At 35.8% G+C, this 144,179-nt stretch overlaps 1 protein-coding gene across 6 annotated transcripts; it reads left to right on the top strand.

Moving 5' to 3' along the window:
- Positions 1–36,572: 36,572 nt before the first annotated feature.
- SAMSN1 (SAM domain, SH3 domain and nuclear localization signals 1) lies at positions 36,573–137,885 on the top strand. 6 transcript variants are annotated; one of them, XM_087966650.1, is made up of 14 exons: positions 36,573–36,710; positions 45,171–45,260; positions 57,161–57,201; positions 60,837–60,874; positions 68,267–68,343; positions 72,026–72,149; positions 73,227–73,606; positions 113,330–113,401; positions 114,383–114,535; positions 116,554–116,686; positions 126,286–126,437; positions 128,732–128,938; positions 129,741–129,891; positions 136,853–137,885. In XM_087966650.1, the coding sequence occupies exons 1-14, from the start codon at positions 36,687–36,689 to the stop codon at positions 137,050–137,052; spliced, it is 1,842 nt and encodes a 613-aa protein (XP_087822776.1). In that variant the 5' UTR covers positions 36,573–36,686; the 3' UTR covers positions 137,053–137,885. The 6 variants fall into 6 exon arrangements, with proteins under 6 accessions (XP_087822776.1, XP_087822775.1, XP_087822777.1 ...); XM_087966649.1 differs by having other exon boundaries at positions 45,171–45,278; XM_087966651.1 differs by lacking the exon at positions 45,171–45,260.
- Positions 137,886–144,179: the final 6,294 nt, after the last annotated feature.

Raw genomic sequence — 144,179 nt, 5'->3', positions numbered from 1 at the left:
CTTTAAACTTCCTGTCTGTACTGTATACTCAAATGTCTTATAAGAGCAATCAGTTGTCGTTATTCATTAGCCTTTGATGGTTCTGGTAGAACCTTGGTATGCCATCTTGTGTATAGTAGCAGAATTACACTGGACTATTTTCTTTCATTTCCAATTTCAAAGAATTAATATTGTTCATTCCATGATTCGGAAGTAAGACATTAACTATTTTAGCAAAGCACAGCCTATAAAGATAAGGAAACAAATAATGGAATGTTCTTTTTTTTTGCTGGCTTCATTGGTTGCAATCAAGGGCAGATCTTGTATGGCAATGTACTATATACACATACTGTCATTTTGATAACATTTCAACTTACTGAGGATTTCCCTGTTAGTTTATTTTTTCTGCTTTTGGACAAAAGTTTGAAATAAAATGAAATTATTTATTACTGGTCAGTGATTCAGAATAAATAAAATGTACTAAATAAAACTATAGGATACAACTACAAACTAGATCATAAAATAAAACAAAATTTTTTAAAACATACAAATATGCTTGCACTATTTTGTGATCAGCAATACACAGGTTTTGTAAGTTGCAAAAACAAACTTTGCCAGCAGCATAAAATATTGGAATGAAATACCTTTTAAATAAATAAATAATTACACTGTAAAATAAAATAAAATTTCCTTTAATTTAAATACTCAGAATTTTATGCAACAACAGTAAATGCATAATGTAAAATATAAATTATTCAAATGACATTTCTGTCATTTTTCATGTACTTGATACAGAATTCCTATGAATCATATTTAAAGTAGTTTCTTGGGATTTCAGAATTCCAAATAAGCAATACGAGTACTTCAAAGCCACATTTATGTGTATTTCATAGGACTGATAACGTAGACAATATGTATTTAAATATAAATCAATAATTGAGATCAATTGTTTATGCTCAACACATTCTTATCAGACAGGATATATTTTTCCTTCCTTCCTTCCTTCCTTCCTTCCTTCCTTCCTTCCTTCCTTCCTTCCTTCCTTCCTTCCTTCCTTCCTTCCTTCCTTCTACAAAAACTATTCTGAAGAAATAAATGGCACTTCCTTTATATATGGAAAGAGAGACAAATTGATATTGTGTACATTTTGGAAGAAGGTGATTGACCAGTAATTAGTTACTTTCAGTAGTTTTTACACTTAAGAGACAAGAGACTAAATTACTAGATAGCATAAAAAATGCATGGAAAGAAAAGTATCAATTCATTTAGACTGAGTTGTTGCATAGTTTTACTCATGCTATTTTGGAGTTTCTTGCTAAGTAGTTGTAAATACACTGAATTTCTGAAAAAAGAGAGGATCATCTTATTGTTTCAAAAATGATTTTATTTTTAAAATAAAACTTGATTTCTCCAGGACAACGTGAAGCATAATGCTTGATTTCACTATGCATCTGTTTCAAGGCATAAGCTGATAAAATTTTAAATCCTTCCTCGTTGCCATTAAAGAGTTTGCTCATTTTTCTGCAGGTCATTATTTTCTTTTCTTTTCTTTAATTGTATATTTTAATAGATTGCTTATTCTTTTGAAATATTCTATGGGGAGCTATTATTACAGGATTGTGCACAGTATTCATAGATAATATTGTTAATTAAACCTGAAAAAGAAAAGGCTTTATTATCCCATAAACATAAAATATAGATAACTGATCTTACATTATAAAAGGCAATCATGTATGAGAAATACGAATCAACTCAGCTCATAGTATCAGCTATGTTTTATATTTTAGGAATAATCTATATATCTGATGAGTCTCATATGTATAATGGTTTTAATTTTGTTGATAAGACACTTGGTTCTTGTGTGAAAAACTAAGCTACTTTATTGCTTTGTTCATTAATTTCTTTATAGTCACATAAAAACAATGATATGTGTTTTGTATCTGCCAATCAGTTCTTTTTAGAACTGCAAGATTTGGTATTGAAATGCAATGTATTACTGCAGTCTAAGTACAGTTCCTCTGTTCTTTCAGTGTTGAATATACCAAATCTTACAAACATCAGACAAGCCTCAAAAACCAGATGTCCAGTTCAATTTCAACTCACTTTTTTATAGTTTGCTAGCAAAAATTATAAATGTACAATATGTATTGAATTTTTCCTAAAGCTATTAATTTTTTTTTAAAATGTCTATGTTTATATTCATGAGCACTCACTTGTAAGAACATTCTTAAGGTAAGACATTACTTTGTTCAACACTTATCTCTTTGACATCCATTCACTTCAAAATTTATCCCACAGTTTTTTTCATAATTAAGTGGCTGGCTGTATTAAAACACATTATTCAGTATCTCTAGAATCATCTTGCCAAATCTTTCTTCAATATTAATTTCTAGATGTTGTGTGAATTAAATATGCCAGCCCAAAATTTACATACACTTTTAAAACTTAGTTAGGAAAGATTTTTGCTTAGTCATCATTCCCACTTATAAAGAGTTTTTAGCTTGTACACACATCTGTCATTCATGTCATGAAATTTAAAATCTGCCCTTGCCATATTTTCCAACCTTGATTTCTTAACATCAAGGCTAGATAGTGAATCATTACCATATAAGTTTTGTACCCTTGACATTCCACCAGTAATTGATTTCAGCTCTCCTTTATTACATTAAGCCAATGTAGATTTAGGAGGTTGAGATTCTTTCTTAATTAACCTTATTTTTTTTCTTTTCCCCCCTTAACATTTAAAACTGATTCAGTTATGTGCATTTAGACATGTTTTTCATACATAATCAGAGTGGGAGCTTAGATCTGGCATAAGTAAAACATGCCCATAAGGAAGGAGACACAAACAAGATCTTATACTTCTTAATATATCATCATGATATCCTCATACATGATGCAACATTATTTTACTAGCTGTTTGTAGCACTGCTAGAATGATTATCATAATCCTGCACCTAAAGAGTGGCTGTAATAAGCTATTTAATATATTTCAGAAGTGGTATTCAGCAGGTTCTGATCAGTTCTGGAGAACCAGTAGTGGAAATTTTGAGTAGTTCGGAGAACCAGCAAATGCCACCTCTGACTAGCCCTGCCCCCATCTATTCTTTTCCTCCTGAGTCCCAGCTGATGGACTGGGTCTTCTTTCGTTGCCCTGTGCATGACAACAGAGCTGGAAAGCAGGTTAGTGGGGTGGGGAGGGAATGGGATTTTGCAGTAACCTTTCCCCAGGAGTGGGGAGGGATTTTGCACTAAGAGAGGGGGGAGGGAGGTGAACTGGGATCCTGTGGTAAATTATATTGGGTCCTGAAATACTCTGTGGAATGTTAATAAATGTACACTGTAACAATCAACCTTTGCACTGCTAGCCCCCAAAGAGCTGACTGATGTGCTCAGCTCTCCTCTCAATTGGTTTTCAAAATTCCTAAAATTGGTCTCTCATTAACAATTGGTCTCTCATAACCTGTGTTTAGAATACCACAGGAAATACCCCTTCCTAAAAAAACAAAAGCCAGAGAAATGAACTTCCCCCATTTAGGTCCCCAAAAAATTCATACATAAGGGGAAATCAATACTATTTGCATGTCCGTGATCAGTTGACAAAAATGGGTTCAAATAACAGACTCCTTCTAAATTCTTTTATGATAATTACTAGATTGGTTAATCAGACAAATGTTAGAGATATAGTCAGAGGTAGGATTCAGCTGGTTTGCACCAGTTTGGCTGAACTGGTTGTTAAAATTCTGCCCAGTTTAGTGAACTACCTAATCCCACCACTGGCTGGCCCCATCCCTGCCCATTTTTGGGCCACTTTGGGGGCATTTTTGGCCATTTTCCAGGCCATTTTTCGCCATTTTTCAGTCTGAAAACCAGCCTGAAAAATTCCATAAACGGCCCAGAAAATGGCCCCAAAATGGCCCCAAAAAAATAAGGAAGGAAGGAAGCAAGGAAAGAAGGAAAGAGATGGGAAGGAGGAGAAGGAAGGAGGGAAAGAAGGAGGAAGGAGAGAAGAAAGGAAAAGGTTAACACAACTTTAGCTTAGTTTCTTTCAGAATTGCCCACACAAAAGTATTGTCCATTCTTCTGCTTCTGCTATTTATTTATTATTTTGGGGGTACAAATGGACTTTAATTGTAAATTGCTTCTGAGGAGTCAGTGGGATTTATTGCCTCTGCCACTTCAGGTGTGAAATGTTGGCTGTTATGACACAATATATTGCTTTCTAATAAGATCAGCCTCCAATGTCTTATTTTCCTTGGTGATGGGAGCAGAATGCTTTGCTGGTCTCTCCCCATCCTTTCCCTGGGAGGGGTTATTTGCACCAGAAAACTGAGGGCTGGTTAATCCTTTCATTTCTGGAGGTGTCACATATAGGCCCGAGGCCTGGGGAAAGGGAGAGTGGCTGCGAGGTGGGGCTGGGTGTGATGAGTGACATTGAGTTGGTCACGTCCAGCCAGTCACATGACCACCTGGCTATGCCTATGCAGTATCATTAGGGCAGAGAATCAGTTGTTAAATTATTTGAATCTCACCACTGGATATACAGGTAAAACTCGAAAAATTAGAATATTGTGCAAAAGTTCATTTATTTCAGTAATGCAACTTAAAAGGTGAAACTAATATATGCAATAGACTCATTACATGCAAAGCAAGATAGGTCAAGCCGTGATGTGTCATAATTGAGATGATTATGGCTTACAGCTCATGAAAACCTCAAATCCACAATCTCAGAAAATTAGAATATTACAGGCAATCAATAAAACAAGGATTGTACATAGAACAATATCGGACCTCTGAAAAGTATAAGCATGCATATGTACTCAGTACTTGGTTTGGGCCCCTTTTGCAGAAATTACTGTCTCAATATGGCATGGCATGGAAGCTATCAGCCTGTGGCACTGCTGAGGTGTTATGGAAGACCAGGATGCTTCAATAGTGGCCTTCAGCTCTTCTGCATTGTTCAGTCTCATGTCTCTCATCTTTCTCTTGGCAATGCCCCATATATTCTCTATGGAGTTCAGGTCAGACGAGTTTGCTGGCCAATCAAGGACAGTAATCCCATGGTCATTGAACCAGGTTTTGGTGCTTTTGGCAGTGTGGGCAGGTGCCAAGTCCTGCTGGAAAATGAAGTCAGCATCCCCATAAAGCTCATCTGCGGAAGGAAGCATGAAGTGCTCCAAAATCTCCTGGTAGATGGTTGCATTGATCCTGGACTTAATGAAGCACAGTGGACCAATACCAGCAGATGACATGGCTCCCCAAATCAACAGACTGTGGAAACTTCACACTGCACTTCAAGAATCTTGCAGTGTGTGCCTCTCCGTTCTTCCTCCAGACTCTGGGTCCTTGGTTTCCAAATGAGATGCAAAAATTGCTCTCATCAGAAAAGAGGACTTTGGACCACTGAGCAACAGACCAGTTCTGTATTTCTTTAGCCCAGGTAAGATGCTTCTGATGTTGTTTGTTATTCAGGAGCGGCTTGACAAGAGGAATACGACATTTGAAGCCCATGTCCAGGATCCAGCTCTGTGTGGTGGCTCTTGATGCACTGACTCCAGCCTCAGTCCACTCCTTGTGAAAGGCCCCAACACTTTTGAATGGCCTTTTCCTGACAATACTCTCCAGGCTGTGATCATCCCTGCTGCTTGTGCACCTTTTTCTTCCATACTTTCCCCTTCCACATAACTTTCTATTAATGTGCTTTGATACAGCACTTTGGGAACATTCAACTTCTTTTGCAATTACCTTTTGAGGCTTTCCCTCCTTATGGAGGGTGTCAATGATGGCTTTCTCCACAACTGTCAGGTCAGCAGTCTTTCCCATGATTGTGATTCCTACTGAACCAGACTGAGAGACCATTTAAAGGCTCAGGAACCCTTTGCAGGTGTTATGGCTTAATTAGCTGATTAAAGTGGGACACTGAGCCTAGAATATTGAACCTTTTCACAATATTCTAATTTTCTGAGATTGTGGATTTGGGGTTTTCATGAGCTGTAAGCCATAATCATCTCAATTATGACACATCACAGCTTGAACTATCTTGCTTTGCATGTAATGAGTCTATCTCATATATTAGGTTCACCTTTTAAGTTGCATTACTGAAATAAATGAACTTTTGCACGATATTCTACTTTTTTTGAGTTTCACCTCTAGTATATCTTGACTATAGCAAGCTTTTGACAAAGTCTCTCAACTGTTAGGTAGATCCACAATTGGCTCAAGGATCATACTGAAAGGGTAATTATAAATGGGGTTACAGTTACCTGAAAAGACATATCGAGTAGAATACCACAGGCATCGGGCCTGATCCTGCTTAGTCATTTTATAAATAATGTGGACGAAAGAATTTGAGGGAATTCTTTCAAACTTTTCAGATGATAGGAAGAATGGTTAATACTTTGGAAGAGAAAGAAAAATAATATAAAAAGTTAGAAGAGTGGGAAGAAAAAAAATAGGATGAAAATCAAGAGGAAGTAATGTAAATTGATACATCTAGATAAGAACAATAAAAGAAACATACAGAATGGGGAAAATCTGCCTCAAGAGCAGCACATGTGAGAAAGACTTGGATGGATCACAAACTAAACCTGTCCCAGTGGTATAATACAACCACAAAGAAGACCAATAACATCTTGAAGAATAATCAAGAAGGGCATAGAGTCCATATTATAGAAAGTAATTGTCCTGATCTACCTTGACTTGGTCCAACTTCACTTGAAAAAATCTTTTTAATCATGCATATCCAGTTTGAAAAGGACATTGACAAACTGGAGCAAGTTCAAAGAAGGGAAATCAAGATGGTGAAAGGACTTCTGGAATGATTAAAATATTGAAAGATTAGGTATGCTTATCTCACAGAATAGAAGGAATCTAGAGGTATGAAATCCTGATAATATGGAGGAATGCTGTGAAGCTAAAGTTTCTCCCAATATTTTATCAAAGACATTCTCGGGTAGAGCTTTGATTTATATTTCTTATATAATGAAACTAACCAAATATATATAACTTATAACCTTGCTTTGTTCAGGGGTCTTCTGCAGTTCTTTGGCAAGGAGCCCAGTGATCACTGTCATTTGTGCCTGTCAATAAAAGATACTTTATCACATCTGTCTGGCATTAGATGGAGACACCCATTTCTTTATCCAAGTCCAGGCAGCATCTGTATGTAGAACATCTGCCTATTCGAAACAAATGCTGTAATAGTTAAATCAATTGGGAGAGGAAAGCTGCTCTCAATCAGCAATCTAAAGAAAGATGCCTAACAAGCCAATTACATTCACAAATGTCAATGATGACCTGCAAGTCCTTGAAAATATCACCACCAATATTACAACTAATGCTTCACAGTAGTTATATTAGACAGTTTGGATAAAGCTACAAACTTAAGATTTATGTTGGCTTTCTGAAATATAGACCTTGAATGCTTTTATGCTATCTCTCTGCATATACACAAAGTTCTTTTTCCATCTTCAACTGATAAGTACCATTGATGCCTATTCTTTCTTCAACTACTGGGCAAAAAGAAAAAAGTATGGCAAATACCCACACATAATATCATCTTTTGATGACCCTATAATCCAGGGGTCTTCAAACTTGGCAAGTTTAAGATTTGTGGACTTCAACTCCCAGAATTCCTGAGCTAACATGACTGGAGGAGGAATTCTGGGAGTTAAAGTCCACAAGTCTTAAAGCTGTCAAGTTTGAAGACCCCTGCTATAATCCCTTGGAGGGTGGAGTCTGGGCAACTGAATGGAGCTGAATGATTACTGGCCAGATGCCTTTCCTGTTGCCAATGCAGAGTTATATTCAGTACTATAGTCTTATCGTGCCTGGAGAGAGAAATCTACCTCTATCTAGGATTGAACTCACAGTCTTCTGATTGTGAGGTGAGAGCTCCACCTGTAGGCCACCGCACCACTCCATTTACCCATACATATGCTATGGGCAATTGAAGTTTCCCACGATAACTGGACATTTACAGCCACTTATCTGAACTATTGTTTCAGTTCAGTTGTTGATAGGGTTGGCTGGCAAAATCATCATTTAGACATGAAACCACAGGAGTTTTCATAAACTGTATACAAATTTGATATGTTGCCTCATCTATCAAACTATGTAATAACATCACAAAAAAAAAAGCAGCAATGGAACAAACTGATCTGTGTAACTGCATCAAGAATGTATTATAAATATTATTAGTGTCTTATCTACATTTGTTTATTATCAGACACACTCTGATTTCACATTCTGGTTTCTGTTTCATGCATAAGGCCACTATTTGAAGAAAAAGTATAAAGCTATAAGAAGTTGTTGTAAATTTACTATTTATTATTCTGTTTTTTCTGATATACAAAACTCTTAAATGTGTACGCTCTTGTTTGGAAACTTGGACACAGGATAACAGAAAAGAACATGCAGAATGGCTGATTCCACCTAGCCTCCACCCCTGCAAGTAGTAGTAACATTAGTGCATATAGACTAATTAGGACCTATTTGTTTCAGAAGTTGAAGACATTGGATAATTCTCATTCCTTTATTTTGCTTTGAACATTATAAACATTACATATATGTCAATAGATATGTGTCAATACATATGTAAATATTTATTTGAACTTTCATAATGAATGTTCAAATGTTAAAAATGAAGTGAATGACCCAAGTGTGAGAAAAATATGGAACATCTAATCATGACATGCATTTTTTTTTTTTAGTGTATGGCACGTGTTAGCCAGGGATCACCAAGGTGGCTGCCTGCCCCTGTGAAAGGAATTTTTTTACAGGCGGTGTTATTTTTACACAAAGGATGCCTTAATACTGGTAGGTAATTGGGGGAGGCTCCTTTCTTGTCTCTACACAGTTATTCACTCAAGGGAATCAAGTCACCGACCTCAGCAGTGTGCATGCCCAGCATCTTACCACCTGAGTCACTGCAGCCCACTATGACATGCAATTTCTTGTAAAGATACAATAGCGAGTTAATAGAAATAACCCTTTTTACCTGCAATTCTAATGTCTAGAAATTAGGGAATTTTGAGTTCAATTTTTCTAGAAAACAATAGACAGAGAAAGAGGGCCTTGTTTGTTCAGTGCTAAAAGAGAACATTTGGAACCTTTATGTTCATTACTTTTTTATGTTAACTTGAAAATTAACTAAATTGACTTCTCAACTGATACTACTTTTTGTATCCTGCAAAAATGACAGTGAGTCATAATTAGCATATTGTCCATTTCCTATCGAATATATATTGCGGAGCTGTACAAGATTCAGAGTGCAAGCAAAAATGCTTTATGACAAATAATTTGGAATATGGAAACACAAAATGGAACAAATTAAATCCTTGAAATAGTGAAGGAATTTATAACATATTGATGATGAATTGCTAATTATTCAACAACATTTATAAACTAAAAATCTGTTAATCTGATCAACACAATTTATGCCAAAAGAAATTTATTTTCTAAGGTGCAATTTACTATTATTTTGTTATAAAATGCCAAATACAATGCCTCCATATTTGTGCAGAGATTTTTAAATTCTACATTAAACTTCGTATAAATGTAATTTACCTCAGTTAGCAAAATTTGTTTGAAGGAGATATGATTATATTTTATAAATTCATGAAGGATGCTGAAGAGGAATAAAGTATTTAAGATATAAAATAACATAGGTGCAGTGCTAGACATAGTACTGGACTCTGAACAAATTTAACACAGAAATTAGCTAAATATACTGAATTTCTAGTAGAGTCACAGAAGCACAGCTGATAAAATAAAAATCTTGTGAGACTATTGAGATTATTCCTATTAATTTAATATCACAGGGGATTATGTTAATTAGGTAACAACTTTCTCCAACAATAATTCCATTTGGAACACTTCCTTTAGAAAAGAGTCTAATGTGATCCCAGGATTAGTTCCTAGAAAAATCTAAGTAGAGTAAGCAGAGTAATATTTTCAGCACCAATACTTTCACCTTCTGAATTATTTCCTCCTCCCTTCCCACAGTTGCAACGAACTCAGAGGCCCAGTGGTCATCAGGTACATTGAGCATAAACAAATGACAACAGCATGGAGAACAACTCAGCTGTCAGCCAAAGCTACATCCTGGGGTGAAAAGGGAAGCCATTTTTTCCACAGTATCTCTACAAAGCCTCAGCATCAACTCCTTGCCAAGCTGCCATGACTGATTCAGAATTATATATCCCAATTTTAAATCTTTCTTAAAATCTGTGCATTCTCAGTTCTCTCTCTCTCAACTTCTTTCCTTCACTCTTGAATTAACATTTTTTGTATTAACTTTTTAAAAAATGATTTGCATGAATCATGCAAAACTGGCTGTATAATACCCTTGCTAGGAATAGATTCAAGTAGTTAAGTAGTTGTTAAGAGTGGCAAGTATTTTTCTGCCTCTTTTCTTGGGGATACTTTTTTAGGTAAGGAGACATAATCTTGTGAATTCTCCTTTAACATTTGATTTTTTAAAAATGTATCCACAGTATTTCTCTAGACAACAGAGTATAATTTAATTTGCAGCCATGCAATTACTACAGTGCAGAACAGCCATGCCAAATTTCAGACACGTATGACCAGAGAAGTTTTGTGCAAAAGGAATGATGATATTCTTGCATGAATGCAACGGAGTTAATCATTGGTAATCAGGCAGTTTATAAGAAATTAACTTACTGGTCTCATCCATAAAATGAATGTTTCACTTGATCAAGTCAGGTAGCTAATGCAGTCTGTGAAAAATGAAAACAAAAATCCACACAGCCACTGTCATTAGAATGACCAGTGAAGTCTGGATTTGCAATTATAACTGTGAAATTGGTGAACTCTAGTATTCTTTTTTCTCTTTCGTGATCCTTGCAACATTATATTTTTCATAAACAATGAAAGCCTCCTCCTCTTCTTATTTTTGCCAATATAGCCACAGAAACACTACTAGAAGCATCTCAAAATCTAGAGTAGGGGTGTCAAACTCGATTTTATTGAGGACCGCATCAGGGTTGTGACCTTGGGGGGGCAGGATGGGCGTGGCCAGTGTGGGTGTGGCCAGCTTGATATCACTCTGCCAGTGAAAATGGACTCCCAAGCTCCTTTTTCAGCTGCTATGGCCTCCTGCAACTTCTGCCAGTGAAAAATGGAGCTCCATTTTCACTGGCAGAGGCACTGCAGGCCAGTCATTCGCTGTTTCCAGGGTGGCCCATGGGTCAGATCAAAGCACCCTATGGGCTAGATCCGGTTCCCAGAGAAATAAATTATGACCAGAGCTTTGTTTATTCTCAGAATTAAAATTTCACCAGATTATCATTTTCAGTTTGTAGAGATGAATAAGTATTATGTGATATGGTAATGATTGGCATGATTGCTCATTTGGACTGTCTTTCTTTTATCTTACCAGAGAATTCAAAAATTGTTTTTTTTTAATATTTGTTTTTGTGTATCTTATGATGAAAGCACAACAAAAATATGGAACCATTTATATTGAAAATAACTTTTTAAGAGGAATACACAAGATTCTCAAATGAGATTCAAATTCAAATTATGATTTATTTACATTACTGTTCAGATTACAGAAGCTGGGAAATGTCAAAGAATCAAACTAAGGATATTCAATTACAAGCTATCCTACCATGATATGTAGTAGCTTGCTATTATGTAGTTTAAAAATAAATACAAAATGCAGCTTCTTGAAATGGACTAAGACAGATAATTAGAACTTTAGAACTTTTGAGGACCTGGTTTTTAAACTTCAGAAAAAATGTTAGCAGAAGATCCTTCTGACTATGAAGATACAGAAAGAAGATTATGTTTGCTGTCATATAAAGTAATAAATATCCAATTTTTTAAAATCTAAAAGAAAGCAATATTTTAATAACTACAACTAGATCAATCTTATAATGTTATGGTGTATACATTTTTTAAAAAAATGTAATTACAATGGTACTATTGGAAGGACTATTTAGGCCATCAAATTCTCTGCTTATTGAAGCATCAGCTTGAACATATTTAATGAAATAGAGTCCATCATCTTCCTGGTAATTTGTTCACTGTTGAATTGCTTTTGCTGTTAGGAAGTGTTTTGACTTTCCAAAACCAACATAGACCTTAAATCCTTCTATATTGGGACTCATAATATTCTAGTATTTCTATAGTTTGCCACCTGCCCTCCCTTGTGAATCCTATACATATCTCCCCATCCTTTTTTTTTATTATTCCTATGCAGTCAAAACTACTGTTACCAACCCTATGGCTATGCTGGTATGTAACATTGAATTCTATTTAAAAATGGAAATCTACATTGTATATTGAGAAAGCATTATGGTTAACCAATTATCCAGTTATTATAAACAGATTATAATTTGTAGAATTCCTCCTATGAGGAAAAAGATCTGTTTTTCTAAGGATTTCTGATACAGAAATATACTTAGTGATAAGGGAAGACATGTGCATTATAATATCACACAGAGCACCCTATGATAAAGAAATCTCTGTCAACATTCCCATTATCTTCACATTCTTTCTTTATCCCATAGCATTCTGCCCTTTCACAGGTGAAGATTTCTTTCTATTTTTAAAGCAGACTCATTTTCCTTCCTTCCCTTCTTCTTCCTTTCTTCCTTCCTTCCTTCCTTCCTTCCTTCCTTCTTCCTTCCTTCCTTTCCTTCCTTCCTTCCTTCCTTCCAATATAATATGTATATCAGTTCACTCAGAAGCTTTGTGACAATCTTGGTTGAAATTATGCCTGGATTCCAAAGTCAGACCAGCCTGATATGTCAAAGACAAGCTGTATCTGCTGATGGATTTTTTTTAAAAAAAATAAAACTATTTGTGAACTAATGAAATAGAACATTTCATGCTGTTCATAACACCCACACTTGAACAGATGGATTATGCAGTGTTTCATGTATTCAATATATTTAATTTGTTAATAGTAATAATAAATATTGGAATGGTAGGATTATTATAACTTCTTGACATTCCAAATTGTTTTATTGGAAAAAAAATTCTCAAAGCACTAGTGTGCAAAATACATATTGATACTTCTTACATAGTTCAGATAATACCCTACGAATCCTTAAATTCCCAGAGGAATGACATGTAAGCATGCAACTATTATATGCAACCTTTGAATTCCACCTCTGAATAATATATTCTTAGTTTTTCCATATTTTGAAATACATGTATAGTTGTTTTACTATAAGTAGTCCTATAGTTATTAAAATGTGGTAACTCAAATAGTCACTTGGCTATTAGTATCATTTGACTAGATTTTAATTCATAAAACACATTTTTAAGAAGGCATTTAAAGTTAAGGAAATAACATTTGCAAAACTAAGAAACTAGACTTTGAGGAATTATATAATCACTTTTTTGCCTCCATTCTCCTCAAATTTTAGATGACAGATTAGGTATTAGGGAATTGGCCATGTGTGTATATGTATTTAGAAATACATTTACATGTATTTCTAAAGTACTCCTGAATAACTGGATAGTTACAGTACATAACCTTTCATTAATGGCTGGGAGACAATAAGGGAACCTTGCATGTATGGGAGGGTTTCTGTAATGATGCTTTTTTGGCTCATTTCCAGACTCTCCAGCCATCCTGCAAGCCTCTACAAGATCAGGGGATACAGCTACTGCATATTCAAGCAAATGTTCAACTATCAATCAGTAGGCAAAATCAGCCTAGGAATGTAGGAATAGCAGCTTCATAAATATATGACATTTTATAATTTGTGTCTAGTGAATGATTAATTGGCTTTATGAAAAATGGTGATATGATACTTACAATGAGGGGGAATAAAATCAATGCATCATCCTATCCATCCTCTTCAGATTACTGTTTATCCATAGATGAACTTTTTTACTTTAATATCCCTTATAAATATTAAGCATTTTTCTCATTCCTTTTACCTTCTATAGGAACAGGACTAGTTGTACTTGACTCTGTTTGCAAGTAAAAGGTTAATCAATTTGTATAATATTTTGATGAAGGTCACTATGAACTTGCCACAGAACAATCAGCCATAAAGCTTCCATAACCATTAACCATTAAAGATAGGTTGCATTTCCAGCTATGTGACAGGTCACAGCTAAGCTGAATCAAGCCCACTTAGTATTTGGATGGAAAGTTTTCAGGAAATCTTATAAAATCTTCCAGAAGAAGAAAAATATTGTTTATGTTTCTCCATCATGGAATCCTCAATACATTTCAGTAAAAAAATGAAATCAGGGCAAAGAATTTTAAATCATTTCCTTCTTTCACTGCAATTAATATGTTCTGGAACAGGCTTCTAACAGAATAACAGTACCACAGAGTTGGAAGGTACCCTGGAGGTCATCTAGTCCAACCCCCTGCTCAAGCAGGAGACCTTATACCATTTCAGACAAGTGGATGTCTGCAGTTTCAACTTCTAAGCCCTATGAAAAATATTTTCTGGGGAATATGGGTAACTGCATAGAAAGAAGCATGAGTTTTTGCAAATAAACATGGTTAACATTAAAACATTATGATGTAAGTTCCATTCATTTGTATTGTTACAAGCTAGCAAGTATATAAGGAATGGACTTACGGTATATCATCACAATGCATGTTGCATTACTTGTCCCTTGTCTAACCTTCCATCTATTAGAAGGGAAATAATTAAAATAGTTTCTTCTACTTTTGTTAGAGGAGAAGCTATATGAGATAAGAAAATATTCCCATTCATGTGAATGAAAACATGATCCAGTTTCATATGCAAAGTCTATCTCATGTATATACAGTATACAAAACATGCATGCTTAAAAACAGGACCATGCTATACAATTTACTCTATTTGCAAAATCTTTCATTGTGTTATACAATGGAAAAAGACATATTTAGGAGTAAATCATAAAATCAGGATTACAACACTTATTTTCTTTTTGAAGAATATTGTTTTATTTTTAATTCCAGTTATAACTACACATAATACCATTTATAACTACACATCATTTAAAAATAATGACATTTGTTATACCAACAAACTTACACACTTTGTCAGCATAATACATTTTTTCTTCTAATTGTCTTCCAAGCACATATACCAAGTCACAGTGACCCAATGAAATATTTGTATTCACTATTTTTTAGGAATGTTTTCAATAACAATTTAGAAGTTGAGACTTTGTTTAATAATATAATTAAATAAAATACCAAAAGTTTTTTGGTATTTTAAGATAATAGCTTTGTGGCATAAAACACTTTTTGAAATATAGTTTTGAAATGAAAGGAGGAAGGCACACATCTGAGATCAGTGATTATTTTAATTGTTCAGTCCTAATTCACTTGTGAAATTTGAACAATGGTCTTCCAACAATTACTGAATTTGAGGATTTAAATATGATTGTTTAATGGTACTTATTTAGAGCACATAGCCGATGTCAGTTTCAATGAATATTGTACTGAGATTTCAAGTTTCTCAAGGCTTACCATTTTTGTATGTTAATCTAAAATTGCTCTATAATTTATACAGCAGCCCACTGTACACGTATGGAGTAGGCCATCATAAGAATGTTATCAAAATATTGTTCTTCAAAATCTTTGGCATCAAATCTCATGCCATAAAAAAGCACAGATAAAACTTTGGTGTATCACTGCTTTTAATCCCCATTGTTTGCATTCAATCCCCATAGAAATAGAAAAAACTCATTCCAAAATTCTAAACTGATCTGATATAACAGCACAATGCTCCCTATATTTACTATATTTACAGAATAATAATTATCCTTTTATGTTCAAATGGTATGCTCTCAATTATAGATTGACTTCTAACTACTTTTGAGGAATTGGAAAATGGTATTGGAAGTGGAAGTTCTCTAAATATCTATAAATGTGTGCTTCTGTGTATTTGGGTCTGTTTTCGTCAAAAAAATAACAAAACCATGATCATGCTGTCCATTTAGATGGCACATGTTCAGAAGTTAAAATATAGAAAAAGAATCTATATGGGCTCAGTTATAACCTAGAAAAAATATGAAAATGATTTAAAAGCAGTTAAAGAAGATGAAATTGATTGGTAAAGGTAATTGTTTAAATGATAAAAGAAAGACTTGACTCTCATTTCAACCAGACCTGATCAGTACACATTTTTCAGAAATCTAGAGCTTACAGAGATAATAACCTAAAATATAATCATGTTCTGTAAATAATAAAAAATCAGAATAATAGAATTGGAAAAAATGTTGGAAGTTGTTAAGAAATGTACAGAATAACCCTTGAGTAACAAGGATATGCTCATGGAAACAGATTCCTAACATTCTCCCTTTTGGGTAGATCAATATATAATACATTACATCTTTAAACCATAATTCTCACAACACTCTTTATGCTTAATTGCACCTTGAGCTTTCGTGAAATGATCTGCAATATTATGTTCAGTTATGCAGTATTCTAACTGAATTAATTTATTTTGAACACACTGTCTAATGTTCAAATATCTCAAATCAGTATGTTTAGACCTTGTTTTAACAAGCTAAATTAGTAGCCATACTAATTGCAGATTGATTGTCTTCATAAACAAACGGATCACATACAGTAATTCCAATATCCTTCAACAATTGTTTATAATATATCAATTCTGTACACAATAATGATAAACATGAGAATTCTGCTTCCCTAATGGATAAACTAATATATTGTTGCCTAATAGACCTCCATCCTATTAAAGCATTACCCAACATTACCACTATACCTGATGTTGACTTAGGAGTCATTATATCAGTAGCAAAACTTGCATCAGCATATGCAGTTAACACTAATTCATTACTTGGTTCTAAATATAATGAATAATGGATTGTGTGTTTTAAAAATGTAACTATTTGTTTAGCTGCTTGCCAATGCCTTTCATTTGGTTCAGCGTTATACCTAAGATATACCTGGTCTAGACCAATTACTCAGATATGATAGACTACCGATTAAGGATTGATATATTTCCTTATCAAACATAGGACTTTTGATATCACTATGTGTAAATTCCTTACTCATTGGTGTCTTAGCAGATTTACAATGCTCCATGTTATAGCATTTTAATAATTGGCTAATCTTCTTGGCTTGTGAAATTTTAAAACCTTTATTTGTTTTCACTATATCAAGACCCAGATAATGCTTAATCTCCCCTAAATTTCTAATCCTGAACCTTTTCTGGATAAACAATATCATTTGCTTCTTGTTCAGTTTTAGTTATAATTGCTATGTCATCCGTAAATAACAGTAATAGAGAAATTAAACCATCTTTTTCTCTTCGGAACAAACAAGGATCAGCTATACCAGCTTCAAAACCTATTGAAACTAATTCCTTTACACTACATTTATTCCATTCATAACCGGATTGCTTTAGACCATAAATACTTTTCTTTAATTTCCAATAATCAATTTTTCCATTATCCTTTAAACTTAATGGCTTTTTCAAATAGATAGTATGTTGGAAAGGTGCATGTAGATATGCAGTTTCAACATCTACATGGTTTATTTTACATTTATTCTTAGCTGCCCAAACTAATGCTGCTCTCAACGTATTTGCTTTCAGACTAGGTGCAAATACTTCATCATAGTCCTTATCTGACTGAGCAAATCCTTGAGCAACTAATCTTGCTTTATGGGTAATAGTCCCATCCACACCAGTCTTTATCTTATACACCCATTTGCAACCTATTGTATGCTCACCTGGTGGTAACTTTACATCCTCATACACCTCTAAATCCTTTAACGATTTTAACTCCCTATTCATAGATTCCTGCCAAGCTACCTGATCCTTTGTAGGATACAGTTTTATTTCATTGAAGTTAGAAGGTTCTGTATTAACCTGACATACAATACTTGCTTGAAATCTGTCAGGTGGATTTCTCTCTCTAGTTGACCTCCTAGGCAACTCAGTACATGTTGTTGGCATGTCCTCTTCCTTTACCTCCCCTATCAAATCCTCGTCTTCTACAGTCATAGAGCATTCTTCTATTGAGGATTCCTCCATTGAGGATTCCTCCACTATCTTATCATCAATATTATTATCACTAGTAAACATTGGTAAACAATGGAGCCTCAATAACACCACTATCCTGTACCTTATTATATTCCTGTTCAAGCTTTTTCCAGCCAACATGCTCCAGAAATTTAGCACTTGCACTGCAATATACATTAGTAATACCTGGCTCCCAAAATCTAAATGATCTATGATTAACTTCATAGCCTACAAAATATAATTGTCTCGCTCTATATTGTCCATTTTGCCTTAATTGCATGGGAATATGAACCCATGGTGGGGTTCCAAATGTATGTAAATAACTGAGATCTGGCTTTTTTCCATTCCAACGAGTAAGTGGTAATTCACCAGTCGTTGAATTCACTACGTTATTCAAAACATGGTTAGCACACATTATTGCTTCACCCCAAAGCTTCTCTGATAAACCAGAATCTGAAATCATAGTCCTAGCCATAGCCTGTAATGTTTGTCCTCTACGTTCAATATATGAATTATGTTGTGGTCTATAAGAAGCAAAACGTTTATGTTCAATGCCAGCTTTCTGTAACATGGCTTCAAATTTTCTATTGGTAAATTCAGTACCATTATCTGTTACTAAGCTAATAACTTTCTGTTTCTTTTTCCTTTCAGCAAATTTTAGCCAGTTTACAAAATGCTGGTAAGTTTCCATATCTGGAAAAATGATCAATTAATATGTAACAGGCTCCACCTAAACTAGGTTTCTTAGGTCCAATAATATCAGCAAAAACAACTTCTAATGGTTCACTGGTTTTGAATCCATTTACCCTATTTACAGGAGTTACCTTGCTTTTTTCTTGATTGTAAACATTGCAATTTAAATACTTTGTACAAGGTTTTAATTTTATACCATCAGATAACTCAACAGTTTTCTTTAGTATTTTGAAATTTATATGTCCCATACATCTATGGAGCAGATGAATACATTCATCATGAGGCTTTTTGTTCTCATAAACTAAGTTAGCATTAATTAATGGATTATCATGTATAATAAACAAACCATTATCCAATCTTGCAGTAACGCTTTTACCCTGTTTTTCAATTAAACATTTATCTCCCTGAAAAGTTACAACAAATCCTGCTTTTATTTATTTATTTATTTATTTATTTATTTATTATTTTATTTATTTGATTTGTCAATTGTTTACAAGATAATAAGTACAAGTGTATACATAGTTGTTAATATATGAAATGGGTACATATAAGAAAAATAAAAGAATAAGAGAAACAATAGGACAGGGACAGTAGGCACGATGGTGCGCTTATGCACGCCCCCTACAGACCTCTTAGGAAAGGGGTGAGGTCAATAGTAGACAGTCTAAGGTTAAAGTTTTTGGGGTTTGGGGAAGAGACTACAGAGTCGGGTAGAGTATTCCAGACATTGACCACTCTATTGCTGAAGTCATATTTCCTGCAATCAAGTTTGGTGCGGTTTACTTTGAGTTTGTATCTGTTGTGTGCTCTTGTGTTGTTATGGTTAAAGCTGAAGTATTCATTGACAGGTAGGACATTGCAATGTATGATTTTATATACCATGCTTAAGTCGGACCGAAGCAGGCGTAATTCAAGGTTTTCTAGTTTTAGAATTTCGAGTCTGGTGGCATAAGGTATTCTACAACGAGTAGAAGAGTGGAGAACTCTTCTTGTGAAATACTTCTGGACTTTCTCAATTGTGCTAATATCACATACGTAATAAGGATTCCAGACTGATGAACTGTATTCGAGTATTGGTCTAGCAAATGTTTTGTATGCTCTGGTTAGTAGTGAGATATTACCAGAGAAAAAGCAATGTAGGATTAGGTTAACAACTCTTAATGCCTTTTTGGCTATGTAGTTGCAGTGGGCTCTAGCACTTAGATCATTAGAGGTGAGTATTCCCAGGTCCTTTACAGAGCTTGGGTCGTCAACAAGATCTTGACTATTCAGTTTGTATTTTATTTTCCGATTTTTTTTACCAATATGTAAGACAGAGCATTTATTTGTTGAGATTTGAAGTTGCCATATGTTAGACCATTCAGATACATAGTCTAGGTCTTTTTGAAGGGTAGTAGTATTGTCTGTGGTATTGAACAGCTTTACATCATCAGCGAAGAGAACACAATTGCTCTTGATATGATCACAAAGGTCGTTTATGTAGATTATGAAGAGAGTTGGTCCTAGAACACTGCCTTGGGGAACACCACTATTGACAGGTACTGGATTTGATAGGGCGTTCCCGATTTTGACCATTTGTTGTCTGTTTGACAGGAATGCTTCTATCCAGTTATTTAGTTGTCCAGAGATACCATAAGATTTTATTTTTAGGAGTAGTTTGTCGTGTACCACTGAATCAAAGGCTTTACAGAAGTCTATGTAGATTGCGTCTATTGCTTTGCCCTGGTCGAGTTGTGTAGTCCATATGTTTTTGCAGTGTAAGAGTTGCAGATTACAGGATAGTTTTTTTCTGAAACCAAATTGTTTATTGGAGAGTAGGTTGTTTGTCTCTAAATGGAGGATGATGGATTGGTTAATAATTGATTCCATGACTTTACAGGTGACGCAGCATAAGGAGATTGGTCTGTAATTTTCAACTAGGCTTGGGTTACCATTGTTCTTACAGGTAGCAAGTTAAATATCATTCTAGGTACATATAACATTGGTAAATGTTCATGAATACATGAACAATATGCAGTACCTTCTCCAGATGTTCCCAATTTCCATCCATTAGCTCAAGATACATGTTGTTTACTCTTTGTCATGTTAACAAACCTCTCTTTACTTTTAGTTATACACTGTGATGCTCCACTGTCAACTACCCATATATCATGGTTTACAGTTGTAGTTGTACTTGATATGGCTAAACTAACAACTTTATAAGCTCTCTGTATATTAATAGCATTCTGTTTCTTACCCTTTTTACAGTATCTGGCTATATGACCTTTAGCCCCACAAGAAAAACATTTCCTAACAATATAGGCAGTTGAAGACAGTTTTTCTTCCTGTGGTTGTCTTTCTCTCAGTTGATTTCTATCTTGCCTTCTTCTTGACTCTTCTAACAGTCTTCCAGTTATGCCAGTCAATGTAAGTTCATCTCTTTTTAAAACTTCCAGTGAAGACACATAATCATCATAAGTTTCATCCAAAGAAGAAAGAATGATGTAAACATGATGCAACTCCGAGAAAATCAGCTCCTGTTCTTGTAGCTCTTGTAAAGTCCTTTTCATAAACTCCAAATGAGCTAACATATTGCCACCTTTTATAAGACAGGCTCTAAACAGTTTACATGTAAGGTGTATGTGTGCACCCACACTATCTCGAACACAAATCTTCTTCAAAATGTCCCAACACCTAGCAGCAGATTCTTCACTAACTGCTGATCACTCAGTGTCAGTCCAATTAGAGCCTTTTCATTATCACAGTTAAAGTCAGATATTTTCTTTTTATCTTCATCATTCAATGGGTCCCAGGCTGTTACATCCGGTGGACTATTAACTACAGTCCATAATCTGTCTTTACACAGAAGTAGGCTGCACTTCATAGACCAGGAAACATAGTTTGTTCCATCCAACCGGATTATCTGGGATATACTGGTTGACTGTTCTTGTGCCATTGGTAGTTTAACAATAAACCGCAATCAGCTTTCTGAATATGAAACTGTATATTCACACTGATTTTCAATATCTCTCTGAGTCCATAACCAATGTTAAGATATGTACAGAATAACCCTTGAGTAACAAGGATATGCACATGGAAACGTTTATGAGAATAGTTATGAATAATTATCCAGCCACACACAGCTACACTAAATTGAGTTAAAGTTTACTTTAAGAAATAGCACAGTCAATAAACGGTCCAGGTCATATATGTTTAACAGTCCAAAGAATATCCAATTACAAAGTCTTCTTACCGGTTGCCTTTGTCATTTACAGTAAACAAAGATATCAAAGTATAAGCATAGCATAAATACAACAGAGAACCTTAGATAGCAACAAAATGTCAGAGAGACAGAATGTCAGAGAGAGCAAGCTATGATCTCTAGCTCCTTCTCATGGTAATTTACAATATAATCAACCAATCAGAATATAGTATAAATCAATACAGTGATTTTTGTCTTAAAGCTACAAACGTATATTGTTGGTTTATATATTGCCAACCCAACTAATTGGTGGACAGATTCCTAACAGAAGTCTTCTAGTCCAACCCCCTGCTCAGGCAGGAACCTTTCAGACAAATGGTTGTCCAATCTCTTCTTAAAAACTTCTACAGTTGGAGCATTCACAATATCTGGAGGCAAGTTGTTCCATTGATCAATCCTTCTAACTGGCAAGATCATTTAGTAAGAAAAACAGCTTTTCATTAAAAAAAACCCTTCACATTCATAGTTAGAATATTCATATAATATAATTTCTAAGAAAATAATATCCACGTGAACTGCATTTATTGCAGCAAAAATACCAGAGTTCTATGATGCTATGAAAGCAAAAGATTTATTCTACCATGAAGTTTTACAGGCTACATCTGTTTCATTGGATGCATGAGTTAGGAGAACACGCATACCATGTTGTTGTGGGTGGTCATTAAACAGTGAAGAAACAGAGAAGACTGTTCGTATATGTTACCCAATTAATGTGCATTTGTTTTTAAATCCTCAAGAAAATGTATAGGGGAGTCCCCCAGTTTTATCTCTAAGCAGGTTAAATCTGGGAAGAGTGTTTGGCTGAAAGTTTAAGTGAGTATCACTATTGAATGGGAATTTGAATATGGGTTTTCCTGTTCCTATTTGAATATCTTAACCACTACACTATATTGGTTCTCATAAGTTATTTATAAGAAAATATCTGACAGATTTTTGAGCTCATTTTATTAACACTGATTTGGTTATAAATAATCACCAATTTTCATTAATTTGGCCAGAAATAAATTCAAACAAGCCTTCAATCCATCAGGTTTTAAACCTTTATAATCAATCTTTGCCAATCAAATGCATGCAATTCCTCAAAAAGTTGCCTTTAGATTTTGTATTTTTTAGCACAACTCTGAACCATCATTCTTAGAATCACTAAAAATCTCAAGATTTGAAGAAAGAGCATGGGAGAATCTGGCTGTTATTTTCCCAAACTGTGCTGCCAATTTTAGGTAACTAATTGTTAAAAATGCTAGGCATAATTTCAAATCTACTCAAAGTGAATGCCTCAGAAGAGAATGGGACCATACAGACTATTGCTCACATAATTGTAACACTTTTCTGAAGCTTAGACCACCATTTTACAAAAGAAACTTCTCATGTTGCTTCAAGCTATGATGGTAGATGAGTATGTTGCATAAAATAGCTTTTACGTTATCTTTGTAGATAATGTTAGATATTATTCATGATCTATACCAGAGGTGTCAAATTAAGGGGTGCTTAGATCCAGCCCACAGTGCTGGCCTGGGAATTGCAAAGGGACAGTCCCCGGTGCATGTACTAGCAAAAACAGGGTGCAGGGGGCGGTATTTTTGGCCTGGGTGGCCTCCTGCAGCTCCCTGCCAGACAAAACAGGATGCAAGGGGCCACAGGAAGGCCCCCCCCCTGCATCCTGTTTTGGCCAACAGGATGCTGCAGTAAGTTGTCCAGGCTAAAAATGGGCTGTGTGTGGGCCACCTGCAGCCCCGCCATGCCCCATTTTGGCTGGCAGGTGCTGCAGGAGGGCATCCATTCCATCTCCTCCCCTCTAGCCGGCCTGCAGAAGACAACTACAATGCTGATCCAGCCCTCCAAGAAATCCAGTTTGATACCCCTAACCCTTTCTTTATTTTAATGTAATAGAATGATGCAGATTGCACTGAATGACTACTTAATAAAAAAAAAGATGTATGTCCAAATAGTTTATTTTCCAATCTGCACTTTCTGCCACCATTGGGTAATATTGGATAAATATTCTATGTAGTAGTGCTTCCAAGAAATAGGTATTTCCAATATAAAATATCTTTGTTAGAATATTGATGGAATAGTAATTCAAATCTAGTGACTTAGAAATTATTTTGAATGTACTTTTGACTGCAGGTGGCGATAAGTTACATTGCATTGTGTTGCTTTATTACATGTTACCTTGTTACAAATTCTTATGACTCATACAAAACATGAACATGTGGGGGGGGGGGGAATTAAAAATTCAGAAAAAAACCCCAAAATAGGTTCTAGATTCCCTGATGATGTTAATATAGATTACATCTGTTCTTTTCTTAGAAATGAAAATTCTACTTAATTATTCCTTTAGGTATGAAAATGTCATATGTCACTGCATTGAACAATTAAGAGTCAATAATCAGAATTATATTTTTTACTCTCTCTCGTTCTTCCTCTCTCCCACACACATATACATTGCTTTTTCTGCAAAGCTCCTAAAAGTCTAGTTCTTAATTAAAATACAATGGAAAAGCAAATGGCGATTCACTTTGTTGACTAGTAAATCCAACATTCCTCAAACCAATATTCTCTTATGTGCTGAACTGCAATTCTCATAATTCTCATTTAATATGGCCTATATCTATACAAATTGTATATTAAGTTAGGTATATGTAATACACTTTTAAAGTGCCATTACTCATCTATCATACCTGGGTAGTAATTATTTATAATAAAAAGAAATAAGATAAATTACAAAACACTGAGTTACATAGAACTCGTTGTGCACAATAGAATAATCAAAACAGACAAATGAACAATTTGGTTCCTATTTTATTTCAAAATGTAAACATTCTTCTTGGGTATAACTTGGCATATCTAACTCTGTCTCAATTGGCAATATATAGACAAACAGAAGGCTTGGAAAATATATATAAAATATATACAATACTATTACACAATTTGAGAAGGTCTTATTATCTATGCATTTCTTCCTTTTTTGTGAGTCATGACATTGTATTGTCATTTAGAATGAGAAGAAAATGAATAGAAATATATACCCACATTTATTATGCAGCCCATGAAATCATCAGTCATAGCTTTCCCATAATATAGGTAGTCCACAATTTATTCCAGTTCATTTAGTGACTATTCAAAGTTAAAACAGTACTGAAAAAAGTGCTTTATGACCATTGTTCACACCATAATGGCATTCCCAAGGTCAAGTGATCAAAATTCAGATATTTGACAACTGACTCATATATATGACAGTTCAAGTGTACTGGGGCCATGTGATCACGTTTTGCAACCTTTAGACAAGTAAAGTCAATGGTGAAGCCAAATTCACTTAACAACCGTGTTACTAACTTCTTTGCAAGAAAGGTTGTAAAATGGGGGAAAACTCACTTACCAAATGTCTCATTTAGCAACAGAAATTTTGGATTCAGTTGTAGTTATAAACCGAGGACTATCTGCAGACATATCCATGTTGAGGCATATACACTTTGGGATACAACTATCAAAACTAAAAGGATAATGGTAATTCTAATCTAGATACCTCTTAATCTAGATTTATCAGTTTTCTGTTTTAAAAATATATAGCAACTGCTGTTTTCTGTCAAATAATAGCCTATGGACTGGCCTGCCCATTCCCCAGACCTGAATCCAATTGAGCACATCTGGGACATCATGTCTCGCTCCATTCACCAATGCCACATTGCACCACAGACTGTCCAGGAGTTGGGGGGTGCTTTAGTCCAGGAGTGGGAGGAGATCCCTCAAGAGACCATCCACCACCTCATCAAGAGCATGCCCAGACGTTGTAGGGAGGTCATACAGGCATGTGGAGGCCACACACACTACTGAGCTTCATTTTGATTTGTTTTAAGGATATTACATAAAAGTTGGATCAGCCTGTAGTGTTTTTTTCCACTTTAATTTTGAGGGTAACTCCAAAATCCAGACCTCCATGGGTTGCTAAATTTTATTTCCATTGATAATTTTTGTGTGAGTTTGTTGTCAGCACTTTCAACTATGTAATGAACAAAATATTTAATAAGAATATTTCATTCATTCAGATCTAGGATGTCTTATTTTTGTGTTCCCTTTATTTTTTTGAACAGTGTATATAAGAAGCATATTTAGCCTGATATGTCACAATAGACAGTAAAATCTCCAATCTGGATTAATTCAGGCTGAATTAATTCATTGATTATTGATTCCCTGTAATTAGTGTTTATTTCACTATTATTTTTCCTTATGATGGTATATGGACATTTCAACAAGCTTATTGCACATATTCCATTGCAGAGAAATCAAATTGACTTTGGCTCAGAGATTTCTTCAATGTATGAAGGCATTTTTTAAATATTAACCAATTTACATGATAATATAAAAACAAATGATCTTTTGTCCTTAGAGGAAGAAATGGGAGGGTGTATTATTGTTCTATTTTAAAAAAGTTATGAAAGGTAGTCCTGTTATTATAAGAAGGCACTTGTAGCTATTAAACTGAAGAAAGATAGAATATATTAAGCCTGTATATTTTTCACCAAAGGAATCAATTTATAGGCATTTTGTATAGCAGATTAACCAAGTGCAATTTTCAAGCTCCTGGATACATTATGGTAATTCTTCACTTCACTTATTTATTCATCTGAGCTAATTGAGTAGGCTCTCTGGATATCTTTGAAATGCAATAATTCTCCAATTCACACTTCTGAATTAAATTGCTCAACTATTAGGAACAGAGGACATGCTGCCTTTATCCATTGAAGGAATAAGTGCAATGAATGTATCCTATTTATTTAGCCTGTAATAAATTTAGCTTTTAATAGACATATCTATTGATCATATGTTTACTTTACAGAGCTTCCTGCATATTTAAAACTGACATCTTGGAACACTTCAGAGAACTACATTCTTTGATTCTTTCATTTAGTAGGTCAGATCATTGTTATATATCACTGGGATGCTGCATTTTAATTCATTTAACATTTTAATCTTTCATAAGTTTTTCATTTAAGAGGATTTCACTGCACATGCTGGAATTTGTGCAGTAAATTTATTCTTCTAACAGTTTTATATATTCATCAGAAATTCATTTAAATAGATTCCACAATATATCATACCTACTTCCACTGTTACTTTAGGTCAGGTTGTGATTGATGCAAAAGCAATGAAGTATTAAAAGACATGGGAAATATCTGAAATTAGAAAAAGTTCAAAATGTGTGTCATTGTAAGGGCATGATACTCCTTAGATATGCAAAAGGAGGGGAATTACTAAACCATTCTCCCCAAATCTGTGAACAGTAGATTATTTTCAGTTCTTGTACTAGAAGTCAGAATTTACATTGATTAAATTTTTCCTTTAGGGCAAAAAAAATAGCATTGATACAGTACTACAGCTTCTAAAAATATACCACAACATTTGCTTATCAAAATGAGACTAAAGGCCATTTAAATTAAACACCTTAGTAGAAGCTAAAATGAAATAAAATCAAATCAAAGTTCAATACATCAAAATCTATAAAGTCAAGCAAGCTACAGCATCCTATATTTCCCTGTAAATCTTGTGGCATGAATGTTTTCAAGCATTTCTAGAAGGCCCAAGAAATTGGCACTGGTAACTGAAAGTAGCACCTATAAGCCTCCATCCCCTACTTTGAAGAAATGGGCATGCATTCATAGCAGTTTCTCCTAGAATGCATGAATTACTATGACTGGAAAACAGAACCCATAGATACTTCTGTTGTGCACTTTGCTCCATAGATAATTGCTAGCACTTTGTGTATCATTAAAAGTTTATCAATGTATGAACTAGAACCCAGATATTCTCATCATAGCAAAGTCAACTGATAATCAATGATGCTGCATTCTTGATTAACTGAAGTTTTTCAGTGATTTTCAAGATAAATCTAGGTAATTGCATTCATATCAGCACATAGTGATGACAACATGAATTATTGTTGCAAGAGCCTTATATTCTACACTGGCACATCAACTGAAGCTGAACGAAGCCTCCTCCCTCCCTCTGGCTATTGTTTCCACAAAGCATAAGCTGCAAGCTTGGGAAGACTTAATTCAAGTATTTGATTCTTCAAGAGCAACACTACCTCTTCAAAAAACTGGATAGATCAGCATATTTTGGTGAATAAAGAGCTATTTTGTTATGCTGGGATTCAGCTTCTTTTTTTCCAGTTGCTCCCAATATTTGATAAAATTATGCTTAACAATAAAAACATATTGAAAAGTATTAAAGTATTTTTCCAATATTTTCCTTTGTTTCCTTGTCTAATTAATTTCCTAGAATTAATTGGTAGAATCCCACACAGGTCTTAACCAGGGTAACCTTGTTTAATTCCCAGGCCCAGCCTGCTGTGACTCATAGCTTGTACTTGCTTTTCATGAGCTGTGAAACACAAAATGAAAAGAAAATTATTGATAATACTTGAATATATGTTGTTTACAAAATCAGTAATAAGATATGTGTACATTAGTTCAAATGGTCTCTTAGCTTTGGAATCCAAATCTAAGAGATTTTGGATCCAGTGGTATTTGTAACTATTACAGTCAAGATAATGAATTAGAATTAGAATTCTTTTTTTGGCCAAGTGTGGTTGGACACAGAAGGAATTTGTCTTGGTGCATAAAAGAAAAGAAAAGAAAATACATACATAAAAGAAAAGATACATTTGTCAAGAAACAATAGTAATGACAATTCTGCATTGCTGCCTATGTTGCTTGTCTTCCATGCTGCCACTAGCTGAATCTTAAGCAAACTTCAGAATTTCAAGCCCAGATTTCAATGAATTGGCAGTGGGCTGGACTGGAATTTAGTCCAGACTAGGTTATCAGAATTTCTGATTGTCTATCCACCTGCATCTTGCCTTTCGATCCCTTGCAAGGAAGGCAAGCATTTCTAGCTGACTTCTGTATGGAATAGTCTGTCAGTCCTCCTTTTCCAGCTAGGGTTGTTCACTCATTGCTAGTTTCTGCCCAGAGAGACTTTCCCAGAATATTAGTACACATGAATGCCTTTATAACTCTTTTCACATATTTACTTGGAATTAATGCAGATCTTTTCTCTCTCTCTTTTTCCTTATGGTACCTTCCTTACTTTGATCCTACAGTAATACAATACCAAACATTAGGTAGCAGGCTGTGTTTTAATTTCCACATTCCTTTACAGGTCCATTGAAATATTGTACCAAGGAAGAACTGATATAGCATAGAATCCATTTCATAGAAACAAAGTAATACTATTTCAACATTGCCACTTAAAAACATTTTAAGAACAAAAAAGGGAAGCTTTGCAGAACTGTGCAAAATAACAGAAGCATGTTTACCATCCTTGGCAGAAATGTAAGGGATGTAAGAGTTAAATGGAGCATGAGCTTCCTGATATGAGGATAGTTCATTGACTTACCAGCCCTCAGTAGAGCAATTATAATTGTTAGAAAGTGTTTCTTTCCAATAGTGAACCTAGCATCCCAGCAATAAATGTCTGCCTAAGGCAACAACAAGCTGCTAGAAGAAAGTTGTGTTGGTTGGAAACTGGAACCAATCAGAGCTGGGGCTATGATTAGAAGAAAACAAAGCACTGGAAGGCATCTACTCTGAAGTTCTTAAGAAGCCTTGCGCGTGCATAAACGCACCAATGTGCCTACCGTCCCTGTCCTATTGTTTTTTTTTTCTTATATGTATCCATTTCATGTATTCATAACTATGTTTATACTTATACCCAGGGGTGGGATTCTATAGATTCGCACCTATTCGCTAGAACCGGTTGTTAACATTCTAATTAGTTCGGAGAACCGGTTGTTAGAAGAAATTACTGGCCTAATCCTGAAAGGAAGGCAGGAAGGAAACATTCTGGTGTTGCTTACAGAAACTGCCTCTCCGTTAATCCTTATTACATTCTTGGCAGGACTAGACTTCCTGTCTTAGGAACTTCTCTGAAGTTTTTTTCCCCTCCTTTTCTGGTACTTTGCTTGTGTGGAGTGACCATTCAAAGTTACAATGGCACTGAAAAAAGTGACTTATGACCATTTTTCACACTTACGACTGTTGCAGCATCCCCACAGTCATGAGAGGCCAGGCGAGGAGATGCGGGCCATGATGTGAGTGATGTTGAGTTGGCCATGCCCAGCCAGTCACATGACCACCAAGCCATGCCCACCAACTAAGCCACACCCACAGAACCAGTTGTTTAAAAATCTGAATCCCACCCCTGCTTATACCTGTTATCTTATAATTGCTTGACAAAATAAAATAAATAAAATAAATAAATTTTTAAAAAACCCAGCCAAGTCTTCAAACAAAACTGTTAGAATAGCTTGGTAAAAGAGAAGATGAAAGCTTTGGGCAACAACGAGAACATATAAAAATGTACATGTACAACTACTTCAAGCAAGAACTAGACTATATGTATTAATACAGAATATTTTAATGCAGAAAAATGTAACATAGAAAGGAACATTTGGGGGGGAAACTGTCACTGAAATCAAAGTGAATAATGAATCATTCAAGTCCCTTTCATTGAAAACCAAGGTGCAACTTAGCTTAGATTCAATCCATTCTGTGAAAATAAATCAACATGAATCAGAATGGTATTTGAATCCATATTATTAAGTTTATGTATGCAGCCCAAACTAACATGGGAACTCACTGCTTCACAGGATAACCATACATTGTAGATGTGTATGCCCTTTAAAAAAAACCTACTGTATATTTATCATCATTTTTGAAGTCACTGTTGCTGATCTCAGCCACTCTAAATTTCATTTGCAGAAAAAAAATTAATAGCAAGCATAAGAATATCAGATGATGCTATAAAAGGACCTTGACACTCCCTGGGGGCAAAGATGCCCTTTTACAGATCTATGATGTAACAGAAAGTGTAGTACAGGATTCACAGTAGGCTGAGACTATATTTAAAACATTCTATCATGAAGTCTGTATTCATAATTTATATTACTTCAGAAGATCTAATCCAAAAATGTCCTACAGTTATAGTATTATCACCAATTGTATCACTGAAGAAGCTTAAAAGTAATGAATAGTTATCTCTGATCTTGCAACCTTAGTTTTCTGAAAAGGAAGCTATTAGTTTCTCCTAGCCTGTATTCCAATCAATGTTTATGATGCCCTGTGTGCTTGAAAGTCTTAATTTATCTCTCAACTGCAACAGTTTTAGTTGCTTAGGCTTCTGTAGGATTCTCATTTTTTTGCTACTGTATATATTAAGCCTATACTGTGGACTTAAATTATCTAGATTTCTTTTTTCTTTGTTTGTTAATGTTAAATGCACAAAATAGCATGCACAAAATAGCACTGAAGAATGTAGTAATTCAAGACGTTGGCTGAAAGCACAGATGGGAATGTGTACATAGAGGACTAAGTTGCTTTCCATATCCTAAGTGTTTTTAAGGATAAGAGAGAAAACTATGTTACTCATTATTGCCTTGGGGATTGTCAAAAGTTAACAATTTATCTTGCTGATGCATTATAAAAGATGGAATGTGTGAAGATACTATTTTTATTAGCCATAATAGACTGAAACTAAAATGAAAGTAAATGGCTGCATTGCCAGAAATCTGCTAATACAAATCAACCAAATATTACTAATTAATCTATTGCAAGGGAAAATGTGTACTAAAGACTTTGGAATTAAAAAAAGGCATTTTATGTTCAATTATATTTCAAACCCTTGATTTATTTAAATATTTTATGCCAGTTTCACAGCTCAAAAATAAAGAATCCATAATTTCTTATCAACTCTGACTTTCACAGGTGTTATATTTGGTTAGATTTAAGTTTGTAGTAGTTCATATGATGCTGAACACTTCAAAAACGCTTCAAAATACAGGGAAAAAGTCACATGTATTTCTTGTTCTCTTCAATTTGATTATAATGCAGTCACTGAAATACTTGCTCACTCCCATTCTGATCCACAATCCAGTGATGTCAAAGGATGTGTAAAGAAGCTGATATAAACTTACATCTCAAGAGTGCAGATATTATATATGGGTTATGTACAGTAAATAATGGTTCTTTCTGCTGCAGTTATTATATCATCTATTATTTTGTAAGCAAGCCAGGAGTTCTCTCTATCCTTAAACCTATCCACGAATCTCTCAGCAGCATCTCTTTTCTATATACATAGGTGCATTGTCTGCTATCCCAATCCCATTTCTAGCAGTCCTGCCATTCCTGTGTTGGAATTCTATTATAGTACCAGTAATGCCCCACTGGAATGGAGCAACTCATTCCAGATGAATCACCCCCACTGATTTGCTGTAGGATAACTTGCTGTGGCCAAATTACCATGGGATACTTGCTGCAGCACAATTCAAGGTGGGATAACTCAAAAGAAGAACAAGTAGAATTGTAGCTCACCCCATTCTTGAGAACTTTTAACCTGAGAAGGTTCAAAGCAAGATAGGCCCCACTATAATTCTTGTCCCTGACTTGAGTTAGCTTTCATTGAATTGTCCCATGGTGAATTGTCCCATGGTGAGATGACTATGGTGAGCTATCCCATGGCAAGTTGGCCAGGGCAAGTTCAACCAGCATGAAATGTCAGGGATGAGTTAGCTGCAGAGAGTCAGCTGTGGCAAGTTGACCTAGACCCATTTCCATAAGTTGTAGCTATTTACTCTTAATGTTTTAATAGCTATTTACTTGAAAGTAAAACCACAAATAATATAAAATCATCATCATTATTATATACCTAATCAGGCCCAGTCCTTCAATCAGAATGCTCATCTACCACTACAAGGAAGAAGCATCAAAATAAAAGTTAATATTAATATTCTATACATTTCCTGTGTTTACACTTCTGATAAAATATTGTAAACATGGAAAATGTATATAATATTACTGAGATTTATTACAGTTCTTATTAATAAAATAATAAGGGTCCAAGCAATAAAGGCTTTGAAATTAAATTAAATTTAAATTTAGTTAAATTAAATTATATTTTAAAAGGTGACCTTTCTATTCTTCTGGATGGTTGCCTGAAATATAAACTTTCAATGTTCCTGTGGCTGCACATATGTATGACAAATAGCTAGTGCATTTTGACTAATTCTAAAGAGTTATAAACATTCACAAAGCAATGCAAAATTAAAAATAAATCTAAAAATGTTCAGTCAAGTTGATCATTATAATGTTGAGCCAGTGGGGCCACAATATGCTCCTCAAAAAGTACAACCAAGAATCAGGGTAGTAATCCATGTACCAATCCTCAAAAATTTATCCTTTCATTTTAAGGAAGTGATGATGTGGAAATCAGCATCTATATTCCATCCTGGCATGTTCCAGCCAAATGTTAAACTGCATATGTTTATAATTCTGCTTGTTAAATTATAGCTAGATTAACAAATGTAAAATACTTACCTGTATCCCACAACAAACTCATAATATATTACAGATGTTAAAAAAGCCAAAATAATTTGAGCTGCAATAATAGCATGCATAATTTTAAAATTCGAGCAAGCAATAATTCTATTGCATTCAATCTTGGTTGCTCCATCTAACTCTGAGCACCATGTGTTAAGAAAGATTTTAAAAAATGAGAAAATGCAAAGTCTGAAGGCACTCAGTAATTTAAGCTTTGGGAAAGATTATGGAGGATTTTAATAGCATTCATCAAACACCTTAAAGAATACCACATGGAAGGAGTAAGATTTATTCAGACGTTTGTCTTTTAGGAAAGCAAATTTTCCCAACATAAGAACTATGTTCAACAATGTAATCAATTACCTCCAGTAATGATGGTGGCCAAGTGAACCATGTCAGTCATCTATGTGGAATGTTGTAATATGAATATCTTGCAAAAACAGAGAGCTGGAATCAGTGCACTAAATTGCCTCCTTCCAAGTCCATCATTCTGCGATAGCAGTAAGTTGCTGTCATTTTATGTAGATAACTAACTTCCATAATACATAAAGAATGGTACTGCTGAACATTAGAAATTTTGTTTTCAACCTTTATTATACACACATACTTTAAATCTTTAACTTGATTAGATACACAAAAAAGTGATAAAGCTTCCTTACACAGCGATATTTCCATACTTGTTTCAATTTTCTATTTTTTTAAATCTTTCTCACAGTTCCTTATTTGGTCTAGTGCTGCATTAAAAATGCAAGTACTTGTTATCTACGTTCAATTCTTTGTAGATGTGCATCAGTGACAATAGTTTTATTTCACAAATTGCATACTAAAAACAAATGTGTCACTAGAAGTAATTGAAAACTTGAAAACTTGAAGAAAACAAATGACTTTCAACTATCTTTGCAAATTCAGGTCATAGATCTGAAGTTTGGCTGCCCAATATGCCACAGAAACAACTAAACTATGTGATTAAGAATGTTAAGAAGAAAAATTGGTTCCATTTAGTGAGGAAACCTATATCCTTGAGGCTGTTTTTTTAAAGTGTGACAATCTTTCTATAAATGATCAGAATAACAGCATTTCACCAGAAAATTTACATTACTAAGACTAGATATCTTGTTTTGAAGATGCTCCTGGAGGATAGTGGCTGCAATACCCACAATTCATTATAGACATCAGTTTTGTCAGGTCATATATAAATAAGCCCCAAAATAGAACCTAACAATTTCTGTTCAGGTTAAAATCCTAACTTGTAATAGAGTTATCTCATCAGAGTGTTTGTTTATAAGTTATTTGGTACTCTATTACCACTTAATATAACCTGTATATATTAATGCCTCTTAGAGAAATATTCTTTTTTCTAGTTAAAGTTTTAAGGTATTTGGAAATGCTACAAAACCTTGAAATATGAGTTGACTTACTGTGCTATTTTGAGAGAAACAAGACCACTGTCTAAAGGCCTTTTGCTTCCTATTCCATATGCGGGCATGAATGTTCATTTTGGACAGCCATACTTCAGTGCAACACTGCATTTGCCTATAAATTGGCAAATGAGTGAACAAACAACCTACTGCTGAGAGTGGGTGAGGTGATCATTCCCTTTTACAGGAAATTATATTTCTGTGTAAACTACAATTCCTTAATTAGAAATGAATGTTTTATGAGAGATTAATTTTTCCATTATCACAATTTCCAGATATTGTGAGGGTATTCTCAAGGTATCCTGCTATAAGAGCTTTAATAAATAAAACAAAAGGCAGGAACTTCACTATGTCATTCACATGCATTGCATTCCTTCCTAAATGGAATCTATTTATCAATCTGTCTATCCATTTATTTTCTACAGTTGCCTATGTCAACTAGTAAATTGGAGAAGGATACCTCATAGAAAAAACAGGTAAAACAATATAGAATAATTATGTACAGTTCTCTGAGTAAACTATTTCCATAGGTGTCAATAGAGCCAATACAGTCATTACACACTCAGGGTCACAGTCTTGGGCACACAACTAGGTCTTCATGTCCTTACAAAAGGTCAGCAGGTCAGGGTTTTAATTTATTATATTATCAAGATTGAATCTATTATTATGGCAAACGAAGCAATTTCCATATGCAGCAAATTTTGGAGGTTGAAATGGCAGCTTTCTCTAGAAAGACAATAGTATGTACATTTCTGTTTTTCTCAAGTACTACAACCTATTCCATTCAGAACTTTGGTGGAGGATACTATCATGAGCCTGTTTCCGACTATAAAGTAGCATGTAATTCTAGTCTGGTAGTTGCATTCTTCTAATTTAGAACAGATTAGAACTCCAAACCCATTGACCTTTTATTGTCATTACCAGCTGAATGGTTTACAGAAATTGATGTTCATAAATGCAAGAGACACTATGATCAGGTTTAGCTCTTGTAGGCAAAAAATATCAGGTTTTCCCAGTTATATTAACACCAGCAAAATTGTCATGTCTTCAAAACCTGTTACTAAATATAAACTTTTTATTTGTTAGTAATCTGCATTAGTACTTATTTTATTATTGAATACTTAAAAAATAGAATTATTATTTTACCTTATTTAAATCCTATCCTAGAATTAATGGTACATGACAGGGCTGTCCACTTTCTCTTTTGCTATTCAGTTTTATTCTTGAATCTTTGACCACTATGAAAAAGTGATAGAAACATGGTAAGGCAGTCTAACTAATTACTATTTTATCATCGGAGGCACTGAGCTAATAGAAACTCCCTAAAATTTATGATATAATATGCCTGTTCCACTGAATCTCAACAAATAACACAATCTATTCTAGGCAATATTTACATTCACTTTGCATTTCTGTGCCTTTTTTCTGAAAAGTACATGATAATTTAAATTGAAAAGATGCAAACTTCTCCATAGGAGTCTGCAACTGGATAAGCCATTAAATACATTACTTTGTAAAGTTTAGCCAGATGATATTAACCTGTATTGCAGTTCCAATTTAAAGGTTTCCAGCCATCATCAGTCAAGTTGCCTAGGAATATTGGGAGTTATTTCAACTCTTTTGAAGAGTTTTAATAAAGGCATATTTGATAATGGATAAATGAAGTCATTTACTGTTTTTGACATAAAATCCAATGAAAATTCAATGAAAATTCAAGCTTCAGCATCATTTCCCCCTTTCTTTAATGTCCAGATTTGTTGATAAACACTGTTGATTAATTTAGGGAACTGCTTGGGCTGAGCCAGGCAAGCTTGTATCTCATTTGATAATGGTCTGGAAATCCAGTGGATTATTGCAAGGATTTTATCCTGCTCTAATCTCTAGAGAGAAATGTTTAACAGCTGGGAAGGACAAGAAGCAGCAGCATTGTGTGGCAAGGATTATTTGAAATAGTATAACATTTCTAAATGCTGAATACCTTTGTCATTGTTCCAAAATGAATTTTTTCTGCTTTTCACTGGTAAGTCTTTCTTTTTCTTCCTGATTTGATTACTGAGTTTAAAAACATAAGGTTGAGTCAGATGAGAGAGAGTAAAAGTATTAAAAAGACAATGTGTAATTTCTGTAATAAAATAAGTCTTCAAAGCAGCAAAGAAAAAGACTAGTTTAAAAAGAAATCAATGGTATGATTTGCAGATATTTTGTGAGGTGCTTTTGAAATTAACTTTCATTTGTTGATTATGGTGGAAATATTTTTTTTGCTCATAAATATAAACCAATTTATTCTGAAGCATGAATTAAAGTTGAAATTTCATTTCTTACAAAATATGTTGGAAAATTTTTGAAATATACAGTTTTATCATGCTTACTAGAGAACATTTCTAAAACTCACAGTCTCAGTGTCATAAACTTTTAAAATGTTGGGTATTTATATTGTGAGTACTTCTGTAAAATGATATTATGTGTATAAAAACCAGTTGTGGTCTTTTTTATGCCTTAAAGATCAGATCAGATCTATATTTTGGTAGCAATACCTATTTTTTAAAAAAAGTTTTTCTTATTTCTTTATGACAAATCCTATTTATATCTTACATTCTGTATTTATTTATTAGAGATAAATACAGAACATTTATGATATTTTCACTTAGTTCACTATATGAAAATATTCATTTCCATTATTGTTTTATAATAAAGTATTAAGACAACAAATTATTTTACACAATAAAACTTAGTAATTTATAATTATGAGTGGTTGAAACAAACCAATAAAAATACAAAAAGCTAAATTAGAAAATACATCTAATAGTACTAATAGACACCATTGTAGCTCTTAATGGTCCAAACTCTCAAAATGCTGTTCAGTATCTAAAAACAAATATGGGGATATTTCCCATAAAGGAATATTACAAAAAATGCTAGAAGCAGTGTAGAAGTAGAGAATATAATTTTAGTACAGAAAAATCAAATATAATTGCAATATTAGGGATAGTCACCTGCAAGTGTCTAGATATTTTACATCAACCAGAAGGTATATAAGCAAGGCTCTTCTGGCTTTCTCTAATGCATTCTCCTTCTGATATAACTTCATAATATTTCAAAAAATATGTGTCATATTTCATGAAATAAGGACATTTGGCTTGTTTAGAATTTAGCTTAATATGGTCTCTTAACTACCAATTTTAAACACTGTATATTTAATAAGGCACTGTTGTCCCAACTTGGATTATATTTTATCCTCTGTCATTATCTATTGTAGAGCATGCCCAGCTGCAACTTAATATTTGCAAATTAATTCCACTTGCTCTGGTAATCCAAGACTGACATTTCATCATCAGAAATACTTGCTGCATATTTCTAGGATCATGTGCTGATTCACTGGCAGTTATACAGTACAGCATGTTTCATTTGGAATGCATGTCATTTTTGCAAGCTGTCTTATAAAACATCATATTTCAGTAGTGACTCATAATTCTATTGTTAAAATGGTATATGAAAATTGTATAAAACAATGAGTATCTGATCTTAAGCTGTTAGCCTTGCTTACGGTTAGATTATGTAGGAGTTTTAAGGTCATTGAAAATCACTGAAAATCAAGCAACTACCTAGTCTCCGTATCAACCAGTCTTACGCAGAATAGTTTTCATTTTGCAAGTCATAATAGATAACACATAATCAGAGCTGGAAGAGACCTTATAGGTCAGTGCTGGCTAACATTTTTTGTTTCCTGTGCCAAAAATTGTGCATGCACTGGCACTCTTGCACTCTCATGCCAGCACCCAGAAAGCAATGCGTGCCTCCCCCATGCCCCCAACACATGTGTGCACAATCCCCACCCTCCCAGCCCCGCCACCCCCTTACCTGCACTGTGCCTCCCAGCTGAATTTCAGCCAGTTTGAGGCCTTTTTCGGTCTCCCAGTGGCTTGAGGAAGGCTTCTGCAGGTTTTTCAGGCCAAAAACTAGCCCTGTTTCGTCACTTCCGGTATTCTCGGAAAAACAGGAAGTGACAAAGCGGGCCTATTTTTCAGCCTGCAAAGCCTGCAGAGGCTTCCTCAAGCCTTTGGGAGGCTGAAAAAGGCCTCAAACTGGTTGAAAATCAGCTGGGAGGCACACGCATGCATAGTGAGGTAAGTTTGCCTGCAGCTCACGTGCCGGCATGAATGGCTCTGGGTCAGGGGTGGGATTCAAATTTTTAACAATGGGTTCTGTGGGCGTGGCTTAGTTGGTGGGCATGGCTTGGTGTACATGTGACTGGCTGGGCCAACTCAACATCACTCACATTGAGGCATGCATCTCCTCGCCTGGCCTCTCATGACTGTGGGGATGCTGCAACAGTCATAAGTGTGAAAAATGGTCAAAAGTCATTTTTTTCAGTGCCACTGTAACTTTGAATGATCATCGACACAAGCAAAGTACCAGCAAAGGAGGAAAAAAAACCTCCAGAGAAGTTCCAGAGACAGGAAGTCTAGTCCTGCCAAGAATATAATAAGTGTTAACAGAGAGGCAGATTCTGTAAGCAACACCAGAATGTTTCCTTCCTGCCCTCCTTACAGGATTAGGCCAGAAATTTCTTCTAACAACTGGTTCTCCGAACTGCTTAGAACAGTGATGGCTAACCTTTTCAGCTTGGTGTGTCGAAAATCGGGAAAAAGTATAGCCTTCCTCGGGTCGTGTGTCACTTCAAGAAATATCAATAATTTGGTTTATGACGGACTGGGCTGGGGTGATCACACAGGGCTGTGAAACTCGTCTCCCTGGTCTCAGGGCTGCAGGTGCAGGATGTGGGGATCTGAAGGCCACCTTACAGGGCTGTGAACCTCATGGATCTCCTTTCCTCTTGTAGCGTTCCTGAGGTAATGAAACTGACAAACCTCAGTTTATGGCGGTTAAAACTGGTTCTCTGCTGCAAAGATCTTGCGGCAGCGGTGACACCACGCCTCCACGCAACAAGCAGGGAGCAGGAATTGGAGCAGAGCACAGGCAGCCTCTAAATGTGCAGGTTTTCCCCACACCAACAGGCATTTCAGTCAAAGTGCCTCGGTGTGTCACGAGTGACACGCGTGTCATAGGTTAGCCATCACTGGCTTAGAATGTTAACAACCGGTTCTAGAGAATAGGTGCGAATCTATAGAATCCCACCCCTCTGCATGCCACCTGTGGCATGCATGCCATAGGTTCACCATCATGGTTATAGGTCATCTAGTGCAACCCCCCGCCCAAGCAGGAGACCCTACACCATTTCTGACAAATGGCAGTCCAGTCTCTTCTTGAAAGTCTCAAGTGATGGAGCTCCCACAACTTCCAAGGACAAGCTGTTCCATTGGTTGATTGCTCTCACTGTCAGAAAGTTTCTCCTTATTTCCAGGTTAAATCTCTCCTTGTTCAGTTTCCATCCATTATTCTTTGTCTGGCCTACAGGTGCTTTTGAAAATAGCTTGACCCCTTCCTTTCTGTGGCAGCCCCGCAAATATTGGAAAACTGCTATCATGTCTCCCCTGGTCCTACTCTTCACTAGACTAGCCATGTCCAGTTCCTGTAACCGTTCTTCATATGTTTTAGTCTCCAGTCCCCTAATCATCCTGGTTTCTCTTCTCTGTATTTTTCCTAGAGCCTCAACATCTTTTTATAATGTAGTGACCAAAACTGGATGCAGTACTCTAGGCTTTATAGAGTGGTATTAGTACCTCACTTGATCTTGATTGTATCCCTCTGTTAATGCAATTTAGGATTGCGTTAGCTTTTTTGGCTGCTGCTGCACATTGCTGGCTTATATTTAGCTGATTGTCCACTAAGACTCTAAGATCCCTCTCACAGTTACTGCTATTGAGCCTGGTTTCACCCAGTCTATATGTGTACTTTTGGTTTTTCTTGCCTAAGTGTAGGACTTTACTTTTTCTACATTGAATTTCATTGTGTTAGATATGGCCCAGTGTTCTAGTCTGTCAAGATCCATCTGGATTTTGAGCCTATCTTCTTGGGTATTTGCTATTCCTGCCATCATCTGCAAATTTGGTAAGTTCCCCTTCTATTCCCTCATCTAAGTTGTTAATGAAGACATTGAAGAGTACTGGGCCTAAGACCTTGTGGCACCCCACTGTTTACTTCCCTTCATGTAGACTTAAACCCATTAAGGACTACTCATTGAGTACAGTTTGTCAGCCAGCTGCGAGTCCATTTAGTGGTGGTGCTATCTATTCCACTTTCTTCTAGAAGTAGGTTGTGATCTACTTTGTCAAATGCCTTGCTGAAATCTAAATATATTATGTCCACAGTATTTCGCTGGTCTACTAATTTAGTCACTATGTTGAAGAATGAAATAAGATTGTTTTGGCATGATCTGTTTTTAACAAATCTATGCTGACTGCTAGTTATTACTTTACTTGTTTCTAGATGTTGGTAGATCTGTTTTTTTTTTATTATTATTTTTTCCAGTATCTTCCCGTGTATTGATGTTAGGCTGATTGGTCTATAGTTTCCTGGGTCTGGTTTTTTCCCCCCTTTTTTGAAGATGGGAACCACATCAGCTCTTTTCCAGTCCTCTGGTAGTTCCCCAGTGCTCCAGGATTTTTTAAAGATATGGTGCAGTGGTTCTGAGATGACCTCTGCCAGCTCCTTTAAAATTCTGGGGTGTAATCTATCAGGCCCCAGTGATTTGTGTTCATCAAGATCAAACAGGTGTTCTCTTACTATTATTATTATTTTTTTTGCTTATTTTAACTTTTATTTCTGGTCTGTCTTTTACAGTTATGTTTTTGGTTGAGCTATAGTTTCTTTTGCATGAAGACCAATGCAAAGAATGAGTTAAGCAGTTCTATTTTTTCTCTGTTGTCTGTTACTTCCTTGCCATCTTCTCTCTTTTGTGGACCGACTGTTTCCTTGATTTTTTTCTTGTAATTTATATGTTGGAAGAACCTTTTTTTATTATCTTTGACTTTTGTTGCAAGTCTTTGTTCGTTCTGAGCCTTTGCTTTCCTGACTTCATCTTTGCAGATTCTGACTATCTGCTGATATTCTGCCTTAGTTGTATGTCCCTCTTTCCATTTTTTTAGTGCTTGTCCTTTTTTTCTTTCAATTTGCCAGAGAGATCTTTGTGCAGCCATGCTGGTTTCTTATTGGATTTCTTATTTTTCTTTTTCAGTGGTATTGTGCTGGTCTGGGCTTCTATGATCGTACTTTTCAGAGTTTTCCAAGATTCTTGAGTTGTTTTCCCCTTTAGGATTTTCATCCGTGGAATCTTTCCCAAGTTCTCTCTGAGTTTATTGAAATCAGCTCTTTTAAAATCCAAGACTCTGGTGTCATTATGTTCTATTGCTTGTGTTTGTGTTATGTTGAATTCTAATACTACATGGTCACTCTCACCCAAGGTTCCTGCAGTTTCAACCCCCTCTATCACTTCTCTGTAAGAATTAAGTCCAGTATGGCTGTCCCTCTAGTTCCATCCTCTACCTTTTGCACAACAAAGTTGTCGGCTAGGTTGGTTAGGAACTTATTTGATTTCTCACTTGATGCAGAATTAGTTTTCCAATTGATATCAGTATAATTGAAGTCCCCCATTACTATTGTTGTGTATATGTTTGTTAATTGGTTGGCAAAAAGGACATTTTTTTCTGCTTGATTGGGTGGCCTATAATATACACCTATGGCCATGTCATTCTTTTTACTTTTATATTGACCCATATGCATTCTAGGAGGTTTTCATCTTTGGTTTCATGCATTTCTGTAGCAATATAGTGGTTCTTTACATACAGTGCAACTTCACCTCCTCTTTTATGGCATCTGGTTTTTTTTAACAGTTTGTATCCTTCTACCAGTATGTTCCAATCATGGGTTTCATCCCACCAAGTTTCTGTTATTCCAACTATATAATATCTACCTTCATGTAATCGTAGTTCGAGTTCACCCTGTTTGTTCCCCAGGCTTTGTGCATTTGTATATAGGCACTTGAGATCTTTATGTCTGACGCTCTGTTTACTGTCTACATAACCTGTGTTGTGCCTGCCCGCCCCAACTTTCTTTCCACCTGTTTGATTAATGCACATGGTTTGGCACTCACTATTAAATGCTTAAAAGATCAACTCTCCACTTCTCAACTATTCCAACAATTTCAAGTTGTTCTTCTTTTTGGGTGTTTTTTCTAATCTTAAACCTTTCACTCTCTTTTCCCCCCTTTTCTCCCCCCCCCACTTAAAATTATTTGATCGTTAAAGATGGCTTCATCTTTGTCCCAATCTTCTTGTTCTGCAAGCGTTTCTTGTTGCTTCTCATAGTTCCAGATCTCCATTTCTAAGAATTGAAACACGAAGCCAAAAGAACTTCTCCCTTCTTGTGCATCTTCTTTCCATTTTTTAAGTTCCGTTTTCAGTTCTTCTAAGAGTGATACCATTTTAAAAACTTTTAAACAACCACCTGGTTAATTTTAGTCATCTAGATGCAAAAACCAAAAATCACCAAGTAATCCAAATAATCCAAGGCTGTTTCTACTTGCTTCTTTTTTCCACTTTCTCTTCCTGGGGTTCTATTATTTTGTTACCAAGTTTCCATTAAAATGTATCTTTGAGGAATCTTGTTAAAATTTCACTGTAAATTCCTTTTAATTACAGTTCCATTCCTTAATTCCAGGCAGTCTCCTCCATTTTTTTCCAGATCCTGCCCTTCTATTCTTTTTTTCCCTCTTTTCCAGCTTTTAAAAACTTTTAAATGTCCAGAAATCTTTATTATCCCTTTGACTTTTATTTTCAGCTTAGATGCCTATTAATTTCAAAGTGGATTTTTTTTTCAGTTTCTTGCTTAAGTCCCTTAGCTGTCAGTATAAGGAAGGGAAGAAAAAAAACCTAATCCTTTCCCTTCTCTCTCTCCTTCGCAGCTTCAAAATCTTCTTTGGGAACAATGTTGTTAAGTTTAAATTCCAGGGTACCTTATTTGTTGCTTTTGCTGTTTGATCTGGTCAACCAAAACTTTCTCTTCTTATCTTCCTCCTGCACATTCTTTTCCGGTCGAGTTCTTCTTTGTGGTGGCCATTTCTGACCACCGCTACAGCTGCCTTCGGGAAAGGGGGTAATGGCCAGCTGGGGAGGAGAGATGCGGCTCTCCTCAATCCTGCAGGCAGTCTCCCCCCTCTTCACCACCTCTACGAGGTGGCTTAGCCCCGAAACCAGCCGGCTCGGGGCACTCCAGTGGTGAGCATGGATTGAAGCCTCGGAGAGATGAGGTTTCGGTCTGTCACCGAAGAAACTCAAACCGAAAGATAAGTATAATATTAGAAAGCAACAGAAAAGGGGATTACAGATGAGAGTTAAAAGTAGAGAGACGAGGGGGTAAAAAGGGGAGGGAGAAGAAGAGGGGGAAGAAGGCAAGGAAAAGAAGTTGTAAAAGTTCAATCTAAGATTGAACTCTTTACATTCTGAATGGGAGGTGAGTGTCTTCACCTCTAGGCCACTGTGCTGCTCTTAATTTCCTTCAGGGTAACATAAATACCAAAGTATTCCAAAGACGCTTACATATACCAAGAGGAAAACAACATGAACTAAGCAAAAGAGTTTCTTACAAATCATAGTCAGCACTGACTTTTCCTCATCCCACCAGTTTTCCTTATGACCATTATACTTATATTGTTGTTCACAATTATGTACTATAATCCTCCATATTGACTTGAAGATTTCTAATAGAAATGATGATCATGATGATCATAGAAACAGCCATGCATTACATATTTTTTCATATGTTCTTGGCATGAGTCTTTTCACTGTCTTTTTTATTCCTTTTCATCTCTGACAATCATGACTATTCAATAACTCACCTCTAATATTGGCCCTATTCCTTGAATTTTTTTTAACTTTTCAAACAGTATGTTACATATTGGCTTCTTTTTAACCGGAATCAGTTAAAAAGTTGCTTTGCTGCTTCTTACAAATTCCTATTCCACGACTCAGTTCCATTTTAATCTGATTGGATTAAAGAAAAATGTCAGATATATTTTACCTGTATCATTTCCTAGTATTATGCTTAGTTTGGGGATGTGACAGCAATCCATAAATACATATTTTAATATTATTTAACAGACTTGCTATTAAATATGAGGGATTTTGATAGGTCTTTACAAAGGTAGTTAAGACTTTATTATTTTTCCACAACTTTGGGTGAGGTTAATTGGAGTATCAACTGGATAAGTTGAAGTATATTTTAGTATGGCTGCCATTGTATTGAGTTTAGTTGGTTTTAATATATTTTATTGTTTTCCATTGATTGATTGCCACACTGTTTGTGTTGGACAGCCAGATTAATTTTATCAATCAATCAACAGCACTTCAAGATCTTTAAATATTTTGATACCATAGTTCTTATCTTGGAAATTTTACAAATAATTTGTAATATTATCATTATTTTGTACCCTATTCTCATGAAGTAGAAATTAGATGACATTAATGAATAAATTAGAAATAAAAATGGATACAAGTATGATACACATGATTTATTTACCTTTCAGGAGGGTTCTATGGACAGTTTGTATGAACCAGTTAAAGAAAATCAAGAAGTACAAGAAGATACTTGCATAAGTAGCAGAGCTAATACACCAGTAAGTGCTTGGGTCAAGGTAGATTGACAGAAAGATTTCATTCTTTCATAAGTGACTTATATAATGCAAAGATGACCATATTGCAACTAAAAAAGAAGAGAATATTGATATAAGAATATTATTGTGTTAGACTAATTTTGTTTACCCACTAATGTTAATTGTAATGGTATCATATCACCAGATGAACTGGTGATATGACACCATTACAATTAACATTTCTTCATCTATTCATTTTATTTTAGCTGTTTTTATAGTATTTAATCATTTAATATTTGTTAATAGTTATTTTTTAAGGTTTTTTTCATCCAGAATTGCTTGTGAGATGCACAGCTATTTATATATATATATACATGTTTTCTGAGGTTTTCACAGGTATTTGTATGTGGATCTTTGGTATTCAGGTTTTCTCCTGCGTAAAATTAGAAGTATCTTGGCAACGTTTCGTCGAATTTTACTGTGTTGTCATTTCTTGATTGGTTGATGAAGTTGATATTTGCAGATTGGCTGGCTTTTTCATTAGAACATGTGTGGCTGAGGTATTGGCTGTGTGTCTATCAGCCTCCTGTGTTGTAACGACCTGGGTAATGGGCTATGTGATGACCTTCTGAGTTCTATTGTTTCGACATCCTGGGTCTTGTGCTGTAATCTCCTGGGTTGTAATGACTGTTCAACAACACATGACGCCACCACCAATCTCCCTCACCAGACTCAACCCCAAACCCACCCCATAGACAAAAGGCAACCACCATCCAGAAACCAGGCCATGGCTGCCTCACCAGCTGCCACACACCCCAACCCCCAAACCAAGCAAACTGACACACGCCATGAACACATAGCCAGGCCTCAAACTCAGAGCCAAACCAAAACCTGGAACATCACATCACAGCCACCCACTCAGGATATCACATCACGGAACTCAGGAGGTTACACCAAAAAACCTCAGGATGTTACAACACAGTCAACGACCCAGGAGATTACAACACATGACCCAGGATGTCACAACAATAGAACTCAGAAGGTCATCACACAGCCCATTACCCAGGTCATTACAACACAGGAGGCTGATAGACACACAGCCAATACCTCAGCCACACATGTTCTTACAAAAAGCCAGCCAATCTGCAAACATCAACTCCATCAACTAATCAAGAAATGACAAGACAGCCAACCTCCCCACCAGTATTTATAGAGAGACGGCAGCTCCGATCATGTCTTGCACAAGCATGAAGCCGAAAGCCTGAAAATGGCGAGTGGGACCTCGTCAAAATGTCACCAAGATACTCTCAATCTTACATGGGAAAAGACCCGAACATGCCAAGACCTGCATACCTGTACCCATGAAAATCTACGAATATCTATATATCTATATCTATATCTATATCTATATCTATATCATCTATATCTATATCTATATCTATATCTATATCTATATCTATATCTATATATCTCTATACTCTATACCTATACCTATACCTCTATCTATCTATCTATCTATCTATCTATCTATCTATCTATCTATCTATCTATCTATCTATTCCTCTTTCTTTTCAATAGACATGTAGGGGTGTGTGTGTGTGCACACCCTACATGTCTATTGAAGAGAAAGAAGAAAATCAGACATAAGATGGTAAGGATATGTTAAGATATATTGGGACTGGGAAACAAACTCCAGGCATTAAGGTTTGGCTATATTTATCATTATAATTGTTTCTCTGAATTCTGAATTCATGTTTAGTTGTTTCTCATTTATTTATTTGCAGCAATGTAAATGCCATTCATCAAATAGCTTACAGATACTTAAAAAATGCACAAACAATAAAAATGGTAGCTCAAAAATTATAGCAGCAGTAACAGCAACATCCTTCCATTCATCTTTGAATGGAGAAATAATAGTAATGTCTTTTTGCATGATGGGGAATCAAACATGCTACCAGTCTATAAATGCTTTCTCAAAATAGCCAGATCTTAGCAGCTTTCCTAAATGCCATTGGGATTGGGGCTGTTTTGACCTCAAGTATTCCAAGGGAGGAGAAGTAACAGAACAGGGATGTCCTATACTTTCACCAAGGAATTCAAAAATTGTCCTTTTGAGCTATTTTGAATTATAGTGAATGGCATTACCTGAAAATAGAAGGTAGTCCCACAGATAAAATGTTCTAATGCATAGCCCTTCTAACCTATCTAATTGCAATTGTCCAATCAAGATATAACCAAGGATGAATGGTTGTGAGCAGAATCATTCCTGATTCTTCTTGTCCCTATGGAAAAAAACTGGTCGGATATTCCAACAGCATCTGCTTCTCTAAGTTTTTGTAACCTCATGCTTGGGCTATCAGAGATAATAACAAGATAGGCTGCCCAGAATAGATTTAGCTTTGCCACAGATTTCTGAATGAACATTTCATATTTGCTTTGACAAGCAAAACAACTTAGAAAGAAGTATTAAAAGAAAGGATAAAACGGGGACAATTGTGCAAGACAAGATTGTTGCGTTAATCAGTTTAATAAACCAAGATGAACAATATTTGATTCGATTTATGCTCAGATTCCCAAATTAGTCCAAAACAGAATCTTTATAAATCAACTCTTACTTCATGCTTTTTAAAATCTTTACATATAACAAAAAAAGATCAAAGGAATAATTGGTAGAGATTTCTACTATACCTCTGAAGATCATGATGGTAAATTTGGATATATATATTACATACACACACACATTTCATATGGTTATCAGCAAAAGTTTAGACTGTGGAGACAGATCAAAACATCAGGACCTTCCTTTCACCTTGATGAGAGAAAAGCTATGTTTCTTTCTGCTCAACTATCAGCTACTAACAGCCATCAGGCCACCTGACATATTTTGACTGGCTAAAAGTGGAATATAAATACATTAAGTAAGCAAATCTGTTATAGTTTTGTTTTGGGTGCCTATTATTCTTTCTCACTTGTACTATTCAAAATTATCTCCTCTATCTAACATAAATATCTTGTTCTGGTGACAACACTTACATTCCAGTATTCTTCTATTATGATAAAGTAAGTACAGATTAGAAAATTAAATATATATTCCGAACAGCTCCTCTTCAGACTCTATAGCACCTCAATTTCACACTAGCCACACCCATGCCCAGATTAGAAAAGGGGGGGAAAGTCCCAGTATGTCACGTAATGCTGTGACCACATGAGTTTGACACTCCTGTTGTAGGGGGTTGCAATGAGAAGCAACAATATTAATCTAGGAATCTGGTTATAATATTATAATATATAAGTATAGATCTATAAGTAGAAAGTCAGTGGCAGAGTATCAAGCATCCTTAGATATTAAAACAAATAGGAAAAATAAAGAAGTCACCAGAAAAAGATAAGGAGCTTTGTGGTACACAGTGTAGAATCCACTAATAAATCAAAAGTATGGAGCTTCCCCCAAAAGGGAGAAATTGTTCTGAAAAAGTAGAAACAAATATAGGGTTTGGGGAAAGTATAGCTGTGAATGTAAAGTATTTGATCAGGTCATGATATGCAGAAGTGGGGAAAAGGGGAGAAATTCATTTGGAAATAATAGGTTACCATGGCATATGGGGAAAATGGTTTAAACAAGTCAAAATATCAGATATGACCATATATTCAGAACCTTGTTCCTTTTTTACATGCATTGCATATTTAAAAGATGAGGGTTTGGGTATGTGTCTGCCACCTGATCCGACACTCCCACCCTTGGATAGCCTTGAAAGAGGAGTCAGAGTTTTAAAGAAAAAGTAGGAGTCCTGAATAAGAGGCAACATAAGAAGGTAAATAAAGATAAGTCATGTCTTAAAGCAAGGGAGAGATTTCATAAGATGTGAAGGACAAAGACCTTTAAAGATTGGCTAATGTGGAGATGAAGAGATGACTATTGTAGTTCACCTGTAAAAGAGTGCTCAGTACTTGCTAGCAGAGGAAGGATTAAGGACCACCAAAAAAGGAACATATGAAATTTGTAATGGCTAGCAAGGACAGATTTTGAAAAGGTTCAAATAACCAGAATAAAGAATGTGACAGAATGCTCCATGATAAGTTTGCAAGACAACTGTGGTTTTAAAGGAAGAATGTGTGAATATCTATTGTGTCTTAAAATTATAGTGATTTTCAGCTGTTGAACATGTGAGAAAGAAAGATTGCTATCTCTAAGTCAGATTCTCAAGAATGAGGAATTTCTTTCCATTCATTCAGTATTTACTGTGGCTTGAAGATATCTGTGTAATGCTGTCCATTGATATGTGTAGATATTGGATCTGCAAGTAACAGTTATTACTCTTCATAACCTAGAGCAAGGGTAACAGACTCACAGTCCAGATGCATCATGTGCAGGACATGCCCCCCCCCCCAGTTTAGTGAAGTGGGAAAAACTCATGATACATCACATGACAATAATGAGATGCTACGAGTTTGACACCCCGACCTAGTGTATTCTTTTTATTGGATGCCTCAGGAGAGAGGAAAATTACTTACAGATACCCTTACTAAGATATGTCCGGGAGAATCAGGATGAATTGATAATAATAATAATAATAATAATAATAATAATAATAATAATAATAATAATAATAATAATAATAATAACAACAACAACAACAACAACACCAACAACAATAACAATAACAATAACAATAACAACATGCCCTTCATCCTCTCAGTGTCATTGATAGACTCTACCTACCAAGGCAAATAGGTGGGCATGGAATGTTGCAAGTCCATTAGATAGTTGAAGAAGAAAAAAAAGGGCTTTGGAAGAATATCAGAAGGACAATGAAAAAGATGCACTGAAGTTAATATGCCAGGAAGGCTTGCTGACTACCAGAGAGACCAAACTGGCCTACAAGAAAGATCAAATGAAGAACAGAACAGAGACATGGGAAGACAAAGCACTACATGGCCAGTACATTAAAAAAAATAGCAGGGAAAGCAGATAATAACAACATCTGGCAATGGCTAAGAGAGAAAAGTTAAAGAAAGAGACCTAGGGATTAATTCTGGCTGCATAAGACCAAGCTGTAAGGACAAATGTATACAAAGCCGGAATTGAGAAGATAGGAACAGACAACAAGTGTCTCCTATGCAAAGAAGCTGAAGAAACAGTGGACCACCTGGTAAGCTGTTGCAAGAAGATTGCACAGACTACAAATTCAACTGTTCAGCAGTGACATCAAAATGAACTTTGGACTTGAAAAATGTGCTATATTATCCATGCAGCAAGGAATAATGAAAATAATAGAAGGAATAGAACTGGGAAAGGGAAGCATAGTGAAAGCATTAGCAAAGGATGAACCTTACAATTTCCTAGGTATATTGGAAGCAGATAACATCTTGAATGGAAAAGTCAAAGAGTCAATGCAAAAGGAATACAGGAGGATTCGCAAAATATTAAAATGAAAGCTTAATACTAGAAACATAATTAAAGCCATTAATGTATGGGCAGTTCCAGTAATACACTACCCAGCTGGAATCATCAACTGGACTTTGGCTGAACTGGAAAACTTGGACCAGAAAACGTGCAAACTTTTGAATATGTACCACGCTTTACAGCCATGAAGTGACATCGACAGGTTGTACCTGCCAAGAAGAATAGGGGGCAGAGGGCTATTGCAAATCCATCAAACTGTAGAAGAAGAAAAATGAAGTTTGAATGACTATCTGAATCAAAGTACAGAAAAATTGCTGTAGGCTGTGAAAACAGAGAATATTATAAAAACAACAGAAAAAAGGCAAAATATAAGGAAAAACAGCTGGATGACAGATTAAATGGATAAAAAACCAAAGCTTTGCATGGACAGCACCTGAAAAACATTGAGGAAAAATGTGATAACAACTTGATATGAGCATGGCTTAAGATGGGAACCATCAAGAAAGAAACTGAAGGTTTAATACTTGCTGCTCAAGAAGAAGCACTACAAACTAATGCCATGAAAGCGAAGATACAAAAAATCCACTGACAATCCAAACTGCCAACTTTGCAATGACAAAGTCAAAACTGTTTCACATTTAATATGGGAGTACAGCACAATTGCGCAAACTGATTACAAAGCTAGACATGACCAAGTTGCTATATTAATCCACTTGTCATGATGTAAAAAATATGACTTATCTGTAGCTAAAAAGTCATGGGAACATAAAGTGGAAAAAGTTGTTGAAAATGAGAAGGTGAAGATCCTGTGGGACTTTTGAATACAGACAGATGGTCATTTGGAACACAGCACCCCAGATATCACAGTTGTTGAAAACCAAAACGTACAATTCATTGATATCGCTGTACCAGGAGACATCAGAGTAAAAGAAAAAGAACTGGAAAAAATAATGAAATATTGCAACCTGGCCATCGAAACTATGTGATTATGTAACAGTGTATATGTGATAGCCATTGTCATCGAGGCACTTTGTACCATGTCCAAGAATTTTATAAAATACATCAAGAAATTTCAGCTTCTGACAATAACACCAGCAGAACTGCAAAAAGTAGTGCTACTTGGAACATCGTACATCTTAAGAAAATACTTGGTTGATATCTAGGATGCTAGCAGCAACCCATATCAACTATTAGCGCCAGTCAATTATATTTGTGATACATTTTTAAATGTTCAGTTGACTGAGTTTCATGTTTAATGAATAAAAGATATAATAACAACAACAACAATAACAATAATAGTAGTAGTAGTATTCTGGAAGTACAGTTACTACAGCATATAATCCTGTATTCTAATAGGAGTGTATCTTCTTAATATGCCAAGGTTGTTGAGAGTCAAAGTTTTCTATACTTGTTAATTACCATTATAACAATCACATCTAGCAGTCTTTATTTTTATGATAGGAGCACATATCTTCCATGTTTCTTACCTGTCCAATCAGAAGTGGTATTCAGCAGGTTCTGACCAGTTCTGGAGAGCTACAGGCATTTTGAGTAGTTCGGAGAACTGGCAAATGTCACCTCTGACTGGCCCCGCCCCATCTATTCTCTGCCTCTCAAGTCCCAGCTGATTAGCTGGGTCTTCTTTTGTTGCCCTGCACAGGAGAACGGAGCTGGAAAGCAGATTAGTGAGGTGGGGAGGGAATGGAATTTTGCAATATCCTTCCCCTAGAAGTGGGGAGGGAATGGAGATTTTACAGTATCCTTCCCCTGCCATGCCCACCAAACCACACCCGCCCACCAAGCCACACCACAGAACCAGTAGTAAAAAAATTGAGTCCCACCACTGTTTTCCAATGATTAAAAATGTGAAAGTTGGATTACAGCAAGGTCTGTATAATCCTATTTTGTTAATTCTGCTCTATATTGTACTTAAAGAATATGGTCCAGTTGTGCTGAGATATTCAGTGTAATGAAAGAATTGAAAAGAAAACATATAGTACCAATAGTTTTTTTAAGTGAAACCAGTGCTGACATTTATATTTTAAAATTGGTATTATTATATACTTAGATTTTTCAGTAAATATAAAAATCCACCTGTTAAACACCAGGAGGCATTTTCATCACCCTGTCCAATCACAAACTCATTTGACAAGTGCCAACAGGATAGTAATAAATAGGTGACACTGAGAACAAAATATGAATATGCTTAGGGGGGAAAAATCAAGTTGGTGGATATAAACAAAAACTCAGAAAATAAACCCCAAGGAAGAAAACACATTTTCATAAAACCTAATAAGTATTAAATGTGCTCAGTACTGAGAGAGTTGAAATAGGAACAAAAATGGGGTGGTGGGGGAGAGAACAAAAGGACTGGTTTTTCATTTGTCAAAAAGTGAGATACAGTATTGACTCATTTTTATATGCTTTTGTATTTTGTGCCCAAACATTTGCTTAAATGTATTCTTTATGAATAATTTTTGGGACAGAGCTGTGCTTGCTTTGAAAATATTTTGGAAAAAATATTTCAGAACTCATGTAAGTGAGTACATTACCTCTACTATTTATTAAAACTGCCTCTCCCTCTCTTCCAATTTGCACAAAGCTGAAAAATATATATAAATATAAATAACCTCATAAATATATGAGGTTGTTTTAATGGACGAAGACATTAAATCAGTCATATCATAATATAATTCTTAAAACTTCTGCATCTTTTGATTCCAGCCTCCTGCAGAAGCCTGAAAAAAGAGGCAGCTGTTTTAATGAGAGGTTCTATACTTTCACACATGTGTTCTAAAGTAGTGGTTGCCAAACAGGGGGCTGGGGACCAATGGTGGTCCGCGAGAAAATTTTGGTGGTCCGCAGAGAAATTTCACCCCCAAAACACTCCCCCAAAAAACAATTAATCCAGGCTGCACGGGAACACAAGGCTCTGCTGCCCACATGACCCATGGGAACACAAGGCTTATGTTGCTTGCATTGCGAATAACATGAGGTAGTGAGGAGAGGGGGGGAAAAGGTGGAGGGGGGTACTTGCCCCCCACGCCCCACACACCTCGCCTGGCCACTGGCCTGCTTCTTTCCGCTTCTTTCTTCTTCTGCTTTTGGTTGCATGCAAGGAAAGCAGCAGAAGTCTTTTTTTCTCTCTCCCCCAAACTCTGAGTGTTTTGGGGACCCTGCAATGCATCCTGCTCCAAGAGGCTGTGCCATTCTGGTGGAGTTGGGCAGAGAGAGAGAAAGACTTCTGCTGCTTCTGCTGCTTTCCTTGCATGAAGCCAAAAGTCTCTCTCTCTCTCCTTGAGAACAGAGCTGGAGACAGTATCCTGCAATCCCAAATAAAGAATGGGGTGGGGAATTTTCCTGCAGACTTTTTTGGGGGATTTTCCCAGGGTTTCTGGTCCACGGGATTTAAAATTATAAGTTTGGTGGTCCCTGAAGTCCAAAAGATTGGTGACCCCTGTTCTAAAGCACTTCATAATATTGTTGGATTGTGTGTAGCTGTAATGAGTAATGGTTCTGAGACTTCCTTTTCTTCTTGTTTGATGGGATAAATCCAGCCTTCTCAATACCAGTTTTCTTTGTAAATAAGGGTCATTCTGTAGATGATTGGATTCAAGCTGTTGTTTCAATATCAGTGCCAAGAAGTAAATTGTTCTATAATATATGTACTGCAATTTTGTCATTTGCATTTTTCTGGTTTTAAACAGTGAATTTTTTGTTACAGGAATTCAAATATACATACAGTTCAAAATCAACCCTAAATGTTTATCTAAATATGATACAAAACTTGTGAGAGCAGCTTCAATCACAACAGCAAAGCATTACATATTGATTTATGCAATCTATGTATTATTTCCACATTTTGTGCCCGTAAAACAATCAGAATACTTTAGGAGTTCTTGCTTATAAGCAGAGAAAAACTCTACTATGTGAAGAATCCAGAAAAAGTGTTGAAGGATTAAATCTAAATGAAAATTGGTAATAAACATATTATAATATTTTGCATCCTTGCCACGGTCAATCGTGTTTTCAATTTATTAGAATAGAATAGAATTCTTTATTGGCCAAGTGTGATTGGGCACACAATGAATTTATCTTGGTGCAAATGCTCTCAGTGTACATAAAAGAAAAGATACATTCATCAAGAGTCAAGAATCATAAGGTACAACTCTTACTAGTCATAGGGTATAATAAGCAATCAAATCATACTAGGAAACAGTCAATATAAATTGTAAGGATACAAGCAACAAAGTTACAGTCATACAATCACAAGTGAGAGGGGATGGGTGATAAGGAGTGATGAGAAGATTAATAGTAATAGTAGTGCAGACTTTGTAAATAGTTGGATAGTGTTGAGGGAATTATTTGTTTAGCAGACTGATGGCATTCAAGAAAAAACTGTCCTTGTGTCTAGTTGTTCTGGTGTGCAGTGCTTTATAGCATCGTTTTGAGGGTAGGAGTTGAAACAGTTTATGTCCGGGATGTAAGGGGTCTGTAAATATTTTCACAGCTCTCTTTTTGACTCGTGCAGTATACAGGTCCTCGAATGAAGGCAGGTTGGTAGTAATTGTTTTTTCTGCAGTCCTAATTACTCTCTGGAGTCTGTGTCTGTCTTGTTGGGTTGCAGAACCAAACCAGACAGTTATAGAGGTGCAGATGAATTTCAATTTATTATGGGATAAGCTTTCATTACTGCTTTTTCTGTAAAAGATTAATACTGCTCTCCCTCTCAAAATTAGTTGATAAAGATATAGAAACAGATACTAATTTTTCAAAAGCCAATTTGTAATAATACCTTCAGGTATTTATTGTGCTTCAAATATATTTTCTTATAGTAACTTGGAAAAATCAATGCTATGTGAATAAACAACTCACCAATTTCCAAGCTTGTATATAGTCTTACTGCAGGATAGTAAATATATTTTAAAGAAGTATTGCGCTCCAATACTTTTCCTACTCCGGTATTTATTTATTTTTGCTTTGTTACATGTCCACCAGAGATGTGAAAAAGTTCCTTCTTTACATTTACATTTCCAACATACATTTGAAATACCTTTTATATATTGGAGTAGGATTCACATCTAAATATGGAAGATTCTTAAAGTGAACATAAAGATAAAACCAGTGACTTTTCTTTTAGGTTTAATCGATAAAGAACTTGGGGGGTGGGGTGGAATTTTATTGTTAGATATGCTGACAGCAGCAAAAATGCTCTATGCACAAAAAAGGAAAGATACTTTAATTTTTGCAATGGATGACTGGCTGGAAAAACTGATGGAATTAGCAGAGATGGTTTAACTGACTACCCTAATCAAAGAAAATAATACATCTTTGTTTCTACTTAAAAACCACTTCTAGATTTTGTGCCTGAGTTGGGGAAAAAATGAAACTTTGACTTTGGGTTTTGCTGATTAGATAGATTTGTTGTTATAGAATTGACTAATATATATTACTAGCTCGATACCCATGCTTCACTACGAAACTATGTGGTTGGGCTTAGTTTTTGGGAAGGAAAATAAGTGGAGGAAATTATTCCTCTGCCTACCAGCATGCATCGGTATTCATCTGGCTAGCATCCTGTCTGTGTGTGAGAGTTGAGGGCTGTTTGGAAACTGAAACAGTATTTGCTGTGTGAGCAAGAAGGAGAGGAGCCTGGGCATGGCTTAGCTCAACTGTTCTGTACTAAAGCTGCTTGGTGCTGTGAAACTAAAACTGAAACTAAAACTCCTGTCCTCTGCTTGTGTTTTGCATTTGGAACAGATTTCTTTTCAGGTGGGGAGGGGGAGTAGAAGTCCTTAGCATCAGAGCATGTTAATAATAATATACAAAATATGAATGCTCTGATGGTCATTTTGAAAAATCCTTTCTTAGTGAGCACCTAGAAGCCAAGAGGAACATATGTGCCAAATTTAAACTTTGTAGGCGTTACGGTTCTGGAGATTTTGTGATGATCCATGAGCGGTATTTCGCTTTTATAAATATAATGTAAAAGTAAAAAGTTGTGACTGTATATTATTAGCTTTTCTAAAAGCTGGCTAAAAAGATTTGGAAGTCAATGCTTTTCTTCCTTTCTACCCTTTTGCTGTAGACCTTTTCCTCTTCCCTATTTCCTCTCCTACCTTTGCAGTATTTTAATTTTTCTTTGTATTTTATATTTTGATAAATTAATTAAAATATTAGGAACAAAAATGGATTCTGTTAAAGAAGTGCTTTATAAACAAATTTTATTTATTGAGCTGTGGTAGTACTGTAGTTAGAATGCAGTACTGCAGGCTACTTCAGCTTCCTGCAATTTGGCAGTTCAAATCTCACCAGGTTCAAGGTTGACTTAGCCTTCCATCCTTCTGAGGTTGGTAAAAGGAGGACCCAGATTGCTGGGGGCAATATGCTGACTTTGTAAACTCCTTAGAGATGGCTGTAAAGCACTGTGAAGTAGTATACAAGTCTAAGTACTATAAGTGCTATTCCTTCAAATAACTTGAAGGTAACCTTTTTTTTTCTTCTTCTCTTTTTCTCAAAGGAATGTGCTAATGCTGAAAACACAGCAATAAAAGAAAGAAAGTAAGTGGAGATCGTTTGCACTGGATTGTTCCATTTGGTATCTTAAACTTATTCACTTACCTAGCCTCTGTTCTTTTTATGGAATGTGTAGACATCCTCTGGATAAGTGAATTTTGAAAACTAAAATAATTGCTCAGTTCATTGTCAGCTTTCTACCATTTTGTTTGCAATTATTTTGGCAGGATTACATATTGCAATGACTTGTATTTATTACAATTATTTTGTACAGTTCAATGAAGGGGCTGAAATAGTGTTTCAAATAGTAATATTAATCTGATTTTGGTTTACCCAAGTCCGGCTACCATGTCTAGTTTGCAAAACCTGGCTAAACGCTAGATGTAATAAGATGTAGACCTTGTTGTATCTTTATGCTACTGGTTGTTCACATTATAGGGCCCTTTATTTTGTTCCAGATGATTACATAATGATAAATTTTTTCTCAGAAAACTTCTACCACAATATCAATAAACTGATAATCTTCTGATAAATTTTCCCATCACTTTTCAACCAAACACAAATCAATTTGCAAAATGAACTGAGATTAACTGTTAAGCCATTTTATTTTATTAAATAGTGACTTTGGACAAAGTGGTTGTTAAGTCTTAAAAATGGTCTTCTGAAAGTATTGAAGCTTGTAATGGTATTTTTCAAATAGGTGTCATCTATTCCCACTAAAATCTTATCTCCTACATGGTTACAAATAGATTCATTCTAAACAGCAGAAGGTGCTTCAGGCCTTCCATTGTGGGTAAAAAAAAGAAACTCTGGCTTGGGCATATATATCAGTTGGGGAAGGGGATCTTAATACATTTGTGGAATTATTCAGTTAGTGTAGAAGTTCCCATAAATTCCCAGCATGGAAGAGTTGTATCCATAGCTTTAGAGGAAAGTTTTATAGCATTGCATCTATTTTGTATGCTGTAGGTTGTATTACAAGACTTAATCTAATATAATGGTTAGGCTAGAAACTGTGCATTCTAGGTCTGCCTTAAACACAAGGCAGGTGCCAGCAGTCAAGACTAACCTGAAGGCATGTTCCACTGTAGCCTTAGTAAGACCACTTCTAAAATACTATATCCCGTTTTGGTCATCACACTATAAAAAGATATTGAGACTCTAGAAAAAGTGCAGAGAAGAGAAACCAGGATGATTAGGGGACTGGAGACTAAAACATATGAAGAACAGTAACAGGAACTGGGCATAGCTAGTCTAGTGAAGAGAAGGACCAGGGGAAACATGATAGCAGTGTTCCAATATCTGAGGGGCTGCCACAGAGAGAAAGGGTCAAGCTATTTTTCAAGGCACTCAAAGGCCAGACAAGGAATAATGGATGGAAACTGATCAAGGAGAGATTCAACCTAGAAATAAGGAGAAATTTTCTGACAATGAGAACAATCTACCAATGGAACAGCTTGCCTTCGGAAGTTGTGGAAGCTTCATCACTGGAGGCTTTCAAGAAGAGATTGGACTGCCATTTGTCAGAAATGGTATAGGGTCTCCTGCTTGGGCAGAAGGTTGGACTAGATGACTTACAAGGTCCCTTCCAACTCTGTTAATCTGTATCATCTGTGATTCTTCCAGCAAAAGTGAGGAAAATCATGTATCTAAAATCTTAGAATTATATTGAGTTAGAAAGAGCAATGGCTTGATTTAGATTAAAGCAGTCTCCTGTGTTATTTAACATTATAACTAAATGAAAACTAAAAAACACTGAAGTTAAATAGTAGAGGTAATTTGAATGTATAGCATTTTGAAAAATACATCTTCATAATGAGATGTTAAAATATTCTTTTCTGTTTATTACATATAAACAGATTATCTGCTCTTTTGTATCTAATTACTTTGTAGACAGCATAATCTGAGGTGAAACAATTGGTTTATCTGTCAGCTGTTTAGCAGTCAGAGAATGATCTGACCATGATAAGAGACAGATGTTAATATCCATTGATCTCAGAACATATCACTTCCATTCTGAGACAAAAGTGAGGTGTAACATTTGGCCACCCACATGAGTCAGGGCCATGATGATTTGGAATAAACCAATGGTTGCCATGGTATCTATGAATACATGATATAATTTCTGAATTTCTGATTCAGTGTCAGAAGAAAAGCCTGGCACTCGTATTATCTGTAGTGTACTGCTTCTAGTCACTTGCAAAGCCTCCAAAAAGAAGACAAAAGCCACTTCTTCTTCTTTCCTTTGGGCTCCTGTCTGATGCCAAATCTAAAACCCAGATGAGGAATCCCCTCCCCTTTTGTCCTCATGGGTCTTGACTGGTGCAAGCCAGAATTAAATTCTCACCCAGGATTTGATAACAGGCAGACTTGCCATTAAGTAATAGGAGTCATAGCACAAGGAAACAGATTACTGATAAACTGCCTCTTTGAATTATAACAGCGAACTGAAAGCTCAGAGTATAATCTTGCCTTATTGGTCTCTGCACATCACTGTCTCAACCTACATTGTTTGTTCAAAACCAGGATCCTTGGCAGTAACAATTCCAATTATCTACCCCCATCCTTTTTCCATCTCCTAAGGGGTTGCATTTACCAAAGCACAAGGCAACACATCTAAACACATACATTCCCAATAATCCAGCAACTCAATCTATTCCGTTCATCCCCAAGTTGGAGAGTTTCAGGTGGATCCTTACCACTGCAATAATCTCTCTTCTATCCTTCTCATCTGCACTTCACTTTTACTTTTGCTCTCTGCTTCAACATAGTAAATAGGATAGCACCCTTCACCACACTTGAGAATATCAAGAAATACAGACAGTGTATTTCCAAGTAATGTAGCATGCATAGTTCTGCAATTCAACAGAACTATGTGTGCTGCCCAACATGTACTGCCTCACTCTGTCTAATCATAGGATTGCCCTATCCTAGTCTGCTGCTGAAAGCTAGCCGTGCTCTGCGTGCTCAGTAAGAAATTGATCATAGGAAGTGGAGAATAATCTCTACGGGGTCCATAAGCATTAAAATGATTACTTGGATTGTTGGCAAATGGGAGAAGATAGATTTTGCTGCTGTAGGATTTTGAGGCCCTTGTATAAATATTCCAACCCAATTGCTGGTGACACAAATTTGTAGTCCTGGGAGGGAGGAAGCTTTAATGCATATTAAGCTACTGAGCAGAAAACTATGACCAATCTGCTGCAAGTATCTAAAACTATGTAGTTAATTTTTGTGTGTGTTACAGTCAATGAACTCTTCTCACAGCACACATTGCATATTATAAGTGAACTATATTTATGAAGGCTGAAGTGGGACTCAAATAAATTAGCTTCTTCCTAATTATTTGACAATTTTTTGTCAATTTATAATAGAGGAATAGAAAAATAATTTACTCATCCAAAGCTTTATAATAAATAATACAGTCCTTTCACAAATTTTCTAGGATATGCATTTTGTAGATATGCATTTAATCCAAAAGGTCATGGTGTTTAAACTGTACAATGTAATATCAAGATAACATAGTGATTCTCTTCTTTAAATTTCAGAATAATTAAGTGAATGTTATTATAGCTGGTTGAACAGTTAGCCAGATGTTTAAATTGGATTTGGAAGGTTTAATCTACCTATCAAATTCTTCCAAAATATTATTATAATCATTTTATTTTCCACTCCTTTAGGTTCATCCAGGATCCCATGTCAGAAAATGAGGTATTTGGTCAGTAATTCATTTTTTGTTCCATTTTAGATGTTGTGTTGCTGGTGTTGTTTTTTTTGACATGCCATTAAATAAGCATTTCAAACCCTTTGAAAAAGTGGATGCTAATTCAGAAGTTGATTGATTCAAAATTATATCACATTTAAGTTTTAATGACGTTATGCTTCCCAGAGACACAAGCCTGTATCTTGGGGATGGAGTGGGGACATCTTCGATTCATGGCTGTTGCTGAAAGAACAAGTAGGAGCTTTGGCCAGTTTAAATTAATACACCAGTTGTAGCCCTAAATGGAACAGGAGGTACTGAGTATAGTCATTCAAGCCTTTGGTAACCCGCAAATGAATTATTGCAATTTGTTCCACATAAGGCCACGTAAGGCTGCTTTGAAAATCATCCAGAAAAAAACAAGTTACCTTTGAGTTACCAAATGCAATTAAGTTAGTAGTCACTACCAATAAAGCCTTTTGTGGATTGTGGACTCATAAAGAAAGCTTCTGCTTACCAAATCCAGAGAACGATTTGCCTCAGAAATTGTGGTTTTTAAGAAGACATTGGACAACCATTTGTATGAAATGGTATAGGGCCGTGATGGAAAACCTATGGCATGCGTGCCACAGGTGGCACACAGAGCCATTTGTGATGGCACAAATGGCAAACTTACCTCACTGCACATGTGTGTGCCTCACAGCTGATTTTCAGCCAGTTTGAGACCTTTTTCGGCCTCCCAAAGGCTCGAGGAAGGCTTCTGCAGGCTTCAGCAAGCTTTGTAGGCCGAAATCTAGCCCCATTTCATCACTTCTGATTTTTTCTCATTGCGCGCACATGCGTAGGAGACGGGGTACGCATTGCCTCTGGGTGCTGGCACACGAGTGCGAACATGCAAGCATGCGCACAATTTTTGGCACAGGAGTCCAAAAAGGTTAGCCACCACAGGTACAGGGTTTCCTGCTTGAGCAGGAGGTTGAACTAGAAGACCTTCAAGATCCCTTCCAACTCTGTTATTTTGTTATTCAGAAGCAAATAATGTCTGCTGAAGATCTTATGTGTTATTTATTTACTTTGTAAATAGTAAGTAGCTAAAAATGAAAACAAAATAAAAGCAGAGTAAAAACACAACCAGCAATTAAAAACATAAATAACATAACACAGCATAAAATAGCAGCTAAGAACAAATGCAACACTTCACAATCGTTATAAGCAAGAAGTAGATTTTCTCAAAATATCAGGGCCCCAAATGTAACAGCAAAGATAGGGTTTTTAATGTCTTGAGAAAAGGTAGCAAGTCTCATCTGGTGTGTGTGTGTGTGTGAGAGAGAGAGAGAGAGAGAGACAGAGACAGAGACAGAGACAGAGAGAGGGCAGGGGGAGGGGGGGAGGTGTGGTGGCAGGACAGAAAAAACCTTCATTATGGATCCTGGTACTCTCACTAGATATAATGGAACAGTTTAAACGCCATTGGAAAGTGACATTCCCATAAATAACCCAACCTTAAGACATGATGATCTTTGAAGGAACCAGTAGCACCTTGAATTTTACCTGGAACTATACTAGCAGCCACACAGCTTACAGTGCAGAGATGTCACATGTGCCAAGCAATCAGCACCCATTACTTATCAAGCTACCACATTTTGCACCAACTGAAACTTCTAAATACTCTTCAAAGGCAGCCCTCAAAAGCATATTGTAGTAATCCAATTGGGAGATGATTAATGTGTGATTGACAATAAACAGGGCTTCCTGGTTCAAGAATGAGTGCAATTGACACACAATATGAAGATGGCTCAAAGACCCTTTTCTTTGAGCAGGAGCCACAAATGCAGCTGAGTCCCCAAACTGAGCATAGGATCTGCCTGAGACAATTCAACCCCATTCAGAACAAGAGATGGAAGGTCCTAAAAACTAAAGAGAGTCCTAAAACTCAAAGACACTTGGTCTTACAAGGGTTCCGTTGCAGCACGTTGTTCCCATAAAGAAATGTATATGCTGCAGTGATCGAAGCTATACCTTTATGGCATCACTCAGACAGTTTGGCATGGAGATATATAACTGGTTATCATCTGCATATTATTGATATCTTGTCCCAAACTGACAGATGACCGTACTCAGTTGCTTCGTATTGATATTAAGCAGGAGAAGAGAAAGCACTGAGTCCTGTGACACCTAAATAGCAGGGGGTGCAGGTTTGAGCTCTTATCTCCTATCAACACCCACTGGCCCTGGAGGAAGGAAGAGAAACAACACAATAAGTTCCACTCTCAACCCCTAAAGCCAGTCCAGAACCATATCATGATCAATGGTATTGAAAACTGCTGAGAAGTAAAATAGAGCAAGGATAAATACAGCACTCAATTCCCATTTCACCAGATGGTATCCAGTAATATCTTAGTCTGACCTGGGCCTGAATCATTATAGTCCAGATAATTTAGAATCCTTTGAAACTACTGCACAACCACTTTCCCCATAACCTTTCGCCCCCCCAGGAAAAATATGGATCTAACATCAGGGTAGCTGAGCTACATCTGTCAAAACCCTATCCATTTCATCACATCCAGTTAGCAACAAACTCTACCCAGATAACTAAGCCAGATAACTAACCCTTCCACAGGACCTGCTACCAAGCCAGAGTCCAACATAATGTGATTCTGATGAACTTTATCCATAAGATTCCTTGCAAATTCTTTGCTGCAATCCTATAGGTGAATCACTAAACCATGCACACCCACAAGGGTCTGAGTTACCCTAAACTAGACTGTCAGGCAGAAAAATATTGACATTCAGTACCATTACCAGCATAACATATGCCTTAATAGCCATCATGATATGGTGGGAGGGAGATCAGCAGTAGTCATCTTGTTTCAAACAACTTGTCCCTAAGGCTAAGGCAACCATTTTCTCATGGTTTTTTTTAAAGGCAAATGAAGACTAGATAGTTTGGAAGGTCTTTGAAAGATGAATATGTACTATGCTCAGTACCATAATGGTTGACTGTATTATTTTAATATTACTACTAATAGTAATAGATTATCATGATGGGGATCATGACATGATGATTCCCTGTTTTGTTATGTTTACATCATGTACATTGCCTGGAAGGGGGCATGATGGCTCAGTGGTTAAAGTCGCTGAGTTTGTCCAAGATCCGAGTCCTACATGACAAGGTGAGCTCCCGTTATTGCCCCAGCTCCTTGAAAGTGTGCAAATGCAAGTAGATAAATAGGTACCACCTCATTAGGAAGGTGCCAGTGTTCCATGTGCCTTGGTATGTATATGTATAGTCATGTTGCCAGATGGAAGTTTCTTTGGATAACCTGGTCTCCTTCAGCCAAGAAATGGAGATCAGCACAATCCCCTAGAATCAGACAATACAGGACATGGACACTTTTTAAACTAAGGTAACTAAATAACTGTCCATATATTTTTGCTTGTCAGCCCAAACAACAAACATTAGTTTTGCACTTCTGGTGTAATTTCTGGAATTCTTGATGAAGGACATTTAAATTATGATGTTCAAAAACATTTCATTTTTTGACAGCTTACTTTTACAAACTGATAATTTTCTACTCATTCCAAGCCATGTGGCTGAATTATTCATAAATTTTAAAATACAGGTTTTTGCTGAACACAGTTATATAATCCATAGCAATCCATCATGAAAAGCCTATTGAACGCTAGATTTTGCAGTTCAGCAGGATTTGCATTCTTTCAGATTCTCCTAAATAGGTGACAGTGAGTGGATAGTATTCACTCTAATGGTCCTTTCTAATAGTATAATTATACATTTTTGTGCACAAAACTGGCATATTTCATGACAGCATTGTGGTAAAAACTATAAATATAGTTATCATATCATGCAAACATTTGGTTGCTTTATACTGCAACTAATTTGCCTGCTGGATAAACATCACCTTCCTTTTTTGCTAGGGAAGAATGTCATGGATATTGGAACTGTCCTAGCATAACCTAATTATGAGAAAGAACTCTCTGAAAAGCTACTGGGTCATGTTGAGCTATCATTCTGCATTCACTACAAAGTTTTCCTCTTATTTGCAAATTTGCAGAATTATTCATAACTAAGTTGCATCTGAATGGCATCAAAATGTTATGAAGTTTCCATTCTCAAAAGGCAAATGTATATTAACATAATAGTAAAGGAACAGGTTACACTCAGTTAATTTACTTGTGGGAAAGTTTAGAGTTGTACATATTAATGTAATACCTTACAATTTGGGTTTTAATTCCCCATTTTATGGGGTGGGTGGGTGGAAATAAATATATTGCATGACATCTATATATTTAATTACCAAAAAAACCACAATTCATGGAAAAAAAGTCATGAATGTGACCAAACAGGAGTATGAATATAGATTAAAGTCTAAATAATGGCTGTAAAGGTAGTGAAGTGGTACTAATTTTCTGTACTCCTTGGATTTGCAGCATGGTATGAACTGGTCTTTTTAAACCCCTTTTTCCTTTGTTTCTCTATTTTTCTTGTCCCCTTTTTCCAAATTCAACTAATATAAGAATTAATGCTTGAACTCATTGGATGCTAGAATCTGATCAATAAAATCTTATAAACTCTAATATGGTTTATTCATAATAGATATAAAATAGTTCTATCATAACAGTTTTCTTATCCATGATTATAATAGCTGATAAAGAAGTCTGACCTGCCAAGCACTCCAAAAGAACTCTGAAGGAAGCAGATTGTGTGGGCTTCAGGGTTGGTTATAATACTGAGATGGTTTTAATTACATTTGTAGGTGACCTCTTGTGGGATCATTTCATTCTGGCATTCTTTGATCTCTCAAAGGCAACCAATTATGGTATCAGTATGGTCTTTCTTTCTCTGAGGCCAATTCTGCTTGGCATTGATAATGGGAGAAAGATCTAGTCCTAACCTTCAGCTTTTGAGGGGATGCAGGCCTCAAACTCTTTCCCTGCCCTATTTAACTTCTACATGAAATCACGAGGTAGGATCATTTGTCAGCAGAAGATCACATATCATGTGATATCTGATGATATCTCTGGGCCCCAAGCATCCAAATGATGTTCCTCAGGTGCTATCCCAGTGTCTGGAAGCTGTGCAGATCTGGAAGAAGTTTCAGCTCAACCCTAATAAGACTGAGTAACTTTGGGTTTTATGACCCTTTGTATCCAGTAAACTTCTATCACTAATTCTGGGTTTGGTGACATTCCCCAGCAGAATTGGTATACCATCTAGAAATCCTTCTGGACTTACAGCTCCTGCTTAGAATAGAATAGAATAGAATAGAATAGAATAGAATAGAATAGAATAGAATAGAATAGAATAGAATAGAAGGGAAGGGAAGGGAAGGGAAGGGAAGGGAAGGGAAGGGAAGAGTTGGAAGGGACCTTGGAGATCTTCTAGTCCAACCCCCTGCCTAGGCAGGAAACCCTACACCACTTCAGACAAATGGTTATTCAACATCTTTTTAAAAACTTCCAGTGTTGGGGCATTCACAACTTCTGGAGGCAAGTTGTTCCACTGATTAATTGTTCTAACTTTCAGGAAATATCTCCTTAGTTCTAAGTTGCTTCTCTCCTTGATTAGTTTCCACCCATTGCTTCTTGTCCTGCCCTCAGGTGCTTTGGAGAATAGCTTGATTCCCTCTTCTTTGTGGCAGCCCCTGAGATTTTGGAATATTGGAATTGCTTGAGGAGCAATTGGCAGCTATGGCGAGAAAAATCTCCGCATAAATATATCTTGTACACCAATTGTATCTCTTCCTAGATCAGGAGACACTGCTTATTATCATTCATACCCTAGTCACCTCTGATTGAGCTATTGCAAAACAGAACATTCAAAAACTTCAAATTATTCAGAATGCAGTGGCATGTGCAATATTGTGTACCCCATGGTACATTGATGTAAACACCACTGTTACATGAGCTGCACTGGTGCAATTCAAAGTGAGACTGATGAGATAACTGTAGTAACACACCTATTTTTTTTGCTAACAATAAAACATGTTTAGATAGGTTTGACAATTGAGGGCTATGGGTGCAACTCTGCCTCCTAATCTTTGGATGACTGCAGAAGACTGTGACAATGTCAGAAAAGGGGGGGAGGTTTTCAATAGTTGAAAAAAGAATGTGAGGTGTTGCATGTGAGATGTCACACGAGGCAAAATACTTTCATTCCCATTTTGCAAAATCTCCACAAATGTAAAGAATGATCCAAATCATGATACTGATTTTCTGTCCAGAATAATATGTATGAAAGCAGCTTGTAAGGGTTTTTGAAGAGTTAAAAAAGAGAGAATGGAAGCAGTTTGCCTCCTAGTGGCTAGGTCTCAATCTCCTTTCTCCATCCTTAATTCTGAAATAATAAATATGTTTAAATCTGGACATGTTGTCATGAAATTTCAGTACAAAGATTTTTTGTGGATGCAAAAATGCTGGTGGCCCCATTGAGGACATGGATTGTGCAGCTTTGCAGGATTTAGATCAGAGCCAGTTCTATCACTGCTTAGTAAAGGCATTATTTTAAGAAAAAAAAATCTGGATTACTTAAACCCCAACAGATAATAAACCAAGAATCTTGCTTTAAAATATTATTAAAATGACACAGATGACATTCTCCAGAAATAGACTGAAGTATTTCTCATATTAAGAGTTTATTGTACTCAAGGAATGTACACTACTGAGCAGTAGAAATTAAAGGCCATGGATAAAAGGAAATAAAATTAAATATGGTTTACCTCAATACCATTTACTATACCTTTGTATTTCTTTTTCTTTAATTTCATTAATTTATGATTGTTATATTTACTCCCCTTGTATTTCAAGTCACAATTTTTCCTATACTATGCTCATGATTTTAGTCAATTGCCACTTTCATATATTTTTAGTAAGAAGAAGGTGCAGATTAACTTACCAACTCATAGCAACACAACCTGCAGCATTCGCTACTAATGCTAAAGCACAATTCCAGTCAGTTTGGATGCATTTTGGCCTGTAAAGACAAGTTTAACCAAAGCATTTGGCTAATCTATGCAGTTTTCAAATCCAAAACTACCTTACAAGTGAACGTTCTATTGCCCCATCTCACCCACAGAGCAGGTAGATGCAATAGATACACTTAGAATATATTATCATCACAGCATTTTAAGTGTGGACAACAAACCAAAATAAAATGAAGCTATGCTTGCAAAAATTGATCATATGAACATAATAATTCAAGAAGAAGCAGGAAAATAAGACTAAAGCCACTTAATAAAATCTTCTCCATTATCTTTTGTTTATTGTTTCAGTTTTTCTTTGTTAACAGTTTTATAAAATGAATATTTTAATAGAAAATATCAAATATTTAATATATAAGAATATATTTCCTCACAATAACAATTTGTAAATTTCATCCCTCGTGGACAGAAAAAAATGAAGATTTTCTTATAGGAGAAAAGTCTTATCTGCTACAAGAACCAAGGAAAGAAGAAATGGCATGCCATGTAAGTCCTTTGTCTTAATTAGGTTATATCTTTAAGATTTTTTTCTGTCTTTGAGAAAATTGGGACTTTCTGCAATGTATTAATTTTCTGCAATGTGGAACAATACTGTATTTAATAATGGGGTTGTGTGACTGATGTGCAATCAAAGTTTGGATGTGAAATGAAACTCACAAATGTACAGCCTTTTTAAAATTACCTGCTCCAATTTTAAAAGAATACTTTCCTGGTTATATGCCTTGCAGTATTCACAACAGGTAGACGTGATGAAAACGCAATTAGGGTGTTGGATCTGCCTATTGCTATTAGTTGCTTTAAACTGCTGTAGCCATGCCCCCTTTTTGTAATTCTTCAATATTGCTTCCTAGGGCCATTCTATGTTTGGCAGTAGAATTGTATGGGTCTTCCAAATAAGCTCTTCACTAGTTTACTTCATTAAATTAGCCCAACTTTTTTTTTTGTAAGGGGGGGGGGGGGAAGTCACTGCTTTTAGGAATCCTTTTGTGTAAAGTAAGGCTTTATGGGTTACCATGAGTGGAAGGTTCCTGTGCAGATGTTATTTCTGAAGCACCTTTTCTTAATTATTTTGAAAAGCTACAGACCACTAGCCATAGATCAAGATACTGGCAGGTTTCTTGATTATATTGGGTGCATACGTTGGTTTTTAGTAAGATTGTAAATAAACTTAGAAATGAGTTTTTGGACAAAACCGTCATCTGTTTGCAGGCAACAAAGTAAGGAGGCAGGACAACAAATAAGGCAGAAAGCATTAGAATCAACCCTCTTATCACATTTGACTACTGTGCTGCTGCTGCTTTCCTAGCTGGAATCACAGGCTGTAAGGCAACATGCCAAGTGTAATTTGGAAGATGATCAGACTGGAAGTGGACATCAATTGAAGCAGGAAAGCAAATGGATTAGGTTGGGACAGCATTGGCTTGTGGGTGGTGATTGCCAAGGTGTGGCAAGCATTAATCTTATTTAGTGAGATCCTTTCTTTTTATGTGGATTTCTTGCATGCAGCCTTTTAAAATACGTATATAAACCATGGTAGCATTAAATCAGTTTGCTGGAATTTCAATTTGGCAAGCTTGGAGTTGATATATATGTGTCCAAAATGTTTTTCAACACTTATAAACATATGCTGTGTCTCTAGACACTCTACACTAATTAATCCATTGGTATGAGAAATTAAAGAACCCTGACCCTAGGGTCTCTGTATAATAATAAAGAAGTAATTAACAATTCATCAGTTTCAGAACATCAAGGAACAAAGTGGCACAAAACAAACAGGTATTGGTACTGATGACACGATTATTAATAATTCAGAAATCTGTGGAGTATGAGGAAAAGATACTGGGGGTTCATTTCCTTACCATTTTTCTTCCTGACCTATTTGGTGAATTATTATTTAGATGTTTACAATAACAGAAGTAACAAAAATATAACTAGAGAAATCTGACATTGCCTGCTGTAGATTTGGAAGGTATCTGGACATATCCTCAATAGGTTTTAATCTGCTATAGGCCTACTGTAACTTTACATTATTGTCATCACTAATTAATGGAAAAGTGAAATATAAGTAAAACTACTTAATACTGTTCGGATGATTTCTGCAAAATTATACAACTTCAAATAACAGCTTTAGATTATGATGATTATGGCACAGCAAAATGTTTAATGATTGGCTTAATTCATTGTTTATTGTTAATTGTTAATTCATTCATTAATCGTTAATTCATTGTTAATTGTTAATATTGTTAATTCATTCTTTCTCAATGACAATTTCCTGAAATTGAAATAATTCCTTGTTTCCCAATAAGGAAAAAAATAGCATAACATTTCACAAATATCTTAATAGACCAAGAAGAAAATATTTCCAGAGAAATGGGAAATTACCACACATCTTTTAAGAAACATTAATTTATTATTCTGAAAGTGCTGTTTCAAAGAAAATTTTAAACATTGCTTTGATATGTAAAAGTAGAGTATATACGAATGTATATAATTTAGGGGCTAAGGTTACTACTGGATAGCATACAGTGAATTTAAATCTGTTGACAAATGGCTTCTGTTAAGATGCAATATTCTTGAGAGATATTAATATGAAAGTACTACTTTTATTTGGAGCTAATTAATGGTAGTTCTTTTATTACAACAATATTTAAGTGGTACATAAGTTATTTTTTTCTCCAAATGAGTGAGGCATATAAACTAGAGCAAGTAATAATACACTGTATTGGGTATTACTGGAGTAAGGAAGTGGGTATAAGTAAATAAATAAGTGGATAGCAAGATGGGTGGCATATAAATTTAATTGATAAATAAATGCAAATAAGCTGTCCCTTTTTCTGGAAATTTAGTAACTAAATAAATAAAATTGTTAAATAATATATACGGGGACTTCAGGTATAAACTCCAGCCTTAGTTTCATGTAATTTTGTTTTTAATTTCCATAATTCTTGCCTTGAATCCTGGATGGATCAACAAATTTTCCTTTGCTTTCTTTTCCTTTGCCTCTATTTTTACATGATGGCTGTTTCTAAAAGGAATATTCTTCATCCATTGGTATAATTTTGAGTTAAAATGCAAGCCCAAACTTCTGGACTACAAAATTCCAGATGACCAAGTATTTAGCAGCAAAATATATAGGATATTCTTGTAGTCTATTTGTCATCTCTATTTTTTCAGTTGGATTCAGTAGGTTTTAATTTTATTGATCATATTTGTGAAGCTGCCCATCTCACATAGTGATTCTCGGAAGCACACAGAATAAAGCAAAATGCATATAAGCAAAATACACAGAAAGCCAATAAAATCACAATTTAAATTATAAACAAAAACAAGGTAAAAAAATTAAAATGATGGCCATTATACAATGAGTGCATCAGTTAACAATCATCTAACCATCCAACAGGCTTCATTCTACCATGGGATTACCAAGCTCATTGACAAAATCGTGTTTTGAAGCCCTTGCAGAAGGCCACAGCATTGGGACTAACCTTAGGAGGAATGATGTTGGACAGGGTGAGGGCTATGGCAGAAAATGATTTCCTCTTAGAACTCACCAGATAAAACTTCCTGTGACAGGATTCACAATATGCATCTCCTGCCAGATCTGATGGGACAGGTAGAGGTCAGTGGGGAGAGGCTGCCCCTTAACCTGTTTCCATGCCGTGTGGGACTTCAAAGATCATAATCAGCACCTTAAATAACCAATTCAGCTCATGTAGCAGAAGTTTAGTACATGCCATTCTTGAAGCATGTGATGTTTTGGGAGCATACATTACTTACCTGTGCCACTGTATTTCGCACCAGCTAAAGCTTCCAGATACTTTTCATGTGATCCCATGTAGCATGCATTACAGTAGTCCATCTAGGAGGTGATTAGGACCTGAGTGACCGGAAGTAGAGCTACCAATTTATGAATGCCTTTAGTGGTCATTTCACAGCAGAACTTGCTCTGACATTTGGAAAATTATATTAATCCACATAGAAATAAAATTCATGGGACTCCATATGTTTTCTACAAAGGTGTTTTTAGATTGCCTTTTTGCAATTAGTTTCGGGCAATCCTGGGTTTAGCGCAGTAGTGAGCAAGCTGGATTAATTATATGTAGGAAATCTTTCTTTCTTAAAATCTTGGAAGAAAAAAAATCACTTAAATATGAATTTATTACTTTAGGTTACAGATTCGGATGAAAATCAAGCTGAAACAATGGGAACCTTGAAACGGTTGCAGAAGTTAGTTCGAAATAAAAAGGACAGTATACACAGTTTAGATGACATCAAGCATATATTATCATCCAGTGAGTAAAATGATTTAATTTCAATCTATGTGAAATTAAATGTATTCATAAAATTCATTTCAATATTCAAATTTAGAATATAGCTTCCAACCTATGGACACAGCTCAAATAAAACATTAAGCAACCAATAAGATTTATACGTTTTTAAAAAAGAAAAAGAAAAATAAAGAAAATGCATCCAACTCCTTCTCTCTGCAAATAGACATAAAATTTAAAAAGCTACCAACAACAAAATGCAAGCATTCTCATCACAGATTTATAAACTAAGTATACTATGCAAGTAAATTACTGTTTAGGAATAAATAAACATTATTTATTTTACAGGATTTATAGGTTGGTCCAGTCAAAAGTGATTCTGAGCTGTATACCCTCTCAATAACTCTGATTAAAATACTGAATTTAATCAGCAAATCAAAACCATAGCATCAGAACATAAGATTTTGGGAGTAATTGAAATCAATCATCAATCACCAATTAAAACTTTAAAACACTGTGTTGAGTAGCACCAAGTAACCTCAAAATATTGTATATGCAGACAATACGTTTTTCAACAGAACAATAAGTGTGAGTTATTGTAGAAAATTTCTGCACTGATATTTTCAGTTTAGTTTTGTGGAACTGACATATCTTTTCACTTTCATGATCATTAGTCATCCATATAAAGATTTTTATGTAATAGATATGCAAGCTGAAATAATTTAGTTAGTCTTCTGGTTGAATCCTTTCAACATTGTTTGTATCTCTAGTAATGATTTAATTATATTTTATTGTTTAACATGGTACAATGATATTTTAAAATATATAATTAATATTTATATTTTTATCCAAGTTTTTGTATATTACCTTGATAACATCTGAGAATAGACAAAATATAACTATTATCAATCAATTATGATAATGTCTGAAATTACCAGGTTTTTATTATTTTATTTTTTATGTGTTTTTTTAGTTTATTACTTTTAAAATGTATCTGTTCTTGCAGAAGACAAGAATATTAAATAAATTAGCTAAGTATGTGAAAATAAATAAATAAACCAAGCATTATTTCAATTTTTTTAAAAAAATATTCTTTTCAAGATATATCACCACAAGATCCTGGATTTTCTGAAGGTGAAGATGAAGCTTCAATTTCATGTATGAAATTAACAAAATACCAGGACAAAAAAATATTGAAAGAGAGCACAAGATTAAAGGCAGAAATTGAGCCTAAAACAGATCTTCTCTCAGCATTGCTGGATACAACTTACATTTCTGGAATTAACAACCTAGGAAATAATGATACTTGTTCTGAAATGGAATTTCAGCTCTGGAGTGACTGGAAACCTTTCCCAGATACTCAGCTGGCTCCCTATGATTTCTTCACCACAAGGATAGAAGAGTGGGGGAAATGTACTTGTTGTTCACATCAGCCACAACTTACAAGCTCTGTCACAGATATAGATCTCCCAAATTCATGGGTAAGTTTTCTTACAAACATGTAGATCATTTCCTTTTTCATTGTTTATTAGCATGGATGTCCCTTCAATCAGAGAAATATTAGCATATATACATACATGCATACATACATACACATATATGTTTTCTTAAGTTTTCGCGGGTATTTATATGTATGGTATTTAGCTTTGTTCGGGTATTTTCCCACGTCATCATAGTTGTGCTTTTAAAGTTGTAGCAACGTTTCGGCAGAATCTCATCTGCCATCATCAGGCTTCTGCATTGTGTTCGTCTGTAAGTCAGGCTTTCACAGCCGTTTCAGTTTTAAATTTGGGGCTAGCCTACTGCTGTGTCAGAATGGTTTTTTCTTCATCCTGATTGGTTGGGAGTCTTGGTCTGTGTTTATTGGTCTTGGAGTTTGCTGTGTTCTGCTTGATTGGTGTTTCTAATATCTTCTGTCTGTTTTGTAGCTTTTTTTGTCTTGATTGGCTGGCAACATTGTGTTTCCTGTATTGGAGGCTTTTAGTGCATCTTGGCTTCCAGTAAAAGGACGGCTATCATTTATTAGGAAGCTAGGTTTCATCTGGGTGCCTGATTGGGGTGTGTTTGAGCTGGAGGTATCAGGGGGAGTCTGTTTGTGCCCAGGTGTTTGCTTGGCTTGTGGTGTGGAGATTTTTTGTTTGTGAGTGCAGGCTTCCAGATAATTGACAGTCTGGTGGAGTCATCTCTTCTATTCATGCTTTCAGGTCTTTTCTCAATCTCTGGCTTCTCTGATAATTCTGTAGCTGGGGTTTTCTATAGTGGCTAGGGTTTTGGTATCATTGAAGTCGATGCTATGACCTGTGGCTTTTATGTGTTGGACTAGTGAGGAAGTGTGTTCCAGCTTTTTTACTGCATTTTTGTGTTCATCTAGGCGGGTACTTATTCTTCTATTGGTCTGTCCAATATATGTGACAGGGCATGATACACAGGGGACTTCATATATGCCTTGGTTTTCCAGGTCAATTTTATCTTTGGGGTTTCTTAGGATGGCTACTATTTTTCTGTCTGTTTTGAAGCCAGTCTTGATGTGATGCCTGTGTAGTATCTTACTGATTTTGTCTGTAGTACCTCTTATGTAGGGCAGGACAGCTGTTCCATAGGTCTGTTCATCTTTTAGGTCTCCATTCTGTCTCAGTGTGTTTTTGTGGATCAAGCTAGTGATTTTGCTTTTGTGGAAGCCGTTGGCTGTCAGTACTTTAGTCAGGGTGCATAGTTCAGTCTTTATGTGTGTCTTGTCTGCCAGGCGTTTGGTTCTGGAAAATTAGTGTTTTTGGCCATGGAGTTTATCTGTGCTGGGTGGTGGTGGAATTGGGCGTTGAGGTCGTGGTTGGTGTGTGTTTTCTTCTGGTATATGGTGTGTCCTAGGGAGCCATTGGATTTTTGTATACTAAGACATCTAGGAAGGGAAGTTGATTGTTAGCTTCTGTTTCCATGGTGAATTGTATTTTGGGGTGTAGGCTGTTGAGGTGTGTGAGGAAGTTGTTCAGTTTTTCTTTCCCATGTGGCCAGATTATGAAGGTGTCATCTACATATCTGAGCCAGAATTTGGGTTTGTGATCATATTCAACAACAGAATAATCAGAGAAGCCATAGAGATAGAAAAATGCCCACACAGCATGAATAAACGAGATGACACCTCCCACCTACCAGCCATTTGGAAACCTGCCCTCATGAACAGACAAGTACCTAACATGAAGAATGAAACCAGACCCACACCCACGAGGGCCACACAAGATGCTACCACCACACTTCCACGTAGAAAGCAGACTCAGACCCATACAGAAGATGAGACGCAACCACGGACCAGAAGCCACTACCCGCTTCAAACCCCTCATACATGAAGCGAACTGATGCCCACCATGAAGATGCAGCACGACCATGAACGCGAAGCCAAACAGCAGGATCACAGCTCACCAGCTCAAATCCCCCAGCAACTAAGACTAACCTGAGCACAACCAAGCCCCCACCTGAACAGAACACACCCCAGCCAATCAGAACACAGCCAACCCCAACCAATCAGAACACAGCCAAACCCCAACCAATGAGAACACACCCCACCCAATCAGAACACAGCCAAGCCCCACCCAATCAAGTCACACCCCCACTAGCAGTTAAAAGGAAGAAGCAGCTGCAAGCTCACATTACTCTGAGAAGCACAGAGACGAAGACACAAGCCTGAAGATGATGAATGAGACTTCATCGAAACATTTCCTAGATACTTCCAATTTTACGTGGGAGAAAACCCGAATAACCAAAGATCCACATTATACACACACACACACACACACACACACACACACACACACACACACACACACACAATGTTGCAATATGAATACAATTAATAACAGTAAGTATTACCGTTAAAATCTTCAGGCTTAGAAAATTGTTTGATATGCTTCCCATACATCACTAGAACATTATCCCAATTACCTGCACTCTATGCTACTTGTATATAAAACCTGTTAGGACTTGTACTTAAATAGAAATGTCTATGGAGATTATCTGTCATCCAGATCATGGTTATCCCAAAAGTGCTTTTTCAAGAGGCAATTGGACTTTCTGATTCTTCTTTGAAGACGCTTCACTTCTCATCCAAAAAGCTACTTCAGATCCATTCCCCAGCATCCAGTCAGAGCTGAAGAAGCATCTTGGATGAGAAGTGAAATGTCTTCAAAGAAAAACCAGAAAGTCCAGTTGCCTCTTGAAAAAGCACCTTTGGACACTTAAATAGAAAGCTCAAAATAAGCACCTTTTCTTCCATTTTCCCCAGCAACATGGGATAGTTTTGAATTTGGATCTTCACCATTTTAGCTTGAATATTTCAGTCACCACATTACATGCATATCAACCTTTACTGGCCTAGTACAACTTCTCTTTTCATACTGAGAATCTGCACGAATTATCCCCAGATATGTGTTTGCATGATGGAAATAGAAGGAACAATAGAACATGCTATTTTTACTTGATCTACAATATAAGTAAACAAGGGAAAAATAACAGTGAAACTGGAGAATGAGAGATAATACTTATATATACACTCTCCCAATTTATTATTATTATTTCTCTTAATTGTTTCTTCTATCTTGCTAAAGCCAGCTATAGGTATTCCTTTGATGTGGCAATGATGGTTCTTGGTATCTATTTCGGTTCAAAAATATGTTCTTGGCCTTGGTATATTTATCTGGCAAATATTGCTTGAGAAAGAAAGACATTTGAATTTTTAGTGCTACAATGTAGGGTGAAGGCAGATAAAACTCCAGTATTTTCACTGGATACCATCTGATAATGAACATTTGAATGGTTATATTAAAAAGTCTGCTCAGGTTGATATGCATGTAATGTGGTGTTAATTTCATTTAGTTGAAAACAATATTTTGATGTCCCATCATACTTTTTTTGGTGTTCATAGAACAGATCTGATAGACAGGATCAAGATTTTGTTGAGAGCTAGTTATGAGAAATATTCCTTTGTCTGATGTTAAAATGTGTTAAGTCTACTTTATTCCGTGATAATCTTATTTCTGGCAGCACTGGATTTCTTATGGGCCAAAAGTATTAGTTACAGAGCATTTGAGACAGCTGTGGAGGAAGGCAGAAGGAAGAACAAACAAACTTGTTTCATTACCACTAAAATATAATACTCTCATATGATTATATATACAGTATATATATGCATACCATTGTGAGAGAGATATCAACTGAAACTTAGTTTATCACAATGAAGTATTAATGCTATGACAATTGAGTACTATAATATTCTGATATTAAAAAAAACTAATTCAGTTTGAACTGTTTGCTATAGAAAATGGCTCCAGAAAAAAGGAAAAGATTGCTAACAACAGATCCAGTTTTTCTATTAAGCAGAATATGTGTTTGTTCATCTCAATTCTAGACTGAGATGGGTAATGTCACATTCATGGCTCTAATTTCTCGACTATAACAAATTTATCATGTCTTACCCTATGAGTGCTTTACATAATTCATTTATAAAGTTGAAAATACTCCATTTTCTTGGCTCCTCTAGGGAAAACTTTTGTTTTCAACTTTATGAGGTTTTTTATTATCTTATGTATAATTATAAGTCATATAAACCATTTAATGTATTTTTAAAAGTCAGTAATAGAAAAAATCAGATTATGTTTATGAAATGATAAATCCATTGTAGATGTACAATGTATTTTGCTAAGACTTATTATATGACAGTGCTCTGATTTCCAAATGTACCATCAAATTTAGAATTGTGGGCAAGGTCTTTTCCAATATCTAAGAAGGACAAGAAGCACCTCCTTCAGGACAAGACAGTCCTGAAAAAAAATGTTCAACCAGCATCCTTAGTCCAATATTGTAAAAATCGGTAAGAAGCATGACAGTTCCTGACATTGTTATTATCTTTTTTATTTCCAGTATATCTGGGCTGACATCTGTTTTGGTCTGGGGCCCAGCAACAGGGAGGTAAAGCACATTACAGTGGTGAGAGTACTGTGCTGACTCAACAAGCATTTTATTTTACAAACTTGTTTAACAGTAAAGCTGAAAAATCATGAGAATTGGGTCCTTAAGTTGTTGAGTGATAGAAAACACATTTGTCTAATGTTGCAGGAGGTCTAGGGTGTGTTTAATTTAGCTTTCTTTTTTTAAAAAGTATTTAGCAAAGATCCTCTTTGAAAGAGGGATAAGTATGAACTATGGATGTGTTTATTTACTTCCATACAGTTTTCATCAGTCACTGACAATCCTGAAGCTGTGAAACACATCAACCAGTAGCTGCCAAATGTCACCAGCTGAACATTTTGGAGAATACACTTATTCATTTTTCATCATTTTTGTCATTTTTGCTTATTATTAGCAAAAGCAAACATGGGTTTGTCAAAAACAGATCATGCCAGACTGATCTTGTTGCATTATTTGACAAAGTGACAAAATTATTATACAAGGGGAATGCTGTCGACATAATTTACTCAAATAATTCTCTGCCCTAATGACCAGCTGGGTAGGCGTGGCTGGGTGGTTATGTGACTGCGTGGGCATGGCCACTCAACATCACTCACATCGAGGGGTGCTTTGCCTCTTCCAGCCTCTCATGACCATGGGGATGCTGCAATGGTCATATGTGTGAAAAAAAGTCATAAGTCACTTTTTTCTGTGCCATTGTAACTTTGAATGGTCACTAAATGAACTGTTGTAAGTCAAGGATTACCTGTACAAAAATACAAAAAGCTTCTTTACTTTCAAAAAACTGCCCTAAATACCAATCATTAGATTAGAAATATCTGCAAGCCGGAGTTACAAATCAGGTAGGGTGACAGAGCACATTGAGGAATTAAAATAGTTAAATGTAAGGATAACTATCAGCAGCCAACTCTTGCTCATAAAGTGAAACCCTTTAGCAGAGAGGTCATTTAAGCTCTCCAGAAAGAGCACACCCAGGAGAAAGAAAAAGAAACCATGAGGCAGGAAAAAATTCGAGCACAATACAAATAATTACATCACAACAGTTTAAATCCTTTTAAAACTAAAACACAAACCTTGTCTGACTTATTGCCAGAGCTCACACCCCAGGCAAGCTCAAGTGTAAACACTTGAGATAAGTTTAACTACAAAGAAAGCAATTAGTGCGAGAATGTAGCAAAAGAGCAAACATGGTAGCCATTGCTTGTTAAGCCAATTACCAGAACAAATAGTCATATGAACGAGCCAGATTTCTGAACCCTGCTTCTTTTTAGGAACAGAGATTAACATTTTTCCTTCCAAACAAAGCTGAATAGGGGAAATTATCCCATCAATCATTTTCAATAATTATCAAGCACAGAATTTAAAATTCACCAAAAACCAGTTTCAGACCAAACTCAGAAATGGTATGTAAACTCATGTTTGAATGTCAATCTTTCTAGCTAGCCAAGAAGCCTTGTTGAATGTCACTCATCTTGGTTCCTTGTCATTTAAAAGCTCTGCTTCAATTATTTCTTCAAAGTGCTGATAGTTGCATCCCAGCTGAAAGAACTCAACAGGGGAGTATTTCCTCCGAAAAGCAGTGTAAAAAGCTTAAAACAACCCTTCCCCTTTAAGAAAGTCAAGCCCCAGCAAAATACCAGCAAAGAAAAAAAAAAAAAAACCAGAGCTCAGGCGACAGTAAGTACTGCCAAGAAGCTTTAGCTGTTATAAGGGTTAACTGAAAGGCAGTTTCGATAATAAGGACAATAAAGATTAGGCTAGAAACAACATGAAATTTGCAGACAACACCAAGCTAGCAGGAATAGCCAACACTCCAGAAGATAGGCTTAAGATACAGTAGGATCTTGACAGACTTGAACATTGGGTGCTATCTAACAAAATGAAATTCAATGGTTAAAAAAAGTAAGGTTCTACATTTAGGCAAGAAAAACAAAATGCACAGGTACAGTATATGTGGTACCTTGCTCAATAGTAATAACTGTGAGAGAGATCTTGGAGTCCTAGTGGACAATCATTTAAACATGAGCCAGCAGTGTTGCAGCTGTCAAAAAAGCCAACACAGTTCTAGACTGCATAAACAGGGGGATAGAATCAAGATCATGTAAAGTGTTAATACCACTTTATAATGCCTTGGCAAGGCCACACTTGGAATACTGCATCCAGTTTTGGTCACCACAATGTAAAAAAGATGTCAAGATCTACAAGAGTGCAGAGAAGAGCTCAAAGATGATCAGGTGACTAGGGGCTAAAGCATACAAAGAACGGTTGCCGGAATTGGGTATGTCTAGTTTGATGAAAAGGACTGGGGTGACATGATATCAGTGTTCCAATATCTCAGGGGCTGCCACCAAGAAGAGGGAGTCAAGCTATTCTCCAAAGCACCTGAGGGCAAGACAAAAGCAATGGATGGAAACTAATCAAGGAGAGAAGCAACCTAGAACTAAGGAGATATTTCCTGACAGAACAATTAATCAGTGAACAACTTGTCTCCAGAAGTTGTGAATGCTCCAACACTGGAAGTTTTTAAGAAAAGATTGGACAACCATTTGTCTGAAATGGTATAGGGTTTCCTGCCTGAGCAATGGGTTGGACTAGAAGACCTCCAACCTCCCTTCCAACTCTGTTATTCTATTCTATGATTCCTAAAAAAACCCGTGCCAATTGCCAGTGTATGATGCATATATTTGTGGCATGTGGATAATTGAAAGCAATCCTGGCATCCAAAACACATTAAAAATTTAACTTGTCATGGGCTCAAAGGTAATAAGGAATCAATGCTAGAGAGCCAGGAGAAGAAGGAGGAATATGAAAGGGCAAAGACTGGTGTTGGGACACATTTTCAGGTATCTAAAGACTACATATGTTTGATTTTTTTTAAATTAACACTGCTGTTAAGCAATTATAGGTTATTTATTTACACTAGCCATAGATATTTAAAAACTACTGCTATCACATTTGGAGGTAGCTTATGAAGCTTATGATACGTTTGTCACTTATGAATAGCCAAAAACCTCTAGTGGCAGTTGTCTCTTATTCTAACTTTCAGTGCATCTACTTTAGTCAACTACAAAAAGTAGAAGGAAATTGTTTTAATATGAGTAGCTACACTGAACTAAAAGTTTGATTTTTCTAACATCAGTCACTGTGTTTACCATTTGTATGTGATAGTATTCAGGGAAAAAAATCCATGTAGCCTTATCAGAGGTGTTAATGCTATTTTCATTACAGAAGGTGTAAGGATTAAAAAATAAATAAAGCAGACAATTTTATACATATGCTATATGCATATGAATAGGATAAAGAATAAAAAACCAATCTATGTATGTAGCTGACATTCTCTGAATAAATCCATAATATTACTTAAACTTTCAACTCTCCCACTCAACCTTTCAATCAATATTTTACATCCCTTTCTTCTTTTAAAAAACAATTTGAAAATTAAAAATATAGTTTCTGATCTATCAGAAGCAAATTATTTTCTAAATTATTAGAATTCATTCAGAATTCCTGTTTAAACAAATTGTACTTGTGTTTTTGTCAGTATTAGTAATTTAACTCTGGAATTTTCTACAACTAGTGCAGAGGTTAATCTTTCAAGGACAAAGAGATAATCAGGTTAGCCTTCAAACTGCTATAATTTTTCTGATGCATGAAGAAATAGAATAGATATGGATGGGTACTATATCTCCTGAAATGGCCTCTTTCTTTCTATTTAACAATAAATAATCTGGTGGAAGGAGCTCATGTATAAGTCTACATACAAATGTCATTTTTGTTAATCATACAGATATTAATGGTGCACAGAAAAAAAAGTAATCTTTGAATGATCAGAGCTTCTTTCCTGTTTAAATACTGGAACATGGAATGTACATTTAGATTTTGAGTTCTTAATGTCTTTAAACTCAGAATGTGTATTTTCAAATTGTACAATAAATGTGTACAAGTTGGATAGTCTTGTCTTTGAATTTATTCTGATTATTTTGTTGTTAGGTTTCTACACAGGCATTTCAGCTGACTATTCTTGTGTATGAGAATGAGTTATTTTGTTTTTTCTAAGAATTTCATTTGTGACTCATTTCAAAAATACAGGATATATTTTTACCTCTGATTTAAATACAAGTGAAACCATTTAAAATCTTAGGAAAAGTTTGGTTAAAGAATGAAGCCTGAATACACATTTCTGCTCATCCTAATAATTATCATTGGTTTATAAATTTTGGGTAATAATTTCTGTCTAGTACATATAACCTGTTTTAAGATTATGCAGAGGTGTTAATTAATAATTATGTGACAGATTTTTGTATAGATTTTCAGATCTGTATAGGGAGAAAATGAGGTGGGAAAATTGTCTTTGATTTGACAATTGACTTAAGGTTTTTTTTATGTATATAAATCTATATACACTCAAAGTTTTGTGCATAAATTCTAATTGTGCATGATAGTACCTCACAAAAATACATTTTATTTATTTACTAAATTTATATGTCATTTATCTCCCCAATAAGGTGATTCTACAGCTATCCCAACAGTGAAGTTCAACTACACATTTTTTTAAAAAAATATCTGAAGTCAGTATAGCCTGAAAATATATATTGTAAATATATATTCATTGTACCAATGAATTTTATGGGTGGAGACAAGAGCAGTTCTTATTAGTGGGGCACTATAAACAAATAATACTAAAAGTTGACTGAAATGTAGAAGAAGGTATTCCAAAAAAAGCTTAACATTTTCTCATTATTTTTCATAGTTTGAAAAATATTTGCTTATGAATAATCTCCTCTCAGACAAAAATGAATAATTTTAGCTTTTTGCATGGTTTATTAATACATTTGCACATCGTTACAAATTTCTGTGCAGGACTTCAGTATGAAGATTTAAAAAAATATAGGGGGAAAAAACCTGTACATTCTGAATACTCCATCATCCTATCTTTCACCATGGCAAATTAAGGAAGTCAAGTACAAAGCAAATTCTTGTTTCTTTTTAATAACCGAGACTAAAATATAAATAAAAATGGAATTTAAATAGATTAGTTATAATCTTGAAAATAAATTTGCAGATTGTAGATTGCTGATCTACATGAATGATAAAGTTGTTAAAATGGACCTCTGATTTCTCAACTAATCACTTTTTCATTAAAAGCTGCCTGTACAGATGCAGCCAACTGTTGTTAAAGTTATCCTAAAACAAATGTTGCAGTGCAAGTGTTGAAGTTGAAAGGTTAGTGTTGATAAAGTACCCTAAGCCTCTATTTCTTCACCCGATTCTTTTTTTACTTCTCCTTTTGTCTTCCTTTCTGTCTTAATATATCAACTGAAGATCTGACAGAGCTGAGCCACATCCTAAATAGAATAAGGAAGCTTTATTTAGCTGGTTGACCTATGTGTATATCATTTAGTAGTGTTTTGCGTGTGAGTAAAAACAAGCAACACTTGCCTTGTAACATTTGAATAAGTCTGAATTTTAAGATGTTGAAGAGAAAACCTTCCAATGTTTCAGATAAGGAGAAATCACAAAAAACAAAGGTAAGAAATGTTGCATTTGAAGGCTGAATGTCAGATTGGAGATCAGTCCTAAGATATTTGAGATAGCGTAGGCTATATAGTTTTACAATTACAGGCGTCAAAAGCTTTGCACATTTTATTAATTCACGAAGACTATAGATAGGTTCACTGTGTTGATTTTCATGGACTACTGCTCAGATTAAAATAGGTGACAAACATCATTGTGTGTTGATAATGTCCTTAAATGTATTACTTTATTCTCAAATCTCAAGAGAGCAAAAATTGCTAGAAATTATTTTTAGTTTTTTCTGATAAAAGATCGACAAAGTCTAGAAAACATATCATTGTTTTAATTCAGAGAGATGTGTGTCTTTTGTTTACAAATACTAAACTATCATTCAAATGAATACCTTTCTCAAAACTAGTTTTGTGTGGTTGAGTGTATATATGGTTTTCATACAGTCTCTGGAATTAGAAAATATTCATTCTTAGTCCAGCACAGAGATAAAAAGAAATCTTTACCAAAAGCAATCTTAATACAAAATTTATTTGATTTAAAACTATTACATATGAAATAAATACAAATCAAAGCTCTCAATATATTACATATAATAAGCTGATTAATGCAAGAATCTTGGAGTCATACCAACAACTTTTTGTTGTTAGCCATAATCTATACTGTAGATATATATTCTATAGATAATAACTTCAACCTCCCCTTACTCTCACCCATGATCTATACACTTTTATAGGCTAATGTTCTGTGATGCAAATTATCTTATGCAGCAATTTAAGAGCATCAGATTTTTTTCCCCTACCTTTTTAACTCTTACATAGGTAGTTCTTCTTTGTTATTAAACATTACATTGCATTACAAAAAGAATAATAAAACATTGATTTCCAGTCCTATTACTGAAAGGGAGCTTACTTTTCGTATTATTATCTGGTATGATGCATTCAACTCCATTACTTTATTGAAAAACTTAAATTTTCAGTCTTGCATTAAGTCACCAGGAAATAAATCACACTTCAGAGGGTGAGTTAGAGGGACATTCTCTCTCTCTTTCTCTCTCTCTTTCTCTTTCTGTCTCTCTCTCTCTCTGTCTGTCTGTCTCTGTCTCTCTCTCTCTATGGAAGAAAGACGATGTAGCTTTAGATATAGAGATAATATACATATAGATTTATAAGGTTGGCAACTATTCAGAAATTATTGTGTTACAAAATATTAGGCAAATTATTAGTGGTATAAATGGGAATGCCATGAGCTCATTACTAAACCAGAGTTAGCTAATATATGCAAACCAGCATATTTATGTTTGTCTTATTTAGTTTAATGTTGCTTAACAACAGAGAAGTAGAACTATTATAGTTAACATATGATGCTAAAATGATTTTGTTTTAAAATTTAAAATATGTGGATAATAACTGTCTTTAATTTACCACTGCAGTGATAATTTATTTTCTGGAACATTTTTAGTAACCTGACTCTGCCTTAAAGAAGTATCATTATTTTAATCATCATGAAATAAATTAACATAATTTAAGTTTGTTGATCTGAACAGTAGAATTATATATCTCCTTCAAATTAGTACATTTTAAATGTGATTATGGTATGCTTGTGCCTCCAACTTTGAGTATTACTTAAGGAAGAGAGGGAAGGTTTGTTGTTGTTGTTGTTAATCATCACACAGTCAGCCAGATGTTCAGACTGGGTTTGGCATTTTTATCTACCTATCGAGTCTTTACCAAGAACATGGGATAAGCAAATCTGGATGTTTGATGGTGTTACAAATATTGTCGCAGGATGGAAGCCGCTTTCTGATGGCAAATTTGTCAATGCCTATGGTGTTCAAGAAGGGACGCAGTAGCTTAGTGGCTAAGATGCTGAGTTTGTTGATCAGAAAGGTCAGCAGTTCGGCAGTTCAAATCCCTAGCACCGCGTAACAGAATGAGCTCCCATTACTTGTCCCAGCTTCTTCCAACTTAGCAGTTTGAAAGCATGTAAAAATGTTCTTTCTCTTCTATACTGCTGTCTCCAGGCACTGCCACATTCACTATCCAAACTTTTTTGTCTTTCTTATCAACAATTGTTAAGTCTGAGATGTTATCTGACAGGTGCCTGTCTATTTGAATTCTAAAGTCCCAGAGCAAATGTAGCTTCCTCATTTTCTATGACTTTCTCTATTTTATGGTCCAACCAGTTCTTGCCTGCAGGCAAATGATATTTCTTGCAGATCTTCTAATGCACCATTTTTGCTACTTTGTCATGCTGCTGCTTGTAATCAGTCTGTGCAATCTTCTTGCAGCAGCTTACCAAGTGGTCCACTGTTTCTTCAACTTCTTTGCATAGGCAGCACTTACTGCCTGTTGCTTTCTTCTCAATTTTGACTTTGTATCAGGGGTGGGATGCTACCAGTTCAGCCTGGTTCTATAGAACCTGTAGCTGTAAGAGCAGCTGACGCTGAACTGTTTGGTGTTTGGCCCAACCGCCTGCCCAGGCTCTAGGCTATCCTTTATTACGCGGCACAGCTGAGGTTGAAAAAGAAGGAAACAAGAGGATTTTCAACTGCTGCGAACCCTTGTCAGCTGTCCAGGTGGCACAGCTGATGTGAAAACACTACACACACGATTGTCCGCAGTTCAGAGAACTGGCTAATCGCTCCACTGGCTGGCTCCTCCCCTCCCCATCCACTCACTCCTTACCTGGCATGTGAGCCATCTAACTTGCCTGGTTTGGTAAGTTGCTATTTTTCCTTTTATTCCCCCCTGACCATCAGCTGTTCTGCTCTGCCGGGAGATTTAGATTAGCTAGAAAGCAGGAAATCCTTGGATTTCTAGCTAATCTAAAAACAGAGCCGAACCTTCCTTAGGACAGAAACTTTTCAGTGCAGACTCAGGTAGCTGATTGCAGATAGATAGATCTCTAAGTGAATCTGTGATTCTGTGAGCAACTCAATCCTGCCTGCTTTGCCTGCTGTTGTGTAAAAGTTGCTATTTTTTATAAAAAAAATCAATATTTACATAAATATTTATAATATTTACATACAAGCCATGCCCACCCAATCACATGACCACAAGCCATGCCCAGTCAGCAAGCCACGCCAACCCAGTCACATGACCACCAAGCCACACCCACAGAACTGGTTGTTAAGAAATTTGAATCCCACCCCTGCTTTGTATGCATTTGTCCTCAAGGCTTGGTCTTATGGAGTCAGAATTAGTCTCTTTCTTTAACTTTCCGGCTCTTAGCCATTGTCAGGTCTTGTTGTTATCTGCTTTCCCTGCTATTTTTTAAATGTACTGGCCATGTAGCACTTTGTCTTACCATGCCTTCATTCTGTTCTTCATTTGGTCTTTCTTGTAGGCCAGTTTGGTCTCTCCAGTAGTCAGAAAGCCTTCCTGGATACTAATGTCAGAGCATCTTCTTCCTTGTCCTTGAGATATTCTTCCAAAGCCCTTTTTTCTTTTTCAACCATCTGATGTACTTGCAACATTCCATGCCCACCTATTTGTCAATGTCACTGTGAGGATGAAGGGCATGATTCGTTGTCATTATTTTTTTGGTCTTCCTATCCATTGCTTTCAGTTCTGCTTGAGTCCAGTCCATTATTCCTGCTCTGTATCTAATGACTGGAATTGCCCAGGTGTTGATTGCCTTGATAGTATATCCTCCATTTAGTTTTAAGATCTTCACTCTCTTGATGTATTCACCTCTAATATTTTTTTCTTGACTTCAGTGGGCTTGATGTTGTCAGCTTGAAGGATACCCAGGTATTTATAATAATCATCTTCATCCAGACTCTTAATGTTATTTTCATGGGGCATCTTGATTCCTTTAGTTTTCACTATTTTTCTTTATTTGATAGTGAGTGAGGCACATTTGTCCAATCCAAACTCCATTGCAATATCTTGGCTCTATATATGAACAGTGTTGAATAGCAATTCTATTTCAGATGGTGTTTTTCCGTACAGCTTTATATTGTCCATGTGGGATAGTCTGGCAGACATTTTTGATGTTTGATAGCTATGGCCTGAATTATTCAGTATTGTTGACAGAGGAAACAGTGTAATGATAAATAGTAGTGGTGATAATGAATCTCCTTGAAATATTCCTCTCATGATATTAAGTTCTCTCAGTCTCTCACCATTGACCTGAAACTGTGTGTTCCATTGTGCCATTGATCTTTGCACAAAGCTTCTGATGTCTCTATTGACTCCTGTTATTTCTAGGTGTGTGATTATTCAGTCATGTAGCAGAGAATTGAATGCCTTTTTGTAGTCAATCCATTATTATTAATATTATTATTATTATCTTTTATTCATTAAACATGAAACTCAGTCAACTGAACATTTAAAAATGTTACTTTAATTTTTTAAAATAAAAATTATTATTATTATGTAGACTTTCCCTACCTTCTCATTTTCGACAACTTTTTCCACTTTATTTTCCCATGACTTTTCAGATATATTATTATTATCTCTTTTATTCATTAAACATAAAACTCAGTCAACTGAACATTTAAAAATGTGTCACAAATACCAGTGACCGGTGCTTATGGTTGATATGGGTTGCCCTAGGTATCTACCAAGTATCTTCTATGATGTTCCGAGTAGCACAGTTTTTTGCAGTCCCGCTGGTGCTATTGCAGGAAGCTGCAATTTCTTGATGTGTTTTGTAAAATTATTGGACATGGTACCAAGTGCCCCGATGACAATGGGTATAACAGTTACATGTTTCATCCATAACCATGTAGTTTTGATGGCCAGGTTACAATATTTCATGATTTTTTTCCAGTTCTTTTTCTTGACTGGTATTTCCTGGTATAGCGATATCAATAAATTGTACACTTTGGCCCTCAACAACCGTAATATCTGGCATGTTGTGTTCCAAATGGTGATCCATCTAAATTCAAAAGTCCCACAAGATCTTCACCATCTCATTTTCGACAACTTTTTCCACTTTATGTTCCCATGATTTTTTGGATACAGGTAGGGTGTATTTTTTACATAATGACAATTAATTAATTTAGCAAATCGATCATGTCTAGCTTTGTAGTCAGTTTGTGCGATTTTGTTGCACTCACATATTAAGTGTGAAACAGTTTCAACTTTGTCATTGCAAAGTTGGCAGTTTGGATTGTCAGTGGATTTTTGTATCTTTGCTTTCATGGCATTAGTTTGTAGTACTTGTTCTTGAGCAGCAAGTATTAAACCTTCCATTTCTTTCTTGAGATTATTTCTTGATATTTTTCTATTATTATTATTATTATTATTATTATTATTATTATTATTATTATTATTATTATTATTATTATTATTATTATTATTATTATTATTATTATTTTCTGATTTGTCTTTACCACTTTTATGTCACTTTTTCCATTACTAAAAGAATAATTTTCTTTTAAAGATGATCTTGTCTGTTCTGAAATTGATCTGATAGTGATCTGATAGTGGACTATCAGTCACTATGAATGATAGGCCACTATTAAAACAATGACCTTAAGTGTTGTTAGAAATAATTAATTTAATGGTGCAAAAAAGTTTAGACTTCATATACATTGTATTCACATAACAAATATTGGATCTGGATCACTTGATGTTTCAGTACATGTGTTACATTTTATAAGAAAAGATGTCCTTATCTCCAATACATCTGGATTATACTATGTGCCTTTTGCCATACATATTGCTGCTAGTCATCCTCTTCTTTTCTTTTACCTTTTTTAAATAAAATTTAAAATAAAATTTTATTGTTTTTTATATACAACATAGCATTCAATTTCAATTGTTCTTTTCTTTTATCTTTGTCAGACTTGTAGCCTTTTCTAGAAAGCTGGGTCTTTGCATAATGTTCCTAAATAGGAAAATATGAGCCTCATCATTTGTGCCTCAAGAGAGAACTCTAGGTTGATTTGTTCAATGATCTGTTTGGTTTTTTTCCTTGACTCTCCACAATATTCTCGAGAGTGTCTCCAATACTAACATTTAAAGGTGTCAATACTCCTCATACCCTGCTTCTCTAAATGTAAAACTTCATTTCTGCAGAATGTCACATGACTTGCACAATCTTTGACATCCCTGTGCGTACTGTTTGTACAAATACATCACAACATTTGCCACAGAGAGCTAGTCTGTTCTTTTACTATTGCTGGTTAATCCTAAAGGCAGAAGCTACTATATATTTGTTATGTAGTAGAGCAAATATATAGATAATACAAATCTTAAATCGTGCATAACATGTATCTTAGTTTCTTTAACTTATGGAAAGTTTTTAATCTTATATAAATAATAATGAACAACAAGTTCAAATTCTAGGCTGTGTAGAATTCAAAAGGGTTGCTTCTTAACATATGGGGATGCAAATAAAAGACTTTCCTTTGAATTAATGAAGAAGTAACTTTTGCAACTGTTGTGTGATTATTTTAATTATTTGAAACGTCTACATTTGTGCTAGTATATGGCATGAAGCATCTCTTTAAAATCTGTGGTAGAATTCCATTCACCACAGCACATAATCTGATTTTGAATTAACATGTGACTATTAATTAGCCACCACAAGGTAAATATTACTTTAGTAAACACAGGGCTGGCCAGTAGTATTTCTCTTCTCCATTTTCTTTGCAATATGTTAGTTTGTTTAACATCCAAATAAAGAGAAAGATTTTATATACCCAATATATGTTTATTTCTTGTGTTATATTAAATATATGAAAACTTTTCAAACAAAATTAATGTTATAAAGTGATCTTCATTATATTACTAGTTTCTTATCATTTTGTGCTGATTTTCCTCACTGTATAAAAAATACTCCAGTAAATGGAGTACTGACTGTTTGAGAGGAAAATTCCTCTATTTGTCAAATTGAATTTTGCAATTTTTCTTCTTCTGGCAATATTATTACAAGCAAACCATAAAATTGGGAAATATTTAAGTACATGTCTATAGTCATAAAAAGAGTAGGAGAATTTCACAACTTACTTCCTTCTGAATTTTCCCAGCTGGTCAGGGTTTACACTGTAAATGTTTTGGTACAATCAGCAATTAATTTTTTTAAAAAAAAATTTTGGGGGGGAATATATGGTTACAATAACTGTTCTTTTATTATCCTTCTCTTGGTTTCTCTCCAATGACTATTGGTTTTTAATTTGCTTTCCTACCTAATACTTTGAATGTTTTCTCAAAAAGTCCCTCTTTGTTCAGTGAGATGTACTTCTAGTTTACTATGCATAGCATAGACACTCAGTGCTTTATTTTTGTGTGTTAATTTAGTGCACACAAAATGACAAAACTTTAGATCAGAAAGTCAATTCAAAGGCTGACATTTTATACTACAACACAATAAATATAATACATAAGCATATGCACATTAGAGCAAACAAACATGGGGATAGTTGTGAAACAGTTTTATGAAACATTCAATACTTATGCAAAAAGAAAAAGGGAAATTTGTATTATTTAATGACATTTGAAAGACTATTTGCTTTAACATGAGTTGAAAAGAGAGGCACTCAGGAATACATATATGATAAATATATCAGAGAAGCATTTATTAGTGGCTAATCTTTAATTAAGGAGAATTAAAGAGAATTCAGGAGAAACTTCCAAACAATGAGAACACTTAACCAGTGGAACAGCTTGCCTTCAGAAGTTGTAGGTGCTTCATCCCTGGAGATTTTGAAGAAAAGACTGGACAGTCATCTTTCTGAAATGGTATAGGGTCTCCTGCTTAAGCAGGGAATGGACTAGAAGACTTCCAAGATCCCTTTCCAGGTCTATTTTGATTAACTGATTGATCTAGAGAACTCTATTGTGTTCAGGCTAGTCCCACCTTCAGCCACTAGGCAAATTTCTTCTCCATTTAGTTCTCAGTATTGGCTTTTGATCTGACTTTTGCTTCTTCCGTATTCTTATTGCATAATACAATATTGCTTTTAGCTGTCTTCCCTATATTAATTCATGGCAGAGGTGTATTTTATTTATTGTATTGTGCATCGATCATAGACTACAAGTTGAAGGGAAAATGAGAAATACTAATAATTAAAATAAATTACCACTACAAAACCTAGCCAAATGCCTAGCAAAGCAGCTATAGCCCCATGCTGAAGCAGCAGCTTCACATGTACAAAACTCATACCACCTCTTGGAAATGATCAAAGATCTACACATGGAATAAAAAGATCTGCTTGTAAGTTTCGACGTGGTTTCACTATTCACTCAAGTCCCAATAAAAGAAAGTCTTGAAATCATCAAAAATAAATACCAACCACCCCAAAACCTCATGGAACTAACAGAACACTGCTTAACCAATGCATATTTCATATACAAAGGACAAAGATACAAGCAAATTGAAGGAGCCCCTATGGGATCACCACTGTCACCTGTCATTGCAAACCTGTTCATGGAAGAATTTGAATCCAGAGCCCTAGCCAATGCCACCCACAAACCCAAACTATGGTTAAGATACATCGATGACACATTTGTTATTTGGCCCCATGGAAAAGAAAACCTAAACAATTTCCGAACACACCTAAATAGCACACACCCCAAAATCAAATTCACCATGGAAATGGAAACAAACAACTACCATTCCTAGATGTACTAATCTACAAAAAAACAGATGGCACACTAGGACATACCATATACCAGAAGAAAACACACACCAACCGCTACCTCAACGCCCAATCCCACCACCACCCAGCACAGAAAAACTCCGTGGCCAAAACACTAATTGCCAGAACCAAACGTCTGGCAGACAAGACACACATAAAGACTGAACTATGCACCCTGACTAAAGTACTGATAGCCAATGGCTTCCACAAAAGCAAAATCACTAGCTTGATCCACAAAAACATACTGAGACAGAATGGAGACCTAGAAGATGAACAGACCTATGGAACAGCTGTCCTGCCCTACATAAGAGGTACTACAGACAAAATCAGTAAGATACTACACAGGCATCACATCAAGACTGCCTTCAAAATAGACAGAAAAATAGCAGCCATCCTAAGAAACCCCAAAAATAAAATTGACCTGGAAAACCAAGGCATATATGAAGTCCCCTGTGCATCATGCCCTGCCACATACATTGGACAGACCAATAGAAGAATAAGTACCCGCCTAGATGAACACAAAAATGCAGTAAAAAAGCTGGAACACACTTCCTCACTAGTCCAACACATGAAAGCCACAGGTCATAGCATCGACTTCAATGGCACCAAAACCCTAGCCACTATAGAAAACCCCAGCTACAGAATTATCAGAGAAGCCATAGAGATTGAAAAAAGACCTGAAAGCATGAATAGAAGAGATGACTCCACCAGACTGTCAATTATCTGGAAGCCTGCACTCTCAAACAAAAAAATCTCCACACCACAAGCCAAGCAAACACCTGGGCACAAACAGACTCCCCCTGATACCTCCAGCTCAAACACACCCCAACCAGGCACCCAGATGAAACCTAGCTTCCTAATAAATGATAGCCGTCCGTATACTCGGAGCCAAGCCGCACTAAAAGCCTCCAATACAGGAAACACAATGTTGCCAGCCAATCAAGACAAAAAAAGCTACAAAACAGACAGAAGATATTAGAAACACCAATCAAGCAGAACACAGCAAACTCCAAGACCAATAAACACAGACCAAGACTCCCAACCAATCAGGATGAAGAAAAAAACAATTCTGGCACAGCGTAGGCTAGCACCAAATTTAAAACAGAAACAGCTGTGAAAGTCTGACACACAGGTGAACGCTATACAGAAGCCTGTATGATGGCAGATGAGATTCTGCCGAAATGTTGCTACAACTTTAAAAGCACAACTATAATGATGTGTGAAAATACCCAAACAAAGCTAAATACCATATGTGTGTGTGTGTGTGTGTGTGTGTGTAGTTTTATAAGAGCAGTAGTATTATTCAGGTAATTCTTCTCTTATGATCATAATGAAGCCTGCCTTTTACAGTAACATGTTGTATTGGCCATTAAGTGAAGCATCTCACTTAATTATACAATAAAGTACAATCATTAAATGAACATGCAAGTTGTTAGGTGAAGCACAAGTGCCTCAGGGGTGGAGGAAGCCCTTGGAGGCCTAGCACAGCCCCAGGCCCACCTGACCTGGGATTCACAAGGCATCCCACCCTGAGGTATCCAGGGGTCCACTTCCCGTCTCTCAGGATTCCTCCAGACCTTAGCCTGCTCCCAAGTTGGTCATTCAGTCACACAAGGGAGCCTATAGGCCAAGACCTACTTCACATCTAGCCACCCAAGAGACTCTTAGGACTCAGCCTGCCCCTCACCCAGCCCCAGGGCTTTATTAGTGCTCAGTAGCACTCAACTTTTCGTTTTGTTTTTTGCAGAGAAGCCAGGTTGATGTGATGCAATGCAAAGCTCAGGTTTCATGCATAGGCTGCCAACCTCACGGAAATATTGTGCTATTCTCCTAGCAAACAGTACTTCTTACAAGACTGTATGGGGCTCCATTTTTAAGGAGATTCCACAAACTCCACAAATGGAGCTTCCTGAAAGCTTTGTAAATCATTCAGAATAGGAATATGAGCCATGGCCACCTCTGTGTTTGAGCAGTAGGTGAACAACTGTAACCCCAAAAGTAGTTCAAGATCTTTAAAATGTTATTCAAATGTGTGCATGTTAAGTTCTGTGGTGTTTAATTACATTTTTCCACAGTTGATTTAATTTTGCAGTAAAATTAATAAAGGAAAGGATTACTTGAAAACAATTAATTCTTCTGCTGGAAATCTTAAACTTCTCCCTATTTCAGATATAAAATTCAGTTTTTTGATTTGTACGTTCACCTTGTTCCACCTCATTTTTTAAAAGGTGGACTCTCTTCCAAATATAGATCCCATTGCAATACAGTTATTAAACAATAGTGGCAAATATCTGTAGCCCAGGTGTGGGATGAGGGTGAAGGTTTATTCTCTGTGCTTGTTGGTCGGTTTCCAAATGTTTCATTACCAGGCTAGGTAACATCTTCAGCAGAGTTTAGGGGATGTCTGTGTCAGTGTTCTTCTGTTTATAAGGCATTTGTGTGATCAGCCTTAGAAAAATGCAAACTATAAAAGCAATAATAGATATTAAAAAGTTAAGGAAAAAGTAGAAGGGAAAAGTGTATTTAAAGAAAAATACAGGAAATTTAGTACCCTAGTATATTTCTGTATATGAACACTTTTAGAACACAAGAAAGTGTATTTCTTTGATTTGCAGGTTGTCTTACAATCAGTTTAAATCTCCATAGTTGTTTCAGGATAGATAGTACTGACCCATTCAGCACACTGGAAGATTAGTGCATGTTTAAGATTGCATGCAAGGTATCTGATACCAGTTGACTTATGTCATTTTTTACTCTTAGCAACCACATAGGTAAATTTTCTCCATGATGATCTATCCCTAACTAGATCCTTCAAATGTTTCAAAAGTCCATTCATCACTACTTTATAGGTGGTTATAGGTTATAAGTAAAGAAATGCCTTAAAGGTTATATTAAGTTTTCTTATATTGCAAAAATATGTCAGAAACTTAATTTTAAAAGGGGGAAATAAAATCAGTCAGTTATTGTTTATTTTTATATTTTTAAGAAATAATTATGTTTTTCTCACTTGCATTTTAGTCTAACTGTAATGAATGGTGAAGTGTTGATGATAAACTACTGTATATTTTTCCAGGTGTGAACTATGTATATTCAAATTTGGTGGTAAAGATGACAAGAATATGTGTCATGAAAGATCTTTAATAAAATCTTCCAAAAAGCATCGTAACTTCTGCACAGCAATCTATATCAGATAATATCTGATTATGTAGGCTTGTATAAGAAATATTTATAACCTGTGGAAACAAGCTGTCACATGCATGGTTATAAAAAGACTGTTTCCTGTACAACCAAAATGAAAACAGGCACTGAAAATGAAGAGAAAAGGGGGAGAAATAAAAATATCCTAAACATCAGTAACTTTTCATTTTTGGCTTCAATCCAACATATTATACAACTCATACAGGATCCTGAGTATAGGATTTTATCTGCAATGCATCCAAATATATGAAATACAAAATTGTGGGGTTTTTTACTCGCATCTGGTTTTTTTTTTTTTCCTTCTTCATTTTTTTTCCTGTTTCCTGTACATCATGTAAATAAAAGAACTAATCTTGTCTAAACTCTATTAACAAAAAAACACTGAAGGCATAAACCTTCCTCTATTTTCTTATCTTGGGCATAAATACTTAGGTACAACCAACTAGAAAGCACTCTATCCCCTCATTTATTTCAGTGAGTCTAGGAACAATAATGTCTACATTGGATACTAAGGCTTTTCTATTTTATTGATGAAAACATATTAAGCCTTTTAATATTTATATTTTTCTCATAATAAAATGCATGTTTCTCATGTATTTAAATGTTCATTTATTATACTGGTGGTCCATTATTATGTAATTATTTTCATTGTGTTTTTCTTTGGGTGTATAACAACAAATAATTAAATTATGATAGTAAGAGCAAAGATACAGTAGTATCCCTGTTCATAATATATTTATAAAAGTCTTTCCTGGGTCAGCCTGGTAAAAAGGCTGTATATGCCACCTTCACAACTACTGAGCTTTTTCTTCAAAGTGACTCCAGTAGTTAGTAATAGTGGGGGAGGGGAAGAGTTGCCTCATTTGCACCATGTAATTCACACTGGCTTCTCCATTCTTCTTTCACAATCCTGATTGAGGAATGATATTTGTACCACAAGACTCTAATGCTGCAGGACACTGCTTATGGTAGTCTCTAAATTACACTAATGTACTATATTAATATATATTGCTGAATATATCTCTTAGCACCACACTAGAAATCAGATAAGTTACAATAATTATATTTGGGGTATGCAAGTAATGCAAAATTAGCAGCATATATTCACAACAGAAGTTTAACTAAAGTAAGCAAAAATGGCTTCCATACATTCCATATATATTATGCATCAAGACAAATATAAAAAATTTAAAGACTATGTTTCACAACTAAAGGATTGACATCAGAAATGCAGTTTTTTAATAAATTTGTACATTAGTCATAGTATAACAAAGGAGAATTAGAAATTAGAATTTATAATGTTTATATAATTTTTTTTCTAATTATATTTAGATTTTACATAATAAATAGTGGAAAGTTTAACATTTAGCAGAGAGATTCAAATACTTATTAATATTGGTAAAATAATTTAATATATTTTATTTTTATGGTGAATATCTCATCAATAATAGTCTAAGCAATAATTGTACAATCTTGGTAATTCTATTTCTTTTTCATATTTTCCACCATTTGCTTGCTCATTTGTTCTTTTTTCTTTAAATTATTGATAAAATATTATTTTTTGAAAAGGAAGAAATATGGAAATGTGTGACAAAAAGATTTTAATAATTAATGTCAAAGGTTCACATTAAAAACAAAAACAAATTAAGTCTTCAAAAATTCCTATCTACTTCATGTTTAAGTTACAAAACAGAGTTCTACTTTCAGTCCATGATTCCTTATTATCATTCTCTCATATTTACATCTCACCTGTGACCAGGGGTGGGATTCAAATGTTTTAACAACGGGTTCTGTGGGCATGGCTTAGTTGGTGGGCGTGGCTTGGTGGTCATGTGACTGGCTGGGCATGGCCAACTCAACGTCACTCACATCGTGGCCCGCATCTCCTCGCCTGGCCTCTCATGACTGTGGGGATGCTGCAACAGTCGTAAGTGTGAAAAATGGTCATAAGTCCCTCTTTTCAGTGCCATTGTAACTTTGAATGGTCACTCCACACAAGCAAAGTACCTGCAAAGGAGAGAAAAAAACTCCAGAGAAGTTCCAGAGACAGGAAGTCTAGTCTTTCCAAGAATGTAATAAGGGTTAACGAAGAGGCAGTTTCTGTAAGCAACACCAGAATGTTTCCTTCCTGCCTTCCTTACAGGATTAGGCCAGTAATTTCTTCTAACAAACGGTTCTCCGAACTGCTTAGAATGTTAACAACCGGTTCTAGCGAATAGGTGTGAACTGGTAGAATCCCACCCCTGCCTGTTACCCAAACCAAAGAAATAGCAGGATCAATAAGATTTGTTATAAATTTTAACCATAGGGATTTGTATAAACAACTCACAATCAATCCTGCTGTTCTATTTTGAAATTACTCTTTTGTTCATATTTTCATCTCATTTTAAGAAGAAAAGATTCCTTATATAATTAACCATAAATAGTCTGTAGGAATGGTCAGTCATACATTATCCATAGACAAGTGTAAAAGGATCCAGACATCTCTGGAAAATTTCATTCCTGAGAAGCCATCAGATATAGAAATCTAAGTCCACATGCTTCATCTGTGAAGCATATAGACATCTCATGTCTACTATCTGGAATTTGGATTGAGGAAATCAACCCAGCTCCCTTTTGGTTTTGATTGCTTATGTAATTAACAGTTAAAGAATGTTTCAATGATCCTAGGGCTCCATAAAATTAAATATAGAATAAAAAGAGAAACAAGAAACTGAATTCAATATCTTTATTTAGTCTTCTGACAGTATATGAAAATAGGTCCTTATTTTCAAGTGTAACAATGGGGAATAAGTAGGGGAATGCATTAACATGGTATATAGTAAGTTCTTAATTTAAGAAATTTTTACATAGTAATTTATTGTTCTTAGGTTATTTTTATCATCACTGATCTTTAGGTAATATATTAAAATATATTATTTTTAAAATTCCTGTAACATACCTATAACTGTAGTTTTTATATCAGATATCATGTCAGTCAGCTAACTTTTTTATAATCCATTTTCAACAAGGAATTGATCTATATGACTGGTGTTTTTAGGTCATTCTTTTCTTTGTGACTGAGAGTTATATATACCTCTCCCATGATGGTGGCATAACCTTTGTTTTTTTAATTTCATTCATTGTGTTTATTGGTGGTTCTAACACTTCTTCCCCAAGTTCTCTATAATATTTAACTATCAACCTGTCTGGACCTGATGCTTTTCCATATCTAATTAGTTTTATTGCCTTTGCCATTCCTTGAACAGTTATGGGTATGCTTAATGTTTTTCCATGATGCTTATTAAATTCACTAATAATTAACTGTTAGTTATATATATTTATAGCAAAAATAATTCATATCAATAAAATAGATTATGTTCTTGAGGGAGCATTAAGGATAACAGTAGTTTATAATCAATATAAAAGAACACATCAACAAAAATAAGGTAGAATACTGCTCTAACTTTCCTGAATACAGAAAAGTCTTTGACAACTAGCAAATCTACTAATAAAATGAATAGCAATAACACTTGGACTTATATACCACTTTACAGCCCTCTCTAAGAGGTTTTACAGAGTCAGCATATTGCCCCCAACAATCTGGGTCCTCATTTTACCCACCTCAGAAGGATGGAAGGCTGAGTCAACCTTGAGCCTGATAAGATTCGAACTGCCAAACTGCTGGTAGCTGGTGATAAGCGGAAGAAATGTGCAGTACTGCATTCTAACCACTCTTGAAATGGATCCCAGGGAAGAGTGCAAAGCTTGGGTTAAAAGTATACATCAGTAGGAAACAGTGAAGATTGTGCCCAATGGAATAGCAGATTTTCAAATAAATAAAGACACATTGCAGTTGAAGGAGATACATACTTATGGCTGCAAGATTAAACGTTGCCTAACATTGAAAAAATTAATAATGACATCAGAATGGGAACTTAAGCTTGGGAAAGCTATAGTAATTGTAAAATCCACAACAGAAGTTAACCAATTTAAACAAGAATGGTTTTCATTACTTTCATTACTTCATTACAAGAATTTTCATTATTTAGAAATCATATTTAACATTAATCTAAACTTTTTCCTCACTTTGAAATTTAATTTATCTAAATTATTTGAGTATTAACCATTTCTATTGCATATTGAAATTTAATTTATCTAAATTATTTGAGTATTAAACATTTCTATTGCATAAATACCACTGGGTCCAATTATTATCTATATTCTATAATGTGTTATTTGTATTTTATAATACAATAAAACAAATAACCAGGAATAAAATCAGATTTGCTGGTTTCCCAATAAAGCTAAGCAGGCCTTTTGAACTAAAAAATTAAGTCACGTGAGTTTTAAATGTCATTATTGATAATGTAATATTATATTAGAGCAGAAGTATGTAAGAAGAAAACTATGAAAATAAAACATTACTAAAACAGAATGGCTGTGCTTAGCTCAAAAGAGCTAGGATAAAGTCTTAGCTAAATTGAAAAATCTTTATTTTTAAACCATTAAATCACTTTAGAGAAAAAAAGTGTACGTTTTTAAAAATAAATATCACTAGTTACATGCTATGTACCTGAGGTTGCTTCCTCTACACATTGGGATATTCAAATTGGAGGTTATGCCATAGATTATGTGGCTTCAAAGATGTTTTTATATTTCACTTCTACATTGCATTCCACGTTTAGGGGTGGGACTATGCAGCCAGGATCATCCTACCTTAGAATGTTATGGACAACAGCACAATCAATCAACATGCAATTGTCTGCAGATCTTAGTACAGTGAGCCTTTGCAATACCTTGATCAATGAAGTAACAAAAAAAGATAAAATACTTTTCTTTTAACAATCTTGGAATGATATCCTATACAAAGAAATTAGCTTATACTTTGTGGAATCATTCACACTCAAAATTCCTTCCTCCCCTTTGTAGTAGTCTCCTCCCCTACTTGCAACATGATTTTACTTATTAGTTTATCTTCCAAATATCCTAATTAAAATATCTTTATTCCTTTACTCATTCTTTGCTTATTGAAGATTTTATATATAACACATATTCACATAAAACTATAATGACTTTAAGGACAACAGAATGTCTAGATTCCACTAGTTTGGGGGCTGGGGGCTGCAGCTGTTATAAGCCCTGCTATATTCATGGCAGCACTCAACCTCAGGTGATATAAAGCATGCAAAAGAGATATTTCTGTCAGTTTTATTATTTCTAAAAAGGTTCCCCTTGAAGGAGAAGAGTGACCTTGTTCGGCTGAGCTGACATGTGCCACTGAATTAATGGCTAAGCTTTGCTTTAGGGAAGCTTGCAGAAACATTACAATGCTTGCGGCTGAGTTTACTGTGCACATTAATCAGGTAAACCAAAATGATGCATCAAACATTCATTTAAAAGTAGTAAAATTCCTCTCCCCTATCCACATACCTTAAAAAAAATCTTCCTAAGAATTAGTGAATTGTTGGCCATCACTTACAGTCAAGGGCATTGTTGCATGGATCCAGTAAAACAAAAGTCAGAGTTGAACTTTTCTTATTTCAAGGTATTAAAGATGTGAAGAAAGTTATTGAAGGGGCAGGTTGGATCTTTATCTAATGTAAACAATATCTCCTAGAACTTATTTCTTTAATTCCATGAACATAAAATTAACTGGCATTATGATTCATACTAATACATTATTAACAAGCAAGTAATTCTAGCATCAGTTTAATGCAGAAAATACAATGGATTTAGGTTAAATTATCTGTTTCTTTTGTTAACAATATTTCTTTATCTACAGCAGGGGTGTCAAACTCATGGCTCGTGGTCCGGTTGCATCATGTGCTGGCCCTGCCCCTGCCCCTGCCCCCACCAATTTAGCAAAGGGAGAAAAAATCCTGATAAGTCACCTGATGCTGCCATGACGACGCGAGTTTGACACCCCTGATCTACAATCTTTTAATAAAGTGAGCTACATAAAATTTAGACATGCATAATATTTGATAATATTTTCCTGCCAGATCATTTTATGGCTCTCATTGTCAAAACATGGCATTCCTTGTGTATGCATTTTATATTTCAGTTCTTCATTCTTTGTGGTAGCCTTTTTACATAAAACAATTGAAAATAGAATCTATACATACCGTGCTACAACAGGAAGAGTGAAAAGGAGAACTTTAAATATATTAATATCTATACATTATAGTATCCTGAATTAGCTGAAAATAGACTTGAATCTGAAGTAGCTAATACAAAATTCATATTCATATACAAATAAAATAATAATCATTTTCTTTAAATAAACTTATTTCTAATAGAAATCAGCATCACAAGTACCTCCATAAATTATTAGGAGCTTCTGTTATATAAAATATGGAATATAATAAAAGCAGCCTAAAATAAAGCATCAATATGCTAAAATGTGATTTCAGGTAACTAAAATGTAATTTGGAAAAGAAATGAAAAAAGAAAGCAAAATTTTTATGTTTGCAGTTTTCACAGAATAAGATAGAGGCTTGTAGGTGTTTTTCACTCTAATTTACTGTGTTGAAAACTTCCAAATTTTGCCCAGAACTCACTTTAGAAAGAAAAAGTTTAAAGCAAAATGAAAATGTTTCCATATCTCGTACAATAATAAACTCAAACTTACCTCCCTGTCCTGCAGAAGATTTGCAGTAAATCATGTGCCATATGATCATCAGTCAAAACATCCATTGCAATTGCTAACTATTTCACAAAATAATAATATAGGATTGTCTTTTGGAGAAAAATGTTTATTACACCTTTCCCCCTTCTCCCACTTTCTGTTGGAAAGAAAGTATTTGTAAAATAGCTATTTTGAAAGGCTGAAATATGATATAATCAAATACAAAATATATCTTTTATCCATCTTTTGCCATTTAGTATTCTGTATTCTTGGATGCTATATTGTCATGTGAAAGATGATTCTGAGAAGTATTTTGACTTCTTAATCTGATGTCAGGTCTTCAGTCAAGCATATACAATCAGTGCTGTTTGCTGTCTTAAATACACAAAAGGATGGTCAGGTATTTTGCAATAAAAAATGAATCCAGGCCATAAAATTGAAGCATAAAAATAAATCAATGTGGAAGGGCTGAAGTCTGAAGATATGATCTCAGTTTCAAAGGAACATGTTGATGAAAAAAATGGCTACAGGTAATTTTTGCTTGTTCAGTTATTGTTTGATGTTATGATGGTACTGAGAAAGGAGATTTATGAGCAATCTTCAAATTTGCGGCTGTTCGGGGCCACATGATTTGGATTAGGAGGCTTTGTAACCAGCAGATATTTATGATGGTTGCACTGTCACACAGTCACATGATCACGACTTTCACAACCGATTTCTGAGAAGCAAAGTCAATAAGTAAGCCTGCAGGAAGTTGCAAGTCACAGTCATGTGATGTCATGTTTAGCAATGTTATATGTTGGGTGCAGTCATGTGATGTTTCACTTTACAACTGTGTCGCTTAGCAATAGGATTGTGGTCCCCAACTGCTGTTACCAGTAGTATGGATTATCTGATGATCATATATATTTGTTTGTATTGTTAAATTACGATTGGTGCATATAAAACACAAAATATAAAATCTGTGGATAAATCTCACCCTATTCAAAGCTGAGCACAAACTATCTTTGCTTTTTGCTTTAAGGCACAATAAAATCATGGCCCACTCGGCAGCGAAATGTTTCTAAAATAAATACTGTATTTTCCAAAACTATGATACATTAAATACTTATCTTATTCATTACTTACCAATTTCAGTAGCAGTTTAGAAAAGACAGACTGAGCTTATTAAGACTATATCTTTCACAAAATGTTAGTGAGATACATAGAGAATTAAAAAACATAATTAGGTAATTTTTTTTTTTAAAAAAATAAAGTTTTATTGAGTTTTACCAAAACAAATAAAACATCTTATTTGAGTACAGCATGGTTCCGGGTTATCACATTTCCATACAGACACAATTTCATATGCATATTCATCTTATATATTCAACTTCATATCTTATTACTCTTTTTCCAACTTCTCACTATTTCTCCCTTTACTTCTCTTAATTTTCTTTTATGGTTATCTCATTTTCTTATTCAATTGTATTTCTTTTACCTAAATTTCTATATCTTTTTATTCATTATACTTACACTTTTGTCAGTCTTGTTTACAATTTCATATGTTCTCTTCCAACATTCTTAAAAAGCAAAATTCCCTCTATGATTGCCAATCGGAGTGCAGCACCTTTAAGTCTTATTGTTATTATCATATGAAATCTCATTAAACATTAAATTTGTGCATTCAAAAATTATAACATTCAAATTTCTAATATATATTTTATATCATGTAAATCTCATCATTCAGACTCTGCTTGGTACTTCCCCTTGAAAATGTAAAAAGAAAAATTCTAAAAACATAACAAAAAACTATATATACATATACATATACATATACATATACATATACATGTGTGTGTGTGTGTGTGTGTGTGTGTGTGTGTGTGTGTGTTTTCTTAAGTTTTCGCTGGTACTTACATGTATGGTATTCAGCTTTGTTCGGGTATTTTCCCACGTCATTATAGTTGTGCTTTTAAAGTTGTAGCAACGTTTCGGCAGAATCACATCTGCCATCATCAGGCTTCTATACAGGCGAACACAATACAGAAGCCTGATGATAGCAGATGAGATTCTGCGGCTCACTTTAAAAGCACAACTATAATGACGTGGGAAAACTCAACAAAGCTGAATACCATCACACACACACACACACACACACACACACACACACAATATATATATATATATATATATATATATATATATATATATATATATATATGTATTTCATTCAGTTTTGCTCAGATGAACACTATACAGCCTGATGATGGCAGATCAGATTCTGCTCGAATGAACACTTTACAGAAGCACCTGATGAAATGAACAAAGCTGAATGCTATATATATATATATATATATATATATATATATATATATATATATATATATATATATATATATATATATATATATATGGTGTTCGGCTTGGTTCGGGTAACGTCATTATAGTTGTGCTTTTAAAGTTGGCAACGTTTCAGCTTGGAATCTCATCTGCCATCATCAGGCTTCTGTATTGTGTCCGTCTGTGAGTCAGACTTTTACAGTGGTTTCAGATTTAAATTTGGGGCAGCCTATTGCTGTGCCAGAATGGTTTTTCTTCATCCTGGTTGGTTGGGAGTCTTGGTCTGTGTTTATTGGTCTCGGAGTTTGCTGTGTTCTGCTTGATTGGTGTCTCTAATATCTTCTGTCTGTTTTTGGCTCTTTTTGTATCTTGATTGGCTGGCAACATTGTGTTACTTTATTGGAGGTCTTTAGTGCAGCTTGGCCGGGTAAATGGACGGCTATCATTAGTAAGGAAGCTGGGTTTCATCTGGGTGCCTGGTTGGGATGTGTTTGAGCTGGAGGTATCAGGGGATCTGTTTGTGCCCAGGTGTTTGCCTGGCTTGTGGTGTGGAGATTTTTTTGTTTGTGAGTGCAGGCTTCCAAATGATTGATAGCCTGGTGGAATCATCTCTTCTGTTCATGCTTTCTGGTCTTTTTTCAATCTCTATGGCTTCTCTGATGATTCTGTGGCTGGAATTTTCTATAGTGGCTAGGGTTTTGGTGCCATTGAAGTTGATGCTATGACCTGTGGCTTCCATGTGTTGGACTAGTGAGGAGTGTGTTCCAGCTTTTTGACTGCATTTTTGTGTTCATCCAGGCGGGTGCTTATTCTTCTATTGGTCTGTCCAATGTATGTGGCCGGGCATGATGCACAGGGGACTTCGTATATGCCTTGGTTTTCCAGGTCAATTTTGTCTTTGGGGTTTCTGAGGATGGCTGCTATTTTTCTGTCTGTTTTGAAGGCAGTCTTGATGTGGTGTCTGTATAGTATCTTACTAATTTTGTTTGTGGTGCCTCTTATGTAGGGCAGGACAGCTGTTCCATGGGTCTGTTCATCTTCTGGGTCTCTATTATGTCTCAATGTGTTTTTGTGGATCAAGTTGGTGATTTTGCTTTTGTGGAAGCCGTTGGCTGTCAATATTTTAGTCAGGGTGCATAGTTCAGTCTTAATGTGTGTCTTGTCTGCCTAGATGTACTAATCTACAAAAAAACAGATGGCACACTAGGACACACCATATACCAGAAGAAAACACACACCAACCGCTACCTCAACGCCCAATCCCACCACCACCCAGCACAGATAAACTCCGTGGCTAAAACACTAATTACTAGAACCAAACACCTGGCAGACAAGACACACATTAAGACTGAACTATGCACCCTGACTAAAATATTGACAGCCAACGGCTTCCACAAAAGCAAAATCACCAACTTGATCCACAAAAACACACTGAGACATAATAGAGACCCAGAAGATGAACAGACCCATGGAACAGCTGTCCTGCCCTACATAAGAGGCACCACAAACAAAATTAGTAAGATACTATACAGACACCACATCAAGACTGCCTTCAAAACAGACAGAAAAATAGCAGCCATCCTCAGAAACCCCAAAGACAAAATTGACCTGGAAAACCAAGGCATATACGAAGTCCCCTGTGCATCATGCCCGGCCACATACATTGGACAGACCAATAGAAGAATAAGCACCCGCCTGGATGAACACAAAAATGCAATCAAAAAGCTGGAACACACTTCCTCACTAGTCCAACACATGGAAGCCACAGGTCATAGAATCAACTTCAATGGCACCAAAACCCTAGCCACTATAGAAAATCCCAGCCACAGAATCATCAGAGAAGCCATAGAGATTGAAAAAAAGACCAGAAAGCATGAACAGAAGAGATAATTCCACCAGGCTGTCAATCATTTGGAAGCCTGCACTCACAAACAAAAAAATCTCCACACCACAAGCCAGGCAAACACCTGGGCACAAACAGATCCCCCCTGATACCTCCAGCTCAAACACACCCCAACCAGGCACCCAGATGAAACCCAGCTTCCTAACTAATGATAGCCGTCCATTTACCCGAAGCCAAGCTGCACTAAAGGCCTCCAATAAAGTAACACAATGTTACCAGCCAATCAAGATACAAAAAGAGCCAAAAAAAACAGACAGAAGATATTAGAAGCAGAACACAGCAAACTCCAAGACCAATAAACACAGACCAAGACTCTCAACCAATCAGGATGAAGAAAAAACCATTCTGGCACAGCAATAGGCTGCCCCAAATTTAAATCTGAAACCACTGTAAAAGTCTAACTCACAGACAAACACTATACAAAAGCCTGATGATGGCAGATGAGATTCTGCTGAAACGTTGCTACAACTTTAAAAGCACCACTACTATGACGTGGGAAAATACCCAAACAAAGCTGAATGCCATACATGTAAGTACCCGCGAAAACTTAAGAAAACAAATATCAAACCTCTACGGGGAGGGATTAAACAGCCAGATCAAAACCTACGAGAAACTGGAAATTAAAAGAGCAGGAATACTATGTGACCTCCAATTCCTACGCAGCTGCAGAGACAACAATACTACACCAACCTGCTTCAAATTAACATTTCATCAAAGCACAGCAGCCACTAAACGTATCCTGAAAAGAACTGAAATGGCTCTACTAAGGAACGAGCTCCACAGTAAGAGATTCCAATTAGATCAGTTAAACAAAGATTTGCTAGCACTACACCTGGAATTGAGCAGCAAAATCCACCCTCTACTTTGGGACAAGATAAAACAACTCACAACTTGGAGAGCTGAATCTGCAAGCACTTACAAACAGGAAAAGCTCTTGAAAAAATTAAAGAAATTAGAACATGACAAGAAAACCCCCAACAACTCACAACAACACCTGAAACAATTAGTGTACAATGCTTCCAACAGAGAACTCACCAAAACAGAAACAGAAGTCCTAACCAAAGGATTCAACTATGCTATAGCACCCCAAAAAATCCCCACAGAATCCATCATATGTGCAGTAGAATCCAGCCTAACTAAATTAAATACAGATGAAGCTGATAAAATAAGACACCAAGTTACCAACATCCTATGCACAAGCAAACCACCCAAAAGCAACTTGCAGCAAAATGAAATTAAAGCACTACAAACCCTGAAAAGAGATAGCAGCATAATCATCCTCCCAGCAGACAAAGGAAATGCCACTGTAGTAATGGACAGAAAAGACTACGAAACAAAATTGACAGACCTACTCCAAGACTCCACATACAAACCCATAAACACAGACCCAACCACATATCTGGAAAAATTAACCAAGAAGAAAATTATAACCAGCCACATAAGCAAAGAGATCCAACACACGATCATACCCAGAGAGAAATCTTCCAGATGCCCCAAACTATATGGCCTCCCAAAAATACACAAAGAAGGCATACCTCTCAGACCCATAGTCAGCTCCAGAGGAGCACCACTACAAAACCTAGCTAAACACCTAGCAAAAGAGCTACAGCCCCATGCTGAAACAGCAGCTTCTCATGTACAAAACTCATACCACTTCTTGGAAATGATCAAAGATCTACACGTGGAGCAAGAAGATCTGCTTGTAAGTTTTGACGTGGTTTCACTATTCACTCAAGTCCCGATAAAAGAGACCCTTGAAATCATCAAAAATAAATAAAGCCATTTCTACCCGGAAAAGCTCACCGGAAGCGCTGGCGCCGCCATCTTTTTTTGATGAAAAAGTGCTTCCAGTGAGGTCACCGGAAGCACTTTTTCATCAAAAAAAGATGGCGGCGCCCAGCTAATGCCGGTACCGGGCCGCGCCATAAAAACGGTTGGGGATACTGGGCCGCGGCGTAAAAAAGGTTGGGGATCACTGTTTTAAAAGAAAAACAAGTTGAGTTTAACTTAGATGGCGCTCTTTATTATACTAAATCGTCACCTCCTCTTTTCTTTTTTCTTCTCTATTATTCAGAGCTTTTTAAATCAGAGTTTTCTAAAAGAAAAAAAGATCCAATCCAATTAATATTAAATTTCCTCTTTAACAATCTATAGTTCAGCTTTAATAGTGCCTATATAGAATCAAAATATACTTATCCAAATTGATTATATAATTTCTTCTCCAGCTTCTAGCTTTCATGATTCAAAGCCCGACTGTCAAAAGCAATTCAGACCCTTTTTTTCTCTTTCTCTTCACCACTTTAAATCCTTTAAAAATTCTTTGAAATGTTAATCCTGGGGGTATCTTCCATTTAATTATATTGTCCTGTTCCTCCTGCTGTTCGCTTCCTTCTCTCTCTCCTGTGCAGTCTTATTCCAGTCAAATCTTCCCCTTCAGGGTGGCCATTTTAGACCACCACTTCAGGCATCTTTGGGAGGGACTAAATGCCAAGCCAGGGAGGGGATTTGCGACTCCCCTCTACCCAGCTGATGGTCTCCCCTTCCTCCACTGCCCCTACGAGGCAGATTCTTCCCCAAATCCAAAGGATAGGGGCTCTCTGATGCCAAAGCATGGACCAAAGCCGCGCATGATCGCAGTCAGCGGTCCATCTTCGGGGAAGCTCAAAACTGGAAGCCATTGTAGGACCTTTTCAACTCACCAATCAGTGAGTTATATACAGTTTTTTTATAATCAATCCAATCCAATCCAATTGTTTCTACCTGTAGAAACTCTGAGTCCCATCCATCAAATAGTTTTCTTATGAGAAGTAAGATGCATGCCAACTCTATTGTTGTGCTTGCTCTCTGAAATGGTATCTCCCACCCATTTTTTCATAAGCTTCAAAAAACTTGGTTGTTTTCACAAGCTGTGCGATAGTGTGGAGCCCATTTTAGTTTAATTTTTTTCTATTTTAGGATTGTGGGTTTGTTTTTTTGGTTTTCCATGTTCTCTTTTTGTATGTATTGTTTTTCTTCTATATGTAAGCTACTCAGAGTCATCAAGTCATGAGAAGGCCTCTAATTGGTTCTAATTAATTGATTATTAATAATAATAATCCATAGTATAAATTGCATAGTTGCTCTAATTTATTAGTGTTCTCACATATAACAGTTGATACAGGTATGTATGCTTTTTAGGTTAAGATTTGGGATAGCAATGTCCATGTATTTATTCACACAATTCACAATTCACACCCACGTGAATAGAAACACACTTACACTTAATTCTTTTCTTCTCACACAATCTACCCAAATATTCATTTCTGAATTCGAGGAGTAGACTCATCCGAGACATCCAGGTAATAAGTTGGCTGTGAAAAGAAATAGATGACTTGATTTCCTGCTATTAATAGTAGTAGGAAGCCATCTTCCAGACTGATCAGTTCACCAGTAGGAAAAAGTTATTTCTATGCATTGAATCACAGCTTCAAAGGGGAAAATGCAACTAAAACAAATGACTAACACTTGCATTTTCCAGTGCATTTTTCAATCAAAAAGATCTGAGAGCTTGGAAAGAACATTTGGGCTTTCTGAGTTTTGCTGCTAATGAATGCAAACATGTCCCTCCTGTAGCAATTTATGTTTCAGGAGGTTAATTTGCTTAATGTAGCAATTATGCCAAAAAATAATCTCTTAATCTTATGGGATTCTGAATGCTAGTGTCAAAACCAATGGGCCATTCTTGTTTCTAAGAGGCTGCACTTCCTTTAAAAATGTAGCTAATACTGGAAGGAAATAAAGCTTGCATGTTGATATGTTAGCTTCCTGAAATTGAAATTTGCTGAAGCTAATATTGTGGGTCACGTGCAATGCAGAAGCAAGCAAAAATCATGTTTCATAGGCATATATAAACAGATACATATTTTATGGAGCCCCAATTCTTCTATGATTTTTTTTTTTTTTTACTAAAACAGTGGGTTAAAATGCATTTTAAAAAATGACAGCTGTATTGATTATTTAATGGAGAACAGAAAAACAAATAGGGGTCAGAATGCTGGAATAAGCCTGCTTAATGCTCTCCTGTGCTACAAACCCATTATCTATAATGATAAACCCCACTCTGCAATCCTTATTAATGTTTAATAAGTGCAGAACAACACTAAGCTAAATTACATGTCAACATGGCCCAAGGCTTCTGTTTAGAAAGCATATGAGATTCTGAAGGGATACTTGATTTCCCCAAGCTCCAGTTGAATATGAGAAGAGCAGCAATAAGCATTATTTCCCATTTGCTCCTTGATGTCCCACTATTATACTGGCATTAAAAAAAACAGCAATTCATGGCAGGCATTCTGACTAAACAGAAAGTGCTGTATCATGACATGAACTTCTCCTTGTCTAGTTAATTAGGATGGTAGGTGATTTCCTCAGACTTTTTTGACTTCTATTTTCCCATATCATGGAGCATGGTCAGCAGGAATGACAAATTTAGCAAATGGTATCAAACCAGCTTAATAGGCCTGTATTTTTGGGGCCTGTGTCTATAGCACTCTATTGAGCTGTCTTGTCGAGACATTGGTCACTAGGGCAGTATATAAATCTTAAAGTAAAATGTTACTCCAAGAGTTTCATCTGTACTCATTTTTTCAAATGTATAAAGAAATCAATCTTAGCCAATCAGTGCTTTGTTGGAGTAGTATCTATCGATCTATCAATCTATCATCTATTTATATTCCACCTTTATTATTTTTACCCTTAAGGATATGGTGTTAAATATGTACAATATATATATCTTTTCCACCTTCTTTCAGTAGTAGTTATGAGGAATTCATTAGAAGGAGACCTTGGTGCAAGGGAAGGGGAAAGCATCAGTGCTATATATGAAAATAGAAACAACTTTTCCAAAGAGATTGCAGGATTAAAAATGTTCATTGAGGCCACAATCTGGGGGAAAAGGATTCACAACACCAATCACTATCATGGCTTTCATTTAAGTTTCCTTATTAAGTACTTGCATGTTTTTAATATCATCAGGTAACCTTCATATCAGGACATGGCAGCAAATTGCAGTTCTCCAGACACTTAATCCCTTACTTAGCAACTGGATTACTTGGCCAAAGACTGTCATGTACAACATGGCTAAATTAGATTCTACTTCAGGCAAGAATAAAACCACAGGGAGAGAAATTGTTTGCTTTCTGCAATGCAAAGAAGTTCAAGCTTTCAAATAGGTATATGCTCCAAACTTCACATTCTATGCATTTTCCTTCTAACTTTCTGAGCTAACAGACACATGGTTGTTCACTTGGTGGCCTTGAACTGAATCACTGAGGCATATTTCTGTAAAATTCTCTCCAGCCTAGGAACTGCTAGTTGCTATCACATCAGATTTATGGTTAGCTTGGCTTTCAGTAAACCAGTCAAGTAAATGTAATTAAGAAAAAAAAATCCTGAATGCTAAATATGTATCCTTGGCAGGAAATCTGAATTTATTTTTACATGAATGTACTTCAAACTGCCTCTCACACTTAATATGAAGCTTTGTCTATATATGGACAAAGACTATATTATTTTATATTAAATTTCAGGCACATAATTTGTAATTACATTCAGTGTTCTTGATGTTTGAGACTGCAATTGCAAAGGTGAAGTCCAAGCAATTTAGTGAAAAAATCTGTATCTTAATTGATATTAACTCATCATGAAAGAATTAAATAACTTTAGGCAATTTGCTTTCATAATACTTGAATTAAAGTAATGCTCTCCATACAACTTATTTATGTGTTTTGGGTATGTTTGTGTGTTTGTACTTATGATAAATAATAGCATAGAAAATTTACAGTAAGTTTCTTTTCAAGAAGCATTATCTTACTTCAGCTAGTTGTGTAAAGATCATATAGGAAACACATCCCCATTTGCATAATTATTTTTTGGCTTCTGAAAATTAGAGATTAATGTAGTCTATGAACTAAAATAAAGATTCACACTAAAGCTGAAACTAGCAAGCATGGTCTATATATAATTGTGAGCTATATAATGTTGAAATTATAATTTTAAGCTGCTTATAAATTATTCTGCCAATGTTTTTAGTTTTAAAGAATATAAAAGAAATTGGATTTAACAAATATAGTAAATGTGTGATATATGAGTAGGTTGAAACACCTTCTAAAGTAAAATTTCTGCAAGGATGCTACTTTGTAAAATGCACAATAAGCATCAATTGTATACTATTCTTTAGCTCAATACTATTGTTACATAAAGGCTGAAATACCCACAATCTCTCTAAGCCCATGGCATAAATCACTTTCAGCATCAACATGGAAGATATAAAAGAAGAAGAAATGATTGATAAATTCATTAAAGTATGCTGTGGTTTTCGTTGTATAAGCAATAAATATATAATTCTTATTTCATCTTGGGAACCCTTTTTTTTTAACTATTACCATCTGGCAGACAGTACAGAATAACAAAAATAAGGACAAATAGGCTGAAAAACAGCTTCTATCCCAGGGCAGTAGCTCTTTTGAATTCTGCTATATGGTGCAGTGTTGGTGTGGTGTTGGGGGTTTTAGGTTCAATGTGTCGAGGGTGAAGGATGTGTGTTTGTGTTTATTTCATGGTCATGACGTGCACTGAAGATGGTGTTTGATTTCATTGTACCAGGTACAGTGACAATAAACTACACTAAACTAAACTAAAATCACTATTATTTTAATTATGTTTATTGACCTAAACAATGTTTGGCAATAAGGTAAATGTGTGATTTGTTTACTTATGAAATTAGTATAGCCACCCATTTTGCCAAAAATGAATCTGGATAGTACACAATATTGTTGTTATTAATTGCATCATTCATATGGTTAATATAGCCTCACAATACAATATCCTAGTTCATTTAGTGAATATGATTGAAATTACCTGTTCGGCAATTTGCACTCAAAATTAAAGTATTCACAACTGATAATTTATGTTCTGCAAAAGTCTGTTTGCTTTATCTGAGATATTTTTTGCTAGTAATCCCCAAATATATGATAAATAATTTTTCCAGATTATAGTGAATCAGTTTTAAAGATAACAACAGCATCCAGTATATATAAGCATTGATTTCCTTTTTATAGAGGTCAAGCAGCTTTGGAAAATTTGACCATCACAGACATCACTCAACATCAAAACCAAATGATTCATCCGAGGTTTGTATACTGTGCAGTCTAGTTCATTTACATCACATCCCTTTGACTTTTCAAGATATAATGGAAGGCATATTTTGTACAATAATCAACTTAGCTCCATTTGATTAAAGTTTATGACCTCTAAAATAAGTGTTTAGTTGTAGAAAAAAAGTAACCCCCCACTCCACATTATCCATAATCAAAATGCGAATTGTTAAACCAGAGTGCATGAAGTTGAAAGGGTCTGTGGTATTATTAATTAATTATACTAGTGCTTGCTGTTTTGTAGATCTTGAAATGCTACAGTCATACCTGACCAACCAACATATCTTGGTTCATTTTTGATACTCTGCTAAATTTTACTCCTCTTCCAGTGGGAGAAGTCAAGAACTTCTGTTTTTAAAACATTTAAAACCTCCAAAAGAAGTGAAAAGAAGGATTAGTGTAATAACAAATCTCTTGTACCAAATGCCATGCCTTGTATTTCTCTTGCAGGCTCTGGGGTTACTCTGGCATTATGAAGATTTTTATATTTCTTTCTTCTCTCACTGAAGCAAAACATTTATTTTTTAGTAGAAAAGTTGTGATTGCATTTGCAGATTCTTACTGATGGAACTCTTGCTATGAGAGAAGTGGAGCTCTATTTCAGGTGATATGTTGCCATGTAGACTCCAGCCAATGATTTTCATTATGACATCACTGAATAAACATGTCATTCACAAATACAACATAATTAATTGCAATGGAAAGCTTGAGATTACAGAATTCTGGTTCATGTAGAAACCTGCGTGTATATACCATTCCGACTGCAGACAACTGCAATTATTTATGGATGGTTGGCTGTGTCACAGCATAATTTAGAGAGGGGAAGTATGGTTCACTGAACTCTCAGGCAAATATATTACCTGAATAGAGCTGTGTGTGTGTGTGTGTGTGTGTGTGTGTGTGTGTGTGTGTGTGTAATTATTAAAAGCTTTTCTTTCTTGCCCTCTTTTTAAATAGCTAGATGAAGTATATGCCACATGTGATGGCACAGAATTGAGACAAAACAAACCCAACAATGGAGGAAGCATTGGAAAAAAGATGCGAGCCATTTCTCTGACTATGAAGAAAAAGATGGGTAAAAAGTACATTAGGGCACTTTCAGAGGAAATGGTAAACTTTTGTTTTAATTTACTGTTTTGCACCCTGAGACTCAGGCTTCATTTTTTTTTCTTTTTATGCAAGTTCTTGGCAAATTATATATAATTTATAATTTTACCTTTCTGTAAAATGATCATTTAGCCAACTACAGCAACTCTGACTCTAATTATGCAAATCACATATATTTACAATTGCAATACAACATCTACTCAGAAAGACTGGATCAAAAATGCACTAAAAAGACAAAGCAAGAAGAAGACAGAAAACACACTTTATTTTAACCATTATTTTGTTGTAGCTTGCTTGCATACTTGCAGTGTTCCATATCTAAGTATATGGTACATGAAAGAAATTTAAGGTTTAATATAAGGTGCCTGAATTTTAAGTTTTTTGCTGCTAAGTACTGAATATGTCATTAGCTAAGATTAACCCTCTGATAAATACCTTCATTGGGCAAAATTTTAAAAAGCAAAAAAAAAAAAAAAAAACCTTCTGTGGATAACTCATTGACTAAATCTTAGATCCTTGTAGGCATGTTCCTCTAGTTACATTTCATAGATATTCTCACACCACAGCCATGAAACAAAAAACAAAAAACATTTCTGGCTTTCCATGAGAACCATGTTTGGTTCTTCCCATACATGAGGGTATAGCAAAAATTTGTTTTTTATGCAAACCATAACTTCCTCTCAGAGCATTCCTTTCTCCAAAGATAAAACAGAAAAACATAGCTCCTTCCTATTCAAGTTATCCAAAAAAACAAATTGCGGACACCAATTTTCAAATATAAGTAACTTCTTTTCAGAAATCAGATAACTCATACTCACAGCTTTAATGAATGTTCAGAAGGTTCTGGGTAAGGACATCATGTTGGAAAGGCATGCAGCAAAAAAACTAGTGATATAATTCTAATAGATGGAAAAGCAGAAAGAGGCTCTTAAGACTTTCCTTGCCTCCGTTTCTTCTTCTCCAGAATCTCATACTTTTTTATATTGTGAAGCTAAAATTGAATTGGAATTCCTTTCATGGAAATATTTGTAAAAGCAGCCTTCTTACTTGTTATATTTGTAATGTATGAATTTAGAAAATTTTCTGAGGACACAAAAATGCATATGGGACATATTCAGAAGAATTCTATGTTGATTTACTTATTCCTTTTATAAGGTAATTATAGAATTGCCTAGTATATTTTATTCAGCAACATATGCATATAATATGAACCATATCTTTGTTCAAATTAACATTTGAAACAGATATTAGGCATATACAATCAAATATGTTAGCTTTAAAATATGTTCAATGAAATGTTGTTCAACAAAATTAAAAAAATATGTGGAAACAGTTCAGAGAAAGTTTGTAAAATGAAAGGGCAGGATTTGCTGAAAGTACTAAAGACGGCTGCGAGGAATTTTTTTAAATGAGTCTAGCAGAAGGTAGACAGAATAGACCAAATATTCAATAAAGCAAAGATATGTATCACAAAATATATAAACATAACCCACTTTTAAAAATGCATTGTGAAGGACTGAAGAAAGAAATTGTTTCTGGAAATGCCACAATGATGTCCTGAGAAAGAAAACAATGCTAGTGATCTTTATTCAAAGGACAGAAAATAATACACCCAAGTTCCCGCTATAAGTAAAATGCATGTTCATAACTCCTTCATGCAGCCTATTGTGGGAACAATATAGTACAGCTATATTCAATGATTTCCAATAGAAAATCTTAAATATATCATGCATAGAAACAAATTTGTTTTAAGATTTAAGAAAAAGAAAAAATGGGTCAGTTTTATTTAGGAGTTAGTAATAGAGCTGTTAGTAATAGTAAATGACATTATATAAAGTATTTGTGAAGCTATTGTTACACAATTATTTATCAAATGGTATGTAATGACCATGTAAAGTCTTGCTATTGTAATGCTTGTCTGAAAGCAATTAATTAATTAACATGCCATAAGTTACAAAGTGGATATTGTATAATGAAGAGCAACATTAAAAAAAATGTTCTCTCTCTCTTTATTTCTCAAGAATGAAGGGGGGAAAAGTTTTTCTACCTCAAATAGGGACAGTCACCCTGGAGGAGAAGCAATCACAGCTTCTATAAAGGCAAGTGACTCCATGGACAGCCTGTATAGTCTTAATAGCGGCCAAAGTTCTTCAAGTAAGTAAAAAAATAGTTATATAAAAAGTATATGTGCATGTGTAACTGACTGAAAATGTTAACCTTATTCAAATAATATCCTAAAAATAACACAGCCCTTTTCTAGTCCAGAAATTGTAGATGATCAGCCTGGTAGAGAATTCTAGAAGTAAATATTCCAGACTTTTCCAAGTTATGTCCTCCAAGCAATCTATAAATAAAAAAGTTTGGATATTCTCTGCATAATAATAATAAAATATCAATGCATACTTGCAGATTCACAATAAAAAATAAATATGGCAAATGTAGGTCTTTGGAAATTCTCCAAAGTGATTCATTACTATTTTTTTACAACAGTGTAAAGTATTAATAATATCACAAAAGGTGATTGATGTATTAGACATACAATTAGCCAGGGGGAGATAGTCCCAAAGGTGAGAAAATATATAATCTCTGAGTTTATTTTACAACCATATTTGCTATGATTATTAAGTGAATCATTACAGCTGTTAAGTGAATCATAAATTCATTCAGTGAATCCAGCACCATTGAATTTGTTCCTCGAAAGCTCACTAGGAAGGGTGGTAATCGTGATACAACCATCATAAATGCATGCCCATTGCCAAGAACCCAAATTTTCACCATGGGGATGCTACAACAAACATAAATGCAAGGATTAGCCATAAATCACTTTTCAGTTTTGTTGGAACTTCAAACACTTACTAAATGAACAGCTATACTGTAAGTTGAGGATTACTTGTAAAATGTTTCCAGGTAGCTATTTCCATAGTAAGAAAACTGTTAAGAGATTGGGGTTATAGGAAACTTGGCAAGATTCAGAAGACCAAGAAAAAAAATTTGTGCAAAAATGGCTAAATTGGCAATTCAGAACCCACAGATCTGCAAATGAGCTCCTTAAAATTTTAGCTGATGCTGGAGTTGTTGTTCAATCCTCTGCAATACAATATTGCTTATACAGCAATATTCTGCATGTAAGAGTTGTCAGAATATAATCTTTACTCAATTGCGTTACAAAAATCATTGTCTAAAGCAGGGTCCCCAACCGCGGTCCGCGGACCGTGCCGGGCGCGGAACAAGCCTTACGGGCCGCTGGTTGCTGGGCGCCGCCATCTTTTTGGTAAAAAGCGCTTCTGGTGAGCTTTTCCGGGTAGAAAGCTCACCGGAAGCGCTGTTTCGTCATAAAAGATGGCGGCGCCAGCGCTCGTGAGCTTTTCCGGGTAGAAAGCCATTTCTACCCGAAAAAGCTCACCAGAAGCGCTGAGCGCCGCCATCTTTTTATGACGAAAGCTGCGCTTCCGGTGACGTCACCGGAAGCGCCTTTTCGTCATAAAAGATGGCGGCGCCCAGTCTGACGTACCGGGCGCGGCGCCCAGCTGATGTCGGAACCGGGCGCGGCGAAAAGGTTGGGGATCCCTGGTCTAAAGTATGTCTGAATTAGTTTGAAATGTTTGGAAACAAAGTGCTTTTGATTGATGAAACACAAACTTTTGGCCACAATGTAACAAAGCACATTTGGAGAAAACAAAATGAAGCATTTGAAGAACAGAATACCTTGCTGAATCTTCCTAGTTGCTTGGCCACGAAATATGATGTGGGTGGAAACATAAATTCAACTAAAATAGCTGAATACTTATACATTTTATTGGAAGTGAGCCCTACTACTATGGGGGTTAGGTCTAGTCATGAGCATGGTATATAAAATGCCGTTTCTTTCATTATATCAGTATAAAGTACATGTTAGGACCTGCTCTATCTGATTGTCAATACACATAAAAATTATGAAAGACCTATTGTCTGGTGGGACTCAATGCAGAGGTTCTGACCAGTTCTGGAGAATCGGTAGCGGAAATTTTGAGTAGTCCAGACAATCAGCAAATACCACCTCTGACTGGAGATTTTACAGTCTCCTTCTCCTGATATGCCCACCAAGCCACGCCCACAGAACTGGTAGTAAAAAAAAAATTGACTCCCACCACAGACTCAATGGTCAAAGAGCAAAAACTGATATTTTACTGAATAATTCTTATATAGCCCTTTATACTGTCATTCTGTCCCATAGAGTTGCCTTTTTATGTTTTTTTTTAAATAGAAACCCAAATAATTCTTCATTCTAAAGCAGAATGGTTCACTGACATACCAGTTCAATTTTCATGCCTTAGGTCTAGACTCTAGGTCAATCATATTTTCAAATAAACATAGTTTCTGCCAGTTGAAGTGCTCAAATACAGGATAATATTTTGCAGATGTTCATCTTTCTAATACTTTTAATAGGGAGCTCTAAGGGTTTGCATGAAACAGAAAATGTATTTTATTTCAGATGGAAAAAAATACACCCTTTGTATTTTGAAATTCTATCGCATTATAAAGATTGGCAGACCTGAAATCCAGACCATTCAGTTTCTTTTGCATTGTGGATAAAACAAAATATGGGATAAGTTGGACAAGGCGGATTCACTTTGTTCCTCCCTCTCTTCTGTGCCAACAATACCTTTTCCCAAAGGTGGGATTCTATAGGTTCGAACCAGTTCGGTAGAACCAGTTGTTATGATTCTCCGTAGTTCGGAGAACTGGTAAATCAGGCCTCTGGCTGGTTTCCGCCCCACTCTGCCTGCTTCTCTGCTCCCTGCCCAGTCAGTCCCTATCACACCTGCGCAACATCATGCATGTGCACGATATGCCTGCAAACTGCTTTTGCCTGCCTGCCAGTCCAGCCATTGCTGCCTGCCTTTCGCTGCAACTCTGCCCGATGTGATGATCTCCCTGGGTGAGTGCAAGCCCCAGTCGCCTTTCCCCCACCACTTGCCTTTTGTTTTGCCCCTTCCCTCCTCCCATCACTTGCCTTTTTCCACTGCTGCCAGTCGCCTTTCCCCCACTACCACCACTTGCCTTCCACTGGGGAACACGTGGAGAGGCTCCTGTTGGCTCCAACCAGGTCAGCGGCTGCTTAACTCACCTGCTGTTCTAGCTGGGAGAGTGAGGGAGCCTCTCCCAAGAGTGAAAAGCTTGCAAGTCCCCCTCCCTTCAGAATGGCTCCTATGCAGCAGAGAAGCAGTCTGGTTGAGGGTCTTGCAAGCTTTCCCAAAGGGGGATCAAGCAGGAGAATTTAACTTGAGGCTATTCCCCCTCCCCATGCTTCATCTTGAAATAACTTTAGTTGACTCGCAGTGAGGATGGGTGCCCAAGGGTTTACATGGAATCTGATACAAATGTGCAGCATATCATGCTATTTACACCCAGCTGCTCTTCGCCCCAATCATATGAAGCAGGGCATGTAAATGCAAAGGAAACACCAAAGTGTGTGAAGACCGCTGGCTCTGCCTCTTCTACAGGGAGCAAAATGAAAGGAAGCGGGCAGAGGCAGCCAGGTCCGCTGCCTCTGCCCGCTTCCTTCCATTTTGCTGCCACTGCCACCACCACGCACAGAGGTACCATACTTTGGGAGGGATTGGTGAGGTCTCCACGGCCCTGCTACCACTGCATGCCTTCCCTGCTTCTTCATTTTCCCGCCACCCGCTGCTATCTGGAGCTCAGAGGATCATTCGGTTCATCCCAGACCAGGTGTCTGAGTGTGTGTGTGTGTGTGTGTGTGTGTGTGTGTGAGAGAGAGAGAGAGAGAGAGAGAGAGAGAGAGAGAGAGAGAGAGAAAGAAAGAAAGAAAGAAAGAAAGAAAGAAAGAAAGAAAGAAAGAAAGAAAGAAAGAAAGAGAGAGAGAGAAAAAGAAAGAGCAAGAAAGAAAGAGGAAGAGAGAGAAAGAAATAGCAAGAAAGAAAGAGAAAGGGAGAGAAAGAAAGAGAGAGAGAAAGAAAGAGATGAAGGGAGAGAAAGAAAGAAGAGAGGGAGAGAGAAGAAAGTGAATGAGATAAATGGATGGATAGACAAATACATGGAAGGAGGGAGGGAGGGAGACAGAAAAAAGGAGAGGAAGGAAGAACACAAACCCTGGCTTCAGAATACTCTTTGAAGCAGCACAGCAATCTAGGGCTGGGCAGCAAGGGATCTCGGAGGTCATCTAGTCCAACCTCCTGCTCGAGCAGGAGATCCTTACAGAATCATAGAATATCAGGGATAGCAAGGTGTGTGTGTGTGTTTCAGGTGGGTCTCCTAGCTTTAGAAGGAGAGAGAGAAGGAGGAAGGGAAGGGACAGAAAGAGGGAGAGGGAGAGAGGGGGAGAGAGAGGGGGGAGAGAGGGGAGAGAGAGAAAGAGAGGAAGAGAGAGAGGGGGAACCGGTTGTTACAAAATTTGAATCCTACCCCTGCCTTTTCCCTATCTTACTTTAGACTACTGATGATACTGTAGCATACCCATCTGTCTTACCCACCTCTTCAATCTTCCCAGTTCCTTTCTTTCTCTGTCTTTTAGCCATCATCGCTGTTGGTGTCCTGGGCTTCAAGTGTAGCCTATACAATCAGTCCATCCATTTCCCAGCTGTTACCACCATGCCTCCTCCTGCCAGTACTCTTGTTGCTATTCCTTCCTTCCCCAAAAGCATTTGTTGTGCCTAGATTAAATGTCCTTCTATGTGTGCCAAGGCCAAACAATTAAACCAAAATCAACCATGGTTAATGCATGGAATGTTTTTCCATCTCTCTTTTTGCATTTCTAGTGAACTCATCACATTACTAAACATATCTTAAAATCAACCATGTGGATATCTCCAAGAAGATGAATTTTGGGGGCTTCTAAACATATTTCTCTCCTTAGTGGTTTTTCTGCAATTAATAAAAAAGTAAAGCAGTTCTAAGAAATCATTGAAAGCAGAGGTGGTATTCAGCAGGTTCTGACCAGTTCTGGAGAACCGGTAGTGGAAATTTTGAGTAGTTCAGAGAACTGGTGAATACCACCTCTGACTGGAGATTTTACATTATCCTTTCCCTGCCATACCCACCAAGCCACACCCACAGAACCAGTAGTAAAAGAATTTGAAGGTTACAAATTAAAAGAGAGACTGCCTGAATTGTATTAATACTATGAAATGGGGTACTGAAGAACTAAACCATCATAAACTTTGCAGAAACATTGGTATTTCATCTCATTATTAAACATTGTGTGCTATCTTATAATTGTATATATATCTAATGTTAGTGCATGGAGACATTTGTCCAATATGTTTCTTAGATGAATTTAATTTCCCTATTTGGGTTTAATTCAGAACAAGGTTCACTGTAACCAGATGCATCTAACATCCATATGCTATTAAAACTCTCACGTCTGTTTGTCTATTGGTCACCTTCAATTGTGCAAAACCGTGCATCACAGGATAGCAACTGTTGAACCAAGATACCTGAAATTGGCCAATTTATAGAATGGATTCAAAATGAAGAACACATTACTCTTATTTAATTTTGGCAAAGTTGTAACCACTTTAGTGTTGTACTAAAACTGCTATACTACACTTCCCAGAAAGGTTGGTAAGTTGCACAGCATAAGAGAAGTTAGGAGGAACATATTCCCACCCTCTTTCTTACCTTCCTCTGATCCCTCATCCAATTGGGCAAGTGGCGATTGATTGTTTTGGAACTAAAGCCAAAACTTAACAGCAGTGGGCAGCAAGGGAAGGAAAAGGGAACATCTCAGATGTCTGCTGGCAAGTTAGGACTGGCTGAGGGGCACCAGCAGCCAAAGGATGAATGCTCATCTCTTTGAAGGGTGGGGACCCTTGGAGATATGCCAGGATGGGCAAACAAGGATGGCCCATTGAGCCTTTTGTTCCTTCTACCCCAAGCAAACTAGTAGGCAGTTCAGCATGTCAACCAAGGAGGCAGCTTCAACAAGTGTCTCCTGAGAGTTGTGAGAAGAGGGGAAACAGCCTATATTATATATGGAAAGGAGGATGACCCAATGGGTGATCTAGTTTCTTTTAAAATCCTGTTGTCACAGAAGAAGGCATAGGTTTATTTTATCATTGCCCTACTTCTGAATTTAATTCCTGTTGCCTAACTTCCTAGTAAAGTTTTCAGAAATATCATGATCTAACAAGTCTATTTAGACAGCCCCCAGATATATTTAAGAAAACTTATCAGGTATGATTATTTACTTGTTATGTATGCTGTTTTGGAGAAAATATATTCACAGTATCATTGCTATCAAAAGAGGATTTGAGTGGAATACTACAGTGTTTAATTAAATGTGCTGAAGCAACACTCTTCAACTTTGACCAAAAATAGAACCTCTGAAAATAAAACTTTCATTCTGCAGTCCATGTGTCTAAAAGTATATTCAGTAACATATACAGTAAAAATTCATTCCCAAATGCCTGAAGAAGAAATATTCAATGATTGATTGCTTAAATAATATATGTTTTGTTAAGTTTTCGCAGGTACTTACATGTATGGTATTCAGCTTTGTTCGGGTATTTTCCCATGTCATTATAGTTGTGCTTTTAAAGTTGTAGCAACGTTTTGGCAGAATCTCATCTGCCATCATCAGGCTTCTGTATAGTGTTCGTCTGTGAGTCAGACTTTCACAGCTGTTTCTGTTTTAAATTTGGTGCTAGCCTACGCTGTGCCAGAATGGTTTTTTCTTCATCCTGATTGGCTGGGAGTCTTGGTCTGTGTTTATTGGTCTTGGAGTTTGCTGTGTTCTGCTTGATTGGTGTTTCTAATATCTTCTGTCTGTTTTGTAGCTTTTTTTGTATTGATCGGCTGGCAACATTGTGTTTCCTGTACTGGAGGATTTTAGTGCGGCTTCGCTCCGAGTAAACCGATGGCCATCATTTATTAGGAAGCTCGGTTTCATCTGGGTGCCTGGTTGGGGGTGGTGGTGAGCTGGAGGTATCGGGGGAGTGTGTTTGTGCCCAGGTGTTTGGCTGGCTTGTGGTGTGGAGATTTTTTTGTTTGAGAGTGCAGGCTTCCAGATAATTGACAGTCTGGTGGAGTCACCTCTTCTATTCATGCTTTCAGGTCTTTTTTCAATCTCTATGGCTTCTCTGATAATTCTGTAGCTGGGGTTTTCTATAGTGGCTGGGGTTTTCTATAGTGGCTAGGGTTTTGGTGCCATTGGTGCTATAGGCTATATGACCTGTGGCTTCCATGTGTTGGACTAGTGAGGAAGTGTGTTCCAGCTTTTTTACTGCATTTTTGTGTTCATCTAGGTGGGTACTTATTCTTCTATTGGTCTGTCCAATGTATGTGGCAGGGCATGATGCACAGGGGACTTCATATATGCCTTGGTTTTCCAGGTCAGTTTTATCTTTCGGGTTTCTTAGGATGGCTGCTATTTTTCTGTCTATTTTGAAGGCAGTCTTGATGTGATGCCTGTGTAGTATCTTACTGATTTTGTCTGTAGTACCTCTTATGTAGGGCAGGACAGCTGTTCCATAGGTCTGTTCATTTTTTAGGTCTCCATTATGTCTCAGTGTGTTTTTGTGGACCAAGCCAGTGATTTTGCTTTTGTGGAAGCCGTTGGCTGTCAGTACTTTAGTCAGGGTGCATAGTTCAGTCTTTATGTGTGTCTTGTCTGCCAGGCGTTTGGTATGTATGTATAGAAGCACAGAGCTGAAGACACAAGCCTGAAGATGATGAATGAGACTTCATCGAAACGTTGCCTAGATACTTCCAATCTTACGCGGGAGAAAACCCAAATAACCAAAGATCCACATACAAATACCCGCGAGAACCTCAGAAAACATACACACACACACACACACACACACACACACACACAAACATATATATATATATATGGCATTCAGCTTTGTTCGGGTATTACAATTTCCTAACACACCTAAACAGCGCACACCCCAAAATCAAGTTCACCATGGAAACAGAAACAAACAAACAACTACCATTCCTAGATGTACTAATCTACAAAAAAACAGATGGCACACTAGGACACACCATATACCAGAAGAAAATACACACCAACCGCTACCTCAATGCCCAATCCCATCACCACCCAGCACAGATAAACTCCGTGGCTAAAACACTAATTACTAGAACCAAACGCCTGGCAGACAAGACACACATTAAGACTGAACTATGCACCCTGACTAAAATATTGACAGCCAACGGCTTCCACAAAAGCAAAATCACCAACTTGATCCACAAAAACACACTGAGACATAATAGAGACCCAGAAGATGAACAGACCCATGGAACAGCTGTCCTGCCCTACACAAGAGGCACTACAGACAAAATTAGTAAGATACTATACAGACACCACATCAAGACTGCCTTCAAAACAGACAGAAAAATAGCAGCCATCCTCAGAAACCCCAAAGACAAAATTGACCTGGAAAACCAAGGCATATACGAAGTCCCCTGTGCATCATGCCCGGCCACATACATTGGACAGACCAATAGAAGAATAAGCACCCGCCTGGATAAACACAAAAATGCAGTCAAAAAGCTGGAACACACTTCCTCACTAGTCCAACACATGGAAGCCACAGGTCATAGAATCAACTTCAATGGCACCAAAACCCTAGCCACTATAAAAAATCCCAGCCACAGAATCATCAGAGAAGCCATAGAGATTGAAAAAAGACCAGAAAGCATGAACAGAAGAGATAATTCCACCAGGCTGTCAATCATTTGGAAGCCTGCACTCACAAACAAAAAAATATCCACACCACAAGCCAGGCAAACACCTGGGCACAAACAGATCCCCCCTGATACCTCCAGCTCAAACACACCCCAAACAGGCACCCAGATGAAACCCAGCTTCCTAACTAATGATAGCCGTCTATTTACCCGAAGCCAAGCTGCACAAAAGGCCTCCAATAAAGTAACACAATGTTGCCAGCCAATCAAGATACAAAAAGACCCACAAAAAAAACAGACAGAAGATATTAGAAGCAGAACACAGCAAACTCCAAGACCAATAAACACAGACCAAGACTCTCAACCAATCAGGATGAAGAAAAAACCATTCTGGCACAGCAATAGGCTGCCCCAAATTTAAATCTGAAACCACTGTAAAAGTCTAACTCACAGACGAACACTATACAGAAGCCTGATGATGGCAGATGAGATTCTGCTGAAACGTTGCTACAACTTTAAAAGCACCGCTACTATGACGTGGGAAAATACCCGAACAAAGCTATCACTTTTTGCCAGTCAGACTTTGACCATTTAATGACATTTGTGTTTTTGATTTGTAGACTTTGAGGGCCACATTGTTCATCTATTAACACAGCCTCAAAAATAATTAGCCTGAAATATGTGTGAATAGATTATGGGAAATGATCTAGCCAAACTTAAATAGTACTAAGTCTCATAAGTTCAATAGAACTATTCCAATGCTAATTTTAGTAAGTTATACTCACTTTCTTGAAGCATTCAAATTATCTGAATTGGGAAAAAAAGAAACCACAGAATCTCCTATTAATTGTAAAAAAAAACTTACTGGCTTGACAGACAAATATTACACTGGTTATATCACAGTAAACATGTGGCATATAGAGGCAGGAATAGAACTTGCAGACTGTCTCTACAGTAGGCCACTCCCTTACCTTACATCAAAAATAGGCTGAGTCTATCTGTAGTAGATATATTTATGTATAATTCTATGTCTTCAAGATTTTCTATGGAGTAGCTTGATTTCATGTGGTACCCATCTTAGACATTACGCAAAAATTAATCATTTTTATTGCTTCCAGGTGGTGTAACTTGTTGTTCAGATGGAACAAGCAACAGAGACAGTCTAAAGTTTGATGAAGAAATCAGTTATGTTGGACCATTCTGTGGCAGAGCCAGAGTACACACAGACTTCACTCCCAGTCCTTACGATTCAGACTCTCTAAAAATCAAGGCAAGATTTCTTCATTCTATACATATATTAATGACTTTGTGCTTTAAGCATTTATAAATCTATTTCCTGTTGTAGTTTCTTTGCTAGTATCTGTTTTACAGATGATTCCAAAGACACTGCTTACTTCACTTACATCTGTGAAAGCGGCAAAGGGTTTTTCACTTTTCCATACAGCGTTAACAAAAACAAGATGATGCTTGTGTTTTTTTTCCAAGTTTTTAGTTTTATTTTCCGATATATCCGTATCAATGCATGAACAGCGTGGCACCTGGATATCACACATTTTAGTACAAATAAAAATAGTGCTATTAATCATATTTGTTACAGTACTCAAGCTTATGTAGTTCTAGTGTTGATACATTTGTATTAAATTATAGACTTTCATTACTTAATTATTCAATATTTCATTACCTTATTCTAATGCCAATCACAATATTGTTTAAACATACCTAATAATAGCATCATTCAATTTCTAATCTTTCTTATTATTACTTTTATCTTATTGTATAAGAATGTGTATACTAATATTCCCCCCTCTCTCTTATTTCTATCCCTATTCTAACTTTTAATCATGCCACCCTTATATTTAAGAACAAATCCTTTCTATCTGTCATCTCTTGTCCACTTTAAAGCTTTAATTGTTCATTTTTTAACTTGCCTCCCATATTCCTCTCTTGGATCTTTATCCCTATCTGCATCTACATCCTGACTATTCATTTTAAACATTTCTCCCATCTCTGCCCTTTTCCATTGTCTAGCTTTCAAAGTATCTACCCATGCCCCCATCTCCCTTTCAAAAATGTCTTCCTGCATTTCCGGTTCCCTTTTTAAATCTCTTAAAATGTTTTCCCCTTGGTTTATTTCATCAGTCATTATTGTTTTTGTTATTGTTTCCTTCTTGTTATCTTGTTTTGTTTGCTGGTTAATCTCTGAAGATGATGCTTATGTTTGTGTCACCAGCAAAGGTGATTAAGAGTTTCACTCCTGACTAGGAATACAAAGTAATAATTTTAACCTGGGGAAAAGAGACTTCTTCCCGAATTATTTCCCCCCCCTAAACTTATCAGTGATATGAAACTGGCTGAAGGGAAAACTCCCAGGGACTCCAAAAGTGTAATATTTGATGCAAGTGTTTTCAAGTATGGGATAAACTACATGTCTTGGATCAAGTCAAAACCAATATAATGTGCTAACTCAACTACTTTGGACTACATTCAAAACCATTTTTAATTGTACATGGAGATGGCAATTCTCTTTTTCTGCTTAGTTTTCCACCAATCTCTTTTCTCACCTATCTAGGGTTGTACAAATTATTTTGACCTTGAAGCAGCCACTCAGATGTTTCCACCTTGAATCAAAATGTGTATTTTTAAAGTTTTGCTTCTAAGTTGATCCAAAATTTTATAAATCTGAGTTTTTCCAGTGTTTCAACTATTTCAAACACTGGACTGGTGTTTCTGGGATGTCTTTTCCTCCCAAACTAATCTAACCCTGATAACAGCATTATAATTATATTTCTATTGGCTTGATATGAATGGATGATGGAGTAAAATGTTGATAGCAAAGGGGGTAGGAGAAGATTGATATTCATACTTGAATGCCTGCCTGTGTGGTAAGTTACTGCTTAGATTGTTGTTGTTCATTTTTTTTTGCCCTGGGAAAGATAAAGTTGATGTGGGTGAGTATGTTAAATATTATGCACTTTATTTTGCAGGCAGTTAATTCAAATGTTGCACTACTGTGAGTTGTGCATTGTATTACTAATGTTGATGATGGAAAATGCAAAGCTTGTAATAGTGTGTTGGGTTGTTTTTTTAGCTGTGGTCTTTCCACTACATGAAAATTATAGAATCTTGTAGAAATTAAGCTTCCTGGTGCTTTTAAAATGCAGGGTCTATGTTCTTTTCAGTTAATTTATTAATTTCTATTGAATTATGAATTTTGTGATTATCCATGCTTTTGTGCTTTAATTATGTTGAATTTTCAGGATACCTTTTAACATGAAAATATCTATCATCTGTCTGTCTGTCTGTCTCTCTATCATCTATGTATCTATCTATCATCTATCCTCTATCATCCATCTATCATCTATCTGTCCTATTTTTTAACTCCCCATCTCCTTGTTGACTTGGTTGGTTGGTGGCAGATCTACTCAAAAATAGAAAATGTATATTAAGTATTGAGTTGCCTGTTCACTTTCTTTTAAAGCTTAGCCATATTAATCAAAAATCATCTGTCATTTTTTAACATTACTCTTAGTTTTATATTCTGTTTTTGTCTTGGTCTTCTTATAGAAAGGAGATATAATTGATATCATCTGTAAAACCCCAATGGGCATGTGGACTGGACTGCTAAACAACAAGGTCGGAAACTTCAAATTTATTTACGTGGATCTGATTACAGAAGAGGAATCTGCACCCAGAAAAATAAAACCACACAAGAAAAGTAAAATGGCCAAGCCTAATTCTCTTCAGGAATTCTTGGAGCAAATCCATCTCCAGGTTAGCTAAAACTGGAAATATGTGCACTTGAGCTATTCTTCACTTTTAATTTTGTTTTCCAGCTTTAAATTGCTGCTTAGGTCATGGATTGCTTTAGACCAGGGTGTCAAACCTTCCTTCCTCCCTCCCTCCCTTCCTTCCTTCCTTGTTCTCTTTTCTTCTTTTTCCTTCCCTCTTCATTCTCCTTTCTTTCTTCTTCCTTCCCCTCTTTCCTTCTTTTTTCTTCCTTGCTTTCTTCCCATCTACCCATCTTTTTCTTTGTCTTTCCTGTTTTCCTTTCTCCTTTCCTGTCCCTTCTTGGATGTTCAGATGCAAAAAGAGAAACATTTCTTGATGCCTCCTTGCCTTGTGATCAATTGCCATTTTGCTAGTTGATTGTTTTGCTAGCACTCTACTAGCAAAAAACAGAGTTCAGTGGGGGCCTTGTGCAGGTACCCTGAGCTCCATGTTTGGCTGTGACAGCCTCCTGTAGCATTCTGCCAGCAAAAACGGAGCTTGGGAGAGCCATATTCAAATTAGGATGTACTCTTTTAGCAACCATTTGTTCAGTGATTGAAATTATGAGGCACTGAGTTAATGATAATTATGACAAGTTCTCAAACTTATGGCCATTTCCATACCCCTGTGGTAATATTACCAAAATTCATGTACTTGGCACTTGCATTTACGATTGCAGCATGTGTTTCAACTCCCCCACACACACACCTGACCCCCTCATTCCTCTCTGCCCTTTTGACCATTCTGTACTCTGTGAAAATTTACTTCTTTATTACAATTGAAATTTTAAATCTTTCCCCTCTAGGAATATTTATCAACCCTTTTGCTAAATGGCTATCAAACATTAGAAGATTTGAAAGATCTACATGAAAAGCATTTAGTTGAACTCAACATCAAAGATCCAGAAGACAGGATGAGGCTACTTTCAGCTATTGAGAATCTACAGGACTCTGAAAGTATGTGATACATTTCTGTAAAAAAATGGTGAAAGTTGGATGTACTACACAGTTGTGGATGTGCCTCAGAAGGCTTTAATATATTGCATGATCTGTTTATCATTTTTTAAGAGTGAAAGAACCACAAAAATATTGTTAAAATGTGTAGTGTAAATCCTTAAATAATGTAAAGAATATATAAATATCACTGTAAAGATCAAGTCCATTTGTCACTGGCATCAATGACAATTTTCTTATTTTAATTGAGCTATCCTGTGACATGCTTATCTCAAGGATGAAAGATGAATTCTCAATGAACTTCTAGATTGAAAAGTCAGTTTGTCTTGTTGGTGTTTATTTCTAAACTTCCTGGAGCTGAAATATTGATGGCTCTTATTTCATCAGAAGATCGTAGTCTTCAAGCCCCTAGGCAAAATCTTGCACCAGATATATGTATGCTCTTTTGCTGACATTGTACATGTAGCAGAAGACATGTATTCGGATTTAAAAGAATAAAGTCCATAGTGACAAAGTGCCCTTCCAGACTGCTATAGAATAGTAGTTCATCTACTTTATAAATTAGTAATGGAGTCTGCCATATTATAAATAAATGAACAAGGTAATGAAGATGACTAGAAAAGAAAAGTATGTAAAGATGCATAATAGGTTGTTTACTGAATTAATTATAATGAAAGAAAGGCAAGCCAATGTATTCCTGGGGTTAACATTTAGCAGAATAACTAATTCTGCACGACCTTTGCAAAATCGCAGCACTGAAGTCAAATCAAGTGGAAAATTGAGTTGAAATCCTGGACATCTTTGGTGTAACTAAATATTGCATTTGAAATCAACTTGCCAAGGTCAATATTTATAATTCTACCTGCTAAAAATGATTGTTCTAATTAAAATTGATTGTGTGTACTGCTAGGAATCAGAAGCCAAATTTTATAAGAGGACTAGTTATCAGTCAGAAAAAAATAGTGAAAAAAATAGTGAAATACTCAAAATTAAGCTTAGCCTTCCCTTCAATATATAAATGATTGTTTCTATAAAACTGGATAAGACAAGTGTTCTCAAAAATTTGGAGGCTTATGCTTGTTTTGCTTGAAAAAGAATTTGCAATGCTTGATTGACATATGGTCTAATTATGACATGGATTTTCCCTATGTCCAAATGTTTAGACTCTTGGATTTCATTAATTTCACTGCAGAGATAATAAATTCATATAACCAATCATTATTATTATATCCAAAATAAATGACAAAACTAATAGAAATAAATATTTGTATTATTAAAAATACAAGTTCTTCCATAGGAAGTTATATTCATAGGCTTTTAAAACCAATACATTAACATAATGTGGTTCTAAACTAATATATTATATCCACTATTGACCTCACCCCATTCCTAAGAGGTCTGTAAGGGGCGTGCATAAGTGCACAATCGTGCCTACCGTCCCAGTCCCATTGTCCCCATTTATTCATACCTATTTCCTGTATTCTTATTCATGTTTGTATTTATACCTATTATCTTGTAAGCGATTGGCAAATCAAATAAATAAATAAAATAAAAATAACAAAATTAGCATAAATGTGTATCCAGGCTTCAACTGGAATTCATTTTAAAATGTCTAACAGTGAACCCAATCAGGGAAGCATATTTTTGTGTTTCAGTCAAGCAGAGTTTCTGATATCCATGACTATTGCATATGGGCTACTGAAATTCATGTCACTTCACTAATAAGTTTTATTAACTAATTCTGTGTAAAAATCTGTCACCTTTGTAGGAAAAATGGTTTATCTAGGACATTTCTGCATGCTTCATGAAATGCATACTGTCATCATTTTTATATCATTTATAATTGTAAGTTTGCATACTAAACAATGCCAAAATAAGTGAATTACCTTATAGTATATTGCATATATATATATATATATATACCGTGTTTCTCATAAAATAAGGCCGGGTCTTATTTATTTATTTTTTTTGAGTCCTGAAAAAACAGCTAGGACGTCTTTTGGGGGGTGACTTAATTTCCTCCTTTTTGGTGACTTAATTTCCTCCTCCATGCGCACCCCCACCTAGAGCGCCCCATGCGCACTCGCCTCTCCACAAAGCAGATTCTATCGGCTGATGGAAGCTCCCCAAAGGCAGTCACCAGCCGCTTCTATCGGCCGGTAGAAGTGGCCTCGGAGCGAGCGCTCACACGCACTCCCCTCACCATGAAGCATTTTCTGTTGGCCGATTGAAGCTCCCCAAAGGCAGAGTCACCAGCCGCTTCTATCGGCTGGTAGAAGCAGCCTCGGGGCAAGCGCTCACATACACTCCCCTCAGCACGAAGCAGTTTCTATCAGCCAATGGAAGCTCCCCAAAGGCTCTGCTCAATAGTCAGAGATGGGGGGGCCAGAACCGGTCCTTGGATTCCCAGAGTGCACCTGGGGGACCTTGTCTAGGCTGGAAGCTAAGCAGGGTTGGAGCTGGGATGGGGTCCCCAGGAGAGGATTTCCAAGGCTGGAGAGAGAAGTTTAAAAGAGGGGGGACAGGAGAAGAGAACAGCTTCTTTAGCAACCCTCCTGCGATCCAAGTGATTGCAGTGGGAAATCGGGGGCAGGGGGAAATAGGACTAACTGAGGGGATGAAGAAGAGCGGCTGGCTCGGAAAGCAGAAATGCAGCGGGAATCTTGGGGATGTCTGATATTTACTCTGACAACAGCATATGTACAATTGATTGAGTTTGCAGTTGGGAACCTGAGGCATAGCCATGCCTCTCCCCGAAGCAGCTGGTGACTCTGCATTTGTGGACCTTCCATCAGCCAATGGAAGCGGCTGGTGACTCTGCCTTTGGGGAGCTTCCATCGGCTGATAGAAACAACTTTGTGGTGAGGGCAGTGTGCGTGGGCGCTTGTCCCAGGCCGCTTCTACTGGCCAATAGAAACAGCTGGTGACTCTGCCTTTGGGAAGCTTCTATCGGCCGATGTTCTATTGGTAGTAGATCGGGGTATTCTAGCCTAGGCTACCTGCAGGGCACTCCTAGAGGCAAGTTTTCTCCCCCATGCCCTTCCCCCCATTTCTCTTCACCTCGTTTAGTTCTAACAAACGATGTGAGAAATGGCGGGGAAACGCATGGTTTAAATAGGCCTAAATTTGGGGGGCAGGGCTTCATTTCACCTCATCATGTCTAGAAATCATGCTGGGCCTTCCTATTGGTGAAGGGTGTATTGTTGGAGAAACACAGTATCACATCTGCAATCACAACAAGATTATATCATAGACCTATTTAGATAAGATAATCTGTAAGGGAGCCTGAGTTTCTAGAGCTTCATTGGAGTCAGGAAAGACTGCAACAATTATACTTATATATAATTATAAACTAGGAAATTATACATTTAAGGGAAAAAAAATAAGCATCAAGAGTAAACCAAGGGTAAAAAAATGCATATCATGAATATTTATAATAAAGGTCTGTCAGAATGTATGTATCAGCTTTATATTTCTTCAATATCTCCATCCTAATCCTATAGACTAAAGTAGTATAGAATATACATGTCAAAATGATGCATATCATAGGCTCTGCTAGAGCTATCTTATACAACTCTGACCAAAAGCCATTTATCTTTTATGAAACTATTTTACTTTAAGGAAATTACATGACTTCTACAAGTTGATAAGACAGTATGTTCTGCTGATTCAGCAACAATTAGTAGTGATTTTTAAAAAAAGAAAGAAAACCGATTTCTGTATCCTGCGCCTTTAATATTTTACAGATTAAAACTGACATTTGTCATTTGTGGTAAAATGCTTTAAATCAAAGTACACATTCAGTTAGGAAACCCTACAAAAAGATTAATGTGTCACCTCTTTGAGAAATGCAGTTTTGCAATAAAAAGGTCCACACTGTAGCCTGAGAGCACAATTGATTCACAGAGAATTGGATCATATTGGCCAACTGGTTGTTACCTCTCTCTTGACAGTGATTCCCAGTGACAGTGATAGTCACTTCTCTCAGCCCAATCCACCAACAAGCTCTGTCACAAGCAGCTAAAAAATAGAACTCTTTGTCACATCATACATTGATAGTTTTCTTATAAGAACAAAAGTAAGCATGTTAGGAAACAAGCAGATGGTATAACCACCATGCAGGACAAGCCTTGGAAACAATAATAGTCTCAGATCAGGGGTTCAAACTCGCATCGTCACAGTGTTGTCACATGACATATCCCGACTTTTCCACCCCATTCGCTAAACAAGGCATGGCCAGTGTGTGTGACGCATCCAGCCCATGGGTTGTGAGTTTGACAGCCCTGCTCTAGATAGTACCATTATACTTTGCTCTGAATAATATTGCGTATCCCTAGCTTTTCTTTCTTTTTTTGGAGGGGGGGGGGGTTTCCTCTATTTAGTAGAGAAATTCCTTTCACAAATGATAAAGATACTTTTGGAATAACTATTTAGGCATAAACTTGAATTGCATGCTATACTGCTTTTTTATACTACTTTTTAAACATTTAGCTAAGTTAAACTTTAAAATTATTGGTGAGCTTCACTTTCTAGGATTCTTGATCAGAGGTTCTCCCTGCAATGTTTCAAAATAACCAAGGTATATCTGATACATCGATCTTCAAATCAGTCTAAATCTTGCCCTTCAGACTTTACCACAAGATGGTTCTTCCAAAGGGGTATACGCTAGCCTCCTACCTCTTCGCCATCATTGTTCTGGTATCTTTTTGGGTCTTCACTCTAGTTGCCCACTGCTGTTCTACTACTACAAAATATGGGGACAGCCTGCAGAGGCCTCGAACCATCTGTTCCATCAATCAATTAATCAATCACTGTCCTGCCTTATTATTTTTACAAATAACTCAAGGCAGAGAACATATGCAACACACCTTTCGCCACCACACACCTAGTTTCCCCACAACAACAAATCCATGAAGTTAGTTGGGCTGAGAAAGAGTCACTGCCAAAGGGTCACCCAGCTGGCTTTCATGGCTAAGACGAGACTTAAACTCAGTCTCCTGATTTCTAGCCCAGTGCTTTAACTACAAGACCAAATTATTTCTCTACAAAGAATCCTACAGGTCTTGACCCATCTTATCCTGGAGAAATCCCTGGCAAAAACATCATCCTTTCTGTCTATCCATTATTTAGGAATCCCAATATTGTACATATATTGATATGTATGTACTTGGTTGTTTAGTTAATATGCCAAAGCTTCACTGGTTATTTTCCCCAAACTCTTGTTTATTACACATTGGAGAATTGTTTTTGCATCACAAGTTATATTAATATAAATAACCAAATAAAATCTTGGTTAAAAAATTGGCCAGTTGGTATCTACTTATGAACATGTAACCTATTATTTTTCGCTGATTCTTTTTTTTAAAAAAAAACACCTTCATTTTTTATTCATGAATTAAAAATGCAATACATTCATTATTTAGATAATTTTTAAATAATCATATTGCAAACTTATTTTAATATTTAAATTAAATTATTACTATTTAACTTTACTTTATTGATTAACCCTTGGGCCACATCAAAGTGCTGAGTTCCAGACACAAATTATTACTAAAATCTGATAAAAACAATTTCAAATGGAAATGGATAAAATACAATTTAAAATGAAATTGGAATAAAATATAATAGTATAATATAGAGATAAATAAAATATGATAAAATTATATTTTGGTATCACCCCTACAATCTACTAAATAATTACTATTTAATAATGTAATAATGGCTGCATTAATATTTATAAAATAATACAAACTAGGTACATTTAATAAATATGCTTCATAAATAATAATAAATTAAGAATATTTAAATATATATTTTTATTTATTATATATTTACAATAAATCCTTTTGGATCAAGATAGTTAAGATGGTTTGATCTGTATAATTAACAGATTTAAGATCTGTTTAAAGATTTTTTAATGCGTATATTTTACTGAGTTGTACAGTTTCCTGAGTTGTTCAATCCAAGCCACAGAATTTACATATTATTGCTCTATGGCTATGGACCTCTAAAAAAATTGTCTTGTTACCAAGGCACCGAGAAAAGAAAGCCTTTCTTTCCTTGCATGTGTTTTTGCACAGTTAACTTTGGATGTTTATGAATTTTTTCTTTTATTTAGAAATGATCAATACATTGTTTAAATATGCAACACTAAGGAATTGCTTGTGTACAACTGCTTTGGTTTTCCTCAATCTGGTATCCACTATTTGTTTTGATTACAGTTTATATCAGCTTCTATCAGTATGAACCAGTGGTGGGATTCAAAAAATTTTTACTATGAGTTCTGTGGGCGTGGCTTGGTGGGCGTAAAATCTCCAGTCAGAGGTGGTATTTGCTGGTTCTCTGAACTACTCAAAATTTCCGCTACTGGTTCTCCAGAACTGGTCAGAACCTACTGAATATCACCTCTGGTATCAACAATCATGATTAATGGTCAAAGATAACCCAAAGATTGGGTCAGCCTTGTGAAGTAGTCCCCAGAAACACACCCTATGACCTGCTTATTAATACATTAACAAAATCTTGTAAATCTGAAAGTACATCTCACTCCTATCCCCTTTACATCCAAAGAAACTAGAGAAGTTTGGTCTGCCCATGTATTTGCTTCAGGATAAGGTACTTCTTATCCAATGATTTCCCTGGCTGTGTCTCTTTTCCATTTCTAAAGATCATTCCCACATACCATTACAATTTGTAAAAGAAGACATTCTGACAGAATATATGACTTTGAAAAAGTGCCCCTAAACCAAGCTTAATTTTAAACTTTGTGAATCAAGTTGGCTTGAAAAATCAATGTTATCAATATGTTTCATGGCTGACATCAGTTCCTCTCTATTCTAACTGTGATTCAATAAGAAACTTTCATTTCACTAGTGGAAGAAGTTTGTATGCTACTTTGTGCTTTTCTCAGGTCTTGTTGAAATAATTTTAATCTCTGGCTGACTGGTTGTTTTTTATTTTTTAGATGAGCAAGACCAGGAAACAGAACCAATGCCACAGATGTTAAACCCTCACCTCAGCCCTAACAAACTACAATTAAATGACTGTCCAAGAGATTCTGGTTGCTTTATCTCACCCGAAATATCAGACAATAGTAAAGAAGATCTGGAGGCAGAAAATCTGTCTGACATCATCCAGAAAATTTCCATCTCTGAATCAGATTGAAACTTGTTTACATTTCCAGCAAATTATTAATATTTATTTGGGAGTTTCAAGAAATGCACTGAAATGACTTGTTTGTACAAGTATACAATAATCATAGCATACATAAGTAATTTTGAGACTGTATTTCATTTTATCTTTCTATCAAATTTTGCAAACTAATAATATAAATGTCCTATATTATTATTTGCAAGTTTCTTAAAATATACTAATTGGATTTTATACAGAATTCATATAAGAAATTATATTTCTACAATATGAGTAACATTATTTTATAATTCTGTTTACCTAAAAAAATTAATATTTAAATTTAAATATTGTAAAAATGTATATAATTACAAATTTGAAAAAACTATATAGCTATACTTTTAATCTAATGCTATATTTCTATACAGTACTTTTTCCTAATACAATTAAAGTATATCGAGCTAATTTTTTCAAATAAATATTGTATGCCTATTTTAATTAATCCACTGTGAAGAATGATGTATAATCAGTTAAAACCGTTTATATTGCTTTAAGGTAAATGACTATATATCTATATAAATTACATTATTTATGACATTTAATTCTGGATCCTGATACTTTGACTATATGTTTATTTTTTCCCATCTATTTCATTATTTTATTCACAGTGTAGATTAATTATTAATAGAAAGTAATTTTCTTTTCTCAAGATCTTTTTCAATGTGTGTGATATACAAATAGACATTTAGGAATATATATTTATTACCAGGCATTTTTTTGTAAAAAAGTTTGTATTATTGTCTATTTCTCAGTAATGTCACACCAGCTTTATTTTATAATGATATATAAATATTATCTGGCAAAATAAATTGAGTAGGTGTCATGAAGTCAGTGTCAACACTTTAGTGACCATATCGTAACTTGTCTAAAATGATCTGAATGCATCCGTCTGCTCAACATTTCCCAACCTGCTGCTGCTGTAACTATGTCCATCCATCTGATACTGGACATCCTCTTTCCTTTAATCTTTCCCAGTGATATTGATTTCTGGACCATTGCATAACGTGTCTAAAGTATGACAAAGTGAGCCTAGCTATTTGTACTTTAATTGAGAACAGAATATTGCTTTGTTTGTTGTTCCATATGCTTTTTCTTGATAATGTGTGGTATTTTCAAGAGTTTTCACAACACCATAGTTCAGTTCAGAATAAAATAATGTCACTGAATTGTAATGTAAAGATTTTTCTGGAGAGGCTATAAAATAGCCTAGATTTTTCAGCTGAGAAGTCAATTTAAGTTCTGTAATCGTACAACTTTAAAAAGCAGGTCATCTAATTTGGTTAATGCATTTGCATAAAGTTCTTTGAGTCTAATTTGTCTCAATTTTTTTCAGAAATGAATTATATTAATACAGCTAAGGAGATCAAATCAAACAGAACTGATATGACTAATCCTATTGACTTGGTTGCATTCTTCAAATAAACATAAATTATAAGTAGCTCTGCAAATAATATATTGTGATATTTGTCCAGAAGGAAGGGTAGTACAGGATGATAAAGCATAGAAATAAGGCTCTAGCAATTTTAGAAAGCGGATTTCAAATTGGTTTTGAAATGAACAATAAAGCATACTTTTCAGCATTGTTAAATGAAAGTCAGGTGGGGAAGAAAGAAAGTTGTTTTTTGCTGTCTGTTCACTTTCTGACCTTATTTGTTGAAGTGGGTTTATCCAAAAGCATGTTCTGTTTAACTTCAGTTCTGTTAAAAATCCATGGTTTAGGTCAGAAGTGGTATTCAGCAGGTTTTGACCAGTTCTGGAGAACCGGTAGTGGAAATTTCGAGTAGTTCAGAGAACCGGCAAATACCACCTCTGACTGGAGATTTTACGATATCCTTTCCCTGCCACGCATACCAAGCCACACCCACAGAACCGGTAGTAAAAAAAATTCAGTCCCACCACTGGTTTAGGTGTAGGATGATCTCACTAACTTATGTCTTTATTTTAGTTTGCATAAATTGCTGCAGTATTTTGGAGAAAGGGGAAAGGCTATAAAGCTTCTGTTTAAAAGTTTAGGGAATGTGATTTGAAATAACATTTCTGCCTGAGAATTGTTACTAATCAACTTAAAAATATTGAGATGATAGACAAAGTGTGACCTATTGTTTTTAAAAGCAGAATAAAAGGAAGCTGTTCTTGTTTTCATAAGAAGTTTCTTGTTAACTGTATGTTTTCACTGTAAACCACCCAGACATAATTTAAGTGAGATTTTGGATGTCAAGAAATTAAATTTACTTATAATTTACTCTTACTACTGCACTCATGGTTAAAATACAACTATATAACTGTACATCATTATCATCATCGTGATACATCACATGGCGGCAATGTGACGCCACAAGTTTTACATCTGTGCCCGAGGAGATATGGTACAGAATCAGATAGACTTGGGAGAGGAAATATTTTGTCTTAGAATTGCATCCTTCTTCTTTTAACCTTGGTTGATCCAAAAGCACTGATTATTTTTGTGGAAGAACAGGCAAAAAAGATTTGTGGCTATCAAGCTGTGTAAAAGAGCCTCTTTAGGAATGGGATATGTGAAGGAAGAAAAAAAGAAAATCTTTTGGAAACAAAGTATGCCCTTTCCCTAAATAACTGATGAAAAAGGGGTATGAAAAATCAAAGTGGAAATGCAGAAAAGCATAGGAATATAAATTTGTGTATCCCATAATTTCCTAACTTTTAAAATTTCATGTTTTGATTTAATGTTGAATATTTGTTAAGAGACAAAATGTAAATGAATAGTGAAATCCCTATTGAGTTCAACTATGGAGTTCATACATGGAATCAGGACCAGAGCATTTTAAAAATTATTTTGTTTAATGCATAACAAAAGCAAAAGTCCGAGTCACTTGGACTTTTGTATCAATGTTTGAAAAGCCTTCAGTATTGCATCAGTGGATTAATTAATAGTTCTTGTGTAGCCTTCATTATTATTTGAATTTGAAGCCTCTGTGTTCAAGTGTTAAGAGGGAGGCATTAAACGTTTACCTGAAAGAATTAGCTTCAGATTGTACAAATGAAAGTCCAGGTAGAGCTCATCTAATTAAAACTTATTCAACTGAAAATCTTATTTATCAGAAATGAATGTTTCTTCTATCAATACCATCAACAAACTACTCACATGAGCTCGCAATAAGCAAGAGAGCTTCACATGAATGTCAATTAATTTAATTTGCTTTTCAAATAAACTTGCTCTCAATGTGTGCAGTTTAAGTACTGTTCTAGATATCCATCATATAAAGGTCAATTAACCTCAATTTCAGTTATTGGGATTGAATGAAATAACTCCAACTGGGATGCTATTTATTTTCTGCTATTGGAACACAACTGCAAAAATATGTTTCATTTTGGAGAGATATAGACTAAGCATTAAATTAATCAATCAATAAAACAAATTGTTTCATATTTCCATTGTGTATTCTCTGCAATTTTAAAAGATGTTATTGTTTAGAAAATACCTTATCAGAAGAAAGTTATATATAGTATTTTGTGCAAAATGTAAAGCTGTAATATAAGAAGAGTTTGAGGTATATTAATTCATATTTACACTAAACCCTCTCTTGGAAATATTGTTAAAGACAACATGGATAATTCTAATTCTGTAAAATGTTTTAACCTTTAGCCTTGGATTATCAGCATTTACAGCTGATATAAAAAATGTTTGCAATGTTAGAAGAGTTTGAAAGCTCTTGTGTGGAATCATGCAAGCAGCACTAATTGAAGGCCCATCAGTGGTTTAGAAATAATTGAACCAAAAGTAATTGGCTGAAGCCAGGATTACTGGTTTGGGAATGCACCAATTTCAGTCTGTTTCTAATATTGCAGACAGGTATTTAGAAAGCACACTTGACTGGAAGGTTAGTTCATCATTATCTCCTGTGCTGACTTTGCTTCTTTACATCAGCAATTCCTTTGCTAAAACATAGCCATTATGCAGTTATTGTTCAGTGATCACATAATATTATGTAACTTCTTTCTGCAACTAGTATATTACCCAATTTAAGTAATGGCTGCCTGGTGGCTCACTTGACAGTTGCATTAAAAAAAACATTGGGACAGCTGAATTAATATACTTCTGTTTATGAAATCAGTCTTCTATATTCTCCTCTCTAATTATCATCTTGCAAACATCCCAAATTCACTCATCCTAAAAGCACTACAAAACCCTGCCTACTTGCTTTTTCTGGAAAAGCAAAACAACTTTTTATTTTTGTCTATGGAAATTCTCAGTCATCCAGATCATGGTTGTCCAAACGTGCTTTTTCAAAAGGCAACTGGACTTTATTTTTCCTTGAAGACGTTTCACTTCCCATCCAAGAAGTTTCTTCAGTTTTTATTTCAGTTCAGTTCAGTTCAGTTCAGTTCAATTCTTCAGATAGAACTACAAGCTTAGCAAGCTCTAGCATATTTTTACACTCAGTCTTACTCTTTCTGGACTCTTTTTCCATGTCAAAGTTGGTGCTGCTCAGTTTTCAGAGAATTGTACTAATGGGATACAAAAGGACAGAGCCCTAACCCCCTTTACAAAATTCCTTTCCAATATTCTATTTGGTTTGGATAAAAATAAGAACTCCCCACAATGCATTACTTAAGATTTCTTATTAATTGGCAAACACTCTAGTGAGCCACCCCAGTAGACTGATAATATATTTGAGAGAATATGGTATGATTAATAACTCATGTCTTATACTTTGATATGGCTATAAGAAATATGCTATCTTAGGCAGTCAGTTTGGATTGAGGCAATGCCTCCTACAAAGCATCTTGAACATCATCAGGGTCTTGTGGAACAACATTTTGATTAGCTAAGTGAAAATGAATCACAAATGTTGGCATACAGTTATGGTGCAGATTTTATCCAAGGAATGATCAATTGGTTGCAGAGTTGATGAAACATTAAAAGGGAAGATCAATGGAAGACATTATATCCTTATAAGACAAAGATGTTCTGCTCAAGGCCTTACTGTCTCCACCATTCTCATCAGGCATGGGTTGCAATTACAAAGATATGGTAATTGGTAGCATTAAATCAAGTCCCTGAGTGAGATCTGCTGTCACAGCAGCAAGTCCTTCACTGAAAGCTGGCAAACAAACTCTCTCCCTGGCACAGCAGGAACATCAGCCAATCACTGGCATACAGACAGGCTACATCTGTTATAACTATACCTTCTTGAAGCAATTTAATTAATTGTTGGAATCAGTCCTTTATAAAGAATCCCATATTTTCAAGTTTTATCCTTTAACTCAAAAATAGTAATGCATTTATATAGGCAAGACTCAGGGATGGGAGAGGCAAAGATCCAGAGAAATAGAAAAAACTGCCTGCCTTAAAACTGTAATCAGCTCTACAGTTTATCTTTACTCAGAAGTATGTCCAACAAATTGGGGGGAGAAATGGGCAAATATACAGATTTTATTGGACAGTCTGGTTTGATTTTCAGTCAGCTATATCATCTGGCAAATTTACTTTCTGAGCATCTTTTGGTTTGTTCAGCTTTGTGTCCACTCCCATGGCGGGGCTGCAAAAGTCAAAAGTACCACTAGATGGAAGCAAAATTTATCCAAGTGTCTTGTAGAATGATCTTGGAGACAGAAAGGGTATGAACAGGCAGGAGACTGAACTGGCTGGTCACCAACAATGTCCACTGGATAGTCTTGGTTTTTGTTTTTTTTCCCTTGAAAATATTTTCTCATCCATTTCTTCGATGAGAAGTTAAATGTTTTCAAGGGGAAAAAACCAAGAATGTCCAGTTGCCTATTGTAAAACACATTTGTGACAATCATGACTTGGATGATTAAGAATCTCCATAGATCATAAAAGGAGAATTTGGATGACTGGCAACTCCCAAGATAATTTAGCTGATGATTCAAAAAAGAACCTTTAATTTCCACATTCATCATCTATGTTCATATAGTGTTCTAAGCCAGGGGAGTCAAACTCGTGTTGTCATGGTGGTGTCAGATGATGTATTGTGATTTTTTCCCCCTTCGCTAAACAGGACATGGGTGTGGCCAGCGCATGCTGCATCCGGCCTGCAGGCCGTGAGTTTGACAGCCCTGTTCTAAGCCAAGGTTTGTTTGGCTATGTTCATAGAACTTAATATAACAAATTGCAGCATCTGGGGGTCATACAACATGCTAATCTAAAAACAAATAAGCCATATTTATCTTTCAAATATGGATTTAGCTTTGAAGTGTGAAAAATTCCATCAGAAGGCTGCTTCAAAGTTGTTCTCACTCTGAGTTCAAAATTGCACTGGCAAATGGTACTTGCATGTTACTAATGACTCTTCCTAATCCATACTTTCAGAACAAATTTCCTCAATTTCCTACATGCTTTAAACATGGTTAGGAAGTAGTTGAGCTGGTCACAAACATATTTGGCAAGTTCTACTGCACTTTCTTATTCTACATCCTACAATGTAGTGCTTTTGGGAAAGGTTGAGAAGAGAAAAATGGCAAAAGAAAGGAATTAAATTACTACTGCATTTATAAACAGACATAGTTCTGTCTACTGATATTTCAGAGAGAAAGATTATTTCCAAAACTGTTTACATTTGCGGAATTCTTTACCATCCTTATTAGTGCAGATATTCTGACAAAACCTAGCATTGCCAATTCCTCTGAATATAGTCTTTAACAAGGCTTATTCCTTACACAGCATTTTAACTGATGCTCTGAAATATATTAGCTCTCAACAATATTGGTTAACTGGCTGTTACTATATATTTTCAATACTGACAGATTTGCTTAATCACACAGTGATGATACATGGCCATGACCAATAAACTAATATATAGTTTGAAAGCTGCCATCTTATTATTCCTTGCAGTACCCATTTGATGCCATGGTGTACTTTTCAGATTTAGGTAAAGAAGAGTTTAAATGATTTAAAGAATCCTGGTTTGCAGACATTATTACTTATATATCATCCAATAGCTCTCTGGACAGAAAAATGGTTTGAAGCAGCTCCTAGTGGATTTCAAATATTACCATCATGTTGTTTTTAATTCTCAAGTCTTCCACTCTACCCTCAACTCATCTCATGTGCTAGTCGGAGCATTGGGATTCAGAGGGAAAAAAAGAAATGTTAATAAATAAAT

This window comes from Notechis scutatus, chromosome 5, assembly GCF_049901735.1.
Source record: "Notechis scutatus isolate UNSWTSFEM ecotype Mainland chromosome 5, rNotScu1.2, whole genome shotgun sequence".
Taxonomy (NCBI): domain Eukaryota; kingdom Metazoa; phylum Chordata; class Lepidosauria; order Squamata; family Elapidae; genus Notechis; species Notechis scutatus.
Note: the sequence above shows the minus strand (reverse complement) of the source record. Positions and strands in the feature narration are given on the sequence as shown.

What these genes read in the sequence shown, in the direction of transcription:
- SAMSN1 (XM_087966649.1), top strand. Translation starts at nt 36,687, where the DNA reads ATGAATTTTTTCTGCTTTTCACTG. An exon ending in ATTTTTTCTGCTTTTCACTG is followed by an intron (nt 36,711 to 45,170) that starts GTAAGTCTTTCT and finishes TTTACCTTTCAG; the next exon opens with GAGGGTTCTATGGACAGTTT. An exon ending in GTCAGAAAATGAGGTATTTG is followed by an intron (nt 60,875 to 68,266) that starts GTCAGTAATTCA and finishes CCTCGTGGACAG; the next exon opens with AAAAAAATGAAGATTTTCTT.